Below are 118,162 nucleotides of genomic sequence, written 5' to 3'. Positions count from 1 at the left end.
ACCTGAAGGCCCTTGCCCAGCTAGTTTGTAGGGCAGAGGTTTCACCTTGGCAAGCCAAGAAGACCAGAGGCTACTGGCCCTTCCCAGTGCTGGGATGTCACTCCAAGAGGCTACTGTCCCTGTTCAGATCTCCAGAGGAGAAGCTTGGAGATTTAGCACAGGAGGAGGGGCAGTCCTCAAGAACTATTTAAAAAATCCACAATTAATATCATATTTAATGGTGAAAAACTGAATGCTTTCCCCCTATAATTAGAAACAAGACAAAGATGTCTACTTGCACCATTTCTATTCAACACTGGAAGTTCTAGTTAGAATGATTAGGCAAGGGGCACCTGGGTGGCTCAGTGGGTCAAGGCCTCTGCCTTCGGCTCACGTCATGATCCCAGGGTCTTGGGATCGAGCCCCGCATGGGGCTCTCTGCTCAGCGGGGAGCCTGCTTCCCCCTGTTTCTCTCCCTGCCTCTGCCTACTTGTGATCTCTGTCTGTCAAGTAAATAAATAAAATCTTAAAAAAAAAGAAAGAAAGAATGATTAGGCAAGGGAAACAAATGAGATGCATCCATTTTGGAAAGGAAGAAGGAAATGATCTCTATTTACAGATGACATGATTTTGCATACAGAATCCCAAGAATCTTGCTACAAGCCAACTTATTAGTTAATAAGTGAGTTCCAATAACTAGTAAGCCAGGTTGAAGGTACAAAATCAATATATAAAAATCAATTGTATTTCTATACAGAATATGCCAAAAATGAAGTTTAAAAATTCTATTTATAACAGCATCAAAAAATATTTAGGAGTACGTTTATCAAACGTAGTACAAAACTTATACTCTGGAAACTATAAAACATCATTGAAAGAAATTAAAGACCTTAAAAAATGGAAAGATATCCTGTTTATGAATTAGAAGACGTGGCATTATTAGGTTGGCAATAAGCTCCAAACTGACCTGTGGATATAAGGCAATACCCATCAAAATTCCAGCTGTCTTCTTTGCAGAAATTGATAAGCTGATTCTAAAATTCATATGGAGGGGTGTCTGGGTCTCTCAGTCATTAAACATCTGCCTTCAGCTCAGGTTGGGATCAAGTCCCATATTGGGCTCCCTGCTCCACAGGGAGCCTGCTTCTCCCTCTCCCTTGGCTCCCCCAACCTGTGCTCGCTCACTCTCTGTCAAGTAAATAACTAAAATCGTAAAAAAATAAAGTTCATATGGACATTCAAAGGACCCAGAACAGTCAAAATAATCTTGAAAAAGAACAAAGTTAGAAGACTTACCCTTACCAATTTCAAAACTTCGTACAGGCATACCTTGGAGGTACTGTGGGTTGGGTTCCAGACCACTGCAATAAAGCAAATGTCACCATAAAGTGAGTCAAATGAGTTAATTTTCTGAGTTCATATAAAAGTTATACTATAGTCTATTGAGTGTGCAATAGCATTATGTCTAATATTTACAAAAAATAAAAATAAAATATTTTATTGCTGGGGTGCATGGCTGGCTCAGTGGATAGAGCATGCAACTCTTGATGACAGGGTCATGAGCCTGAGCCCCATGATTGGTGTGGGGCCCACTTAAAGAACATTTTTTTGCTAAAACATGCTAAACATCATCTGGGTTGGCAGTGAATCATAATCTTTTTTACCGGAGGAAGGTCTTTTTAAAAATCTTTTATTTATTTATTTGTCAGATAGAGAGTGAGAGTCAGTGAATACAAGCAGGGGAGCACCAGGTAGCAGGAGAAGCAGGCTCCTTGCTGAGCAGGGAGCCCGATGTGGGGCTCAATCCCAGGACCCCGGGATCATGACCTGAGCTGAAGGTAGACACTTAACCGACTGAGCCACCCAGGCATCCCATGGAGGAAGGTCTTGCCTCGATATTAAGGGCTACTGACTGATCAGGGTGCTGGCTGCTGAAATTTGGGGTGGCTGTGGCAATTTCTTAAAATAGATGAAGTTTGTCCTGTTGATGGACTCTTCCTTTCACTAACAATTTTTCTGTAGCATATGATGCAGTTTGATAACATTTTACCAACAGTAGAACTTATTTCAAAACTGTGATCTATCTTCTCAAACCCTGCTGCTGTTTGATCAACTAAGTTTACGTAAAATTATAAGTCCTTTTTGTTATTGCCACAATCACCACAGCATCTTCACCAGGAGAAGTTTCCTCCTCCAGAAACCACTTCCTTTGCTCATCCGCGAGAAGCAACTCCTCGTCCATTAAAGTTGTATCATGAGATCGCAGCAATTCAGTCCCATCTTCAGGCTCTACTTCTAAATCTAGTTCTCTTGCTATTTCCATCACATCCGCAGTTACCTTCTCCACTAAGTCTGGAATCCCTCCAAGTCATCCAGGAGGGTTAGAATCAACTGCTTCCAAACTCCCGTCACTGCTGATTTTTTTTTTAAGTAGGCTCCACGCCCAATGTGGGGCTTGAACTAACAACCCTGAGATCGAGAGTCACATACTCTACCGATTGAGCCAGCCAGGTACCCCTCGATGTTGAAATTTTGACCTCTTCCCATGAATCACAAATGTTCTTAAAGGCATCTAGAATGGTGAATCGTTTCAGAAAGTTTTCTATTTACTTTGCCCAGATCCATCAGAGGAATCACTATCTATGGCAGCTAGCGCCTTCCAAAATTTATTTCTTAAATAATAAGACTTAAAAATAAAAATTACTCCTTGATCCCTGGGCAGCAGAATGGATGTTGTGTTACTAGGCATGAAAACATGAATCTCGTTGTACATCTCCATCAGAGCCCTTGGGTGATAAGGTGTGTTGTTAATGAGCAGTAATATTTGAAGAGAGTCTTTTCTGAGCAATAGCCCTCAACAATGGGCTTAAAATATTCAGTGAACCATGTTGCAAACAGATGTTCTGTCCTCCAGGCTTTGTTGTTCCATTTATAGAGCACAGACAGAGTAAATTTAGCATAATTCTTTATTTTATTTTATTTTTTTAAGTAAACTCTACTTCCAACATGGGGCGGGAATTCATGACCCCAAAGATCAAGAGTTGCGTGCTCTACTGACTCAGCTAGCCAGGTGCCCCAACTTGGCATAATTCCTAAGGGCCCTAAGATTTCCAGAATGATCCAAAGAAACATTGCCATTCAACTTAAAGTCACCATCTGCCTTAAACTCTAGCAAGAGAGTCAGCCTGTCCTTTGAAGTTTGAAGTCAGGCATTGACTTCTCATCTTTTCCTATGAAAGTCCTAGATGGCATCTTCCTCCAACAGAAGGCTGTCTCTCCTCCACTGAAAATCTGTTGTTTAGTGTGGCCACCTGCATCAATTATCTGAGCAGGATCTTCTGGAGAACTTGCAGCAGCTTCCACATCAGCATTTGCTGCCTCTCCTTGTGCTTTTATTTTAGGAGACAGCTTCTTTCCTTAAACCTCATGAACCCACCTCTGCTAGCTTCCTGAGTTTTCCTCTACAGCTTCCTCACCTCTGTCAGCCTTCATAGAACTGAAGAGAGTTAGGGCCTTGATCTGGATTAGTCTTTGGCTTAAGGGAATATTGTGGCTGGTTTAATCTTCTACCCAGACCACTAAAACTTTCCCCATATCAGCAAGAAGGCTGTTTTGCTCCCTTTCCTTTTTTAAGATTTTATTTATTTATTTGACAGAGAGAGAGAGCACAAGCAGGGGGAGCGGCAGGCAGAGGGAGAAGCAGCTGAGCAAGGAGCCTGATGCAGGACGATCCCAAGACCTGAGCTGAAGGCAGACACTTAACCCTCTGAGCCACCTAGGCATCTCCCAAGCACATGACTCTTGGTCTCAAAGTTGTGGGTTGGGTGTAGAGATTCCTTAAAAATTTTTATCTTAATTTTTAAAAAATTAACTCAAAATCCATCAAACACCTAAATGTAAGAGCTTAAAATGTAAAGTTCTTGCGGTGTGTGGTTGGCTCAGTCAGTACAGCGTGTGACTCTTAATCTCAGACTAGTGAGTTCAAGTCCCATATTGACAGTTACTTTACTTTTATTTTATTTTTTAAAGATTTTATTACTTATTTATTTATTTAACAGAGAGAGAGAGAGAGAGAGAGAGAGACATACCAAGAGAGAGAGAACACAAGCAGGGGGAATGGGAGAGGGAGAAGGAGGCTTCCCACGGAGCCGGGAGCCTGACTCAGGGCTCCATCCCAGGATCTTGGGATCATGACCTGAGCCAAAGGCAGATGCTTAAAAACTGAGCTACCCCAGTGCCCCGAATTTACTTTAAAAAAATATAAAAATACAAAATATAAAATTCTCATTATAAAAGAGGCGTAAATTTTCATGACCTTGGATTTGGCAATGTATCCTTAGATGTGACAACAAAGGCATGAGCAACAGAATTAAAACAGATGAATCAAACTCCATCAAAATCAAGTGTTGTTTTTCAAACGATACCATCAAGAGAGTTACAAGACTAGGAGAAAATATTTGTAAGTCATTTATCTGATAAAAGGTTTCTATCTAGGGGCGCCTGGGTGGCTCAGTGGGTTAAGCCTCTGCCTGTGGCTCAGGTCATGATGTCAGGGTCCTGGGATCAAGCCCCGCATCGGGCTCTCTGCTTCTCTGCTCTCTCTCTGCTTTGCCTCTCTGCCTACTTGTGATATCTCTCTCTCTCTCTCTCTGTCTGTCAAATAGATAAATAAAATCTTTAAAAAAACAAAGGTTTCTGGGGCTCCTGGGTGGCTCAGTGGGTTAAGCCTCTGCTTTTGGCTCCGGTCATGATCTCAGGGTCCTGGGACTGAGCCCTGCATCAGGCTCTCTGCTCAGCGGGGAGCCTGCTTCTCCCTCTCTCTCTGCCTGCCTCGCTGCCTACTTGTGATTTCTCTCTCTGTCAAATAAATAAATAAAATATTTTTTTTAAAAAAAGGTTTCTATCTAGAATATATAAAGAACTCTTACAATCTTGTAATAACAAGATAACAACTTCACATCCACTAGGATGTCTATTATTAAAAAAACAAACAGAAAATAACAAGTGTTGACAAGAACATGGAGAAACTAGAACCCTTGTGAGTTGCTGGTGGGAATGTAAAATGATTCAGCCATGGGGCACCTGAGTGGCTGCCTTCAGCTCAGGTCATGATCCCAGGGTCCTGCGATCGAGCCCCACATTGGGCTCCCTGCTCAACGGGGAGTCTGCTTCTCCCTCTCCCTCTGCTGCTCCCCCTGCTTGTGCTCTCTGTCAAATAAATAAATAAAATCTTTTAAAAATGTAAAAATTTTTTAAAAATAAAATGAGTCAGGCACTGTGGAAAACAGTATGGTGATTCCTAAAAAATTAAGCATATGATTACTAAATGATCCAGCAATTATACTTCTGAGTATATACCCAAAAGAAGTGAAAGCAAGGACTTGAACAGTCATTTGTACACTGATATTCATAGCAGCATTATTCACAACAAGCAAAAGTTAGAATAACGCAAGTGTCCACCAACAAAAAAACAAATGAGTAAGCAAAATGTGGTATATACACACAATGGAATATCATTCAGCCTTAAAAAGGAAGGTCATGTTGACATGCGCTACATCATCAATGAATCCTGAGGTCATTATGCTAAAGGAAATAAGTTAGTCACAAAAGGACAAATATCACAAGATTTCACTTACATGAGGTTTCTAGAGTAGTCAAATGCATTGAGACAACATAGAATGGTGGTTGCCAGAGACTGGGAAGAGAGGAGAAAAGAGAATTAGTATTTAATGGGTATAGAGTTTTGGTTGGGAAGATGAAAAAGTTCTGAAAATGGACAGTGGTGATGGTTGCACAACAATATGAATATACTTAATGCACAGAAATGAGCATGTAAAAATGGTTAAAATGGTAAACTTCAGGTTTTATATATTTTACCACAATAAAAAAGTAAGACAACCCAGTCTAAAAATGCGCAAAGAATCTGAATAAACATTTCTATAGTGAAGATATGCAAAGGGCCAAAAAGAACATGAAAAGATGTTCAATATCACTAGCCATCAGGAAAATGTAAATCAAAACCAGAATAAGTTACCACTTCATACTAGGATGGCAATGATCAAAAAGACAGTAATATGGTTGCCTGGCTGGCTCAGTCAGTAGAGCATGCAACTCTTGATTTCAGGGTTATGAGTTTGAGCCCCATGCTACAGAGATTACTTAAAAATAAAATCTTTAAAAAAAGATTTTTTAAAAAAGATTTTTATTTATTCATTTGACAGAGAGAGAGAGAGACAGCGAGAGCAGGAAGCACGGGGAGCAGGAGAGGGAGAAGCAGACTTCTGGCCAAGCAGGGAGCCTGAGACAGGGCTCAATCTCAGGACCCCAGGGATCATGACCCCACGACACCTAACGACTGAGCCACCCAGGCAGGCCTAAAAAAAACCGATTTTATTTATTTATTTGAGAGAGAGCACGAGCAGGGGGAGGCGCAGGGCACGAGAGGGAGAAGCAGACTCCTCACTAAGTGTGGAACCTGACACTGGGCTCAATCCTAGGACCTGAGATCATGACTGGAGCCAAAGTCAGGTACTTAATCAACTGAGCCACCCAGGCAACCCTAAGAATAAAATCTTTAAAGAAAGAAAACACAGATAGTAACAGGCATTGGTGAAGATGAGGAGTCATTGGGATCCTCATATACTAATGGTGGGAATGTAAAATGGTATAGCCCTTGTAGAAAGTTGTATGGCAGTTCCTCCAAAGGTTAAACTCAGAATCACTAGAGGACGAAGCAAACCTATAGATAAATACATGCCCAAGAGAAATGCAAACATACAAAAATATTGATAGCAGGATTATTAATAACAGCCAAAAACCAGAACCAACCCTAATGACCATCAACTGACAAATGGATAGATAAAATGCAGTATGTTCATGCAATCAAATATTATTCATCCATATAAAGAAATGAAGTACTAATACATGCCATAACATAACACGAACCTTGAAAACTGTGTGCTGAGTAAAAGAAGGCAGTCACAAAAGACCACATAGCATATGATTCCATTTATATGAAACATCCTGAATAGGTACATCTGTAGAGATGGAAAGTAGATCAATGGCTGTCAGGGGCTGGGAAGGTGGAAAAGAAGTGGAGAAGGACTGCTAATGGGTATAGGGTTTCTTCCTGAGGTAATAAAAATGTTCTAAAGTTGATTGTTGTGCAGATACCTGGTGGGTCAGTCTGTTAAGCATCTGCCATGGGCTCAGGTCATGATCTCAGGGTACTGGGATCGAGTCCCGCATTGGGCTCCTTGCTCGGCTGGGAGCCTGCTTCTTCCTCTGCCTGATGCTCCCCCTGCTTGCACTCTCTGTCTCTCCCTCTGATAAATAAATAAATAAATAAATAAATAAATAAATAAATGAAAAAAAAATTTAAAATTGGTCGGTGTGATGGCTTACAGCTAAACTAAATCATTTATTTGTACTAAAAACCATTTATTTGTAGCTGAGTTGTATGGCTTGGGAATTACATCTCAATAAAGCTTTTTTAAAAAATAGGAGTGAGGGATGCCTTTATTTAAGAAATAGGGGTGAGGTGGCTCAGTCCGTTGGGCTACCAACTCCTGATTTGAGCTTGAGCCCTACTCTCAGGGTCATCAGATTGAGCCCCAAGTAGGGGCTCTGCACTCGGCAGAATCTGCTTAAGATTCCCTCTCCCCCAACCCTCCCCCAGCTCGTGCACATAAGTAAGAGCTCATGTTTTTTTTCTCTCTCTCTCTCTCAAAGAAAAAAAAGAGGTGAAAAATTTTTTTAAGATTTTATTTATTTATTTAACAGACAGAGATCACAAGTAGGCAGAGAAGCAAGCAGAGAGAGAAGGAAACAAGCTCCCTGCTGAGCGGAGAGCCCGATGCGGGGGGCTTGATCCCAGGACCCTGAGATCATGTCCTGAGCCGAAGGCAGAGGCTTTAACTCACTGAGCCACCCAGGCGCCCCGAGGTGAAATTTTTTAACCAGGGACATCTTTAGGCATATATAAATACAGTTCTCTCTCTCTCTCTCTATATATATATATCTAATAGATGATAGATAGGGAAAAAGACAGATAGATAAATAGATAGATCTCCAATACATATTAAGTGAATGAAGATGCGGTGAGATTGCATCAGTTCTTTTTTTTTTTTTTGCATCAGTTCTCTCAAAAAGAGGAAAAATTACACATATATATCCACAATTGCCTACATACGCAGTTTATCTCTAGGGTTTTCTCAACCAGAGTTCCCAGAATAAAGCCCTATAGAAAATTGTTTATGTGACTCTCAATTCCCCCAAGAAGTGCAAAAAACTAATGCCATTCCAGATGCCTGGCTGACAAGTTTATTCATTACATACAGCGGACACCTTAGGGATTAGGGCTGGGCTGCCAAAGGGTAAACACGAAACTCACAACCCTGGTTGCTTCTGGGATAGGAATGGGACGGAAACTTTTCCTGACATGCCCTTTGATAACTTTTGAATTTTGAACCAAAAAGGAAGTAATAGAAAATTTTAAATGAAGTTTATCTGTGAAAAAAGGAAGAAAACAAATTTAACTAAGACTGGATGTAGAATTAATGAAGTATATACTTTTTTCTCAGAAGAAAGACAGTAGAGACCATGATGGCTGGGGACGGGGAGCTGGGCAAAATGGGTGAACGATGGAGGGAGATACAGGCCTCCAAAAAAACAAGGGAAACTCACACACACACACAAAAATTTTTTTTTAGAGGTACTAAAACTTGTTTACTAGCTGAGAGCAAAAATCTGTGAAGGAGATAGAGAGGTTGAGGAGATAGGAACAAAGAAGGCATAATTTTGGCCTCGACAGGAGCCTGTAGAGATTAGGAGGCTCCAGCACAGGAAGCAGAATTAGCTTTTCACAGAAGGAGAGAGACAGGAAAGGCTGAGCACAAACAGAACTCAATTTTGAAGTAGAGGAGCTGGTATTTAGCTTCAGTTTTCTTTCTAAAGGGGAGGCATGAACATCTTCAGAAAGGGAAAGAACAAAGATGGAGCACGCCACCTGAGAAGGTTTTAAATAGCATCTATGGGGAGTGGGAGCAGAAGCTGAGCCCTACTAGGTCACTGTGGTTCCACTGATCTATTTTCCTGGGGGCATCATGCATTTCACCCGGGTCTCAGCACCTCAGGACTGCCACTGCCAGTCACAGTGTAGGCTTGGGTCAACACAATTAAGATGGTAAGCTTTCCAGGGGTGCCGAATGGCTCAGTTGTTGGAGCATCAGACTCTCCTTTTATAAAATTTTTTAAAAAATGGGTTTTATTTTTTAGACAGAGATAGACACAGAAAGAGCACAAGCAGGGGGAGCAGCAGAGGGAGAGGGAGAAGCAGATTCCCTGCTGAGCAGGGAGCCTGTCGCAGGGCTGGTCCCAGGATCTGATCATGACCTGAGGCGAAGGCAGCTGCTTAAACCACTGAGCCACCCAGGTGGCCCAAGCATCAGACTCTTGATTTCAGCTCAGACCATGATCTCTCAGTAATGGAGGGTAATTGGAAGAAAGGTAGGCAGGGACAACCCCCCCCGAAGAAGAAACTACCCTTAAAAGGATTTTAAATCAGGGCGCCTGGGTGGCTCAGTGGGTTGGGGCCTCTGCCTTCAGCTCGGGTCGTGATCCCAGGGTCCTGGGATCGAGCCCCACATCGGGCTCTCTGCTCCACAGGGAGCCTGCTTCCTCCTCTCTCTCTCTCTGCCTGCCTCTCTGCCTACTTGTGATCTCTGTCAAATAAATAAATAAAATCTTTAAAAAAAAAAAAAAAGGATTTTAAATCACCCTGGAAGGAGCCCTCCACCCTTCCCCATGTCATAGGTAGATGGCAAACACCTGATGGGATAACAGGTGCAGGGAGGGTTAATCAGATTAAAATAGCCAGACACCAGGCCCATAAAAACCCCTAGATCTAAATGCCAAATCAGCAACCCTCTCTGGTCCCCTCCCTCTGGGAGCTTTGTACTATCACTCAATAAACTTGGCTTTGCTGCCCACCACTCTTCGTCTAGTCTACCTCTTCATTCTTCGAAATGGAGTGACCAAAAACCACAGGCACTAAAGGAAAAGAAATCCTGTAACAACGGTTGAGGGATGCAGCCCCACATGAGGCTCTGTGCTCAGCAAGGAGTCACCTTGAGATTCTCTCTTCTCCTCTGCCCCTCCCCACACTCTCTCTCATAAATAAATAATTAAAATCTTTTTAAGAAAGATGGTAAGTTTTCTGGAAACACTGCCACTTGTTGGAGGACTTACTTTAGAAGCCAGAACTACTGAATGTAAATAAAATGAATCTAAGAAAGGGGCTGATGAGAATGGAGCCACAGACAATAGTCGAACATGTGATGGTTTGTCGTAAAAAGAAGGCAAAATTAGGAAACCTTCTAGCTCTAAGATGCTCTGATTTGTTCCTTACTATTATTATCATCCCAAATAGACTATACACATTCACTGGTTGGTTAGTGAATCTGTATATGGACTGCAAATGGCCTACGGTGGGGGTTAGAATGCAGTGCATTAAGGAGTGAATGAAAGGGGAGGAAAGGGAGACAGTAAACATGATTACATTTTTGAAAAGTAGGGCTATGAAGGAAAAGAGAAAAATACATTTAGCTAAAGAGAAATTTAGAATTCAGGAAGGGCACAGTGATAATATCTAATAGCACATTTCATCAAGGCAAGGATGCACATGTCTTCAGGTTTTAAAATTTTCTGAGATTGGGATGCATCTTACAGTTAATGGAATCTCACAATTGCCATTGCCCAGGCAGCACTGGTGATGCAGCTGTCATTGTCTGACACCTTCTGGTAAGATCAAGAAAGCACCAGCATCAAAATTTGCAGAATAGGGGCACGGGGCTGGCTCAGTTGGTAGAGCACACCACTCTTAATCTCAGGGTCTTGAGTTCGAGCCCCACATTGTGTGTAAAGGTTACTAATAAAAAATTGCATATGGAGCACCTGGGTGGCTCCATTGGTTAAGTGGCTGCCTTCAGCTCAGGTCATGATCCCAGAGTCCTGGGATCGAGCCCCACGTTGGGCTCTCTGCTCAGTGGTGAGTCTGCTTCTTCCGCTCCCTCTCCCTCACTGCTCTCCCTCTCTCTCCCTCTCTCAAATAAATAAATAAATAATCTTAAAAAAAATCTTTAAAAAAATTGCAGAATGGTTGTGAGCAACTTGGAAGAAAATCTTGGACAATAACGCTTTCCTCCCCCCCCATACACTGTACATCACCAATGTTCTTAATGACAAAGAGAATAATATTATGTGGAAAATCCAGAACATGTTGACTGAGCCAAAAGTAATTCAGAAGAGCCAAATTCCAAATGTGAAGATGTTTTAGGGGCGCCTGGCTGGCTTAGTGGGTTAAGTGTCCAACTGTCGATTTCAGCTCAGGTCATGATCGAAAGGTGTGAGATTGAGCCCCAGGGGCAGGCTCCATGCTCACCGGGGAGTCTGCCTCATTCTCTCTCTCTCTGTTTCTCTCCCCCATCCCACCTGCTCACGCTTGTGGGCATGTTTTCTCTCTCTCAAATAAATCAATAAAATCTTTATTTATGTATTTTTAAAAAAGATTTATTCATTTATTTGAGAGAGGGAGAGAAAGAGAGAGTACAAGTAAGGAGAGACGGAGAGGGAGAAGCACACACACTCCCTGCTGAGCTGGGAGCCTGACTTGGGGCTTGATCCAGGAACTGGAGATCATGACCTGAGTCAAAGGCAGATGCTCAACCATCTGAGCCACCCAGGTGCCCCTCAATAATATCTTTAAAAAAATAAATAAAAGCAAACATGAAGATGTTTTAGAAATATCTTATCCAGTTTATTTCATTTCAGCGTTCTTTGTAATGTAGGCACAAGAGTAATATATGATAAAAATCCATTTCCAAATAAGTGTTAAAGAACACTCTGAATAATTATAAATTCCAAAAGATAAAATAGTATTATATCATAATTTAATTGGCAGTATTTTGTTCTTTCTTAGTGCTGCATGAAACAAGGGTACATCTTAGGCAGTATCTATCAGAATATCAAATAGTAGAAGCAAAAAAAAATGCTCATTTATTAGGCATTAACAGATGTATTCATTTATTTATTCAACAAATATTTACTTAAAATTTACTACATGCCAGGTACTAGAAGTTGTATATACAAAGGTGGATAAGACAGACATAGTCTTCATTTTCATTGAGCTTAACTACTAAATAAGACAGCAGTTCTGTTCCCAAACTGGTCCCTCAAAACTAATTCTAAAGATACTCCCAGAAAATAGTTCTGTGGCCAGATTGGTTTCAGAAATGTTGCATTCTAAATTCACTTCTTCACAATGGACATTATCCTGTTAAAGGCTTTTAAAAATCCTGTGGTAATGAAGTTTGCTTAATTTTGTTTACTCTGCATATTCCAAGCTTATAAATGATAGAAACTGAGAGTCAAAATTGTGATGCATAGTATAAAAAGAACTCCAACAAATCAACTGGAAAAAGATAAACAATATGGGCAAAGGACACCAACAGGCAATTCACAGAGGAAATCACATCTGAAAAAAATGCTTAACCTCACTCACATTTTAGAAATACAAATTAAAACAATGAGAGAGCAGACTTCTGTCCATCTGGTTGGCAAAGATGGAAAATGACAGTGTTGTGAAGCTGTGGGGAAGGAGATACTCCTATTCACTGCTAACTGGAGTGTGGAGTGGGTCAATGTTTTAAGAGTGCAATTTGGCAATATCTATCAATTTTATTTCTATGAATTTATCCTACAGAAATAGTTGCCCAAATAGTGCCCAAAGATGTATATACAAAGGATGTTCACTGTGGCATTGTCTGAAGAGTGAAAAACTGGAAAGAACCCAAATGTCTACCCACTGGGCATTTAATAAACTATATTACATTCACACAAAGGTGTACCATGAAGCCATTATAAAGATAAGAGAGTTCTAATTGAAGATGTCTAACTGAAGATATGTGCTTATCTCTCTCCATTTTGACATCCCATTAAAATGGTAATAAAGGAATAAGCCCTTAACAGTGAAAAAAAATGGGCTTAACAAATTTCTGGAAGATTGGAAATGTGTCAACTGATGAAACAGAATGGAATAAGCCAATGTGTCTGGCAGAATCCCAGAGAGGCTCCCATTTCAGTGCTGGCAAGTATTCAAGGATGAAATAAGAAGGGAGTCTGAAAACTTGGGAGTGAACTGAAAGCCTATCTATGAAACAAATGCCACCATTTTCTCCCCATGATCCCTCCACCCATTATACCCATACTCAGTATAGTTAATCTAATCTTTACCACCTAACAAGAAAGAAAGAAAGAAAAAAAAAGAAAGGAAGAAAGGAAGGAGGGAAGAAAGAAAGAAAGAAAGAAAGAAAGAAAGAAAAAGGGAAAAGAAAAGAGAAAAAAGAAAAGAAAAAGAAGGAACTCAACAGAAACGGAATAAACACCTGGAGAAAACGGAAGGGTAGTATAAGTATTGGTCCCCCAGAGCAAGTGAAAACTCTTCTTTAAGAAAAGGGGGAGGGGTGCGCCTGGGTGGCTCAATTGTTAAGCCATCTGCCTTAGCTCAGGTCATGATCACAGGGTTGTGGGATGGAACCCCAAGTTGGGTTCCCTGCTCAGCAGGGAGTCTGCTTCCTCTCTCTCTCTGTCAATCCCCCTTCTCATGCTCTCTCTCTCTCAAATAAATAAATAAAACCTTTTTTTAAGAAAAAAAAATGAAACTTGGGGTGCCTGGGTGGCTCAGTCAGTTAAACATCTGACACTTGATCTCAGCCCAGGTCCTGATCTCAGGGTCTTGAATTCAAGCCCTGTGTTGGGCTCCACAGGCATGGAGCCTACTTAAAAAAAAAATAAAATAAAAATTTAAAAACTTACTTATGTTTTAAGTAAACTCTACACCTAACATGGGGCTCAAACTCAGGAGATCATGAGTTGTATGCTCTACCAACTGAGCCAGCTGACACCACAAGTGAAAACTCTTCTTAATCTGGCATTTGGGGGACCCCAGTCTAAAGGCAGCTTCCAAACCCAAGTCTAAAAGAGAAGGTGTTAGTCATAAGTCCTGGCTGGTTACACTGATGTATATAGTCCAATCACTCATTCGGGGAGTGATCTAGTGAGAAGGTGGATCTACATTCATGAAGTGGAGGAACTTTTATCAGTGACCTATTCTTTCATTTATAAAAAGACTATAAGAAATGGGGTACCTGGGTGACTCAGGTCATGACAGTGTCCTGGAATCAGGCCCCACGTTGGGCTCCCTGCTCAGCAGAGAGCCTGCTTCTCCCTCTGCCTGCTGCTTCCCCTGCTTGTGCTTTTTCTCTCTCTCTCTGTCAAATAAATACAATCTTTATTATTTTTTTCTTTTTTAGATTTTATTTTATTTTATTTTGACAGAGAGAGAGAGCACAAGCAGGGGGAGTAGGAGAGGGAGAAGAAGGTTTCCCACTGAGAAGGGAGCCCAATGTGGGACTCTATCCGAGGACTCCTAGATCATGACCGAAGCTGAAGGCAGATGCTCAACCTACTGAGCCACCCAGGCGCACCAAATAAATACAATCTTTTAGAAAAATGTGAAGAAAAACAGCATTAAAGGGGCATCTGGCTGGCTCAGTTGGAAGAGCATGCAACTCTTGATCTTGGGGCATGAGTTCAAGCTCCACATTGGGTGTAGAGATTAAGAAAAACAAAATAAAACTTAAAAAAAGAAAAACAGCATTATGAAAAGAAAGACTAAGATAAACAAGCAGAATTAACTCCAGAAGAAAGAGATAATTCAAAGAAGAGAAGATTTTAAGGGTCTACTAAGATCAAAGGGGAAAAACGACCCATATGTCAACAGTGTATCATTTTACTCTATCAGAAAAAGAGATAATTGGGGCAGCGGGGTGGCTCTGTTGGTTGGGTGTCAGACTCTTGATTTTGGCTTGGGTCATGATCTTGGGATCCTGGGATTGAGCCCTGCATTGGGTTCTACGTGCACTCAGCTCTGAGTCTGCTTGTCCCTCTCCCTCCCCCTCTGTCCCTCCTCTCTCTTTTTCTCTCGCTCTCAAAATAAATAAAATCTTTTGAAAAAAGAAAAATAGGGCGCCTGGGTGGCTCGTGGGTTAAGCCCCTGCCTTTGGCTCAGGTCATGATCTCAGGATCCTGGGATCGAGTCCCGCATCGGGATCTCTGCTCAGCGGGGAGCCTGCCTCCTCCTCCTGTCTCTCTCTGCCTGCCTCTCTGCCTACTTGTGATCTGTCTGTCAAATAAAAAAAAAAACAGTTACAGAAATATGAAACAAGATTTCCATTCTTGGTTATATGGTAGACAAAGTATCTGAACCACTCCACTCAACAGACAACCACTTAAGAGACCAGAGAACATAGAGCACCTTATGAAAAGCATCAAAGAACTGGTAAGATAGTAAGGAATTATTAAGATAAAATCAAAGGCGGGGCGCCTGGGTGGCTCAGTCCCCTTGAGCATTTGCCTTCTGCTCCGGTCATGATCCCGGGGTCCTGGGATCGAGCATCGAACATCAGGCTCCCTGATCATAAAATAAAAGGGAACCCATAAAGACATGGTACATTGAAGCTACTTTTGCCTTGAACAAACCTGGTAAATTTCAGCTAAAATATCCATGGACTCTTAGGTCCAACCAAAGTAGAGAGCCTTTAAAAACGCCCTCCTTCTGTACTCCTGGGTTTTAGCTGGATCCTGAAAGGACTAAACCTTAAGTAAGGGCAAACTAAAAAGTAACCTCACCAAAGAACACTTCCCCAGCTCTAAAGGACTAAAGGAAGGCTCTGAACAGAGCAAAGGAGAGAATCATGTGCTTGAGAAACTGAACAATGAGATGGACCTCGCTCAAGTTTACAGCTCAAATACACACCATCTGGTGGTTCAAAAAACTTCATTTAGGGGCACCTGGGTGGCTCAGTCGTTAAGCATCTGCCTTAGGTCAGGTCATGATCCCAGGATCCTGGGATGGAGCCCCACATCAGGCTCTCTGCTCAGCGGGGAGCCTGCTTCCCCCTCTCTTTCTGCCTGCCTCTCTGCCTACTTGTGATCTCTCTCTCTCTGTCAAACAAATAAATAAAATCTTAAAAAAAAAAAAAAAAAAGAATCAAACTAGACAGCGCAGCAAGCAAAGGCCCAGGTGGAAGTAGGGGAGGCAAAGAGCTCCAGGTAATCATTTTTTAAAAAAATATTACACAAAAGCAACAGAAGAGGGAGCTCGAAAGCCATGAAGGTAAAGAGTCTAACTTTAAATTCAGCCTCCTAAAATTAAAAACTTTTTACATAAAAATTAGCAAGAGAAAAAGATAAAGATTATCCTTATAATAAAGAAGGGATTAAGGATAATAACACCCTTTGACAATGAAAATGTGGCAGAAATATTATACTACAAAACGTGAAAGCTACTATTTTAAAACAACAAAAAAGACATTAAGGAAAAGATGCAAGATATAAAAGAACAACCAAAATCAGAATTAGAAAAACTCAAAAGTTAGGTATTAGAACTGAGGAAAGAATTGGAAATAAAAGAATACATCAGAATTGAATTCTAAACTAGAAGGCACATGAGAGCAAATAAACTCAACACATGATGCCCTAAGAGAATCAGAAAATGAAAGGAAGAAATTTTTTAAACCAGAAATTTTTAAAAAAGAAAAGATATAACAAAGATTTGAGGAAAAGTTATAAATTTAGAAGACAGTTAAAGAAAATCCAACATACATAGAAGAAAATCAAAGCAAGAGAACAGAACAAATAATAAAGATTGTAAGCAAGTTTTCTTGGGGTGCCTGGCTGGCTCAGTCAGTAGAGTGTGTGACTTTTGATCTTGGGAGTTGTAAATGTGAGCCCCGTATTGGGTGTTGAGATTACTTAAAAACAACACAATCTTTAAAAAAAAAAAAGTTTTCTTGAAATAATTTTTTTAAAGATTTTATTTATTTAATTGACAGAGACTGGGAGACACAGAGAGAGGGAACACAAGCAGGGGGAGTGGGAAAGGGAGAAACAGGCTTCCCACTGAGCAGGGAGCCCAACGTGGGGCTCTCTCCCAGGACCCCAGGACCATGACCCGAGCCAAAAGCAGACACTTAACTGACTGAGCCACCCAGGCACCCCTGTCAAGTGTTTATTAAAAGTTATTTCAAGGGTGCCTGGGTCCTGGGATGGAGCCCCACATCGGACTCTCTGCTCAGCGGGAAGCCTTCTTCTCCCTTTCCCACTCCCCCTGCTTGTGTTCCCTCTCTCGTTGTCTCTCTTTCTGTCAATTAAAAAAAATAAAATCTTTTAAAAAAATAAAGACTTGACACAACATTTAAGGGGGAGATTTGTGTAACTGAGAAAATCGACCCCAAATGACCAAACCATAGTCAAATTAGTGGACTTGAAAGAAAAAATTCTTACCTATGCAGGCAAAGAAAACAAGGGAAAGAAAAAAAGCCAGTCATCATATATATTGACAGCAATGGTATATGCCAGAAGAAAATAAAGTCACATATTCAACATACACACGCAAAAAATATGTGAGCCGAAGATTTTTATATCCAGCCAAACGGACTGATGTGGGTTGAACTGTGTGCCCTAAAAATGCATATGTTGAAGCCCTAACTCCTGGTAACTCAGAATGTGACCATAACTGGAGACAGGACCTTTAAAAGGTGATGAAGTTAAAATGAGACTGTTAAGGTAGGTTATAATCCAATCTGACTGGTGTCCCCATAAGAGGAAACTTGGACACACAGAGAGATACAAGGGATGTGGAGACACCCAGAAAAGACTGTGAAAGTGCCCAGCTACAAGTCAAGGAGAGAGGCCTCAGAACAAATCCAACCTGCCAACACTTTGATTTTGGACTTCTAGCCCCCAGAACTGAGAAAATGAATTTCTGAGGTTTAATTCACACAGTCTGTGCTATTTTGTCATGACAGCCTTAGCAAACTAATACAGTGACTTTCTAAAATCGAGGCTACACAGTATTATCAACATGCAATCATTCAGGAAAGACTGCGCTCATGAACACTTCCTTTGGAATGTGCTAGAGAAAAAACTTCAGAAAAACCAAAATAACTAGAAAAACATTGACCTAAGTACTGGTAGGGAGCTCTGAATAAATATAACATACACACGTAGAATTAAGATTTGATGAAAATTCTAATTAATAGTATTGTATGTAATTTCTGCAAAAGAGGGAAAATGGAGAGAGGATATGCAAAAAAACATGTTTAAATTGTTTTTGTAACCATACTGGAGGTAGTGGTATTCATAGGGTGGTTCTGAGACAGCTGTGAATGTTAGTGGGATAAAGCAAATGAGTAATTCTGTGATATTCTAATTCTATTATCCCCTATGTCTTTGGGAACCAAGATTTTCTTTTCTTTCACGAAAGAAAGGAGATTCAGATATAAAATGAAGGTTAAGGAAAACCCTATAGGAATTTGGGCGAACTCAGGAGGCATTTTTCTTTAAAGGTTTACAATGACCAGCCCTGTAGCTTTGAGCACGGCTAGCGTCCAGATTGTGGCCTTGAAATACCATTTCTCACTAAAAAGAAATCGGGGATTTTTTTTTTTTTTGTAAAGTGGCTGAATCTAGTTTTAGGTCAGGAGGTGTACAAGATGAGTCTGAAATATTAAATGTTCAAACCCATGCATTCATAATGATTCAGTTTTTGTTAAAAAATAATAAAACTGCACTTATCTCTTGGGACCAGGATTATAGAGAATTTTTCTTTCAAAGTTGCAACTTTTTAGGTCGTTTAAAATTTAACGAGCATGTATTACTTTTGGAATTAGCAAAAACAATGATTAGAGAAAAGCGTTTAAAAGAACTGTGGTAAAAAAGAAAAGAACTGTGGTAACAGCATCGTTGTCAAGAATCAGTTTAGAAAATGAGTCATTCTCATTGACTTAATCAAAATTGAGCAATGCCTAACACTAGGCTTTGATAAACGGTAAGCACAGCTTCCTAAACTGAGTTTTCGACTGCCTTTGTATTATTGCTTCAAATTCATGGCTTTGAATAGGTAGCAGGCTACCGTTAAGCAATACAAATTCATAGAGCCTCACACATAGATTTCTGATCAGGTGGTTCAGGACTTAGAAAAAAAAAAGTTGAACCCTGCTTTAAGTTTTACTTGTTTTCTTCTCTCCTGCTCTGGTGGTGTGGGGGAAGGTTTCACACAGGCGACACTCTTAACCTTGTACCTTGCAACCTATTTGCCCGGGATAGTCAACGTGTTGCCCACCCCTCCAGTCCCCCAGACCAGCATGTGCAAATTCTCAGGCCCCATCCGGAGCTCCTGAATCAGAACCTCTTGGAGGGCAGGGCCCAACAATCTGTGTTTTAATAAGCCCTGTAGGCAAGGTCCAGATAAAATACTAGATGGTCCAGTTAAATTTGAATTTCTGATAAACAATGAATAATTTTTTAGTGTAAATATTTGCAAGATTTGGGACACTGGTATTCAACTTCAAATTTAACTGGGCATTTTGTCGTTCGGGGTTTTTTTTTGTTTGTTTTGGTTTTGGTTTTTTGTTTGCTTGCTTGCTTTATTTTCTCCTAAATCTGGCAACCAGACCTCCAAGTGATTCTGATCCATGCTAAAGTTTGAAAAACACTGGGGTAAAGGAGAGACGATGGGCCTCGGATTCAGATAGATCTGACTCCACCACTACTTTTTTTTTTTTAACAATGGATGGAATCCCACAAATATGACTGGCATCTCCGTATGACAAAGGAGACCATGGGGGGTAGAGAGCCAAACAGCCTCAGGGCTTAGAGAAAAGTTTGGTAGCAGAAAGGGCCTGGATTACACCAGAATATTCAAACACGCTCCCAGGGACTGCTGCTACAGTGCCTATGGGGTGCTGTTCTCATACAAAACACAACTTTGGCCTTTTAAGGGAGAAAGGGCTCGGGTAGGGCTGGAGGTGGGGGATGCAGGGAAGGGAAAAACTGAAGACATTTTAACCGAAAGGAAGAGGGATGAAGGGCCCGGGAAAAGTGCTAGGATTTAGAATTGTCCATTAGTGCTCACATCAAGTTCCCCACTGCTGACTTCGTAGGGAGAAAAGAATGAGGGAAGAGTCATTCTTTGAGTATAAAGGGGGTCCTGGGCAGCACCTGCCCGGATCTGTGAGCCTCCAAGGCACTGGAGGTTTTCAGGCAGGGGTGGTTTTAATCCCTGGCATTGCAGTTTTGGTTGTTACAAGGTAGTCGGGTGGGAGGGGAATGCTACTGACACCTAGTGGGTAGAGGCCAGAGATGCTGGCAAATGCCTCAGGAAGCACAGAACGCGCCCCCGCCCCACAACAAAGAATGATGCGGCAGCCAATTTGTTCCGAGGCTAAAAAATCCCTGCTCCAAAGCATATCGGGGAGGAGAAAGAACCAGTCTCTTTGCCATAGCCTCACTCCTTACCCCAAAGCACTGACCCTCCTCTAGAACGAAGCATTGGCACTGCTCTGCGGGGACTTTGGTGCAAGTGCATTCCCCTAAGCCTGAACTTGGGCAAGCTACCCAGTTCTGGAAGCTTTTGTATTCTGGTCCGTAAGGAAAGCTCTTGACCTCTGAAACTATCGCAGGGATTAAATGAGATCGTTGAATGGCTTAGATTCAAACACTCATTGGGCACCTCTGCCAGGTGCCAGATGTTGAGGGTTCAGACACCATCCTTGCTGGTAGAGATTTAAGGCTGGTGAGTTTAAACGCACAGAGTAGATGTTTCAAACAAAGGCCAATTTTCCTCACACTCAGCCACCACCCCATGTCCTTCCCTTTCATTGTGATCAGACAGGGTCCTAATCCTCTTCCTCACCAGAGAACTGGAAGGAAGAGCAGAATTAATACCTATTACGAAGAGGAGCTACAAGACTAATTTGCACCCTCTTGGTAATGCTCCTCATCATTAATTCTTTTTTAAAAAAAGATTTTATTTATTTAATTGACAGAGAGACAGAGAGCACAAGTAAGCAGAGTGGCAGGCAGAGGAAGAGAGAGAAGCAGGCTCTCCGCCGAGCAGGGAGCCCAATGCGGGGCTTGATCCCAGGACCCTGAGATCATGACCCAAGCCAAAGACAGAGGCTTTAACCACTAAGCCACCCAGGCACCCCGCATTAATTCTAAATACAGCGCTGAAGCCAATGTATTGTTCTTAACAGTCAAAAGAAGTTCTGTTAGCTGGTTAAAGCTGCCATCTACTCTGCTCTCAACATTGACTATTATTGTTGCACATGGTCAGGAAATGAAAAGCAAGCGCACCCTCTTTCTGACCCTGACTTCCATGGCTCCCACATCCTGCCCCAGCCAGGCTTCGGCAAGCAAGGTGAGGTTGTTAGAGTAGTAGATTTACACCCTCTCTGAGGGCGCCTGGCTGGCTCAGTTAGTAGAGCACATGGCTCTTGATCTTGTGGTTGGGAGTTTGAGCCCCATATTGGGTATGGATATTACTTACCAAAAAGTCCTTAAAAAAAGAAAAAAAATGTAGGTACTCTCCCAACAGTCTCCACTAGCTCCTAAAATGGGATGACAGAAAGGGGGGACTCGAGGGTCATATCCAGGTTTGGGGGTTGAGCAACTAAGCGGCGGTAAGGCCACTTACTAAGATTGGAAAGCCTTGGGGAGAAGCAAGTTTGGGAGGGAAATCAGGAGTTCCACTTTCAACTTCTTTTTTAACCTCTCTTCCTAGTCTCTTAAGCCTGTATAAATGAACAAGCCTCTTCTTTCTTAAAACAAATGTAGCCCTCCTCAAACCTTAAAATCCCTCTGTTGCCCTTTCTTCTTCCCTTTAGGTCCAAACTCCTTTAAAGGATCATCTACATTTCACTATACCTACGCTTTCTCACCTCCCAGTCTCTACTTGGCCCCTGCAATCTGGTTTCTGCCCTTACCATATAAACAGTACTCACGAAGGTGACAAATAACGCCCTAATTGCCAAATCTAATGGATTCTTTTCAGTCCTAACTTCACAGGATCTCCCTATGGCCTTTGATCCCAGGGCTCCCATCCTCCTCTTTGAAAAATTGCTCCTCCCTTGACAGCTCTCTGCTGTTTCTCTTCCTCTGTGACTTTTCCTTGTCACATTCTATCTGACTCCTCTTCTGTCTGCTGCTCCAGTGTTGGATTTGCAGAGATTCTATTCAGCTCTTTTCTTTTTTTTTAAGATTTTATTTATTTATTTGACAGACAGGAATCACAAGTAGGCAGAGAGGCAGGTAGAGAGAGAGGAAGGGAAGCAGGCTCCCTGCCAAGCAGAGAGCCCGCTGTGGGGCTCGATCCCAGGACCCTAGGATCATGACCTGAGCTAAAGGCAGAGGCTTTAACCCACTGAGCCACCCAGGCACCCTATTCAGCTCTTTTCTCCCCTGACACTGTTTCCAGGGATGATCATACATTTACATCCCATTTAGATGATTTTGGCTATCACCTGTGAACTGTGGACTGCCCATTTGCTAACTCCCTACTCCAATCCTCCGTGGAAAAATAGACTCGGAGATGCCTACTAGATAGGTCATCTAGATGCTCCTAGATATTGCAAACTCAACATATTCAGAATTCAGTTCCAAACAGGGCAATTTACAGAAGAAATTCAGATTGCCCAAAACATGAAAAGATGCCCAACCTTACCTAGTAAACAGGAAACGCAAATTAGAGCAATAAATGCAATATTTCTCAGAAAGACGGGCACACATTAATGAGAATGATAACATTCAGTGTAGGTGAAGATTAAGGCAAACAGGCACACAACTGGTATAAGTATGACTTGCTATACAACCTTTTAGGAAAGTAATCTGGCGTTAACTTTTTAAAAAAAAAATTTTAAATATTTTATTTATTTATTTGACAGACAGAGATCACAAGCAGGCAGGGAGGCAGGCAGAGAGAGAGGAGGAAGCAGGCTCCCTGCTGAGCAGAGAGCCCAATACGGGCTCGATCCCAGGACCCTGGGATCATGACCTGAGCCGAAGGCAGAGGCTTTAACCCACTGAGCCACGCAGGCGCCCCTGGCGTTAACTATTAAAAAATAAGATACAGGGGTGCCTGGCTGGCTCAGCTGGTAGAGCATGCGACTTTTGATCTCAGGGTCATGAGTTCAAGACCCACACTGGGCATAAATAGAGCTTACTTACAAAATCAAATCAACAGGGTACCTGGGCAGCTCAATCGTTAAGCATCTGCCTTTGGCTCAGGTCACGATCTCAGCGTCCTGGGATGGAGCCCCGAGTATTGGGCTCCCTGCTCTGCAGGAAGCCTGCTTCTCCCTCTCCCACTCCCCCTGCTGTGTTCCCTCTCACTGCCAAATAAATAAATAAAATCTTTTTAAAAATCAAATCAAATAGAAAATAAATAATAAAAATTTAAAAATACAAAGTATGTATTTTGTATTTATATATTTTATATTATATGTCAAAGAAATTGCCACACAGGTCCATAGAGCACATATACAAGGATGCTCATAACATTGTTGTTTGTGTTAATGGGAAGTTGGTGGTAGTCTGCTTGCCCATCACTGGAGAAGTAGATAGGGAAAATGCAGTAGCTAGATACCTTGGAGTACTATGCAGTGGTTAGAAGTAATGCCTTAGATGTATACATATGGCAACAGGAGTGGCTTTTATGACAGAAAGCTGAACAGCAAAAACAACAAAATTGGGATGCCTGACAAAATATCATTTATGTAAATGAAAATAACATACACATAAAACCAAATTTCATTTTATAAGACTACAAACAAAAGAACACACATTAAGGAATGGTTTCTTGTGGGGGAGAGAGGGCTCAGGGCTAAAAAAGAAAATACAAATAAGCAAGGGAGGAAGCTTGCATGGACCAATGACGGTAATGTCATATAAAATGAGGAATGTGATTAGCTCCACCCACAGTACTGAGGAGCTCCCCCAAATTAATAATGCATTCTCTTTGACCCTACAGACTATTCCCAACGTTTTTGCCACTAACAATAATGCTGCAACAAATACTCTTCATATATATACATATATATATACACATATGTATATACAGTTTTTTAAAAAGATTATTTATGTATTTATTTGATAGAGAGACAGTGAGAGAGGGAGTACAAGCAGGGGGAGTGGGAGAGGGAGAAGCAGGCCTCCCGCTGAGCAGGGAGCCTGATGTGGGGGCTCAATCCCAAGACCCTGAGATCATGACCCGAGCTGAAGGAAGATGCTTAACTGAATGAGTCACCCAGGTGCCCCTCATAATTAAACTTCTTCTTTTTTTTTTTTTTTAAAGATTTTATTTATTTATTTGTCATAGAGAGAGAAGCGAGAGTGAGCACAGGCAGACAGAGTGGCAGGCAGAGGCAGAGGGAGAAGCAGGCTCGCCGCCAAGCAAGGAGCCTGATGTGGGACTCGATCCCAGGACGCCGGGATCATGACCTGAGCCGAAGGCAGCTGCTTAACCAACTGAGCCACCCAGGCGTCCCTAAACTTCTGAAAACAAAACAAAAGACAAAGAAAAAAAAATCCTGAAGTAAGCCAAAAAGAAAAGATGCATTACTTATAGGAAGACATCAATTTGAATGACAGCAGATTTCTCATCTGAAACCATACAGACCAGAAGGAAGTTGCACAAAAATTTTCAGGTGCAGAAAAGTATTATATTGGGGCAGGAAATCTGCAATTTGAGCTTGGAACATCTTGTAGTGCCAGAAAGTAAGGAAATGCTCAAAAGAAAAAGAAAAAAACACAATGGAAGGAGCATGTCAAAGGGACAAGGAGGGGCACCTGGGCGGCTCAGTGGGTTAAGCCTCTGCCTTCAGCTCAGGTCATGATCTCAGGGTCCTGGGATCGAGCCCTACATCGGGATCTCTGCTAAGCGTGGAGCCTGCTTCCCCCTCTCTCTCTGCCTGCCTCTCTGCCTACTTGTGATCTCTCTCTCTCTCTGTCAAATAAATAAATAAAACCTTAAAAAAAAAAGGGACGAGGAGCCAAATAAAAGAACTCCCAGTTGCCAAAGCTAGAACAGTTTGAGCAACACAGTAACATGGTATTGGGTTACAAACCACAGTATAAAATAAATATTCATGATGGGGTGCCTGGGTGGCTTAGTCATTGGGCATCTGCATTCGGTTCAGGACATGATCCCAGGGTCCGGGGTTCGAGTCCCACATCGGGCTCCATGCCTCTCCCTCTCCCACCCGACCCCTGCTTGTGTTCCCTCTCTGGCTATGTCTCTCTCTGTCAAATAAATAAAATCTTTTTCTTTTTTAAAGATTTTATTTATTCATTTATAGACAGAGTTCACAAGCAGGCAGAGAGGCAGGCAGAGAGAGAGAGGAGGAAGCAGGCTCCCCGCAGAGCAGAGAGCCCGACGCACAGCTCAATCCCAGGACTCCGGGATCATGACCCGAGCAGAAGGCAGAGGCCTTAACCCACTGAGCCACCCAGGCACCCCAAATAAATAAAATCTTAACAAATAAATAAATATTCATGAATCTAGGCTGATACAAATAATTGATTGGCTTATTAGATGGATAGATAAGTACATGTAAAGAAACATACATGCATCAGGGTAAAGAGATAAATCTCCCATGCAAAATTCTAAATAACTTGTGTAGCTACTTCGTTCTCAAGGAGATGGAGGCAACTCTCTATTCCTTAAGCTTAGGTGTACACAGTAACGTCTAAAGTACAATATGGAAAGGGGAATAAAAGAGTAACTTTACTGTGAAGCAACCTGACAAATATCACCTCAGACAAGTGTTCAAGGTGAGCATCAAAAGTGGTAAGTCACAGGGGCGCCTGGCTGGCTGAGTTGGTACAGCATGTGACTCTTGATCTCGGGATTGTGAGTTCACGCCCCTTGTTGGGTGTAGAGCTTACTTTAAAAAAAAAAAGTGTTAAGTCATTGTGACAGTATGTACCCTTGATATGTTGTGGTGAAAATGGTATTTTACCTCTGTGGTCTTCTTCCTCAAAACCTATAACCCCAGTTTAATCATACATCAAATTCCGACAGAGAGATAGCCTACAAAATAGCAGACCAGTTCTCCACAGAACTATCAAGGTCATCGAAAGTAAGAAAAGTCTGAGAAACTGTCATAGCCAAGAGGAGCCTAAGGACATGCGATAACTAAATATGATGTGGCCTCCTAGATAGTCCTGGAACAGATAAAAGGCAGTAGGTAAAAACTAAGGAAATCTTAATAAGGTATGGACTTGAATAAGGTATCAATATTGTTTTACTAACCATAACAACGATACTATACTCATGTGAGATGTTAACAATAGGGGAAGCTGGGTGTGGGGATATGGGAACTCTCTGTACTATCTTCTCATTGTTTCTGTAAACCTAAAAATAAAAAATAAAGGGTAATAAAAAAGAAAAAGAACTTGTCAACAACTTGTATATTGAGGAAAACTATCCTTCCAATAAAGGAAAATTGAGAGAATTTGTTGCTAGCAAATCTGCCCTTAAAGAATGGCTAAAGGAAGTTCTCTGAGCAGGAAAATGATAAAAGAAGAAGGCTTGGAAATTTAGAAAGGAAAGAACAATGCTCAGAATGCGCAAAAATAGGGGTACACCATCCTTTTCATGAGTTCCTTAAATCATATTTGATACAGCAAAAATTATAACACCATCTGATGTGGTGGCTCAATATATAGAAGAAATACTTAAGTATATATTTTAAAAGTGGGCAAAGTAAAGGAATCTGAATGGAAATAAGGCCTCTATATTTCACTTGAAGTGGTAAAGCACCGATACAAGTAGTTATAATAAATTACATATTTACTTTGTAATACATAGATCAACAACTAAGAAAACTACACAAAGCAGTGTGTTCAAAAATAATATAAAAAAATCAAGATTGGGGACGCCTGGGTGGCTCAGTTGGTTAAGCAGCTGCCTTCGGCTCAGGTCATGATCCCGGCGTCCTGGGATCGAGTCCCACATCGGGCTCCTTGCTCATCGGGGAGCCTGCTTCTCCCTCTGCCTCTGCCTGCCATTCTGTCTGCCTGTGCTTGCTCTCTCTCCCTCTCTCTCTGACAAATAAATAAATAAAATCTTTAAAAAAAAAAATCAAGATTGAACTCTAAAAAATGTTCAAGTAACCACAAAAAACACAAAAAGAGAACGAGAACAAGAAACAGTGTTACAAGGTGGGGGGAGAGAGGGAGATATAAAAAGGAAGAGATTATTAACTTTATTTACCTTCTTGTATTTTCAAAAAGATTTTCTTTATTTATTTGAGAGAGAGAGAGCAAGAGAGCATGAGCAGAGTGGGGAGGGGCTGAGGGAGAGGGACAAGCAGACTCCCTGCTGAGCAGGAAGGGATGCAGGGCTTGATCCCAGGACCCTGGGATCACAACCTGAGCTAAAGGCAGATGTTAACACACTGAGCAACCCAGGAGCCCCACCTTCTTGTATTTACAGATTATTTCACTTGTTACAGTGAGAACATACTGTATTTATAATTTATTTATTTTTAAAGATTTTATTTATTTATTCAACAGAGATCACAAGTAGGCAGAGAGGTAGGCGGGGGGCGGGGAGCAGACTCCCCACTGAGCAGGGAGCCTGATGTGGGGCTCAATCCCAGGACCCCGAGATCATGACCTGAGCCGAAGGCAGAGGCTTAACCCACTGAGCCACCCAGGGGTCCCTATATTTGTAATTTAAAAGAAAACTGCAATTAAAAAAACTTTTGGGGGCACCTGGGTGGCTCAGAGGGTTAAAGCCTCTGCCTTCGGCTCAGGTCATGATCCCTGGGTCCTGGGATTGAGCCCCGCCTCAGGCTCTCTCCTTGGTGGGGAGCCTGCTTCCTCCTCTCTCTCTCTGCCTGCCTCTCTGCCTACTTGTGATCTTTCTCTGTCGAATAAGTAAGTAAAATCTTAAAAAAAAAAAACTCTTGAGGGAAATGTTTTCCCTCAAACTTGCTTTTGCTATTGTTCTCTACTTTAGTGCATTGGTGTCATCATTCACTCCTAAGACAAGAGACCTAAAAGTAATTCTAGATCCATCCTTTCTGTAATCTTCCACCCTTCCACTTAATTAGTCACCAGATCCAGATTTTAGTTCATAAATATCCCTATCTTCCTCTAATTAATCATAAATCCTATCTACTCCAGTTCCTAAATCTCTTTCTAAATCCCTTCCCCTCTTTACCACCTCTGCCAATAAGACTTTTTTTAGTTCAGGACAATATCATCTCTCAGTACTTGAATAGCTTTTAAAATAATCCCCTGTTTTACTCCTCTCCTCAATCTCTCTTACAGAGGGTACTCAGAATTATCTTTCTAAACAGTTACAGTGTACCACTGTTGGCACACATAAATATATTTTTATTTTAATGCATATACTTTTGTTTTAATTTTTATAAGAAAACATTAAACTCAAGGTTTCTAAGTGTCTAAATTTAAGAAATGAAAAATGGTGAAGGTAGACTATGATTCAGTGAAGTTGGAAACATTGGTCCTATAAGAATAAAGCCCAACTCCATGAGTTTTTATGCTCTGGTCCCATTCAGCCTTTCCTAATCTGTAATCATAAATGTACCATTCCAATTAGAAAGAACTTTCTGGGGCACCTGGCTGGCTCAGTTGGTAGAGCATGCAACTCTTGATCTCAGGGTCATGAGTTTGACCCCATGTTGGGTGTAGAGATCACTTAAAAAAAAGGAGAAAGAACTTTCTGATGGCCCCCCAAACATGCCATGTTCTTTCTTTCCTCTCTGCCCTTCCTCGCGTAGTTCTCTCTTGTTCTACATAGTAACTCCTCCTTTTCCTTAAATATTCAGCTCAAATATTTCTTCTGTGAGGATTTTTTTTTTGCATGTGAATGTTTATAGCAGCTTTATTCATAATCACTGAAACCTAGAAGCAACCAAGATTTTTTTTAAGTTTATTTATTTAGTTTTTAGTAATCTCTACACCCAATGTGGGGCTTGAACCCACAAATCCGAGATCAAGAGTCACACAGTCTCCCAACTGAGCCTGCCAGGTGCCCCAAGATCTTTTTCAGTTAAGTGAATGGATAAACCAACTGTGGTATAGCCAAACAATGGAATGCTATTGGGTGATAAGAGGAAATGAGCTTTCAAACCATGCAAAAGTATGCATGAATCTTAAACATATATTTCTATGTGTGAGAAGCTAGTCTGAAAAGACTGCATACTGTCAAATTCCACTTATGTGACATTCTAGAAGAGGCAAAACTGACAGTAAAAATATTGATGGTTTCCAGGAATTTGGGGAAGAGGATGGACTAGGTGAAGCCAGGAATATTTTAGTCCAGTGAAACTATTTTCCATGGTACTGTAATGGTGGCTACTTTACACAGTTTTCAAAACTTCCAGAACTTTAAAGCACAAAGAGTGAAACTTATTTTCATGCAATTAAAATAAAAAGTCATTTAGAGGATCAAGGGATATAAGGTCAGAATGTAGAATGTGAAAAAAGAATCTAACTATATTACAAATGTCATGAAATAACCTTACAGAATTAGGTAAGGGCAGAGGTACAAACCTAAGTAACTTTTATAAATGAAAGTTGTTTGGAAAATTATAGGCAAAAGCGGCTACATATAAAGCACTCCATTCTGGTCAATACAGTTGTTTCCTGGGGTGCCTGGGTGGCTCAGTGGGTTAAAGCTCTGCTTTCAGCTCAGGTTATGATCCCAGGGTTCTGGGATCGAGCCCCGCATCGGGCTGCCTGCTTGGTGGGGATCCTGCTTCTCCCTCTGCCTCTCCAGATCTCCCTGCTTGTGCTCTCTCGCACTCTCTCTCTCTCTCAAATAAATAAAATCATAAAAACAAAAAACAAAAACCAGTTGTTTCCCGTGAAGCTACATGCTAGCAATTCTGAAACCATTATACATCTATACTGGAATTGAACAATTAAGTAACCAGATGACGGATTGTGGGAGCCGGGTTGTGGGAGCCAGGTTGTGGGAGCCGGGTTTCTCACTGTCAGGAGTGGGAGGGTACAGAGAAGCAAAGGCAAGAGGCTAAAATGAGCCATATGCTAAGGGATAAGAATTGGAGGCCACAGTACGTACTCATGTTTAGCATAATACAGATATATTTATAAATCTTTAAATATGTATGTTGCTAAATTAATTAAATAAGGAGGCCATTAGACTGATGCAGCTCTAAGGCCAATGGTGGCCTATATAAGCAAACCAAAATCTAAGCCTATAAAGGCCTCAAGGTTACCAAATCCAAACACTAAGGACAATCAATTACAAACAGCCAACTAGGCTTTAAGCCACAGGCCCCAAAAACCTCCAGTTTGTTGCTGCCCAATTCGAATGGGTTTTTGCTCAAACTTCCAAAACCATTAATGTGCCTGAATTTGATTTTCCAACTGCACTAGTGCCAGAAGAGGGAACTGAAGGAGATTCCCGAGGTCCCCCAGAAGCAACATTGTGGCAAGCAGGGGAAGGCATCTGCTGAACCCCTTGAGCTCACCACCCCTTCACCACCTCTGGAGGTGGTGGGCAAGCCTCTCCCCCATCCCAGATCCACAGCCTTTGTTTTAAGAGCTTTTGGACTCCGCGCATTCTTCTCCAGACTGGGTCAGGAACCCGACCAGAGTTAGATCGGATCTGACCTAAAAATCAGACTCTGGCTTGAGGATTATTTTCTCATAGCACCCCTCTAACAGCTCTATTCTAGTACTTGTACTTTCTAATGTGGTAATTATTTGTTCATATTTCTGTGTTCCCCACCAAATTATGACCCCTTCCTGGACAGGGCCCAAATCTTACTCAACTTCTTATCTTAAAGTCTCACAAAATACCTGGCATACATAGGTACTCATAAAATGTAAGTTGAATGGAAAAGATTGAAGTCTGGAATCTAGAGTCAAGGAGAGCAAGCATTCCCTAAAGGCAGATCTGCTTTGCATGTTACTACAGCCTTCCTCTCTCCTTTTAGACATCACTCGGGTCACCTGGAAAAGAATGCAAAGGCCAGAGTCATGAAGGTTTCAGGGCTAGGAAGAGAACAGATTAGAAGGGTTTAAGGTGAGGCCCAGCTGCCTTCAACTGGCACTAAGTTAATTGTTCTGCCCACCCACACTTCAGTCTCTGTGGATCCAGCCTTCTTGCCCACCTTCCCTGTCTGGTTTCTGACTATCTGTTGGGGAATAAACCCAAGAATTATGGCCTCTGCCTACCTCTGGGATCAGCAAGTAGTGCCCTGGACTTGAGAAAACAGAGTGGACATTGCTTTGCTGTAGTTTCATTTCTATGATGAAGTTTGGAACTCTCTAGATTGGTATTTCACTTCCAGATAAGGCACAGTAGTTGTAAAAGATTGTTAGTGGTGGTAAGGAACAAAGATGCAGGTGAGAGGAGAGAGCTAGATTGACCATCACTATACAAATCTTTTTTTAAACAGATTTTATTTATTTAATTGAGAGAAAGAGTGAGAGAGTGCACACAAGCAGGGAGGAGGGGCAGAGACAGAAGGAGAGGGACAAGCAGACATCCCACTGAGTGGGGAGCCTGATGTGGGACTCGATCCCAGGACCCTGAGATCATGACCTGAGCTGAAGGCCGACCCTTAACCGACTGAGTCACCCAGGCACCCTTTTACCATACAAATCTTACACACAAAACATTTAAACTCTCTGGCCCTGATGATAGCCCCACTTCTGTAGGAACACTGACTGGACAGGCAGAGATAACTGGGAAGAGGCTGCAGTTCCTTAAAATGCCAGACTTGGAGCTAGCCTTCTTTTTTTTTTTTTTTAAGATTTTATTTATTTATTTGACAGAGATCACAAGCAAGCAGAGAGGCAGGCAGAGAGAGAGAGAGAGGGAAGCAGGCTCCCCGCTGAGCAGAGAGCCCGATGCGGGGCTCGATCCCAGGACCCTGAGATCATGTCCTGAGCTGAAGGCAGAGGCTTTAACCCACTGAGCCACCCAGGCGCCCCTGGAGCTAGCCCTCTTATATGCCAATTTTTCTCTTCATACTAAATACAACCTTTATGGTTTATTTGTGATCTTTGGTTAGAGCACCTTGACAAAGGAATAAGTGCCTAAAGGTTGAATGTTTCCAGCTCTCTAGGGGCTCCTTGTCTTGAGAAACCCATGGCTACAGCCTTCACAACCCATGAGTAGGGAGTATGGCCCTGACCTTCCAAGAAACTTAATATAAAAGGGGTTACATTGAAAGTTAGTGATTGGTATTTAAGTTATTGTTTGAGGGATGGGAAATGGTACCAACAAAGAAGTAGTAGATTTAAAAAAATAAATAAATAAAACAATACAAAAAATAAAACAAAAAAATAAAACAAGACAAAACCCTAAGTCTCTTCACTAAGCTTTTCTTCCTTTAGCCACTTGATTCTGAAGGCGAGACAAGATTAGGCAGACATGGGGGAAGGGAGAAGGGAAATATGCCTAACTACAAAAAAGGCAAATGTGAAGGTATATGGTGGAATAAGAACTATGATCCTGAGAGTTCACCAAACATCAGTATCCAAAATTTTAAAAAGATGTTTTCCACTTAAAATGATACATGTTTTGGGGGTGCCTGGCTAGCTTAGTCAGTAGAGTATGAGACTCTTCTTTCATTTTTTAATAAAAGACTTTATTTATTTATTTATTTATCAGAATGAGAGAGAGTGAGAGATGGGGCACAAGCAGGGGGAGTGGCAGGCAGAGGGAGAATCAGGCTCCCCACTGAGTAGGAAGCCCAATACAGGACTCCATCCCAGACCTTGGGATAAGGACCTGAGGCAAAGGCAGACACTTAACTAAGCCCTCCAGGCATCCTGAGCATGAGACTCTTGATCTCAAGGTTGTAAGTTTGAGCCCCATGTTGGGTGTAGAGATTGCTTAAAAATAAAATCTTCAAAAAAAAATGACACATGTTTATCATAGAAAATAAGGAAAATGGAGTCCTCAAAGTATTCTGTCTATACTCACTCTCTAAAGTAGGCTCTCTCAAACATTAATGTGCATAAAATCATGGGGAGCTTTATTTATTTTTTCAAGATTTTACTAGTTTATTTGACAGAGAGAGAAACAGTGAGAGAGAGGGAACACAAGCAGGGGGAGAAGGAGAGGGAGAAGCACGCTTCCCACTGAGCGGGGAGCCTGATGTGGGGCTCTATCCCACTGTCCTGGGATCATGACCTGAGCCAAAGGCAGATACTTAACGACTGAGCCACCCAGGCACCCTGGGATTGTGTATTTTAAATAAGCATACCAGGTAATGTAGAGGGGCCACATTTTAAGAATGTGGGACTAGGGTGGAGTCTCATTCTTAGTACATAGATTGATGATTCTGAATTTCTTCTTATTCTTTCTTTCCTTTAGCAAACCTACCCATTGACGTAGTCACAGTCTCACTTATATGAACAACTATTTGTTTCTACCGTCAATCTCTCTGAGTTTCAGAACCAAGTTTACAACTGCCTGCAAGAATCCACGTGCCTTACCAGCACCTCCAACTCGACATGTTCAAAACTGAGGTCATTAGTCATCAGTGAACAGTGACTTCTTTTTATTTTTTTAAAGGTTTTATTTATTTATTTATCTGACAGACAGAGATCACAAGTAGGCAGAGAGGCAGGCAGAGAGAGGGAAGGAAGCAGGGTCCCTGCTGAGCAGAGAGCCCGATGTGGGGCTCCATCCCAGGACCCTGGGATCATGACCTGAGCCGAAGGCAGAGGCTTTAACCCACTGAGCCGCCCAGGCGCCCTGAACAGTGACTTCTTACTCTGTACCTGAAACCATGCTAAAATAAAGATCAGGGATAGAAAAATGAATTAGGGGTGCCTGGGTGGCTCAGTGGGTTAAGTGGGTTAAGAGGGAGAAGCAGGCTTCCTGCAGAGCAGGCAGCCCGATGTGGGGCTCGATCCCAGGACCCTGGGATCATGACCTCAGCCGAAGGCAGACGCATAATGACTAAGCCACCCAGGCGCCCCGATACAGATGATTTAATGTAATTCACACAACTCTAAGATGTAGGTACTATTACTAAACGCATGTATGGTGGACCATGTGACATCATACATATCCCATTAGTGGAGCTAGGCACATCACTTTTTTTTTTTCACAGAATATTTTTTATTACTCTACTCCTTGTACTATCTATGCCCATCACTTTTTTTTTTGTTTGTTTGTTTTGTTTATTTCGGTGGTATGATACTAGAACTTAATCATGTTTATACAGGTGAATGGTTTTTTACTGTAGTAAAATATACATAATATAAAATATAATATAGTTTACCATTTTAACTCTTATTTTTTATTTATTCTTCAAAAAGATGTTATCTATTTATTTGAGAGAGAGAGCACGAGTGGGGGTGGGAGGGACAGAGGGAGAGGGAGAAGCAGGGTGAGCAGGGAGCCTGATGTGAGGCTTGATCCCAGGACCCTGGGATCATGACCTGAGCTGAAGGCAGACGCTTAATGGTCGGAGCCTTCCAGGCATCCCATTTCTAACATTTTTTAAAAGTAATCTCTACCCCCTAACATGGGATTCAAACTCAGGACCCCAAGATCAAGAGTCACATGCTCTAAATGTATACAGCATTTTAATCTTTCCTTTTTTTTTTTAAAGATTTTATTTATTCATTTGACAGAGAGAGATCACAAGTAGACAGAGAGGCAGGCAGAGAGAGAGAGAGGGAAGCAGGCTCCCTGCTGAGCAGAGAGCCCGATGCGGGACTCGATCCCAGGACCCTGAGATCATGACCTGAGACGAAGGCAGCGGCTTAACCCACTGAGCCACCCAGGCGCCCCTAATCTTTCCTTTTTAAGTAACTTTTTTTCTAATTAAAAGTAACACATTTAAAGAAAAAAAGGGAGTTGAAAAACAAAATGTAAAATACAATTAAAAATACAAAATAGCAATTCTACTCCTGGGTAGGTACCCAAACAAACTGAAAGCAGGGGCTTGAACAGACATTTGTACACTCATCTTCAAAGCAGCATTATCCACCATAGCCAGAAGGTGGAAGCAAGTCAAGTATCTCGTCAGTGAATGAATGGATAAAGAAAATGTAGTGCAGGGACACCTGGGTGGGTCAAGAGTTGGACGTTTAACTGACACTCAGGTACCCCCTCCCCGCGCTGGTGCTCTCTCTCTCAAATAAACAATTTATTTCTCAAATAAACAATCTTAAAAAATTAAAAAATAAAAAAAAAAGCATCCAACTCTCGGTTTTGGCTCAGGTCATGATCTCAGCGTCATGAGATCAAACCCCACGTTGGACTCTGCTCTGTGCGGTGTCGGCTTAAGACTCTCTCCTTATGTCCCTCCTCCCATGCTTGCTCAGGCTCTCCTCTAAATATAAGTAATCTTTTAAAAAATGCTATATACATTTAAGAAAAAAATTAATACAGTGGTATTTCTTTTTTTTTTAAATTTGTTTGACAGACAGAGATCACAAGTAGGCAGAGAGGCAGGCAGAGAGAGGAGGAAGCAGGCTCCCTGCTGAGCAGAGAGCCTGATGCGGGGCTCGATCCCAGGACCCTGAGATCATGACCCAAGCTGAAGGCAGAGGCTTTTAACCCACTGAGCCACCCAGGTGCCCAATACAGTGGTGTCTCTGATCTGTTGGCCACAGAATTCAAGTTAGTTCTTAACCTGATCATCTTTGGATGAACTGACAAAACTAGGTTTCTGGACCTACAAAATAAGAGATCAGACCCTGGTCTTAGAAATGCCACAAGGCTAATGGCCTCTTTAAGGCTCAGTCTAAAGCAGCCTACTGACTCCTTTCTGATCTCCCTTTAAGCTGAGATGTGGGTAACTCCAACTTAGGAACAGTGAATACTAAATTTAGAAATAAGGAGTTTCCTACCTCATTTCCTTTTGCTACTTTCTCGAAGGGATTTCAGGGTTGGAAGAAGCACAAGAAATCAATTAGTATAATCCTTCTATAAAACAATCCACTTGAAATGAATGGGCTCTCTGAAAATGACTCTAGGGTGTAGGTATTTGGTCTCTGATGGCATTCATGAGGGTATGGATCTCTTAAGAAATATAATTCAAGGTAGTTATTTTTATAAAGTAATATTTCAGGAGGATAATTTCTAAATACTCTAAAGCCATTTATACCAGGAAAGCTATATTCTCTATATTACAGAGCAGGAAACTTTACCATAAGCTCTCAAGGCTGACTACATAGCTCAGCAGCTCTCAAGGTCAACAACAAACACATCAAGTAAAATCTTCAGAAAAAAAGAACAGTGAGGAGTCATTGCAAATGGGTATAGGGGTTACTTTTGGAATAATAAAAATATTCAAAAAATAATTGTGGTGATAGTTGTGGAACTGTGAATATACTAGAAACCAATTAATTGTACAGGGTGCCTGGGTGGCTCAGTCAGTTAAGCATCTGCCTTCAAGTCAGGTCATGATTCCAAGGGCTTGGAATCAAGCCCTGTGTCTGGCTCCCTGCTCAGTGGGGGAGTGTGCTTCTCCCTCTCCCTCTGCCCCTTCTCATGAGCTCTCTCTCTCTTGCTCACTCTCTCTCTCAAATAAATAAATCTTTTAAAAAATCAATTGTATACCTTAAATGGGTAAGTTGTATAGTATGTGATTTATGTATCAATAAAGTTGTTATTTTAAAAAAGATATCAAGATATTGAAAACACAACCCTCTGGGGGTGCCTGGGTGGCTCACTGGGTTAAGCCTCTGCCTTCGGCTCAGGTCATGATCCCAGGGTCCTAGGATGGAGCCCCACATCGGGCTCTCTGCTCTGCAGGGAGCCTGCTTCCTCCTCTCTCTCTCTCTGCCTGCCTCTCTGCCTACTTGTGATCTCTGTCAAATAAATAAATAAAATCTTAAAAAAACCCCAAAAACAAAAAAAAAAAACACAACCCTTTGAATAGAAGAAAAAATTTGCAAATCATATATCTGATATACGGTTGTGGGCATATATACAACATATAAAGAACTCCTATAACTTCATAATAAAATATAAACCAATTTTTAAAAGGGCAAAGATTTCGGGGCGCCTGGGTGGCTCACTGGGTTAAAGCCTCTGCCTTCAGCTCAGGTCATGATCCCGGGGTCCTGGGATCGAGTCCCACATCGGGCTCTCTGCTCGGCAGGGAGCCTGCTTCTTCTTCCTCCTCTCTTTCTCTGCCTGCCTCTTTGCCTACTTGTGATCTCTCTCTCTGTCAAATAAATAAATAAAATCTTGGGCTGCCTGGGTGGCTCAGTGAGTTAAGCCTCTGCCTTCAGCTCAGGTCATGATTTCAGGGTCCTGGGATCGAGCCCCGTATCAGGCTCTCTGCTAGGCAGGGAGCCTGCTTCCTCCTCCCTCTCTCTCTCTCTCTCTGCTTGCCTCTCTGCCTACTTGTGATCTCTCTCTGTCAAATAAATAAAATCTTTAAAAAAAATAAAATCTTAAAAAAAAAATAAAAGGGCAAAGATTTCAATTAGCAATAATCGTGCCTCGGATAAACCTCATTGGCTACGATACTGCCACTGTGCAAAGCTAAAGGGCAAAGATTTCAAAAGACATTTCTCCAAAGAAGATATCCAAATGGCCAACAACCACGTGAAAAGATGTTAACCATCACCAATCGTGAAAAGATGTTAACCATCACCAATCATTAGGGAAATGCCAATCACAACCACAAGTATGGCTATGACTAAAATAACAGATAATGACAAGTGTTAGTGAGGATAATGGAGAAATTCAAATCCTCACATATTGCTGGTAGAAATGCAAAATGGTACAGCTTCTGTGGGGAACAGTGGAAGATAGTTTGGCAATTCCTCAACAAATTAAACAGAATTACTACATGACCAAGCAATTCCATTCCTAGATATATACTCAAAAGAATTACAAACATTTGTTCAAACAAATCCTTAAACATATATTTTATAGCAGTACTATTTACAATAGCCAAAGCGTGGAAACAACCCAAATGCCCATCAATGAGTGAATGGGTAAACAAATTGTGGAGTAACCATATGAAGGAGCATCATTCAGTCATAAAAAGTAATGAAGTACCAATACAGGCCACACAGTGTGGATGAGCCTTAAAAACATCAAGGTAATCATTTCACAATGTATATAATATCATGTATACATACATCAAAACATCACATTGTACACATTAAGTATATACGTTTGCCAATCACACCTCTATAAAGCTGGAGGGAAAAAGAGAAAACATCTAAGTGAAAGAAGTCAGAGACAAAAGATCACGTATTGTATGATTCCATTTATATGAATTATCTAGAATAGGTCAATCCAGAGATAGAAAGCAGATTAGGGGTTACGAAGGGCTGAGGGGAGGGGGAAATGGTGGGGGGATAACTGCCTGATGGGTACGGATTTTCCATTCGGAGTGATGACAAAGATAGAGGTGATGGTTGCACAACGTCATGAATATACTTAATACCATTGAGTTGCACATTTTAAGACAGTTAAAATGGGTAAATTTCATGGTATGTGTATTTTGCAACCATAAAAAAAAAGAAGAAATCAGACCTGTAAGAGGTTGCAGGAAAGCATTAGGAATAAACTAACTATAAATGAGATATAAGCTTCATTACAACACAGCTTGGAAAATAAAAGTGTAGTAGATCTTACCAGTTGAGATACAGGAATGCATTTAGCAAAAGTGTAACCCTGTAGGACTAACTACTGATTGAAATCTTTTATCACGTAAAAAATCTTAGCATTGGAAAGAATCTTAGATGCCATCCTAATCTTCTCTACAGTAAAAAAATGAACACAAGGAAAAAACATGAACAAACTTATTTTGAAAAACATCAGGTCCAAAATATAAAGAGCTCAGAAGGTCATCAGTCTTATCTTCATACACACAAAAAAATGCTGAAGAAACTGAAAATCAACAACTATTCTTAGGTTCATCAGAGAATTGAGGTCACAGGGCAAATGACTGCCTCCCAAAGTAGAGAGACAGGTGAATACAAGAGAATCATGGCTTTTGAGAATAGAAGCCCACCCCTGGAGCTAGTATTAGAATAGGAAATTTGGTCTGTAATTGACCAACTGCTAAAAAGTCTGTGTGGAGAAGCATAAGAGTTAAAAAAAAATCCAGAGGGAGGGCCCAATCTTAGGGAGGCCCCAACACTTTCATGAGTTTTACCTACATGAGCCCTACTAAGTTCTCAGTGTGAAGACTAGAGAAAAAGTACCTCAAAATTATGATGGTGGTGGAGGGGAACCATTTTGAAATATGCCCAGAATATTCTGTTCTCCTTAAACAAACAAACAAACAAAAAAAAACCCTACACTAAAGATAATCTATTTGACCAGAGCCTAGCCAATCTGGAGGAATGGAAATACCCATCTCCAGCCCCTTCTAGTTTTCCTATCTCACCTAAGTTGGGAGATGTGGTAGAATGGAAAGCACTTGTTAAAGGTCACAGCTCAGGAATACAGGTTCACTAAAAGACTGAGAACTAACCACAGGAATAGAGAATCCTCCTCCAACACCATGACACCACATTAATAAGATTCCTGTATAATAACAAGATGACAACAGAAAGAACTATATATCTCAGACCTTATTTAAAAAGAATTTTCTAGGGAAATCCAAAGACAACAGGGGTAGCAAAAACAAGGGCACCAGTGGCAGTTTCACCTCTGACACAGCTAAAGTAAACAGTAAACCCAGCCTAATCCCTAGCCAGATAAAAATAAATTCTCACACTAAATGCTAATTTGCCTGAGTTCCTTTTACCCAGAACATCATATCCAGCTTCCAACCAGAGATTAGGAGGCATACTAAATGGCAAAAACAAAAGTAACAACAGAAAAAACATCAGAACCAGACGAAGATACAGCTGAGATAGTGGAATTACTGGAAGAGTAATTTAAAATAACTATATGCTGGGGCGCCTGGGTGGCTCAGTGGGTTAGGCCGCTGCCTTCGGCTCAGGTCATGATCCCGGGTCCTGGGTTCGAGCTCCGCGTCGGGCTTTCTGCTCAGCAGGGAGCCTGCTTCCTCCTCTCTCTGCCTGCCTCTCTGCTTACTTGTGATTTCTGTCAAATAAATAAATAAAATCTTTAAAAAAAAATAACTATATGCTAAGGCCTCTATTAGAAAAATTGGACAACATACAATACCATAGCGGTAATGTAAGCAGGGACATGGAAACTCTAAGACAAAATCAAAAGGAAATGCTAGAAATCAAAACACTGCAACAGAAATGAAGAATGTTCATGGGGCACCTGGGTGGCTCAGTTGGTTAAGTGTCTGACTTTTGATTTCAGCTTAGGTCATGATCTCAGGGTTGTGATATCTGAGGCCCACAATGGGCTCCACGCCCAGCAGGGAGTCTACTTGAGGTTCTCATTCTCTCTCTCCTTCTGCCCCTCCTGTCCCAAATAAATAAACATATCTATTAAAAAAAAAAGAAATAAAGAATGCCTTTTATGGGCTCATCAGTAGGCTGGACACATAAGAAGAAAGAATAGGTAAGTGCAAAGATATGTAAATAGAAATCCCTAAAACTGGAATACAAAGAGAAAAAAGAATGAAAAAGAGATATAATATCTAATAATTGTGGGACAATTACAAAAGTTGTATATATTCTTTGTTGTTGTTGTTGTACTATATTCATAATAGGAATACAGGAAAGAGATGACAAAGAAACAGAGGAAATAGTTGAACTAGTAATGGCCAAGAATTTTCCAAAATTAATGATAGATAACAAACCACAGATCTAGGAAGCTCAGAAAACACCAATCAGGATAAATACCAAAAAAAACCTACACCCAGGAAAATCATATTCAAATTACAGAAAATCAAAGACAAAGACAAAAGATTTAAAGAAGTCAGGGTTAAAAACACCTTATGGATAGAGGAATAAGAATAAGAATTCCATCAGACTTTTCAGATTCCACACAGGCAAGAAGAGAGAGCACTGAAACATTTTAAGTGTTGAAAGAACAAAAAAATCGCCAACTTAGAATTCTGTATCTAGCAAATTTATCCTTCAAAAGCAAAGAAGATCAACAATAAAAATAACCTATTTTTTAAAAAGGCATTGAACAGCCATTTCTCCAAGGAGAGATACACAAATGGCCAACCAGCATGTGAAAACAAGCTGAATAACGCTAATCATTAGGGAAATGCAAATCAGAACCACAATGAGATACCACTTCACACCCATTAGGATATTAGGATGGCTACTGTTTGAAAAAAGCAAAAGATAATAACTGGTGTTACTGAGGATGTGGAGACATTGGAACACTTAAGCATTGCTAGTAGGAATACAAAATGGTACAGTATGGCAGTACAATAAAAAATTAAACATTGGGGGCATCTGGGTGGCTCAGTGGGTTAAAGCCTCTGCCTTTGGCTCAGGTCATGATCCCAGGGTCCTGGGATTGAGCCCTTCATCAGGCTCTCTGCTCAGCAGGGAGCCTGCTTCCCCCCCACCTCTCTCTGTCTGCCTCTCTGCCTACTTGTGATCTCTGTCTGCAAATAAATAAATAAAATCTTAAAAAAATTAAACATTGATCCAGCAATTCCACTTCCACGTATATACCCAAAAGAACTGAAAACAGGAACTTGAACACATATTTTTACATTTATGTTCACAGCAGTCCTCTTCTCAACAGTCAAAATGTGGAAACCATTCCAATGCCCATCAACAGATGAATGGATAAACAAAATGTAGCATATACATACAATGGAATATCAGCTAGCCTTAAGAGTAAGTGAATTCTGATATATGCTACAATGTGGATGAGATGTGAAGACATGAGGACAGATATTGTATGATTCCACTTATATGAGATACCTAGAGTTATCAAATTCATAGAGACAAAAAGTAGAAAAGGTTTCCAGGGGCTGAAGGAGGAAAGGGGAATTACTGTTTAATGAGTACAGAGTATTAGTTTGGGATGACAAAAAGTTCTGGAGATGGATAGAGGTAATGGTTGTACCACAGTGTGGATGTAATTAATGCCACTGAACTGTACACTGAGAAATAGTTAAAATGGTAAATTCAGCTATGTACATCTCATGGCAATTAAAAAAATAAGACAAGTCATATATATACACAAGGAAATATTTCTACATGTTTTTTTCCCCCTGACTTTATTTATTAGAGAGAGAGAGAGAGAGATAAAGAAAGAGCACGAACTGGGAGAGGGGTGGGGGAGAGAAGCAGACTCCCCATTGAGCACAGAGCCTGATGCAGGGCTTGATCCCCAGACCCTGAGATCATGACCTGAGCCGAAGGCAGATGCTTAACAACTGAGCCACCCAGGCGCCCCTCTACATATTTTGTTGTGAAAAACTAAAAGGCATGCAGAAAATACTGTGGTAATCTTGAAATCCTATAAAAGTGTTTACAAAAATGCTTGCTTTAGTTATCTCCCACTTCTAAAGTTGTACCTTGATTAATCTGATTGTTTCCCATGTTTGTGTTAGCAACATACTTGTAAACCACTTCTACAGATGGCTAATCTTATCTCTTAGGTGACAAGTGTTATTAAAATTTCAATGATTAATTCTTTTTCCAAGCTTTTAGCTTCCAACATACTCATTATAGCCCTAATCATTTCACCTGACAATATCTATTTGCTAATCAATTCCCAGTGAGAATTATAAGATATTCATGTGCAGTAGCAAGAAAAAAAAAAATTAGAATCTCTGAAACAGATGGTTAGTGATATGCTTTTAAATCTAGAATGTATAGAAAATGAAAATGTGAGACTCCCTGGTGATTCCCAGAGGAAATAACAGTACTCCAATCAGTGCACTGTGTGGCTTGTCAAATAAGTAATACAGAAACCTGAGTGGGACCATTTGGAACCTGACAAAAGAAAGTCTTGTAGAAATGGTGATAGGGCTTGGCTAGATGCACAGCCATTGCACATAGAAGAAAAGACTAGAAGAACATACACTAAAATATTAATATTGATTATCTCTGGGGAGTTGGGTTACCAGTTTACATTTCTTTTTTGTTTGTTTACCTCTATTTTCTAAAAAATTTAAAATAAACATGACAACTGCTCTCATAGAAAAAAACCCCAAGCAATAACACTTATCAGGGATGTCACCAAAATGGCAATACAGGAGATCCTGGCCTCTGTCCCCCAGCAAAGATCAACAATTAAAGGGCTATCCATCAACAGAAAAAGCTCTAGGAGAGCTCTGGAATCCATTCCAACTTTAGCAACACAGTGAAACAAAAACTTGAAAATAATCATACAAGAAAGGAAAAAAGACTGCTTCATTTTGCCTGTATCATCCCATTCCTCAAGCTAGCATTGCTCAACACCAAGAAAGAACTTCCTGGCTAGAGAGAGTCCCCCTTACCAAGTAAGGAAGAGTGGAGGAGTGATGAGTTTGCCCCACCTCTTGGGCCCAGACCAGCAAAGCTGAGACATAAAGAGATGACTAGGAGCAAGGAAGAAAAGCAGGGGTTACCTAAGTGGTCACGCAGTGGAAATAATCATGGTTCACAATGACCTGCTTTGCAGAAAACCACAGGAGATTCACCACCGGAGAAACTAACAGCCAACACAGCTGCTATGGACTGCCTACAAATTTCACCATCTTTGGTCCCATGGGTCTTCATACTCACTGACCCGAGCTACCTAAGTCCTTCCCTACTCTCCCTTTCCACCAAAGCCTGGGAACAACACTGGCAATCAGCACAGGCCTCTGCAGCTATCTAAGTACAAGACACCAGCCACGACCCCCCACAGCTGACCCCCACTGCCATGTGCACACTTGGGTCTAGCCCCTCCAGCTGTGCACTTGCACACTGCCGGCCCGACAACTATCGCTGGCCTCCACAGTAGTGCACATGCCTGGAAAACACTGTGTAGCCATGAGAAAGCCAGGGCCCCTGCAACTGCCAGGGAGCCCATAATTGGCCCCAGCCTTGGTTGTGTGCCCGGTCTCCACCACTACATGTGAGTCTGCACCCAGTCCCTTGCACTACAAAGTTACCTGCAGCTGACTTTCAGAACTAAATGTACCCAACCACTGGCTCCAACCACCACCAGTACTGACACATGTCCTGGTCCCCAGCCAGGGTAACAGAGATGCTGCTAAGGACCCTGATACCTCTGGCAGCCACTGTGGACCCTGAACAGTGACCATCAAGAATCACAGAATGATCCATGCTGTGGAACCCAGTGGCCTGAGCCAACGAGACATCACACTCCCCCTGGATCCAGGGCCAACATATGTCCGTGCACTTGGTGCACTCCACCATTAGATCTGGAGCCACAGTACACTCTAGTGAGCACCCATCCCCATGTAAAAGGATTCCCTTACCAAAGACAGTCCATAATGTCTATAAGGGGGTGACTGATTCTTTAAATGTGCAGGTACCTACACAAGGCTACAGGGATCACAAAGAAAACAGGAAAGCATGATCTCACCAAAGGAATACAGTAAATCTCCAGTGACTGGCCCCACAGAAATGCAGATACAGGAATTATCCAACAAAGAATTCCAGGAATTGTTCTCAAGATGCTCAGAGCATTACAAGGCAACACAGGGAAATAATTTAACAATATCAGAAAACAGGGGCGCCTGGATGGTACAGTCAGTTGGCTTCTGACTCTTGATTTCGGCTCAGGTCATGATCTCAGGGTTACAGGGTTAGGCCTGGATTGGGCTCTGTGCTCAGCACCGAGTCTGCCTAAGATTCTCTGCCTTTGCCCCTTCCCAGACTCGCATGTTCTCTCTCTCTCTCTCTCTCAAATAAATAAAATCTTTTTAAAAAAAGCAATATCAGAAAACATTATAAGAACAAAATGAGAAATTCAACAAAAATAAATAAAGTATTTAAAAATCTAGAAATTTTGGGGGTGCCTGGCTGGCTCACTCAGTAGAGCATGTGACTCTGGATCTCAGTGTTGTGAGTTTGACTTCCATGTTGGGTGTAGAGATTATCAAAAAATAAATAAACTTTAAAAATATTCATTTATTTGTTTTAGAGAGAGAGAGATGCAAGCACGAAGAGGGGCAGAAGGAGAGGGAGAGAATCCTTAAGCACACTCCCCACCGAGTGTAGAACCTGACATGGGCTTGATCCCAGGAACCTGAGATCATGAACTGAGCCAAAATCAAGAGTCAGATGCTTACCTGACTGAGCCACCCAGGTGCCCTAAATAAATTTTTTAAAAGTAAAAAACAAAACAAAGCAAACAAAAAACAACAACAGCAACAACAACAACAACAACACCCAGAAATTTTGGAGCTAAAGAATAACTGAAGGACTTGATAGAGAGCTTCAGTAGCAGACCTGAACAAAGAGAAGAAAGAATCAATGAGACAGAAGACAGACCAAGTCAAAGTACCCAGTCAGAGGAGCGAAAAAGAAAAAAGTCTCAAAATGAATAAAGAAAGCCTACAGGAGTTACGGAACACAATCAAGAGAAGTAATGTATGCTTCACTGGAGTCCCAGGAGGAAAAGAGAGGGAGAAAGGGGTAGAAAACTTAAAGAAATTGGGGCGCCTGGGTGGCTCAGTGGGTTAAGCCGCTGCCTTCGGCTCAGGTCATGATCTCAGAGTCCTGGGATCGAACCCCACATCGGGCTCTCTGCTCAGCAGGGAGCCTGCTTCCTCCTCTCTCTCTGCCTGCCTCTCTGCCTGCTTGTGATCTCTCTGTCAAATAAATAAATAAAATCTTTAAAAAAAAAAAAAAAACCTAAAGAAATAATGGCTGAGAACTACCCAAACCTGGGAAGAGTTTTGGACATTTAAGGTCATGGAGTTTAATTGGTCAGACCAATATTTCAATTCAAAATGAACTTTTCCAAGAAACATAATAATAAAACTGTCTAAAATCAAGAAAAAGAGAGAATTTTAAAAGCAGCAAGAGGAGGAAAAAAAAAAAACACAACTTCTCATACAAAGGAAACCCCATAAGGCTATCAGTGGGTTTCTTATAGAGCCCTTACGGGCCAAAGAGAATAGGATATTTTCAAAGTGCTGAAAGAAAAAGACTGCACACTAAGACTACTTAATGAGCTAAGTTATCCTTTAGAAATGAAGGCAAGATAAAGATTTTCTCTAATAAATAAAATTTGAGGGAAATCATCACTACTAAATGTGCCTTACAAAAAATGCTGAAAACAGGGCACCTAGGTGGCTCAGTTGGTTAAGCGTCTGCCTTCGGCTCAGGTCATGATCCCAGAGTCCTGGGATCAAGCCCCATGTCGGGCTCCCTGCTCAGCAGCAGCCTGCTTCTCTCTCTCCCTCTGCCATTCCCCCTGCTGTGCTCTCTGGCTCTCTCAATCTCTCTGTCAAATAAATAAATACAAATCTTTAAAAAAAAAGTTTAAAAAAATGAACATAGAAAACTTGTTTTAAAAAAAATTGCTGAGGGGCACCTGGGTGGCTCAGTCAGTTAAGCACCTGCCTTCAGCTTGGGTCATGATCCCAGGGTCCTCAGATCAAGCCACACATCAGGCTCCTTGCTCAGCGGGAAGCCTGCTTCTCCCTCTCCCGCTCCCCTTGCATGTGTTCCCTCTCTTGCTGTCTCTTTGTCAAGAAAATAATTAAACCTTTAAACAAAAACAAAAATAAAAAAAATAATGCTGGAGGTGCCTGGGTGGTTCAGTCAGTTAAGCATCTACCTTCAGCTCAGGTCATCATCCTGGGGTCCTGGGAATCAGCCCTGCATTGGGTTCCCTGTTCAGTGAGGAATCTGCTTCTCCTTCTCCCTGCTCCACCCCCACTCATGCTCTCTCTTGCTATCTCTCTCTCAAATAAATAAATAAAATCTTTTAAACAATTATTTTAAAATGCTGAAAGGAGTTCTTCAAGCTGAAACAAAAGGATGCTAATTAGTAATACAAAAACATAAAAAATACAACACAGTAAAAGTAAGCATACAGACAGATTCAGAATACTCTAATACTATAATATGGTAATGTGTTAAGTACTTAACTGTAGTATAAAGGTTAAGGGACAAAAAGTATTAAAAAGCACCCTTAGGGGCACCTGGGTGGCTCAGTGGGTTAAGCCTCTGCCTTCAGCTCAGGTCATGATCCCAGGGTCCTGGGATCAAGCCCTGCATCGGGCTCTCTGCTCAGCAGGGAGCCTGCTTCCTCCTCCCTCTCTGCCTGCCTCTCTGCCTACTTGTGATCTCTCTCTCTATCAAATAAATAAATAAAATCTTTTTAAAAAAGCACCCTTAGTTTCAACAATTTGTTAATGGATAAAAATATGTAAATGGTGACATCATAAACACAAAAGGAGGGAGGTAAAAGGACAAAGGTTTTGTATGCAAAGTTTTTGTTTGTGGTAAATTGTTATCAGCATAAAATACACTGTATGTATGTGTGTGTATATATATGTGTGTATGTATGTATGTGTATATGTATGTGTATATAGTATATTTTGTATGTGTGTGTATATGTGTATATATATATATACACTATAGATAGATAGATAGATAGATAGATGTTTTATGTAAGTTCCATGGTAACCATGAAGCAAAACTTATAGTACATTCACAAAAGATAAAGAGAAGGGGATCAAAGCATATTACTATGGAAAATCAATTCACAAAGGATGGCAGAAAGAGAAGAAGAAAGGATGGTGCCTGGGTGGCTCAGATGGTCAAGTGTCTGCCTTTGGCTCAGGTCATGATCCCAGGGTCTGGGGATTGAGTCCCACACCAGGCTCCCTGCTTAGCAGGGAGCCTGCTTCTCCCTCTCCCACTCCCCCTGCTTGTGCTTTCTCTCTCCATCAAATAAATAAAATCTTTTGGGGAAAAAAAAGGAAAAAGGGAACTAGAAAACAATAAGGTGGCATTAGTAAGTCCTTACCTATTACTAATTACTCTAAATGTAAGTGGATTGAATATCCAATCAAAAGACATAGAGTGGCTAGATGGATTAGAAAAAACAAGACCCAACTATAGCTACCTAAAAGACACTCACTTCAGCTTGAAGGACACACATGGGCTCATAGTGAAGGGATAGAAAAAGATAAACAATGCAAAGAGAAACTAAAAGAGAGCAAGGGAAACTATATTTATATCAGAAAACAGTCTTAAAGTGGTGCCTGGGTGGTTGAGTCAGTTCAGTGTCTGATTGTTAATTTCAGCTTGGGTCATGATCTCAGGGTCGTAAGACAGAGCCCCATGTCAGACTCTGTGCTGGGCGTGGAGCCTGCTTGGGATTCTCTCCACCCCCCCCCCCACCTCTGCTCCCCTGGTTCTCTTCCTCTATAAAAAAAAATAGAAAGAAAGAAAATGGACTTAAAGCCAAAAACAGTAACAAGAGACAAATATGGTTGTGTTATTTTGATAAGGTGGTAAATATATCAGCAAGATAAAATAATCATAAATGTATATGCACCAAACATTAAAGCACCTAAATATATTAAACCAATACTAAGAGATCTAAAGAGAGAAATAGACAAAAATAGTAGTAGGAGACTTCAATATCCCATCATCAACAATGGACAGATCATAAAGACAGAAAATCAATGAAGAAATGCTGGCCTTATAGCTACTTTAGACCAAGTGGACCTAAGAGACACATAAAGAACATTCCATCCAAAAGTAGCAGAATACACATTCTTTTCAAGTGCACACGGAACATTCTCTAGGACAAATCATATGATAGGTCACAAAGCAAGTCTCAGCTAATTTAAGAAAACTGAAATCATACCAGGTATCTTTTCTGATCACAATGGTATGAAACAAGAAACCAGTAAAAGGAGGAAAGCTGGAAAATGCACAAATATGTGAAAATCAAACAACACACTGTGGAACAACCAATGGCTCAAAGGAAAAAGAAAAAGTGATCAAGAAATATCTTGGAAAAAAAATGGAAGCACAATGTATCAAAACCTATGGAATACTACAAAAGGACTTCTAGGAGAGATGTTTATAGGAACAAATGCCTATAGGCACCTGGGTGGGCTCAGCTGATAAGCGGCTGCCTTCAGCTCAGGTCATGATCCCAGACTCCTGGGATCGAGGCCCACATCAAGCTCCCTGTTCAGTGGGTAGCCTGCTTCCTCCTTTCCCACTTCCCCTCTTTGTGTTCCCTCTCGTTCTGTGTCTCTGTCAAATAAATAAATAAAATCTTAAAAAAAAAATGCCTACATTAAGAACAAAGAGGGATCTCAAATAAACCACCTAACTTTACACCTCAAGGACCTAGGGGGAAAAAGAATAAGCCCAAACGTATCAGAAGAAAGAAAATAACCAAGAGCAGAAATAAATGAAAGACCAGAAAACAGTAGAAACAATAAATAAAATTAAGAGCTGGTTTTTTCAAAAGATGAAGAAAACCAACAGACTTTAGCTACACCAACTCAGAAAAAAAGGAAAGAGGACTTAAATAAAATCAGAAATGAAAGAGAAGAAATTTTAAGAGATACTACATAAGGGGCGCCTGAGTGGCTCAAGTAGGCTAAGCGTCTGCCTTTGGCTCAGGTCATGATCCCAGAGTCCTGGGATTGAGTCCTGCATGGGGTTCCTTTCTCAGCAGGAAGCATACTTCTCCCTCTGCCTGCCTTCCCCCTGCCTGTGGGCTCTGTCTCTCTCTGACAAATAAATGAAAAAATCTTTTTAAAAATATTTAACAGGGGCGCCTGGGTGGCTCAGTGGGTTAAAGCCTCTGCCTTTGGCTCAGGTCATGATCCCAGGGTCCTGGGATCAAGCCCCGCATTGGGCTCTCTGCTCAGCAGGGAGCCTGCTTCCTCCTCTCTCTCTGCCTGCCTCTCTGCCTACTTGTGATCTCTGTCTGTCAAATAAATACATAAAATCTTTAAAAAATAATAAAATAAAAAAATAAAAATATTTAATAGACATATGAAGTCTTTTGTGTTAAAAAGGTGGCTTTCCATATATGGTTTTTTAAATTTTTACTTTTTAATTCCAGTACAATTAACATAGTGTTGTATTAGTTTCAGGTGTATAATATAGTGATTCAACAATTCTATATATTACTTAGTGGCATATTTGATGTTTTATATATTATTAGTAAATTGGTTCTGGTAAAATGTCATCCTTGTAGTCAATTTGAAATGTGTGAGCAACTTAAATTTTTTTTTTTTTAATTTGACAGAGAGAGATCACAAGCAGGCAGAGAGGCAGGCAGAGAGAGAGGAGGAAGCAGGCTCTCCGCCGAGCAGAGAGCCCGATGCGGGGCTCGATCCCAGGACCCCGAGATCATGACCCGAGCCGAAGGCAGCGGCTTAACCCGCTGAGCCACCCAGGTGCCCCAGCAATTTAAATTTTTTATTTTAAGGTGAATTCTAACTAAAATATTCTTTTTTAAAAAGTTTATTTATTTATTTTTCGTAATCCCTACACCCAACACGGGGCTCAAAGTTACCACCTCAAGATCAAGAGTCACATGCCCTTCTGCCGGAGCTAGCCAGGTGCCCTTAAATTTTTCTTTTTTAAATCCAGCTTTATTGAAGCATGACAAATAAAATTGTATATATTTAAAGTGTACAACATGACGATTTGATGCATGCATACTTTGTGAAATGATTAGTACAATGAGGTTATTTAATGCATCTATCACTTCCTATAGCTACCTTTTCTTTTTTGACACCAAAAAGGCTGAAAAGGCTTAAGATCTACTCTCTTAACAAATTTCAAGTATACAATACAGTATTATTAACCATAGTTGTGATACTATATGTTAGATCCCCAGAACTTATTCATTTTGTAACTGAATGCTTGTATGCTTTGAGGAACATCTCCCCATCTCTCCCACCTCTTAGGCCCTGGTAATCACCATTCCACTCTCTGTTTCTAGAAGTTCAATTTTCTTTTTATGATTCTATATATAAGTGAGATCATATAATATTTGCCTTTCTCCAGCTGGCTTATACTTAGCATAATATTACAAATGGCAGGGTTTCCTTCTTTCTCATGCTGAACATTTCATTGTATACCACATCTCCTTTATCCATCAGATCTGTTGACGGATACTTAGATTATTTCTTAGCTACTATGAATAATGCTACAATGAACATGGAAGTGCACATATCCTAATTTCATTTCCTTTGGCTATAGACCCAGGAGTGGGATTGCTGGATCATATCATAGTTCTATTTTTAATTTTTTGAAGAATCCTCATACTGTTTTCCATAATAGCTTATATTCCCAGCAACAGTATATAAGACTTCCCTTTTCTTCACATCCTCTCGATGCTTGCTATCTTTTGTCTTTTTGATACAAGTCAAGAGTACTTCTTTTTTTAAAGTTTACTTATTTAAGTAATCTCTACACCCAACATGAGACTCAGACTCACAACCTTGAGATCAAGTCGCATGTTCTTCCGACTGAGCCAGCAAGGCACCCCAAGAATACTTCTTGAATTAACTTTCTCTTTCAGCAGCCTAATCTACTATCACCTTCTCTTCAACCTATTAATGCTCTCAAGACTTTGCCCATCTTAAAAAAAAGTATTCTGCCAACCACGTTTTCTTGTGTAGCTACTGTGTACTTTCCCTATTGCCCCTTCCCTTTGCCAAACGTCTTCAAAGATTAGTTTGCACTTCTGCACCTCACAGTCACTTCTTGTAAGTTGGGAAATATTTTAAGCAAACAACAAAAATAATAATATAATGGGGCGCCTGGGTAGCTTCGTCGGTTAAGTGTCTCTTATTTTGGCTCAGGTCATGATTTCAGAGTCATGGGGGAGTCTGCTTGAGAGTCTCTCTCTCCCTCTCCCTAACCATCCCCTCGAGCCCCTGCTCTGTCTAAAATAATTTCTTTCCTATTTTTTAAAGAAGTGAAACATTACTGTTATAGTTTAAGTATCATGTGTAGCTATCACTTCCCTATTTCTCTCCTTACCTCTCCAGAGGTAACCACTATTCAGGCTTTGGTATTTCTTATTTCCACACGTTTTGTTATTGATACTATATATGTATATATCCCTAAAAAATATGTAGTCATGGGAGATGTGGGACCAATAACCACCAATGAATCCTGCCTCCCTGAATCCACACCCTTGGGTAGTCTCATCCCACACTGACTCTGGATTTGGCTATGGGATTTACTTTGGCCAATGGGATAACTACAAATGGGATACACAGAAGCTTGAAAATTGTTCGTACGTTGAAGTTAGCCATCATATGAAGAGGTACAAACTTTCTAGAGAGGCCACATGGAAGAAAATCTAGGCACCCTGGCTAGAAGCCTGCCAACTTCGAGGCGTGAGTGAGGTCATCTTAAGTCATCTGCCCCCCCACCAACCTGAATGCCATAGCATGAGTGAGCCCAGGAAGACCAACAGAAGAAATGCCCAGTTGAGTTTAGTCCAAACTGTCTCCAAAATTTTTGAGCAGATACAATGAATGTTGTTTTAAGTAACTAGTTTTGGAGTGGTTTAGCTCTATGTCGGTGGTATCATATGAATATATGGCATATCACAAGCACATGTCACAGTTTGCTTTTTTTGCTTCTTACTAATGTGATTTTCTCATTTATGTGTATAATTGTAGTTCATTCATTTTAAATGAACTTTCATAAAGAATTCCTTCATATGACTATACCACTATTTACCCATTCACTTACTAATGAACATTTGTGCTTCTAGTTTTTCACCACTATGAGCAATATTGTAATGAACATTCTCATGCGTGTCCTTTTGCACTCAGACTGGAATCACATGGTTGAAAAGTGAGGACATCTTCAACTTTACTATACAGTGTCATGTTGCTTTCCAGAGAGGTTGTACAGGTCCTCAATCCCTTGTCTATGACTTCGAAATCCAAACGTCTCTGAAAACAGGAAGAATTTTTCGGTAAGTTTGGCCTTTTTACTTTGTTTATGGTGTTTTGGCATTTTCTGTTATTTTAAAAGGTTTTTCCCCCCAAGGAATTTATGTACTTGAGAGAGAAAGAGTGCACAAGGGAGCACAAGCAGGGGAAGCTGCGCAGGCAGAGGGAGAGGGAGAAGCAGACTTCCCTGCTGAGCAGGAAGCCCCACTCGGGGCTTGATCCCAGGACCCCAGGATCATGAACTGAGCCAAAAGCAGATGCTTAACTGACTGAACCACCCAGGCATCCCCGTTATTTAAAAGGTTTTCCTTTTAATGTAGTCAAAGCTTTTAATCACTTTCTTTACCTCTGTACTTTACCTTACTACTTAACCCATTATAAACTGGCTTCTGAACCATAGTGCTCCAAAAAAAGTGCCCAATAAGGTCACCAGCTATCTCTTAAAAGCCAAATCTCATGGGCATATTCTGGTAAGGGTGAATAGCTCATTGACCTCTGCAGCATTTGATATTATTCACTTTCCTACCTTAAAATTTTACCTCCCTTAGCTTCTTTGACACTACCATCTTCTTGTCTCTCTGAATCTCCTTTGCAACCGGCACTCTGTGCAGTGTGATTTGGAGTTTTATTTATTTTTTTTTAAGATTTTATTTATTTGACAGAGAGAGAGAGAGAGAGAGAGAGAGAAAGAGATCACAAGTAGGCAGAGAGAGAGGAGGAAGCAGGCTCCCTGCTGAGCAGAGAGCCCGATGCGGGGCTCGATCCCAGGACCCTGAGATCATGACCTGAGCCGAAGGCAGAGGCTTAACCCACTGAGCCACCCAGGCGCCCCTGATTTGGAATTTTAATAAAAATCACCAAAGGCCTGGATGCCTGGGTGGCTCAGTAGGTTAAGCGTCTGCCTTCAGCTCAGATCCCAGAGTCCAGGATCAAGTCCCACATCTGGCTCTTTGCTCAGTGGGGAGTTTGCTTCTCCCTCTGACCCTCCCCCATCTCATGCTTTTTCTCTCTAAAATAAATTAATAAAATTTAAAAATAAAAATTACCAAGAGCCCATGCTCCCTTATGTCCATCTATGTGATCATGGTATGTATAGTAGGTATGATATATTATTAAAAACTTACTGTGCAAAAACGTTAATGAGTAATTTGAAAATAGATTCTATACAAGAGTGGCGTGACATTCATGCTGGTAAATTTAGAAGATTAAATCATGTATCTGCTTCACTCTATACTGCTATGTTTTTTTCTCTCAAAGTTCCTATTTGTTCCTTAGACTAGCATGTAGTTTGGTGCTGATTAAGGGTATCTTCTCAAGAACTTCAATACTATTGTCTGGGTTTTTAAAAAATATTTTATTTATTTATTTGAGAGAGAGAGAGTACAAGCAGGGGGAGGAGCAGAGGGAGAGGGAGAAGCAGGCTTCCCGCTGAGCAGGGAGACTGATGTAGGGTTCAATCCCAGGTCCCTGGGATCATGACCTGAGCTAAAGGCAGACACCTAACCCCCAGTTCAATATATCAAAAATTATCAATATTTCCCACCTCCCACAATAATAGTTTATTCTAGGCAAAGACCATCAATGAATGTTAAAACTAGTGAGTGAAAGCTTGATGAAAAACAAGATATTTTCAAAATAGCCCTCTATAAATTACTTGTTTTTTTTAATAAAGATTTTATTTATTTATTTATTTGACAGAGAGAGCGAGAACACAAGCAGGGAAGCAGCAGGCAGAGGGAGAAGCAGGCCCCCTGCTGAGCAAGGAGCCCGATGCAGGGCTCCATCCCAGGACCTTGGGATCATGACCTGAGCTGAAGGCAGAAGCTTAACTGACTGAGCCACCCAGGCGTCCATATAAATTACTTGTTTATTGCAAAGGGAAGAATAGAACTTTACAGTGGAGCAACCTGGTAGACTTTAACCATCTGATCAAAGCTAACATCACCAGGAATGGCACAAACAGGTATCATGTGCCTCCTGATATTATACACTAAGAAGACCACAAATTACTTCTATGGTATTCCTGTCCAAAATGCATAGCTTGAGTCTCACAATGTGGAAATATCAGATAAATCCAAACTGAGGGGAATTCTACAAAATAACTGGTCAGTACTAAAAAACAATACCAATGTCATGAATAACACAGAAAGACTGAGAAACTGCTCCAGACTAAAAGAAACTCAATTTGATGGTTCCTCCAAGAGGTAAACATAAAATGACCACATGACCCAGCAATTTCCCTCCTGGGTATATACCTAAAGGAAATGCAAACAGGTGCTCAAACAAAACCCTTAACAGATATGTTCATAGCAGCACTATTCACAGGCACTAAAAGGCAGAAATAATCCAAATGTCCATCAATGAATAAATGGATAAACAAAATGGGGTGTATCCAAACAATGGATTATTATTCAACCATACAAAGAAATGAAGTACTGACATGGGCTACAGTGTAGACAAATCCTGAGAACATCATGCTCAGTGAAAGAAGCCAGACACAAAAGGTCATGCATTATATGATTCCATCTGTGTGAAAGTCCAAAATAGATAAATCCACAGAGACAGAAAACAGACTGGTGGTTACCAGAAGCTGGGTGTTGAAGGTGAGCGGGGAAAGAGAGAGGCAGATGGGGAGACACTGCTTAATGTATATGGAATTTTATTTTAGGGTAATGACAATGTTTTGGAATTTGATAGAGGTAGAAGTTGTATAGCATTATAAATATACTAAATGCTAACTGGTTGTTCCCTTTAAAACAGAGTTATGTGACTTTTACCTGAATTTGTTTTTTTTTTGTTTAAATTTTTTAAAGTTTGTTTGTTTTTTAGTAATCCCTACACCCAATGTGGGGCTCGAACTCATGACCCCAGAACAAGAGTTACATGCTTTTACAACGGAGCCATCTAGGTGTCCTGAATTTTACCTTAATTTTGAAAAAATAAACTCAAAGAGACATGACAACTCAATGCAACTTGTTATCCTGGTTTAGATCCTGGGCTAGACTTTTTTTTTTCTTTTGCTATAAAGGACATTAGTGGGACAATGGGTAAAATTTGAATAAAATCTGTAGGTTAGATAGTAGCATTGTGTTGATATTAATTTCCTGATTTTGATCATCATGCTATAGTTATATAAGGAAATGTCTTTTTTTTAGGATAAATGCTCTGAAATATTTAGGGGTAGAGAGGCATTATGTTTGCAATTTGTGTGAATTAGAAATAACTGGAGAAAAAGAGAGAAGAGAGGAGGAAGAAGAGGGAGGGGGGAATAAATGATAAAGCAAATGTGCTTAAATATTTACACGTGAGGAATCTTGGTGACACATATAAGGCATTATTATTATTTTTTTAAAGGTTTTATTTATTTATTTGAGGGAGAGAAAGTGAGGAACACAAGCAGGGGGAGCGGCAGGCAGAGGCAGAGGGAGAAGCAGGCTCCCCATTGAGTAGAGAGCCCAATGCGGGGCTCGATCCCAGGACCCTGGGATCATGACCTGAGCCAAAGGTAGGGGCTTAACTGACTGAGCCACCCAGGTGCCCAGGTATTATTATTTTTTAATTATTCTATTTGTCAGAGAGCGAGAGCACATGCAGGGGGAGCAGCAGGCAGAGGGAGAAGCAGGCTCTCTGCTGAGCAAGGAGTTGGAAATGGGACTCCATCCCAGGACCCTGGGATCATGACCTAAACCGAAGGCAGATGCTTAACTGACTGAGCCACCCAGGTGTTCCACATATGAGGTATTATACACACTTTTTTTTTTAAAGATTTTATTTATTTATTTGACAGAGAGAAATCACAAGTAAGCAGAGAGGCAGGCAGAGAGAGAGGAGGAAGCAGGCTCCCTGCTGAGCAGAAAGCCCGATGTGGGGCTCGAACCCAGGACCTGGGATCATGACCTGAGCCGAAGGCAGCGGCTTAACCCACTGAGCCACCCAGGCGCCCCTATACACAGTATTTTTAAAATAACTTTTCTTGGGGCGCCTGGATGGCTCAGTGGGTTAAAGCCTCTGCCTTCGGCTCAGGTCATGATCCCAGGGTCCTGGGATCGAGCCCCGCATCGGGCTCTCTGCTCGGCAGGGAGCCTGCTTCCTCTTCCCTCTCTCTCTGCCTGCCTCTCTGCCTACTTGTGATCTCTATCTGTCAAATAAAATAAATAAAATCTTTAAAAAACAAAACAAAACACTGGCTTTAAAAAATAAATAAATAAATAAATAAATGACTTTTCTGTAAGTCTTACTTATTTCAAAATACAAAGTTTTTCATTATGTCAAAGAGGTATCTGTAACCTCCTGTTCACAGCAGCATTATTTACATTAGCCAAGACATGGAAACAATGGATAAAGAAAATGTGCTACACACACACGCACATGCACATACACACACGCACACACACAGGAATATTATTCAGCCATAGAAAAACAAGGAAATCCTGCCTTTTGTAACAACATGGATGGACCTTGAGGGTATTATGTTAAGTGAAGTTAAGTCAGTCTGAGAAAGACAAATACTATATGATCTTACTTACATATGCAATCTAACAAAACAAAACAAAAAATAAACTCATAGAAAGAAAGAGCAGATTTGTGGTTACTACAGTTGAGAGAGCTGGAGGGGGTGGTCAAAAAGTATTAACGTCCAGTTATAAGATAAATAAGTAGGAGGGAAGTCATGTACAACATGATGACTAAGGCTAACACTGTTACATGGTATATTTGAAAGTTGTTAAGAGAGTAAACCCTAAGAGTTCTCACCACAAGGGGAAAATAACCCATATTTTTCTTTTTCTTTTTTTGTACTTATAGAAGATGGACGTTAACTAAAGTTAGTGTGGGAATAACTTTTTTTATTATGTTCAATTAGCCAACATATAATACATCATTAGTTTTTGATGTAGTGTTCAACGATTCATTAGTTGTAGAATAATTTCACAATATAGGTAAGTCAAATCATTGTACTGCACACCTTAAACTTACACAGTGCTCTATATCAATTCTACCTCAATAAAACTAGAACAAATATAAATAAAATTTGTGTTTTTTTTTAAAATCTTATGGTAAGTTACCTCATTGGGGGAAGGGAGCGCATACAGTGAACTTCTGGAGTGCTAATAATATTTTATTCAGGCTCTGAGTAGTGGCTCTACAGGCATTCATTTTGTAATTGTTTGTTAAACTGTAAATAAACACTGTATGAACATTCTCTATGTATATTTCACAATTTGAAAAGTAAAAGAAATGAATAAATATCCTTAACCTAAAAGTGAAATGTAACAGAATGCTGTAAACATATACTTGGCTTTCAAAAAGAGGTCTCTGCTTCTTACAGACCCAGGTTCTTTTTTTTTTTTTTTTAATTTGGGGCAGGGAAGGGAGACAGAGAGGGAGGGAGAGCACAGAGGGAGAGGGAGAAGCAGACTTCCCACTGAGCAGAGAGCCCGATGTGGGACTTGCTCTCAGGACCCTGAGATTAGGACCTGAGCTGAAGGCGGATGCTTTACCAACTGAGCCACCCAGGCACCCCTATACCCAGGTTCTTTTATGATGATTGGTAGGACATAAGATACTGAGAAGCACTATCCTGAAAGACTGGGCAGTGAAGGATACAGTGCTTCCCTAGCCTTTCCCCTACTTTACTGGCCAATCCTTCTTTTATCTTTCCATTTCCTCTGCCTCACCTCCCACTTAAATGTCTGTGTTCTTCTAGGTCTTATCCTCAATCCTCGTCTGGTCTCACTATCCAAATTCTCATCAAATGACTGTATCAATTTCTCTGGCTTCAACTAACAGCTATGAACTGAAAAATTCTAACTTTCATCAATTTTAAACTCATATATCCAAGTATCTAGTATACATCTCTATTTTGATATCCTACAGGCTCTCAAATTCAACATATACAAAAGTGATTTTTAAAAAAGATTTTATTTATTTATTTGTCAGAGAGAGAGGCAGGCAGAGGGAGAAGCAAACTCACCACGGAGCAAGGAGCCTGACGCGGGACTCGATCCCAGGACCCTGGAATCATGACTCGAGCCAAAGGCAGATGCTTCACTGACTGAGCCACCCAGGCGTCCCTACAAAAGTGATTTTATTGTCTTCCCCATCCCCTACAAATCTCAAATCTTGTCCTCCCAAATTCCTTGTTCAGTGAATGGTTCTCAAGTCTAGAGAAGAGAATATACCCTTTCCCTCTGTCTCCGTTAGTCCCCACATGTAGTCTTTTGGAGCTTCTTGACTTGGTACTGGACATCTCTCAAATCTTCCTCCATCTCCTATACTTCAATAATAAAAATTTTTAAACGCTTAAAAAATGTTTTTAAAATAATTTTTAAAAATCTACTCCCATCTCCCTATCTTCACTATCATTTGTGTATCATTGTGTATTTCTGAATTTTTTTTTACCTGAATTATTCTAGTAGCTACCTAACTGGTCCTCATGCTTCCAGTTTTGTCTCCTCTACCAGTGCAGCTTTCACATGACCACAACATTAAATTTTCTAAAGTGAAAACTTGACCATGACTACTCTACTTAAAGTCTTTCAGTGGTTTCCTATAGCTTCAGAATGAAGTCCAAATACCTTGGCATAACACAACCTACAATACTCTTCCTGGTCTAGCCCCTGACTCTCCCCTCACCACTCTTTGCTCCTGTCACACTTAATTATTTGCAGATCCCTGAATGGGTCAGGCTCTCTCATTTCCGTCCCTCTGCCTGGAATCCCTTTTCCTATACTATTTCACTTAGCTAAGTCTTACCTTGCCTTCAAAACTCAGGTGGGTCATCATCTCTTCAACCCTCTAAAATGGGTTAGATACATGTCTTCATTCTTTCAAGGTACAGAATGCTTACTTTTGTTGCAGCACTTAGCACATGGTGCTACAATTATCTGTTTACTCACATGTCTCTTACACCAAGCTGTGAGTTTCCTAAGGATAGGGACCATTGCTTATTTATCCCTGTATCTCTAAGGACTAGGATAGCACCTGGTACATATAAGTACTCAATAAACTTCTGTCAAATAAAATTATTCATTATGGTCAAGGCGCCACTCAGTGCTGCAGGCAATAACGGATTTCATCATAATTCAATCATAATTCAAGGAATTCAAGTTGATTGTATAATCCAATTAGACTTCTGAGAATCCTATGAAAAGAACTGTGAATTTTAACCTTTGTATATTTAATCTTATTACATTCGTGATGTGTCATCTGAAACAGGCAGAGCTCAAAATAAAAAGCAACAGTGTCACTGACTTTTAACGGAATCAGAGCAATATTTGTAAAAAAAATTCACGAATGGCTATAGGTTAGATATAATCAAATATGTCTGCAAGTACCCAATACTACCCTTTGAGTCTGTCCTTCCCACTTCACTCCCATTGTAGTGTCTTAGTCTGGGTGGTCATCATCTGTCTCCTAATTTACATAATAGCCTCTAGTATTAAGGTGAATAGTGTCCCCCAAAATTCATGTCCACTTTGTATCTCAGAATGTGATCTTATTAGGAATAGGGTCTTTGCAGATGAAAGTAGTTAAGATAAAGTCATACTGGATTAGGGTGGTTCAAGTGTCCCTATAATGCCATGTAAAGACACATAGAGAAGAAAGCCATATAAAGATATAGGTCTTTACAGAAAAGAGGCAGGGAAAAAGATCACATGAAGAGGGAGACAGAGATTGGTGTGATGCAGCTGCAAGTGAAGGAATACCAAGGATTGCTGAGACCACCAGAAGCTAGGAAGAGACAAGGAAGGATTCTTCCCTAGAGTCTTTCAGAGTGGGGATGGCCATGCGAACACTTCGATTTTGAACTTCTAGCCTCCAGAACTGTAACAGAATACATTCCTATTTTTAAAAAAGATTTTGTTTATTTGAGAGAGCGTGCATTTGAGAGAGAGAGAGAGAGAGCGCACTCATGCATAAGAAAGAACACAAGTAGGGGGAGGGGCAGAGGGAGAGGGAGAAGCAGACTCCTCACGGAGCAGGGAGCCTGACTTTGGGCTCCATCCCAGAACTGTGGGATCACAACCTGAGCTGAAGACAGACGCTTAACCAACTGAGCCACCCAGATGCCCCTGGAATACATTTCTATTGTTTTAAGCCACCCAATTTGCAGTTATTTGTTATGGCAGCCCCAGGAAGCTAATACATCTGTTAACTGATTTCCCTGCCTTGGCTTGCTTCCTTACAATCCATCTTCTACAACTGCCACGGGAACACACGTAATCATTTCACTCCTCTGCTTAAAACCCTGCCATGATTCCCCCCCCCATGCCAATCTTTGTAGCCTCATCGATTACTACTGCCCTACATAATCCCTGTACATTAACAACATACGACTTGAAGTTTTCTCCAAATACTATGCTCACAAACACTGCTGTGTTTGTCTACTCCCTGCTCCCTCTGAAATATAGCCCCTCTACCATCAAATTTTTCTTCTCTATATCTGCACAACCTAGTATGCAAGGAAGGAGTGGTAGTAAATGCAAGGAAGGAGTGGTAGTAATAAAGGCAAAATGTTTTTTTTTCCCCCAAGGAATTTGACTGTGAAGGCTGAGAATCTGTTGTCAGTAACAAATCTTGAAATCAGAGATTCTGAAGCCTACTCTCTAACATATGCTGTTATACAAAGCCATTCCCCAATGTTCTGTCATGAGTCCTCTTCTGTTTTCCCTTGACTATTTCCCCCCTTGGGATGGCATCCAGTCTTATGGCTTCAAAGACCACTTATTATAATTGAGACTAGGATATCTCTACTTCTATTATCTCTTCCAAGTTCAGACTTCTGGAAGTGGCCCACAGCACACTGATGCTCTGTTCCTTTGTCATCTGGTCATTTTTTTCTCTATATGTTTAATTTTGGATAGTTTCTATCACTGTGTCTTCAAGTTCACTAATATTTTCTTCAGTAGTATCTAATTTGATCAAGTGTATTTTTTCTCAGATATCATATGTATCATTTCTAGAAGTTTATTTTTTTTAATATATTTGTTTATTTGACAGAGAGAGGGATCACAATTAGGCAGAGAGGCAGGCAGAGAGAGGAGGAAAGCAGGCTCCCCGCTGGGCAGGGAGCCCGATGTGGGGCTCGATCCCAGGACCCTGAGATCATGACCTGAGCTGAAGGCTGAGGCCTAATCCACTGAGCTACCCAGGTGCCCTTAGAAGTTTATTTTTTTAAAGATTTATTTATTTATTAAATGGGGTTGGTGGCTGGGTGGCTCAGTGGGTTAAAGCCTCTGCCTTCAGCTCAGGTCATGATCCCAGGGTCCTGAGATCAAGCCCTACATTGGGCTCTCTGCCCAGCAGGGAGCCTGCTTCCTCCTCTCTCTCTGCCTGCCTCTCTGCCTACTTGTGATCTCTGTCAAATAAATAAATAAAATCTTTAAAAAAAGGTTTGTTAACAGAGAGAGAGAGATCACAAGTAGGCAGAGAGGCAGGCAGAGAGGAAAGGGGAAGCAGGCTCCCCGCTGAGCAGAGAGCCCGATGCAGGGCTCAATCCCAGGACCCTGAGATCATGACCTGAACCAAAAGCGGAGGCTTAACCTACTGAGCCACCCAGGCACCCCTAGAAGTTTATTTTTAAAAGATATTTATTTGAGAGAGAGAAAGAGCAAGCACGAGCAGTGGGGGGAGGAGCAGAGGCACAGGGAGAAGCAGGCTCCCCACCGAGCAGGGAGCCTAACATGGGGCTTGATCCCAGCACTCTGGGATCATGACCTGAGCCAAAGGCAGACACTCAACCGACTGAGCCACCCAGGCACCCCTCATTTCTAGAAGTCTAATTTCAGTCTTTCATATCCTCCATGTTCCTCCTCAACATAATCACATGATCATGTTCTCCTCTACATTTTTGAAGAAATAAAATATATTCATAATAACTGTTTTAATGTCCTTATCTACTAATTACATCATCTGTGTTATTTCTGGGTCTGTATATTTTTTAAAGATTTTATTTATTTGGGGCGCCTGGGTGGCTCAGTGGGTTAAGCCGCTGCCTTCGGCTCAGGTCATGATCTCAGGGTCTTGGGATCGAGTCCCGCATCAGGCTCTCTGCTCAGCAGGGAGCCTGCTTCTCTCTCTCTGCCTGCCTCTCTGTCTACTTGTGATCTCTGTCTGTCAAATAAATAAATAAAATCTTTTTTTTTAAGATTTTATTTATTTATTTGACAGAGAGAGAGACATCACAAATAGGCGGAGAGGCAGGTGGAGAGAGAGAGAGTAGAAAGCAGGCTCCCCACTGAGCAGGGGGCCCAATGTGGGACTCAATCCCAGGACCCTGAGATCATGACTGAGCCAAAGGCAGAGGCTTAACCCACCGAGCCACCCAGGTGCCCCCAGGGGTCTGTATTTGTTGACTGATTTTGTTCATATTTTCCTGTTTTGTATACTTGATCATTTGTTATTAGATGCAAGGCACTGCAGATTTTATATTGTTGGGTGATGGGTTCTTTTCTTTATTACTCCTTCAAATACTTTTGAGATTTGTTCTAGGATATGCTTAAATTACTCAGAAACAGTTTAATCCTTTCAAGCTTTCTCTTAAATTTTGTTAGGCCAGACTAGACCAACCTTCAGTTTAGAGCTAATTGGTCTCCACTGTTGAGGCAATATTTCCTCTTTCTCTTTCTCTCTCTCTCAATCTTTTCCTCTCCCTCTGTCTCTCTCAATCTTTCTTTGAACGTTTCTTTTTGGTACTGTGCCCTGCATATATTAGCCACTTCAGCTTTCTTGAATTCTCAACTGTATCTCCTAAACTCTGGGAGACTGTGAGGCTCTAGCTAGGTTCCCTCTCTCTGAACCGTTGTCTCATATATTTTGTAGTTTTGCATTTAAGGCCAGAGGGTAAATCCAGTCCTTCTTACTCCACCATAACCAGAAGCTTAAGTTCTTGCCCTTTTGAAAAGATTAGCCTACCTACTCTGAGAAAAGAGACTGTAGAAGGGCAATAGTGGAAGCAGGGAGACGAGGCTATTATAATAATCCAAATAGAACTGATCAACTGGGACCATGATGGTAGCAGTGGAAATGGAGAGAAATAGATTCTGGGTGCATTTTTATGTGTTGTTTGAGAGTAGTACATGGTTCTGTTACTTACTACTAAAACTTCAGCAGAGTATCTGGCCCATAATAGATGTTTATTTATTTTTTATTTTATTTTTCTTTTAAGATTTTATTTATTTATTTGTCAGCAAGAGAGAGAGAGAGAGAGCACAAGCTGGGGGAGTAGCAGGCAGAGGGAGAAGCAGGCTCCCTGCAGAGCAAGGAGCCCAACTTGGGACTCAATCCCAGGACACTGGGATCATGACCTGATTTGAAGGCAGATGCTTAACCAACTGAGCCACCCAGGCATCCTGCATAATAGATGTTTAAGAAACAATGTCACCCCCCAATAGCTCAAAGATAAATAATAATGGTCACTGTCCATAAGAAACTAAAAGTCTGGTGTTGAAGAAAAGATCTGATTATGTTTCCCTTTTGGCCTAAAAGCCTTTTGATGGTTCCCCATTACTTACAAAATAAAGTCAGAATTCCTCTGTACATCATGCAACCGGCCTCCTTGATGAACTTCTTTCTTTCTAGCCCATCAGCAACTTAACCCCTACTGTACCAAACTCTCTCACTCTAATCTCACCAGACTATATGTAAATAGACATTCAGTGAACAAATAAATGACATTATACAAAAATATATAGAGTTGTAATATTTTCTTATTCCTGACTGTAACTTAGAAAGATAATTTCAGAGAAATCACCATCTTACACCAAGCCACAGCTATTTTGAAGTTTTAATAATTTAGAATAGACCATTTATCCTAACACTTGGCTCCCCTTCTCAAATACTCTGTTCCTGTCTATGGTACCACAGTTCTTCCAGTCTTTTAGATGAACATCTTGGCCTCATCTTTGGATACAGGGTTCACAAACAGATCTCTCATTTATCCCTTCAAAATGTGTCTCATTTACACATTCTTCTTCAATGCTATTGGGGCCACTACTATCCAGGATCTTACTGCTTCATAACATGATTACCATGATAGATTTCTAGCTGGTCTCACTTTACTGTTTCCAGTACATCTCATACACAACTATTGAAAGAAATCTTTTTTCATTGTGCCAGGCTCTTGCTCAAGGAACTTCGACAGCTCTCTAGCTGTATCAGGTGAAAACTCTTCAGCTTAATTTGGAATCTTCTATTGTCTGCTCTCCTTTTACCAACCAATACTACCTTATTTCCTATTACTCTCATACTTGTAACTGCCAGTGCTGTTACACCAATTTCCTCCTCACTCTTCTTGGATCACACCGGGCACGTTAATGTCTCCATACCTTTCTTCATACTGTTTCCTCTTAGAAGGCCCTCCCATCACCTCTTTCTGTATCTAAACCCTCTCTTGTTTAATAACCCACACTAGGGGCGCTTGGGTGGCTCAGTGTGTTAAGCCTCTGTCTTTGGCTCAGGTCATGATCTCAGGGTCCTGGGATAGAGCCCCACATTGGGCTCCCTGCCCAGCGGGGAGCCTGCTTTCCCCCTCTCTCTGCCTGCCTCTCTGCCTAATTGTGATCTCTGTCTGTCAAATAAATAAATAAAATCTTAAAAAAAAAAACACCCTAGTCCCACCTCTTCAGTGATGCTTTTTTCAATTACTGTAACCTTGAGCACACAAGTTATGGGCATAAAGAACCCAAATAAATATTTTCCTAAGCCGATGGTATATAAATTCTTAAGAACAAAATTCATAATATTTAATGAACATGAACTCAATCTCCTTCACCATCTCCTCCTTCTCTACCTACTCCATAAATATTAGTATACTACTATCCTCATTTAAGGTTGTTGTGAGAATTAAATGAACAAGTACATATAAAGCACTTAGTATAGGAGCACCCACGAGGCTCAGTCGGTTAAGTGTCTGCCTTCGGCTCAGGTCATGATCCCAGGCTCTTGGGATGGAGCCCAGTGTTAGGCTCCCTGCTCAGTGGAGTGTCTGCTTCTCCCTCTCCTTCTGCTCCTCCCTCCACTGCTCATGTTCTCTCTCTCTCTCTTCCTCTCTCTTCTTCTCTCAAATAAATAAATAAAAATCTTTTTAAAAAGCACATAGAATAGTGCCTACCACACTGTCAGGTCTCAGTAAATGCCAGTAATTACTATGTCACAGTCACCACTCTCCAAACTTGTTTTACTACCAGTAGTCTCATTCCTAGTTAATGGCCTCACCATTGACCTGAGCCCAAGGCAGATGCTTAACCGACAGCCACCCAGGTGCCTCATATAGGTAAAGCTATCTTTTAAGAGAACTTAGTATGTGAAATCAGAACTAACAAAATGATAATTATAGAGCCCTTCAAGGCTTTAAGCCATTCTAATACCCTTTAATGGCTTTAAGCCCTTAACTCCTCTCATACCTGCCATATTCACTTAGTAGCAAAGGCCTATCAATTCCTCAGAAATACCTCTCTGAATCTATCACTTCCTCTCTTTTGTTCAGGACCTCATCTCTCCCTCAAAACAATTCCAACAGTCTTCTAAACTTGTTTCCCTTCCCTTCATCTTTCCCCTCCCTGGTCTATCCTTTACAATGCAACCAGCTGTCTAAAACACAGTTCACTTTCCCCTTTAAAGCTCTTCAGTGGCTACCAATTATACCTCATGGTTTGTCATGTGAGGCCCTTTTGTGCTCTGACCCCTGCCTACCTATCCAACTTCATCTTCTTTTTTTTTTTTTAAGATTTTATTTATTTGACAGACAGAGATCACAAGTAGGCAGAGAAAGAGGCAGAGAGAGAGGAGGAAGCAGGCTCCCTGCTGAGCAGAGAGGCTAATGTGGGGCTCGATCCCAGGACCCTGGGACCATGACCTGAGCTGAAGGCAGAGGCTTTAACCCACTGAGCCACCCAGGCACCCCTCCAACTTCATCTTCTATCAATTCCTTATTACATACCTTTCGTTCACCTATATAATCTATTTTCAGTTAAAGAATGGGCCATGCTGTTTTACCACAGCATGTCTGGGTAATTTAATGTCTTCCTGAAATGCCCTTCCTGACCTTGTACACTTTGTAAATGCTTACTCATGCTCTGTCTCCATTTAATTACCTTCTCTGTGAAGAGGTCTCTAATCTCACTCTTCCTTGTTATACTTTATTACATTTTCTATGTTTATGCTTCCCCTACTACAAGATTTTCTTTATTGCTTAACAGCAAAAGCCATGTCCTATTCATATTTTTATTCTCAACATGCTGCATAGTGTCTTGTACATTGTGAGAGTGCAGTAACTAATGACTAAATAAACCTCTTTTCCACTTGTATTTCCCACTATCCAACCAGTTCTATGAATACACATTGCTCTTTCTAGCCATTCTTCTTTGCCTCTGCCTGTCTCTGTGCCTGCAATGTTTCCCATCACCTAGTGAAGACCTACCTATTTGCCAAGGGTAAAAACATTCTCATCTCATATTGTTACCTTTTCTGACCACCATGGCTGGAAATGATCCCTTTCGTATTCCATTCTCTATTATAGCATGAGATTTTAGGATCAGTAAGATGCAAAGATTAATGAGATCAACTTTCCATGTGTCAATATTCTCATCTGGAAAATGGAACTAATAATATACCACTTCATTAAGTTGTTTTGAGAAACAAAATGAGTTAAAATATATAAAGCACTTAGAATAGTACTGAGCATAGAGTAAATGCTCAATAAATACAGTCTACCATTGTTTTTTATTGTTGTTGATGATGCTAGTGTTATTTGAGGTGAAAACTTTAAGTCTGAGGTGTTACGTCTGAAACATTTAGGGGAGAAGATCCATTAGGTAGTCAGAAATACTAACATGATCCTAGAAAAGAGTACAGGCAATAGTTTCTCTGACACTGGTCATAGCAACTTTTTTCTAGATAGGTCCCCTGAGGCAAGGAAAACAAAAGCAAAAATAAGCCATTGGGACTAAACCAAAATAAAAAGCTTCTGCACAGTGAAAGAAACAATCAACTAAAAGGCAACCTCTGGAGTGGGAAAAAATATTTGCAAATGACACACCCAATACAGGATTAGTACCCAAAATATATGAAGAACTTACATAACACAACACCAAAAAACTAACCATCTAATTAAAAAATGGGCAAAAGGCATGAACAGACATTTTTCCAAAGAGGACCTACCGATGGACAACAGACACATGAAAAGATGCTCAACATCACTTATAGTCAGGGAAATGCAAATCAAAACTACAATGAGCTCTCAGGGTGCCTGGCTGGTTCAGTCAGTGGAGTATGCAACTCTCGATCATTGGGTTGTGAGTTCGAGTCCCACTTTAGGTGTGGAGATTACTTAAAAAAATAAAGTCTTTAAAAAATTACAATGAGCTATCACCTCACTCCTGTCAGAATGGCTAAAATCAACAACACGAGAAACAACAGATGTTGGCAAGGATACAGAGAAAGGGGAATCCTCTTGTATTGTTGGTGGGAATGCACACTGGTGCATCCACTCTGGAAAACAGTATGGAGGTTGCTCAAAGTTAAAAATAGAACTACCTTAAGACCCAGCAATTACACTACTAGGTATTTACCCAGAGTACAAAAATATAAATTCAAAGGGATACATGCACCTCGATGTTAATAGCAGCATTATCATTTAAAAAAAAAAAAGATTTTCTTTATTTACTTGAGAGAGAGAGAAAAAGCACAAGCATTGGAGAGGGGAAGAGGGAGAGGGAGAAGCAGACTCCCTGGTGAACAGGGAGCCTGACACAGGGCTTGGTCCTAGGACCCCAGGATTATGACCTGAACTGAAGGCAGATGCTTAACCAACTGAGCAACCCAGGAGCCCCTGTAGCAGCATTATCTATGACAGCCAAATTATGGAACCAGCTCAAGTGTCCACTGACTGATGAATGGATAAAAGAGAGATGGTATATATGTACATGGAATATTATTCAGCCATAAAAAAGAATGAAATCTTGCCATTTGCAGTAACGTAGATGGAGCTAGAGAGCATTATACTAAGTGAAATAGTCAGTCAAAGAAAGAAAAATACTATATGATTTCATTTATATGGGAATTTAAGGACAAAAACAAACGAGCATGGGGGAAAAGGGGAGAGAGAGGCAAACCAAGAAAAAGACTCTTTTTAAAAAATATTTTATTTATTTGACAGACAGAGAGAAACAGTGAGAGCAGGAGCACAAGCAGGGGGAGTGGGAGAGGGAGAAGCAGGCTTCCCACTGAGCAGGGAGCCCAATGTGGGGCTTGATCCCAGGACTCCAGGATCATGACCTGAGCCAAAGGCAGACAACTAATGACTGAGCCACACAGCACTTAACTATAGAGAATAAACTGATGTTTACCAGAGGGAAGGTGAGGGGCATGAGTAAAATAGGGGATGAGGATTAAGGAGTGCACTTGTCATGATGAGCACTGGGTGATTAAAATTTTTTAAAAAGGTAGAAATACTAAGATGGATCTTGGGAAAAAAGGTACTTAAATTCATCGGTATAGATGAGATTTCACATATAAAATGCGTAAATAAGACCAAAAAAAAAAAGAATCAAGGATAGAAATCTCGGGGCGCCTGGGTGGCTCAGTGGGTTAAAGCCTCTGCCTTCGGCTCGGGTCATGATCCCGGGGTCCTGGGATCGAGCCCCACGTCGGGCTCTCTGCTCGGCGGGGAGCCTGCTTCCTCCTCTCTCTCTCTGCCTGCCTCTCTGCCTACTTGTGATCTCTGTCTGTCAAATAAATAAAAATAAAAACTTTAAAAAAAAAAAGGATAGAAATCTCCTTTTTGGGCTATTCCTTATCCCAACCTCTAAACATTCTCTTGGGAACCAAGCTTACTCTTGTTATAATCACCCTAAGCAATCTCATAAATCCCATGCTGTTAACAATTACCTAAGTACTGATAATTTTTTTTTAAGATTTTGTTTATTTGACAGACAGAGATCACAAGTAGGCAGAGAAGTGGGCAGAGAGAGAGAGGGGGAAGCAGACTCCCTGCTGAACAGAGAGCCCAATGTGGGGCTCGATCCCAGGACCCCGAGACCATGACCTGAGCCAAAGGCAGAGGCTTTAACCCACTGAGCCACCCAGGTGCCCCAGTACTGATAGTTTTTAAATGTCCACTTCCTGCCTTCATCTCTCCCATGAACTTCAAAATCCCATATCCTATTACCTGATTAATACCTCCTCTTAAATGCTCCTAAACATGTCTGAAACTGAACTTATTGTCACCCTCACCACCAAGCTTGTTCTTCCTATATTCCTTATCTCAGTTGGTGGTACCATTTTCCTCCTAGGTCAAGCCAGAAACCTACAAGTCATCTTCTTACTCAATAGTGCTGCTACCAACATACACATCTTATTTCCCACTAAGGTTCTGGATTTTTTAAAGTAGGCTCTATGCCCAACCTGGGGCTTGAACTTATGACCCCAAGATCAAGAGTCACATGCTCCACCAACTGAGCCAGGCAGGTGCCCCTTTCACCAAAGTTTTATTCTACTCTCCTGAAGATCTCTAGAATCCATCCTCTCCAACCCTACAACTACCCTAGTTTAGGCCCTCATCATCTTGTGCATGATAGGACAATTGTATCCTCACCAGTCTTTCAGCTTTGGATCTTGGCCAAGGCTCTCCACTGCCAGGCTCCACAATGATCTTTTTAAGATGAAATTCTGACTATATTAATAAATAAATAAGTAAATAAAAATTCATTTTAAAAAAAGAAAGTGTTACACTAGAAATATTCATAATACAAAACAAAATAGAAAAGAAACACTGGAGAAACAAAAACAGAGATGAAACATGGAGACAATAAAAACTAAAATGGCAGATATAATCCAACTATATCAATAATACCTTTAAATGTGAATGGATTAAACAATCCAATCAAAGGCAGTTATTGTCAGATGGATTAAAAAAACAAGACCCAACTATATGCTATCTGCAGAAGAAACACTGGATTAAAGATACAAATAGGTTGGGACGCCTAGGTGGCTCAGTTGGTTGGACGACTGCGTTCGGCTCAGGTCATGATCCTGGAGTCTCAGGATCGAGTCCCACGTCGGGCTCCCGGCTCCGCGGGGAGTCCGCTTCTCTCTCTGACCTTCTCCTCACTCATGCTCTCTCTCACTGTTTCTCTCTCAAATAAATAAATAAAATCTTTAAAAAAAAAAAAGATACAAATAGGTTGAAAAGTAAAAGGATGGAAAAATATATACCACACAAACAGCAACCATAAGAAAGCTGGAACTGCTGGACTAATATTGGACAAAATGGACTTTAAGAATAAAATGTTACTGGGGCACCTGGTTGGCTCAGTCAGTAAAGCATGCGACTCTTGATCTCAGGGTTGTAAGTCTGGGCCCCACGCTGGATGTAGAGATTACTTAAAAATAAAAAAATTCTTGGGCGCCTGGGTGGCTCAGTGGGTTAAGCTGCTGCCTTCAGCTCAGGTCATGATCTCAGGGTCCTGGGATCGAGTCCCGCGTCGGGCTCTCTGCTCAGCAGGGAGCCTGCTTCTCTCTCTCTCTCTCTCTGCCTGCCTCTCTGTCTACTTGTGATCTCTCTCTGTCAAATAAATAAATAAAATCTTTAAAAAAATAAAATAAAAAAAAATAAATAAAAAAATTCTTTAAAAAAAGAATAAAATGTAACTAGAGATAAAGAGGGGCATTTAATAATAATAAATCTAGCAGAACTATATAACAATTAAAATAAATATATACCTAACCAAAGAACCCCAAAATATGTGAAGCAGAAATTGACAGAATTGAATGGATAAATAGACAATTCAACAATAATAGCTGGAGATTTCAATATCTTACTTTTTTTTAAAAAGATTTTTTAGGGGCGCCTGGGTGGCTCAGTGGGTTAAGCCGCTGCCTTTGGCTCAGGTCATGATCTCAGGGTCCTGGGATCGAGTCCCGCACCGGGCTCTCTGCTCGGCAGGGAGCCTGCTTCCCTCTCTCTCTCTCTCTCTGCCTGCCTCTCTGTCTACTTGTGATCTCTCTCTGTCAAATAAATAAATAAAATCTTAAAAAAAAGATTTTTTAAAAATTTGTTTGACACAGAGAGAGAGAGAGAGCACAAGTAGGCAGAACAGCAGGCAGAGGGAGAGGGAGAAGCAGGGAACCCAACATGGGGCTCGATTCTAGGACCCTGGGATCACGACCTGAGCCAAAGGCAGAGGCTTAATTGACTGAGCCACCCAGGCGTCCCCAATACCCCACTTTTAACAATGAACAACAGGACAGAAGACCAACAAAAGAAATCAAAGATTTAAACAATATTATATACCAATTAGACCTAACATACATCTTCAGAATGTTACATCCAACAATAAAAGAATACTCATTCCTCTGAAGTACTCATGGAACATTCTCTAGAACTGACTATATGCTAGGCCTCGGTAAATTTAAAATGATGGAAATCGTACGAACTATATTCTCTGATCAAAATGGAGTAAAATTAGAGATTAATAACAAAAATTGGGGGGAATGAACAAACATGTGGAAATTAAACCAGGCACTCCTGAAAAAGCAAGGGTTCAAATAAAAATCACAAGGGAAATTAGAAAATACTATGAGATGAGTAAAAATGTAAACACAACATATCAAAACTTCTAGGTTGCCACAAAAGCAGTGCTTACAAGGAATTGTATAGATATAAATGTCTACATTAAAAAAGAAAGATCTCACATCAGCAACCTAACCTTCCACTTGAAGATACTGGAAAAAGAAGAGCCAATAAGCCCAAAGCAGACAGAAAAAAGAAAATAATAAGGATGAAACTATAATATAATAAAATAGAGATGAGAAAAACAAAAGAGAAAAATCAATAAAATCAAAAGTTGATTCTTTGAAAAGATCAACAAAACTGCCAAACCTTTAGCTAGACTGATGAAGAAAAAAAGGGAAAAAGTCTCAAAGTACTAAAATCAGGAATGAAAGTGGGGATTACACTACTCACATTAGAAATGCAAAAAGATTACTAGGCAGTACTATGAACAACTATATGTCAGCAAATTATATAACCCAGATGAAATGGACAAATCCCTAGAAATACATACAGTAACTAAAACGACTCAAGAAGAAATAAAAAAATCTGAAACACATCTAAATAAGTAAAAAGATTGATGTAGTGATCAAAATGCTTCCCACAAAGAAAAGCCCAGACACAGGTGGCTTCACTAGTGAATTATACCAAACACTTAAGAAAGAGTAATATCAATTCTCCACAAACTCTTCCAATAAACAAAAGAGAGAACACTTCCTAACTTGGTCTATGAGGTTAATATCACCCTCATATCAAAACCAAAGACATTGCTAGACAAGAAAATTACAGACCAGAATCTCTCATGACTACACACACACACACACACAAACTAAAAAGGATTATAAACATGACCAAGTAAGATTTATTCCAAGAACACAATGTTTGTCTAACATCCAAAAATCAATTAGTGTAAAACACCAAATCAACAGGATAAAGAAAAAAAAAAACACATGAACTGAGGGTTTTGGAAGGGACGGGGGTAGGGAGATGGGTGAGCCTGGAGGTGGGTATTAAGGAGGGCACATATTGCATGGAGCACTGGGTGTGGTGCAAAAAAACCTGAATCTTGAAACACTGAAAAAAAATAAAATTAAGATGTTAAAAAAAACCCACATGACCATCTCAATAGACACAGAAAACAGACAAACTTCAAAACCTTTTTAGGATAAAACACTCAAAAAAGTAGGAGCAAAGGGAATTTCCTCAACTTGATAAAGGGCATGTATGAAAAACCCACAGCTAACATAATATTTAATGGTGAAAGACTAAATGCTTTTCCTTAGGTCCAGGAGCAAGAGAAATATGTCTACTCTTGCCACTTGCATTCAACATCACACTGAAGGATCTAGCCAGGGCAATTAGGCAAGAAAAAGAAATGCAAGGCATCTACACTGGAAAAAAAAAAAAGTAAAAGTATCTATTTGTAGATGATGTGGTCTTGTATGTAGAAAATCCTAAGAAATCCATTAAAAACCAATTACTACTAAGAAATGAATTCAGCAGGGGTGCAAGGATATGAGATAAATATACAAAAAATGGTGGTATTTCTATAAACTTGCACACTTGCAAAAAATCTAAAAATGAAATTAAGGAAATTCCTTAAGGTTGTTTCTTTGTAAAAATTTATAAGCTGAACCTAAAATTCATATGGAAATTCAAGGGACCCAGGATAGCCACATGCAAAAGATGAAGTTGGATCCTTACCTCATATCATAGACAAAATTAACTCAAAATGGATCAAAGACCTCAATGTAACATGAGTGTAAATCTTCATTACCTGGATTGGGTGATGAATTCATAGGTATGATACCAAAACACAAGTAACCAAAGGAAAAAACAGGTATGCTTTGCCTGTGAAATAAATAAATATTTTAAAAAAATTGGCAAAGGAGGGGTGCCTGGGAGGCTCAGTCAGTTAAGCCCCGACTCTTTTTTTTTTATAAGATTTTTTTTAAAGATTTTATTTATTTATTTGACAGAGAGAGATCACAAGCAGGCAGAGAGGCAGGCAGAGAGAGAGAGAGAAAAGCAGGCTCCCCGCTGAGCAGAGAGCCCGACTCGGGGCTCAATCCCAGGACCCTGAGACCATGACCCGAGCTGAAGGCAGAGGCCCTTGACCCACTGAGCCACCCAGGCGCCCCAAGATTTTTATTATTTATTCAACAGACAGATAAAGAGCACAAGTAGGCAGAGTAGCAGGCAGAGGGAGAGGGAGAAGCAGGCTCTCTGCTGATCAGAGAGCCCGATGTAGGGCTCGATCCCAGGACCCTGGGATCATGACCTGAGCCGAAGGCAGCTGCCCAACCGAGTGAGCCACCCAGGTGCCCCTAAGCCCTGACTCTTGATTTCAGCTCAGGTCATGATCTCAGGGTCATGAGATTGAGCCCAGCATCATGTTCTGCACTGGCATGGAGCCTGCTTAAGATTCTCTCTCTCCCTCTGGCCCTCCCCTTCCCCACCACTCACATGCTTTCTTCTCTCTCTCTCTCAAACACAAACAAACAAACAAACCTGACAAAGGAGACTTCCACTTTCCAGTCTGCCACTCCATCCCAACAAGTAAAAAGCTTAACAAACTGAAAAATCAACAATTCGGGGCACCTGGGTGGCTCAGTATGTTAAGTGTCTACCTTTGGTTCAGGTCATGATCCTGGGGTCCTGGGATGGAGCCCCACATCAGGCTCCTTGCTCGGTGGGAACCTGCTTCTCCCTTTCTCCCTTTCCCTCTGCCCTTCCTCCCTGCTTGTGCTCGCTCTCTCTTGTGCTCTCTGTATCTCTCTCCAAAATAAATGAGTAAAGTGTTAAAAAAAAATCAACAATTCTTCCTAGATCTGTCAGAAAAGGAAGGTCACAAGGCAAACCACTGCTCCCAAAATTGGAGAGATAGGCAGACACAGAGAATCATAACTTATCAGAGAAGAAACCTCTGTAAGAACCAGTACTGGTATAGGAAAATCTGAACCATAATTGATAAAATGCTAGAGGCTCAGAGTAGACAAGCCTGAGAGATTAAAAAAAAAAAAAAGTCCAGGGAGACAGGGCACCTGGGCGGTACTGTCAGTCAATGGGCAAACTCTTAGCTTTGGCTTGGGTAGTGATCTCAGGGTTGTGGGATTGAGCCCCACGTTGGGCTCCATGCTCAGCGTGGAGCTGGCTTGGATTCCCTCTCCTACTGCCCCTCCCCACCATGCTTGCTTTCTCTCTCTTTCTCTCTTGAATAAATAAATAAATCTTTTAAAAAATCCACGGAGACCCAGTCATGGGGACCTCCAGAACTTTATGAGTTTGACCTCCAGATTCTTATAGGGAAGACTAATGAAAAATCTCCTCAGGATTCCAGCAAGAGGGGAGGAAAGTAATCATTCTAAAACATGCCAGACCACTGTGTTCTACCTAACAAGGCCTGCCCTCAAGAGAAACTACTTTATGGCAGCTAACCTACTGGGCTTTTATCAGAGCATGACCAACCTGGGGGAAGGGAAACACCCAACTCCTGACCCCTCTAGCCACCCTGTATCACCTAAGGGGTGGGAGAAAAAAACTGAGAGAGACAAGTTCACAGCGCAGGGGCAGAGGCTACTAAAGAACTGAGACCTAATCACAGGACTATAAAATGCTTCCCTTCCTGCCACATTTCACCAGTATATCACTAGTATAGGCATATTTACCAAAGTTCCTTTTACCTAGCACATCATGTCTGGTTTCCACCAAAAAATTACAAGGCATAGCAAAGGGCAAAAAATACAGTTTGAAGAGACAGAGCAAATATTAGAATGAAACCCAGGTGTTGAAATGATCAGATCATAAATCTAAAACAATTATGATTAACATGCTAGGGGCATAACATGCAAGATAACATGCAAGAACAGATAAGAAATTTGAGAAGAGAGATGGAAATTCTAAAAAAGAATCAAAGAGAATTGCTGGAGATCAAAAACACTATAAAAGAAATTAAGAATGCCTTCGACCGGCAATGGCAAAAACTATCATGTTAATGTCAATGGTCTAAATGTACCAATTAAAAGAGATTGTCAGAGTGGATTAGAAAACAAGATCCAGGGGCGCTTGGGTGGCATAGTCTGCCTCCGGCTCAGGTCATGATCCCGGGATCCAGGGATCGAGCCCTACATCGGGCTCCCTGCTCGGCGGGAAGCCTGCTTCTCCCTCTCCCACTCCCCCTGCTTGTGTCCCCTCTCTCACTGTGTCTCTGTAAAATAAATAAATAAATGATCTAAGGAAAAAGAAGAAATAACAAGAATTAGAGTAGAAATTAATAAAACTAAAAAGAGGAAATTAATAGAGGAAATCAAAGAAATCAAAAGCTGGTTCTTTTAAAGATCAATACATTGAATTATACAATTGAATTATATACTTGATTTTTAAAAATTTTTATTTTTTAAAGATTTATTTATTTGTCAGACCACATAGGAATTTTAGGGCATAAAACTACTTCTCATAATACATTAATGGTGGATATATGCCCTTCTGCATCACAATCCATAGAAGGTACAACACCAAGAGTGAACCCTAAAGTAAACTATGGACTTTGGATGATGCCAATGTGTCTGTGTAGGTTCCTTGAGTGTGACAAATATGTTGATCACGAGGGAGATTAGGGTGAGAGGGCAGGGGGCATATGGGAACTCTATGTACTCTCAGGTCGATTCTGATGTGAACTAAAATTGCTCTAAAAATAAAGCCTACTTAAAAGGGGAAAGAAAGTAAATCAGAGACTGTTCAAACAGAATATGAAATAACAGCAACTAGAATCCTGTACCTTTAAACTTTCTCTTCCATGGCTCCTTTTTAGGCTTAACAAAACCAGTTCCATAAAAGTATAGTCCATGTCCTCCTTTGCTATCTAGACTGAGAAGCCCACCTCCTCCTCCTCCTCAACTTGAATAGTCTGGCCCGAGAGCCTCATTGGACCTCTGTTTAGGCTCCCTGTGACACTTCAACTCCAGGCATTCTGCTTCACTCTGCCTGGACAAGGGAGCTGATTAAATTCAATCCAGAGGGTGCCTGAGTGGCTCAGTCAGTTAAGTGTCTGCTTTCGGCCCAGGTCATGATCCTGGAGTCCTGGGATCAAGTCGCGCATCAGGCTCGGAGACTGCTTCTCCCTCTGCCTACTTGTACTGTCTCTTTCTCTCTCTGACAAATGAATAAACGAAATCTTTAAAAAAAAATTCCATCCAGAAGGTGATCCACATTACAGAGAAATCTTTACCTTTTACCCTCTTACCATATTTTCTGCTTCCAGCTAGCATGGGCTGGACACCTAACTTGTCCACCATTTTGCCATCTTCCTCCGAATTCAAGTTCCTAGTCAAACAAACCAAAGTATTAAAAACACTAATGGTAAGTCTAATGAAAAAATGCTCCTGTTAAAAGCCCTATCCTGGGAAGAAAGTGCAGGGGAGACCTAATTTGTTACCAACTCAGGAAGCAGAGGAAGTCACCCTCCTTCGAATTGGCCTAATTAGCACTCCTTGTAGCCTGATCTCCAAGAGATTCTGACCCTGAAACAACTTACTGCAAGCTGCTCTGACAAAAAATAACTAATTACACACCTACCTGTGAAGAATAATTCATCTCATTATTGAACATCCATCTCGTTAACTCTCCCTTCCACTGCCGGATCATGGTGACTATGTATTGAGCTCTAAGTATGTGCCAGGCATCATGTGATACACGTTATGTATTTTTTCATTTAACTCTTACAACAACCATGTCAGTATCCTTAATCTGTCTGATAGGTAAAGAAACTGAGCTTGGGAGAAGGTAAGTAATTTTCCCACGAACACAGAGCTGGTATGTCAAAGAGCCAGGATTCATTCTCTTAACTCTTAAATATTAATGAAATTTTCACAATATCATTCTCATCTCTAGATAGCTAATATTTCATAGGAAAAAGACACTTCGTTACAATTAAATTTCTATCCATTTTAACTTCAAAGCATACTTCCTTTGTATTTAACCTTGCCTTCATAGATATTTTTATTGCAGTTCAACCTAAGTTTCCTCATTCTTGAAGCCAAGCCAGGTCCCAAAACAGACTTCATTCTCTTGGTGTTTCTATTTCATGAATACCACTCTATCGAACTTGTACACAACCCCCAGGGTCCTCTCCGCCTGTTTTGCTGCTTACGGCCCAGGCCTTAGCTTCTCCTCTAGGGCCTGAGATTCATATCTATATTTTTCCATATTACGCTGCTTTGCTTTTTTTCCCCCTTGTTTGTTCTTTTCTAGAGAACAAGAAACCAGCCCATAGGGACTACTCACCTGGCTAGACCAGAATGACACAGATTGCCTCATGGACTGGAATTCTGCCAGCCCATGAGCTCAATATCCCAGGTCACAAATGATGAAGAGGACTGTACAGGCAATAGCTCTTTTGTGATTGCTTTGCTGATGGCTGCCAGAATGACCAAAAAAAAAAAAAAGAAGAAGAAGAAGAAGAAATATGACATCAATAAGAGTAACCACTAAAGTCTTTCATATTATTACAGAGTAGAAATCAATGTAATGAGTCCCCAGCATGATCATAAATAATTTTTCTCCTGTTATCGACCAATACCAAATATCCAGCATTAAGATAAAAACAACTCCAAGGCTCCTTGCCAGCTAACCACTCCCCTCCTCCATCCCATTGCCAGCAATTATGAACCTCAGCATACAATTATTTCAATGTTCTTTCAATTCATAACAAATGATAGCTAGAACTGAATACGTGCCAGATCACCATCACAGCAGTTAATCTTCTGAAGCTTTTTGGAACCGGAGCTCTAGGTCTCCAATTCAGTCTCATTTTTGCTTTTCATTTTCTCTTCGCCTATGCTTCTAGCCAAATACCTTACCAAGACATAGAATCATATCAAATAGAGTCAGAGCAACTGAGATCAAACCCCTCACACGAAGCAGATCCTACACAGTCTTCTAAGTATTGTGGGTTTCAGATGGTTCTAGAAAAGATGGAAAATGAGTATTCCAAAAAAATATGAATACCTTTTTAAAGCTCCAAATTTCTAATTACAAAAAGACCAAAATTCATCACCGTCTACTAGACACATTCCTATCAAAATTGTGATCCATAGTCAATTTCAATTCCAATGGTGGCATTAGTGGCTTATCAGATATATATACCAATTTCCCATTTGTTGCAGTCAAAATATTCCAAAGCTGTCAAATTGCTTCCCAACTACCAACACCAGTTCCAAAATTTCTATAAGGTCTAAGCAAAATAACTTCAGAAAGTTTCCTTAGTATACCATCTGACTAAACAATAATGACCCTAGTTATATTTTATATTCACACTAATCACACAGATTGCAGTATTATCTCCTATTATACCCCTAATTGCATCCTATGCTTAAGTAAAACGAGTGAACAAACAAAAAAACCCCAACTATCCACCAATTCCTAAAACGGCCTCACTTTTGCTTTTGGTCATGCACTGAGCTTCCATCTCCTCTTCCTAACTCTGGGTGTCCTAAATTCTACTGTTTCTTTTGCAGAGCTCTGAATGGGTGGCTGCTCATTTTCCTTTACTCACCCCTTCCCATAAATCAAGATCAGGTTAGCATCTTCTCATGTCTTCTTTACTGTATCCCCAAAGTATTATTTCACCATCTCCTCTCAAAAGCCCTTCTTTCCTCAAAGTCCATACTACTCAATTTTATCACCCTTTCAGTGTTTAATGTCAACTTCCGTGTCTCCCTCCTACATTTACTAAGGACTTTAATACTAACTGCTTTCCTTTCACCTTTTCATCCTGATAGCCTTCCTCATGCCCCCACCTTGATGATCTAACATACATATTTCACAGCTCCTTGACATATTCTATTTTAATTTCTTCATCTCAACTGTTTCAATCATCTCTTTCTGTCGTGATACCTGGAATGGTTCTACCTCTAAAACCAAATGCCAAATCTACTCGACTCTTTCAAGGCCTTTAATCCATCAGCTCTTTTACCTATTCTCCAACGCTACCATGTCCCCTTGAACTTCATTTCCTTCTCTACCTAGGAGAGATCCCAGGGACAGTGAGTCTTCAATGACAGTAACCAGCACTTGCAATTCTCCTATCCCCTTGATTTTCCCACCAAACCTATTCTGCCGATCCCCCCTTGGACAAACCAACCCAACTATTTATATTTTGCATTCCTGTTTACAGATAACAAAGTACTACTGAGAAAAATCCTATACTCCTGACCACCAGTTTGCCCATCACCTACAACTTCCACGGTTATCAGAACAATCTTTTAAAATATATTAGGCAGGACTGCAGGAATGGCAGAGTAAGGAGCTCAGCAAATCCTCCCCTGCCAAAACAGCAATATAACTGTAGAAAATGGTCAAAAACTACCATCCCAGGACTGTGGAAATAAACAAAAATTAAATAAATTGAGAAGTGTTCAAGAAAACCTATTGAACCTTGGGTCAGGACAGTGGGAATCTCTGGTGTTTCAGCCTGAGGCTATTCACATCCCATCCCCCTCCTTCCCAGCTCCACTGGAGCTACAAGGGCAGGGCAAGACTAGCCATAAAAACTAACGACTTGGCTGCTAGAGGGGAATTACTTGTTCAGGAATGAGCACAAGAAAGTCCTATGCCCAGGGGTATTGAAAACAAAAGCAAACTCCTTAGATCAGGGAAAAACACAGCATGGTTACCTGAGGTCACAGTGTTGGTTGGGGCAAGAAGCAACAGAACAGTTGCTGCCAGAAGTTTAGCCAGAGAGACCCAGAAAACAAGACAGCCCTAGTGGGACTTGAGAACCTCCCTCATTTCCCTGGTGATACAGAAGGCCATGCCTATGTGTAAGGCTGCACTCAAGCTCAGGATACTGGAGAAGGTCCTAGTTATCTACACTTCCCCAGCTGAATGTGAAACCTTGCATGGACACAGAGGACACATGAGAAAACCCAGCAGAAAGTAAACATCAGGTAAGACCCATAAACTCCCTGAACTTTGAATTTGCTGCTTAACCCACACATAATTCCATCAACAAATGGTGGAAGACAATACTGGCTCAAGGTGCTTCAACAGGACAACCTCTAAAAAGAGCACTGGCTGACCACTAAGTTATCCTGACCCCAGGTCGGACACCTAGGAAGCCAGGCTTAAAAGTAAAAAGAAATTAAAAAAAAAAACTGAAGAGAAACATCAGTGGGCTACACACTGTGCATTCTGTGAAGACAGACTCTACAGAATTAGTCCAGGCAGTCCAGTTAAGCAAAGAAAGAAACAAAACCACAAGGGCCTCTGGGGGGTGGGGGGTGGTATCAGAACCTGAGCTTAACCTTTTGAGGACCTGCTGACTGTTTTCCAAAGTGGCTGTAGCCACTAGGGTGGCTATGATTAAAAAAAAGAAGAAGGACAATAAATAAGTGTTGGTAAGGATGGGGAGAAAACTGCTGGTTTTCTGCTGGTAAAGAAAACTGCTGGTAAAATGGTGTGACTGTTTTAGAAAACCGTGTTAACGGTTCCTCAAAAAGTTAATCATATAGTAACCATATATGACCCAAAAAGTGGAAACAACTCTAAAATGTCCATCAACTGATAAAGGAGATAAGGTACTGTGAAACTGAATAAAGGAAACCTCGTTTAAAATGCAGTCATGGGGCGCCTGGGTGGCTCAGTGGGTTAAGCCGCTGCCTTCGGCTCAGGTCATGATCTCAGGGTCCTGGGATCGAGTCCCGCATCGGGCTCTCTGCTCAGCAGGGAGCCTGCTTCCCTTCCTCTCTCTCTGCCTGCCTCTCTGCCTATTTGTGATCTCTCTCTGTCAAATAAATAAATAAAAATCTTTAAAAATAAAAAAAAAATGCAGTCATGTGGGATGCCTGGGTGGCTCAGTGGATTAAGCCACTGCCTTCGGCTCAGGTCATGATCCCAGGGTCCTGGGATCAAGTCCCACATCGGGTTCTCTCTCTGCCTCTGCCTGCCGCTCTGCCTGCTTGTGTTCTTCCTCTCTCTCTCTCTCTCTGACAAATAAATAAATAAAATCTTAAAAAAAATAAAAAAAATAAAAAATAAAATGCAGTCATGAGTGATTGCTTGAGCAGCACATATACTAGAACTTGAAACGACACAGAGAAGATTAGCACCGGCTGCTGCTCAAGGATGACCCACAAATTCATGAAGCGTTCCATACTTTATTTTTTAAAAATGAAATGAAATGAAATGAAATAAAAATAAAAAGCTGCCAGGAAGCCAGAAGGGGAGCTCTCATGCCACGCCACTCCCTGTACCCCTTTGCAGACCCAAGGGTAAGAAACTTACTTTACCCTCCCAGCGGGATGGAGGAAGATTTTCTTCTTGCCCAGCAACGGCCCAGGTAATGAGAGACTACTACAACTCAGCCAGTGAAAAGCCACTATGCTTTAAACTCCCAGTTTACTCCAATGGACTTTTTGTTTGTAACAGGCCCTTCCCTTTTGTCTACAACAAAGCAGTCCTCTCTTTTGTTCTCCCATCTTGCCTGTGGCTTTTGCAAGAGCTGGCTTGTCCTGAAATGCAATTCCTCTGCTACTCCCAACTAAACCCCTTTCGCTGGTACAATAACTGACTATTTTAGTTTCAAGGTCGACCGTGCATTCGTACAATGGAATACTATTCAGACATAAAAAGGAATGAACTAAGTACTGATAGATGCTCTGACATGGATGAACCTTAAAAAAACACTATGCTAAGTGAAAGAAGCAGGGCAGAAAGTCTCATGTTGTATCATTCCATTTATATGAACTATCCAGACTGGGCAAATCCACAGAGACAGAAAGTAGATTATTGGGCGCTGGGGGCCAAGTGGAAGGAGAAGTGGAAAGTGACTGCTCACCAGTACGGAGTTCCTTTTTGGTATGAAACAAATGTTCTGGAATTAGATAATGGTCACATTTCCATAACCTTGTGAACATACTAAAAAATACTGAGTTATATACTTTAAAACGGTGGGCTTTACGGTATGTGAATTACATCTCAATAAAAAAAAAAACTAATGCTAAATGAAAGCATCCAGATGCAAAAGGCTATATAGTGTATGATTCCACTCATATGAAATCTCTAGAAAATATAAGTCAATAGAGACATAAAGAAGATTAGCAGTTGCTTAGAGCTAGGGGTGGGAAAGGGGAATGACTGAAAAGGTATAAGAGATCTCATAGCCTGATGGAAATATTCTAAAATTGGATCGTGGTCATAGTTGCACAATTATATAAATGTATTAAAAAATCACTGAATCGTATACCTTAATGCTATGTAAATTATACCTCAATAAAGCTGTTGATAAAAAGAGAAAATATAAATAAACTAGAGCTTCTTAGGGAAATGGCAGGTTTGGGGCAAGAACTATACATGTAAGCTTTGTGCCAGAATTCAAGCAAATATGGAACCCTAATGAGTAGTGTCAGAGGAATATAAGAGGCAAAGTTCTGGTAAAATAAAGGATGATTCAAGCATTAACAAGAATAATGAATGCAATCAGTTGAAACCCATTGAACACATTAAAAAAATGAGTTCACAATGATAGAGAAAAAACACAATTCATTAGATATCACTGAAAATAACTAGGGCACCAACTCTTTATTCTGAAAATTGTCAATCAAGTCCAAGATCAAGAATTAAGCATTTCTCCTGCCTTCCCTTTAAACGTAATCCTACAGCCATAGTTGATGACAGAAAGTTTACTTTCAGAAACTAATTAATGTAGAAGATAAAATTAGGAAATCACCATTTTGAAACTCCTAGTAAAATAATTAATTTTGCCAATAATCGTCGATAGATTTGACCATTAGATAAAACATCATAATGAAGGAATCAGGTATCACCTATGCGTTAATAGACCTGTGCCTCCAGATGTGATTCAAAGTGAACTACACAGCAACCTCTGTGAAGTATTCTTGACAAAAAAAAGTTGAGTTTGAGTATCATCAAACTTCTAAAGCTAACGTCCATTATAGACAAATATGGAGTACAGAGGAACAAAGTAAATGACAGAATAAGAAAGCAAACAGACAAATCCACAATGTGGGATTTTCTACAGGAAAACTGACCCACTTTCTGCAATAAGCCAATGGCTTGAAAAAGAACAAGTGGGGTACAGACTGTTTTAGATTAAGAAAGACTTAAGAGGGGCGCCTGGGTGGCTCAGTGGGTTAAAGCCTCTGCCTTTCGGCTCGGGTCATGATCTCAGGGTCCTGGGATCAAGCCCCCGCATCGGGCTCTCTGCTCAGCGGGGAGTCTGCTTCCCCCTTTCTCTCTGCCTACTTGTGATTTCTGTCTGTCAAATAAATAAATAAAATCTTAAAAAAAAAAGAAAGACTTAAGAGATAATAACCATCTTACATAACTGAAACTTTGTACCCCTTGACTAACTTTTCCCACATTCCCCCTCTCCCCTTTGACTGTGGAGAATATTTCATAAGTATATCAAATCACCAAGTTACACATCTTAAATACATACAAGTTTGAATTGTCAATTATAGTTTGTTTCAGTCTATCCAGGTTGCTATACCAAAATACCACACATTAGGTGGCTTATAAACAACGGAAATTTATGTCTCGGAATTCTAAGATCGGAGCACTGGCAAATTAAGTATCTGCTGAAAGTCTGCTTCTGGCTCATAGATAACTCTCCCTCTCTTTTTTTTTTCCCTAAGATTTTACTTACTTATTTGAGAGAGGGCGAGAGAGATCACAGAGGTAGAGGGAGAAGCAGACTTGCCACTGAGTGGAGAGCCCAATGTGGGGCTCGATGCCAGGACCCCGAAATCATGACCTGAGCCAAAGGCAGATGCTTAACTGACTGAACCACCCAGGCGCCCTGACTCTCTTTTTGCTGTGTTCTCACATAGTGAAATGGGTGAGGGACTTTTCTGGGGTCTCTTTTTAAAAAGCATTAATCCCATTCATAAGGGCTCCGTTCTCATGATCTAATCCCCTCCCCAAACCCCCACCTCTTATTACCATTATGTGGGGGGGGGGCTAGGTTTCAACATATGTTCAACATAAACATTTAGTCTATAGCAACCTCAATAAAGCTGGGGAATAAATGAGATCATAACCAAATGTAATGGATGGACCTTGTTTGGATTCTTATATGAAAAAAAAAAAAACAACTGTTAGACTATTTTTTAAGATAATCTGGTAACTTTTATAATGAACTAGGGTATTAGATTCTATTAAGGCATTATTAACTGTTTTATTTGTTTATGTGACAGAGAGAGACACAGCAAGAGAGGGAACACAAGCAAGAGGAGTGGAAGAGAGAAGAGCAGGCTCCCCGCTGAGCAGGACCCTGGGATCATGACCTGAGCCAAAGGCAGATGCTTAATGGCTGAGCCACCCAGGTGCCCCAGGAATTATTAATTTTGTAAGATAGCATGACAGCATGGTTATACAAGAAAATGTCTACCCTTGAGACATGCCTATGAAATGAGCAGGGATGAAATAACATGATGCCTGGGATTGGCTTTAAAATACTTCAGCAAGGACGCTTGGGTGGCTCAGTCATTGAGCATCTGCTTTCAGCTCGGGTTGTGATCCCGTGGTCCTGGGATTGAGCCCTGCATCGGGCTCCCTGCTCGGCTGGAGGCCTGTTTCTCCCTCTCCCACTCCCCCTGCTTGTGTTCCCTCTCTCCCTGTGTTTCTAAAAAAAAAAAATACTTCAGCAATTTTTTTTTAGATTTTATTTATTTCAGAGAGAGAGAGAGAGACAGAGAGAGAGCGGGGGGAGGGGCAGGGGAGAGGGAGAAGCAGATTCCCCACTGAGCAGGGAGCCTGTCGCAGGGCTGGATCCCAGGACCCCGAGATCATGACCTGAGCCAAAGGCAGATGCCTAACCAACTGAGCCACCCAGGCGCTCCCAGCAAATTTTTAAAAAAGAAAGAAAGGACAGAAAAAGAGAAAAAAGAGATAGCTGAAACACGATCAGCTAAATCTTGATAGTTATTGAATGTGGTTAATGGGTATATGAGGGTTTGTTTTCAGTATCTGCTTTACTTATAAGTACATTTGAAAACACTTAATATTCTTTTTAAGATTTTATTTATTTATTTGACACAGAGAGAGAGAGAGAGAGAGAGCAAAAGAGGGAATACAAGCGGGGGGAGGGGGGAATGGAAGAGGGAGAGGGAGAAGCAGACTTCCCACTGAGCAGGAAGCTGGACGCAGGGATCAATTCCAGGAACGGGGTGGGGATCAATACCAGAGCTGAAGGCAAGCGCTTAACGACCAAGCCACCCAGGCGCCCCTGAGAGGAGCCCTCTGATTCTAACGCAGGTCTCTTCTGTGAGGCCTTTCTTGACCTCCAATATTTAGTCTTCTTTGGTTTTTGAACCTTATTCTCCTAGCATATATGGTCTGGGTTCTGACTGGCAACCTTTAGAGTCTTTGCTTAGGTTTGAACTCCTGTACCCCGGAACCCTGTTACTGGGATTCCTAGACCCTTAATATGAGTCCTTCCGTGCTCTCGCTGCTCTCTTTCCCACAGACACACCTCGGAGTCACTGCCACAGGGCACAACACTTGAAGAGGCACTCGCTCTCCGGTTCAAGCAAGTGTTGGATGGGCACCACAGGCCCCTCATTTGTCTCACCCTAGTTCTGGTCCTAGTCCCTCCTCAGACTTTACAGTCCTAGCATTAAAGTCCTTTCTTTTACCACCTTACCTTTTAGCACCCTCAGCTCTGTTTCAGTCACTCACATCCACCTAAGTCCCCTTCCATACTCAGGATACTGGAAAATGTAACTGTCTCCATTTGCAAGCGGAAAATTGGCTCTGGTTGTGGGCCCTGGTTACTAAGTATAAGAGCAGCGCTGATGTTACACCCATCACAGACGTGGAAATAGCTTAATTCCTCAGTGAAATTAGACTGAATAACAAGTACCATCAAATCCTAAAAGCTCTTGAAAGCACTCAGCACATCCCTTCAAACCACCATTAAGCATCCACCTACCTTTTCTTCCTCTAATCAAGACTGCCTTTCTCTCAAGTACTAGCACTTACATTAAGATTTAAAAACTTATTCGGTTGAAAAAAAATTATTCAATTGTATTTTAATAGCTAATATCACAAAAAAAAATCATCTCATTGCTGATGTGTAGTGTTTCATTTTTGCTGTGGGTTAAGCAGGCTTTCCTCTGCTATTTGGAACTATAACTACCACTTATAAATGGGTTTCTCTGGTAAAATTGTCCTAAACTCCAAATTGCTAATTTAACTAAACTTAAAACACATGATCACAAAAGAATTAAACATTTACCTTTCCAATCATGTACAAGCTGTATTTTACAGTACCAAATAGATTTAGTCAATAAGGAAAATCCTTTACGAGAGAATTCCAGCTAATGGCTGTAGAAGGGATTATAAGACTAGAAAAATCACCAGTTTGAAACCCCATATGAAAGAGCTGATTTGGGGCACCTGGTGGCTCAGTCGTTAAGCGTCTGCCTTCAGCTCAGGTCCTGATCTCAGGGTCCTGGGATGGAGACCTGTGTTGGACGCCCTGCTCAGCGGGAAGCCTGCTTCTCGCTCTCCCACTCCCCCTGCTTGTGTTCCCTCTCTTGCTGTGTCTCTCTCTGTCAAATAAATAAATAAAATCTTTAAGAAAAGAAAAAGAAAAGAGCTGATTCAAATGGTGATCATCAATGGATGCTAAAACCAATAGGAGAAAGACAAATAAGGAAGGAAATTTACAATGGAAGAACTCAGAGGTTACCAAGCTGCACTCACCAATTACAACATCATTAAAAGTGGAACGACCAGACATTGGAATAGCAATGTGTGAAGGTTTGAATTCAAATGGAAAAGAGAACAGCATTCTCCAAGAATGGAAAACAGAGTTTAGAATGACTGAGATACAGAGTTTAAGTAAATGGAGCTGAGGCAGGAGCAAGACGTAGGGCCTTGTAAGCTATGCAAAGAAATTTGGACTTTCTCTTCATGGGACTAGGAAGTCACTGAAGGGTGTGTTTTATTTATTTTTTAATAATTTTTAAATTTTTTAATAAACATATAATGTATTATTAGCCCCAGGGGTATAGGTCTGTGAATCGCCAGGTTTACAAACTTCACAGCACTCACCATAGCACATACCCTCTCCAATGTCTATCCGATCCCATCTTGTTTCATTTATTCTTTTCCTACCCCCCCAAGCCCCCCACGTTGCATCTCCACTTCCTCATATCAGGGAGATCCTATGATAGTTGTCTTTCTCTGACTGACTTATTTTACTAAGCATAATATGAAGGGTGTGTTTTAGAAAGTGTTTCCTGGCTGTGGTATGGAGAATGATTTGGGGGTAGGAGAGAGTGGGGCGGGTAGATGAATTAGGAGACAGTGCAGTAGTTCAGGTGAGAGGTGATGCTGGTCTGGATTAGGGTAGTGGCAGTAGGAATACAAAGAAGTATATGGATTCAATGCATATTTAGTAAATGGTCCCAAAAGGATTTGATGGTAGAGTAACTACAGGGAGGGCAATACGAAGGCTTCAGGCTTGGGCAACTGAGTTGACATTGGTGCCATTCAGTAAGATTTAAAAAAAAAAAACAACCAAGAGGAGGCACAAGATTAGAGAGAGGGGGAAGAATGAGCTCACTATGGGAAATGGTGAGTCTGAGGTTCCTATGCAAATAGGCAGATACATACACAGAGTCCAAAGCTCAGGAGAGAGGTCTGGATCAGGCGTACATTTGTGTGAGGGAGATGTATAGTACAATCGGTTAAGCCATGAGAATGCGTAAGATGACCCTAATAAAAAACAGCAAAACATAACACATGTCCCTGGAGCCCCTTCTCTTCCACCCCTTGCAATCCCAGGCCAACAGCAGAAGAGAAGCCAGATCACTGAATTCAAGCATAGGAGGTGAGGGCCCACAGCCAGCATAGGCCGGCAGGAGGTCAGCCTGTATGAAGGGGAAGAGGAGATAACAGGCACTGAAGGAGAATATGAATTTGTAGAGAGCACTTGGGGCACTGGCGTGGCTCAGTGGGTTGAGCATCTGACTCTCAGTTTTGGTGCGGGTCATGATTTCATGGATCGTGGGACCAAGCCCTGCACTGGGCTCCACACTAAGTGTGAAGTCTGCTGAAAGATTCTCTTCCTTCACTCCTTCCCCCATTCACACATGCTCTCTCTCTCTCAAATAAAATAAATCTTTGAAAACATCATAGAGCATTCGTCCGTGCTGTCCAATTAACCCTTTACTATATTGTCTTGTATTGAACTATTCTTCAGGAAATGCCTCACACGCATGTCTAATCTTCTCAGTAAAACTGTATGCTCCTCATGAAGTTTTTGAAAAAAATGCCTTTCTATCCCTCACTATACGTACAGAAGTCAAGGAGCTGTTTAAGATCAGGAGGCTTAGTTGTTGACTACAGAAGAACAACCTCTTAGGTAGGCAGTAACTTTGAGGTCAAGCATCACAACCCTCAAGGGTATTCAAACTAGCCAATCTGATGATTAGCTGGATTATATGCCAATGTATTGACTTACAAAGGGAAATAAGTTTATCTCAAAGACCAGGACAGGATCATCTGTACAGGGCAGTCTCTCTAGGGGAGAAGGCATATTCAGTGGACCAGACTATATATTAAAATGTTGATTTGGGGCACCTGGGTGGCTCAGTCAGTTAAGTGTCTGCCTTTAGCTCAGGTGATGATCCCAGGGTCCTGGGATCCAGCCTGGTGTCAGGCTCCCTGCTCAGCAGGCCCCGCTTCTCCCTCTTCCTCTGCTCCTCCTCATTGCTTGTATGCCCGCTCTCTCTCTCTCTCTCTCAAATAAATAAATAAAAATCTAAAAAAAACCAAAAACCATGTTGGGTGCCTGGGTAGCTCAGTTGGTTGAGCGACTGCCTTTAGCTCAGGTTATGATCCTGGGGTCCTGGGATCAAGTCCTGCACCGGGTTCTCTACTCGGTGGGGGTCTGTTTCTCTCTCTGACCTTCCCCCTCTCATGCTCGCTCTCTCTCATTCTCTCACTCTCTCAAATAAATAAATAAAATCTTTTTAAAAAAGGTTGTTTTTTTTTTAAAGAAAGAGAGCATGTACAGTTAGAGATGGGGGAGGGACAGAAGGAAAGGGTAAGAGAGAATCCTAAACAGGCTCCACACCCAGCATGGACTCAATCTCACAACCCTGAGATCACAACCTGAGCCAAAATCGAGTTAGACCCTTCACTGACTGAGCCACCTACTTGCCCATGAGTACCTCTTTTAAAACAAGAGGAGTTTATATCCATAAAGGATATATGCCCACTAAATTATACAAACCTGATAAACTGTCTTTCTCTACTCAAGATATTTCTATAAAAAGCCCACCTAAACAGAATGGGAGATGATAGAATTGGTGAAAGGAAACTTATTCTTACTTATAATGTTTTAATATTTTTAAGAAGGAGAAGTATTCACATATTACCTAAAAACATTAAAATAAAAATAAAAATATTTAAAATATACAACAAAAAGGACACCCAGAAAAGGCTAAAGAAGCAACATATCATTCTTTCCCTTTCCAGGCTCCTTACAGATAATAACCCTTCACCTTTCTATTCATGGAACACTATCTCCAATGGAGAAGTTATAAGGCCGTTGAATAAATTAGGATTTCTTTGCAGCATTACATTTCATTCTCTTCTTCTTGAGACTACACTCTCTGGTCTTTGATGAAAACTTGAAAAATAACCTAGTCTCATTAAAAGAAAACTTAGAAGCTTCTCCTTAGGGTAGGTTAATTCTGTACATATATGCTTTCCAATAGCTACTTTTATCCATTACATTTAATTTTACTTCGTTTTAAGACAACGACTTTTTCCAATCCTTATTTGCAATTCTGAGAACACCTTTCTATAAGGCACCTTTCTTCCCTTTAATAAGGTATATAAGTATTTGCTGACTGATATAGCAGATTTTAAAAGAAGGGCGCATTAATAGGAGGTTTTGTCAGATTTTCGAAGCTTGAATTAGTTGACCCCTAAAGTCCCTTAGATCCAATGAAGGTTCTGTGATTAAGGTAGAATAGCCTAGGGTCTTTGAAACATTTTTCTTTGCCCTGCACCAAGGAGGATATAGACTGAGCAAGACTGGCCAATTTCCACTTAAGAATAAGTTTGGACTTTGTGAAAGACCTCCATCTTACAATAAACAAGCCTTTCTATGATCTTGAAGCACTAACCCTATGAAAAAACTAGCCATTGGATCTATTTTTTTGTATTGTGACAGGTCTGTTTGTTCAGATCCTATGTACAACAGCAGCTGAAGGCAGATGAATAGCAGCCACCTTTATCTGGTAGATTGACTTAAACATGAGAGAAAGTCTCAAGTCAGGCTGAAAAGATTTGAGCTCTACCCTCCTTTTAAAAAAAATATGAGGATAACTATTTTTTAAAAGATTTTATTTATTTATTTGAGAGAGAGAGAGAGAACATAAGCAGGGGGAGTGGCAGAGGGAGAAGCAGGCTCCCCACTGAGCAGGGAGCCTGACTTGGGGCTCGACCCCAGGGTCCTGGGATCATGACCTGAATCAAAGGCAGATGACCAACAAACTGAGCCACCCAAGTGCCCTACCCTGCCCTTCTTGAAATTTTTATATAGTTACTTGTATGAAGACACGAATAGCATACTAATCAAATTTGCAGATGACCAACTGGAAATGATATCTAGTATACTGGATGGCATTCAAGATTCAAAGTGGGCTTGAAAAACAGGAATAATAGGCTAAATTTAACAAATCAAAAAGAAAAAGATCAAGACTTGTACCAGGTCCTAAACACAACTGTGCAGGTACCAAGTGGATGAACAAAGCCACAGAGTTAAAGTCTTATAGATTTCAACTAACTATAGGCTCAACATAACTCATACTCAACGCTCAACAGAGTGATTGGTATAGCTGTCAAAAAAAAAAAAAAGTAACTTGGGGCACCTGGGTGGCTCAGTGGGTTAAGCCTCTGCCTTCAGCTCAGGTCATGGTCCCAGTGCCCTGGGATCGAGCCCCATGCCAGGCTCTCTGCTCAGTGGGGAGCCTGCTCCCCACCCCCCACCTGCCTCTCTGCCTACTTGTGGTCTCTCTCTCTCTCTGTCAAATAAGTAAATAAAATCTTTTAAAAAAAAAAAGTAACTTAATCTTGGCCTGCATGAGTGGTAGTATAGGGTCTAGAACAAAGAAAGTTATTGACCCACTCCTCTATATTGATCAGAACACACATATCTGAAATAGTACTTTCATTCTAGATGCCAGTCTTTAAAGAGAGATATTAATGAACTGAAGTATGAACAGAACAGAACAGAACAGAACAGAAAAACCAGAATGATGAGTAGACCTTAAAACCGTACCAGGAGAATAATGGTAGGACATTCAGCAGAGAAAGCAAGAGTTAGCAGAGGAAACCAATGACTACTGTTTTCAAATATAAAAGACTGTTAAATATTAGAGCTGACTAACAATGGCAGGGACAGCCTCTGGAGCAATTTCCTCAAATAATGAAGTATTCAAGCACAGTCCTAGATAATCACTTGGTAGGGTTATAGAAAGCAATTCAAAAGCCTAGGATAATTCCGAGGTCTCTCTGCTAACAACAACAAACAACAATAACAAAAACCCAAAAGTTAAGATACTCTAGTAACAACCTAGCACCCAGATCTTGGTTTCTAAATATCATTCCTCACTTAATAGAGCCAGAGCTCCTTAAAGAAATAGCCAATTCCAGGGGCACCTGGGTGGCTCAGTGGGTTAAAGCCTCAGCCTTCGGCTCAGGTCATGATCCCAGGGTCCTGGGATAGAGCCCTGCATAGGGCTCTCTGCTCAGCAGGGAGCCTGCTTCCCTTCCTCTCTCTCTGCCTGCCTTTCTGCCTACTTGTGATCTCTGTCTTTTAAATAAATAAATAAAATCTTTTTTTTTTAAGATTTTATTTATTTATTTGACAGAGAGAGATCACAAGTAGATGGAGAGGCAGGCAGAGAGAGAGAGGGAAGCAGGATCTCCGCCGAGCAGAGAACCCGATGCGGGACTCGATCCCAGGACCCTGAGATCATGACCTGAGCCGAAGGCAGCGGCCCAACCCACTGAGCCACCCAGGCGCCCCTAAATAAATAAAATCTTAAAAAAAAAAGAAATAGCCAATTCCAGGGCTGGGGCAGGAAAATATAAGATAAGCCTGAGATAGTCCTGCTATCTCAGAAAGTAAAGAAGTGCTAAAGAGTGGTGGGGACATGCCAATGGACACAAATCAGCTTATGGGGCTCCCACTGGTCACATTTAAGTATCAAACTGAACAATAACAGTAAAACATAGCCCAGACACTAAATAAGAATCCATGTGTTCATACTGATCAATCAATCGATACATGGGATTAAAGGGAAAGTTCTTCTTTATAGTAGAATGCCATCTCATAACTAATAAATGTGGAACTAGAGGTGTATTTTAAAAGTCACCATTGTTCACATATCATAGTAAACAACTAAGCAATTATCAATGAATGTTAAAAACTCCTAAGTGAAAGTTTGATCAAAAACAAGAAGACATTTATACAGTCTCAATGGATTCCACCACAAATTGCGTATTAATTACAAAGGGGAAAATAGTAAATTTGCAATGGAGAAAACTGGCAGACTCACTTCAACCAAACAGACAGTTAACTGTACTGATTATGGGGTAAACTGACATCATGTACCTCCTGTTGTAATGCACCAAAAAACCCTCACCTCTGTGATATTCCAACAAAAATGCATAACCTGAGGCTAACTATAAGCAAACATTAGACAAACCCAAAATAAGGAACATTCTACAAAATAACTGGACAGTCCTCTTCAAAAATGCCAACATCATGAAAGGAAAAAAAAGAAAGACTGAGGCACTATTCCAGATTAAAGGAGACTAATGTGATGTGACAAATAAATTCAATGTATATCCTGGATTTTATTCCATACCAGGAAAAAAACTGCTAAAAAGGACATCATTGGGACAAGAGGTAAAATCTGAAAATGGAAAGTAATAGTATTGTATCAATGCTAATTTTTCTGATTTTGATCATTATATTGCATTTTTAAAAAAAGATTTTATTTATTTATTAGATAGAGAAAGAGAGCACAAGCAGGAAGAGCAGCAGGGATCAAGTCCCATACTGGGCTCCTCGCTCAGTTGGAAGCCTGCTTCTTTCTCTACCTCTGCCTGCCTGAGTGCGCTTGCTCTCTCTCTGTCTCTCCCTGACAAATAAATAAATAAAATCTTTAAAAAAAAAAAAAGAAGACAGAAAGTGTAACCATAAAAGAAAAATAAGGGGGCTCTTGGGTGGCTCAGTGGGTTAAGGCCTCTGCCTTCAGCTCGGGACATGATCCCGGGGTCCTGGAATCGAGCCCCGCGTCGGGCTCTCAGCTCCACAGGGAGCCTGCTTCCTCTCTCTCTGCCTGCCTCTCTGCCTACTTGTGATCTCTGTCTGCCAAATGAATAAATAAAATCTTTTAAAAAAAAGTTAATTTCACCAAATTAAAAAAGCTGTTCATCAAAAATCACCATTAAGAATGCTAAGGATGGGGCGCCTGGGTGGCTCAGTTGCTGGGCATCTGCCTTCAGCTCAGGTCATGATCCCAGGGTTCTGGGATCGAGTCTCACATCAGGCTCCCTGCTCGGCGGGGAGTCTGCTTCTCCCTCTCCCTCTGCCTGCTGCTTCCCCTACATGTGAGCATTCTCTCTGTCAAATAAATAAATAAAATATTTTAAAAAAAGAATGCTAAGGATGAAAAAAGACTAATACCCAAAATTGGCAAGTATACGGGGAAAACATAGTTTCACACCTTATTGGAAAGAATATAAATTAGTAGAATCTAGGAGGTTATTTGACTGTGTTATTAAAATTCTAAATGTGCATACCATTTGTCACGGCAATACCTTTCTAAAAATGTATCCTACAGAAATATTCACAGAGGCACACAGCTATGTGTACAAAGAACATAGTAGTATTTGTGATAAACACTAGAACAAACCAAATGTCTATTGATAGGTTTGGAGAAATAAACGATGGGCCATGCATACAATGGAACACTATGCAGCTGTTAAAGTGAGTTAGTTGGCATAGAATCAGAATGAATGGTGGTTACCAGAGACTGGGAGATGAGGGAAAAGAGAGATACTGATTAAAGGATATAAACTCTCAGATTACATCATTACAAGACGAATAGGTTCTGGAAACCTAATGTTCAGCATGGCAAATGTAGTTAATAATGTATTATATACTTGAAATTTGCTAAGAGAGTAGATCTCCAGTGTTCTCACCACACACACACACAAAAATTAACTATACGTTAATTAATTTAATTGTGGTAATCATTTCACAATGTATACATATGTCAAACATCACATCGTATACCTTAAATATATACATGTTTTATTTTTCAAAACAGATAAATAAAAGTATTTTTAAATGAATGGCTTAAGAACCCAAGTAGCCAAAACAATCTTGAGAAAGGAGAAAAAATCTAGAGGCATTACACTCCCTGATTTTAAACTATGTCATAAAGCTATAGCAATCAAAACAATATGGTATTGGCATAAAAACAAACACATAGATCAATGGAACAGATCAGGTACCCCAAAAATAAACTCACACACATATGTCAATTAATTTATGACACAGGAGCCAAGAACACATTATGGGGAAAGGACAGTCTGTTCAATCAGTGGTGCTGGGAAAACTGGGCAGCCACATGCAAAAGAATGAAACTGGACCACCTTCTTACACCATACACAAAAATCAACTCAAAATGGATTAAAGACTTGAGTGTAAGACCTGAAACCATAAAATTTCTAGAAAAAAACATCAGCAGTAAATTCCATGATATTGGTCTTGGCGAAATTTTTTTGGATTTGACACCAGGAGAAAAGGCAACAAAAGCAAAATTGAACATACAAACTAAGCTTCTGCACGGCAAAGGAAGCCATCAACAAAATGAAAAGGTGACCTACAGAATGGGAGAAGATATTTGTAAATCATATATCTGGTAGGGGTCAATGCCCAAAATACATAAAGAACACATAAAACTCAAGAGTAAAAAAAATCTATTTAAAGATGATTCTGAATAAATATTTTCCCAAAGAATTCATACAGACAGATGGCAGTAGGTACATGAAAAGATGTTCAACATCACTAATCATCAGGGAAATGCATATCAAAATTACAATGAGATACCACCTCATATCTGTTAGAATGGCTATTATCAAAAAGATAAAAGGGGGAGGGGAAGGGGAAAAAAAGAAAAGAAATAACAGGTGTTGGGGCGCCTTGGTGGCTCAGTCGTTAAGCATCTACCTTTGGCTCAGGTCATGATCCCAGGGTCCTAGGATCGAGCCCTGCATCGGGCTCCCTGCTCAGCAGGAAGACTGCCTCTCCCTCTTCCACTCCCCCTGCTTGTGTTCCCTCTCTCGCTGTTTCTCTCTCTGTCAAATAAGTAAATAAAATCTTAAAAATAGAGAGATAACAAGTGTTGGTGAGGATGTGGAGAAGAGGCAGCCTTTGTGCACTACTGATGGGAATGTAAACTGGTGTAGCCACTATGGCAAAGAATACGGCGGTTCTCAAAAAACTAAAAATAGAACTATCACATGATCCAGCAAGTCCAGTTTTGGGTCTTTATCTAAGAAAATGAAAATACTAACTTGAAAAGATACATGCATACCCATGTTCATTGCAGCGTTATTTACAATAGCCAAGATATGAAAACAACCTAAGTGTCCACTGATGGAAAAATGGATAAAGAAGTCATTGGATGAGGCACCTAGGTGGTTTAGTGGGTTAAGCCTCTGCCCTCAGCTCAGGTCATAATCTCAGGGTCCTGAGATCAAGCCCCGCATCTGGCTCTCTGCTCAGCAGAAGCCTGCTTCCCCTTCTCTTTTCTCCTTCTCCCCTCCTTTCCCCTACTCTTTTCTCTTTTCTTTCCCCTTCTGCCTTTCTGCCTACTTGTGATCTCTCTCTGTCAAATAAATAAATAAAATCTTTAACAACAACAACAACAAAAAGAAGAAATCATTGGATACATATACAATGGAATATTATTATTTTTTACAGTGGAATATTACCAAGCCATAAAATGAATGAAATTTTGCCATCTGTGACAAAAATCTTCCCATCTGTGACAACATGGATGGACTTTGAGGGCATTATGCTGAGAGAAATAAGTTAGACAAGAAAGACAAAAACCGTATAATCTCACTTGTACGTGGAATCTTAAACAAACAAAACAACCAAGCTCCATTGATAACAGAGAACAGATTGGTGGTTGCCAGAGGTAGGGAATAGGGGGTGGGTAAAATGGGTAAAGGGAGTCAAAAGGTACAAGCACCCAGCTATAAAACAAATAAATCATTGGGATGTAATGTACAGTATGGTACTATAGTTAATAATACTGTATTGAATATTTGAAAGCTGCCGAGAGTAAATCTTAAAAATTCTCATCACAAGAAAAAATTTTGTGACTATGTATGATGACAGTTGTTAACCAGTGTGGTGATCATTTTGTAATATACACAAATGCAGGATCATTATACTGTATACCTGACAATTACATCTCAACTTTAAAAATTAAAAAGTAATGCATTGATGCTATATGTAGTAAAATGATAAAAATGTCCAAAGTAATATTATGCAAAAAAGGAAGTTGCAAATAGTGTATAAAATATAGTTTGTGCCTAGTATTATAAAAATTATATAAAAATACATACATAGGAAAAACTCTGGAAGACTTACACTAAATTCTTAGCAGTGGTTATCTCAGAGTGATAGGATTCTTTTAAAAATATTTTATTTATTTATTAGACAGAGAGAGTACAAGCAGGGGAAGCAGCAGGCAGAGGAAGAAGCAGGTTCCTGCTGAGCAGGGAGCCCAATCCGGAACTCGATCTCAGGACTCTGGGATCACGACCTGACCCAAACGCAGTCACTTAGCTGACTGAGCCACCCAGGCACCCCTCAGAGTGATAGGATTATGAGAGCTTTATACTCTCTAGGTTGTAGGTTTATGTTATTAAGCAAATCTTTTTAATACATATTACTTTTAAAATACTTAGAGCACAGGTTTTGGGAAAAAAAATGGAGGGGCTATGGATCTGAAGGGCAATTACAAAAGAATTAAGGTAGTAAGAAAACTTGAACAATCCGAAGTTGAGGACAGAATGAAATAATAGAATTTTGTATTTTCAGTAGAGTAATTCTGGGAAATGACCAAATCCAGCATCCGGTGGAACAATTTTGCTGCAGGAGTAGCATGGAGAAGAGCACTAGCTGGTCAGGGAACTGTGAAGCTACAGCGTTGCTTGGCCAGTCCAACCACAGAGCACAGTGATCAGCTCGCAGGTGAGGGGCAGGACTTTGGGTAGAGGGGAGAAAGCAAGCCAGATGCCTAAGTCCTCAAAGAATATAAGGAAGTAAAGAAGTTAATAAGTGACTACATCAAGAAGAAATGAAAGGTAATATTGCCAGAAGGCATGAGCCTCAGAGGAGCAACTTTTCATCTGAGGGTAAAAATGATGATGACATCTTCTGTGAAACAAAAAAAAAATGACTAACGACTAAAGAACAAATTTTCTGGATAAAAACTTGGCAGTACTTATCAAATTTGTTCATGCCATGTGATTCAGCAGTTGTAATTCGATAAATCTATCCTACAAATCCATTAACACATACACAAACATACATGTAAGGATGTTCACTGTGGCATTGTTTGTAAGAGCAAAAAAACTAGAAACAACCCAAACCTTCATCAGTAAGTAACGTCGGTTAAATAAATGACACGAGTTTCTCATTCAAGAGCCACAGCAATAAGGGAGGCAGGAGTTTGGGGAAAAGTAAGGCTTCAGTTAAAAAAACGAAGAGGGATAATTTGGGGAGGAAATCTAGGGTACAGTAGGGTTTGTTTACAATGGAATTCATTTTCCAAGAAACACAGTGCAAAGAATTGGCACCAGAGACAACAGTGGGTGGATAAATGGGTGTAAAGGAAGGCACAGAAGGGTAGAAGGAAGCCCAGAGGGGTTCAAGAAAGAGTAAATACACAGGCAAATGATCAAAGGGGTTTGCAGGATAAACTGGCTTTCAGGTTAACTGGACCCATCAGCCTAAAATGCCCTTCCCCCACCCTTGATAGTCTAGGAAACCCCTATTCAGTCATTATGTGTCAGACCAGAAATTGTCTTTCAATGAGGCTTTCCTTGATACCCTGTGGTAGAGTTAATGAAATCCTTCCCTCATATTCCACACAATTTATACAACCATTCTTAAAGGATTCATTACTTCTGATGAGGAGTACTCAACATGAAGTTTATGCATGGTCATCAGGGAGAGTGCCCACACAGACCTTCAGACTTTATGTAAAATTCTGTGCATTTGCGGAGGTAGGGGAAGTCCACAGTTTGCTTGTTTGTTTTTTTTTAAGTTTTTTCTTTCCTTTTTTTTAAAGTAATCTCTACCCCCAACATGGCGTTCAAACTCACTACCCCAAGATCAAGAGTTGCAGGCTCTACCAACTGAGCCAGACAGGTGCCCCTCAAAGTCTAGAGTTTTTAATCAAATTCTTCAACAATTACTGTAATGTAAACTTGTTTGTCAGACTTTTTTTGAGCAATCTAATATATGCTAGGCACTATACTACAGACATGAAACAAAAAGGTACCTACACCCAAAAAGTTTACACATGAGAAAGAGAGAAAAGTAAACAAAGGATTACAAAATAGTATGAAACATAAAAGAAGCCTAAATAAAAAGACACATTCCAGGGCGCCTGGGTGGCTCAGTTGGTTAAGCAACTGCCTTCAGCTCAGGTCATGATCCCGGAGTCCCGGGATCGAGTCCCGCATGTGGCTCCCATCTCCACAGGGAGTCTGCTTCTCCCTCTGACCTTCTTGCCTCTCATGCTCTCTCTCACTGTATCTCTCTCTCAAATAAATAAAAAATCTTTAAAAATTAAAAAAAAAAGGACACATTCCATTAATGAAGACCTACAGAAATGGAGAGATATACCATGTTCCTGGCTGGGAAAACTCATAATGTAAAGACATCAACTCTTTCCAAATTAAGTTGAAAGTTCAATGTAATCTCAACTAAAATCTCAACAAGATCTTCTGTGGAATTTATTGACTGACTCTAGAAATTCTTGTGGAAGGAAAAATGAGCTAGATTAGCCAAGAAATATTTTAAATACAATAAGGAAAAACTTGCCCTATCACATCTAAATGTATGATAAAGCCATAGCAGAAATTTTATTTATTTATTTTAGAGAGGGAGAGAGAGGAGGCAGGGGCAGAGAGAGCAGGAAAGAGAATCTTAAGCAGTCTCCACACCCAGCACAGAGCCCAATGTGGGGCTCAGTCTGACAACCCTGAGATTGTGACCTGAGCCAGAATCAAGAGTCGGACCCTTAACCTACTGAGCCACCCAGGCACCTCCATAGTAGTGATTTTAATACTGAGATGCTATTAATATTGACATTGGTGTAGGTATAAACAAATACATCAGTGAAACAAAAGAGATGGTTCAGAAACAGACTTATTTGTTTAAGGGAATTTCATTTGTGATAAAGGTATTTCAAATCACTGGAGAAAGTCAATAAATAGTAGGACAATTAGCTGTTTGGAAAAAAATTTAGAGCAAAATCTCACACTACTTACAAAAATAAATTCTAGATCTTAAATTTATATAATTTAAAATTTAAAATAATAAAAAAACAACTCAGAAGCAACCTGTGTTATACAAATATTTCTTAGATATGAAACAAAAGCATGAGTCATAAAAGAAAAAATTAAGAAATTGAATTTCATTAAAATTATGAACTTCTGCTCCTCTAAAGATACTGGTAAGAGAACAAAAAGACATGCTATAGACTGAGAGAAAATATTTGCAAACCACACATCTGATAAAGGATTTATACTCAGAATTCTAAAAACTCAAGAATAACAAAACAAATAATCCAGTTTTTTAAGTGGGACAAAGATTTGAATAGACACTATACCAAAGATGCTCAACATCACTAGTCATTAGGAAAATACACATTTTAAGAAAAGGGGATACTATAAGTGGCGCCTGGGTGGCTCAGTGGGTTAAAGCCTCTGCTTTCGGCTCAGGTCATGATCTCAGGGTCCTGGGATCGAGCCCTCCATCGGGCTCTCTGCTCGGTGGAGAGCCTGCTTCCTCCTCTCCCTCTCTCTTTCTCTGCCTGCCTCTCTCCCTACTTGTGATCTATGTCTATCAAATAAATAAATAAAATCTTTAAAAAAAAAAAAGAAAAGGGGATACTATTACACCTACTCCAGCATCTTTTTTCTTTTTAAGATTTTATATATTTATTTGAGAGAGAGAACACAGAGGGAGAATGAGAAGGAGAAGCAGACTCCCTGCTGAGCAGAGAACCCAATTCAGGGCTGGATCCCAGAACCCTGAGATCATGACCTGAGAAGGCAGCCACTTAACCAACTGAACCACCCAGGTGCACCCCAACTCCAACATCTTTTTTTTTTTAAGATTTTATTTATTTATTTGACAGACAGAGATCACAAGTAGGCAGAGAGAAAGAGAGGAGGAAGCAGGCTCCCCGCGGAGCAGAGAGCCCGAAGTGGGGCTCGATCCCAGGACCCCTGGATCACGACCTGAGCCGAAGGCAGAGGCTTTAACCCACTGAGCCACCCAGGCGCACCCCGACTCCAACATCTTAAGAAAAAACTGACACTACCAAGTGCTGGGGAACTAGTAGTAACAAGATCTCTCATATGCTGCTGAAAGGAATGCAAAATTGGACAGCTACTTTGGAAAACAGTTTGGCAGTGTCTTAAAAGGTTAAACATACATTGACTATAAACCCAGCAATCCCAGTCCTAGGCATTCACCCAAGTGAAATGAAATCTTAGCTTCACACAAGAACCTGATGCTGATGTTTACAGTGACTATATTTATAATCACCAAACACTGGAAACAACCCAAATAACCCAAACCTCAACTGGGGAATGAAATAACAAACTGGTACATCCATACATTGGAATCTACTCAGTGATGGAAAGGAACAAACTACTGATACAAGCAACAACATGGGTATTGTATGAATTCATTTACATGACAGTTTTGAAGAGCAGAACTATAACATCAGCAAACAGTGAGTGCTAGGAGGTAAAGGGGAGGAGTTTTGACTCTGAAGAGGAACTAGTGAATTTCTTGAAGTGATTAAACTATCTTATATCTTGATTGTGGCTGTTATTATACAACTGTATGCGTTTTTCAAAACTCGCAGAAATGTACACTAAAAAGGGTAAATTTACTATATATAAATAACTTAATAAAAAATATGAAAAAATATAATCATAGCACACACACACAAGCTTAGAAATATTATGAGAACAACAGGACACAAAGAAACTTTTGGGGGTGATGGACATATTCATTACTTTGACGGTGGTGACAGTTTCATGGGTATGAACATATGTCAGAACTCATCAGCTTATATCCTTTAAGTATGTAGAGTTTATTGTACATCAATTATACCTCAATAAAGCTGTAAAAAAGAAGGAAGAAATGTATGAGAAGGAAATATAAGTGATTATGTTTAAAACCTTGGAGTGGTGACAACCTCCTTAAGATAGTAAAAGCAAAAGCCATAAAGGAAAAGAATGATATATTTGACTACATCAAAATTTTAAGTTTCTATTCTAAAGACATTGTAAATAAATATAAAAGAAGGGTAGGGACACCTGGGTGGCTCAGTTGATTAAGCTTCTGCCTTCAGCTCAGGTCACGGTCTCAGGGTCCTGGGATCAAGCCCCGCATCTGCTAGCAGAGAGCCTGTTTCCCTCTCTCTCTTTGCCTGCCTCTCTGCCTATTTGTGATCTCTCTCTGTCAAATAAATAAATAAAATCTTTAAAAAAAAAGGGTAGATTAGAAGAAAATATTTGTAACATGCATAGACAAAGGCTAATTAATGTTAATGTAAAGAACTACACATCAATAAGAAAAAACAAACAACCCAAAAGAAACATGAGAAAAAGATCTAACAAGCAACCAATAATGCGAAATGCAAATACTTTTTAGAGATTTATTTTATTTTATTTTTAAAGATTTTATTTATTTATTCATGAGATAGAGAGAGAGGCAGAGGCAGAGGGAGAAGCAGGCTCCCCATGGAGCAGGGAGCCCAATGTGGGACTCAATCCCAGGACTCTGGGATCACAACATGAGCTGAAGACAGACGATTAACCAACTGAGCCACCCATACCCTAGAGATTTATTTTATTTTAGAAAGAGGGGGAGAGTGCAAGTAGGGGAAGAGGCAGAAGGAAAGAATCTTCAAGCAGACTCCCCACTGAGCCTGGAGCCCAATGTGGGGCTTGATCCCATGACCCATGAGATCAGGACGGGAGCTGAAACCAAGAGTCAACAGACGCTTAACTGACTGAGCCAGCCAGGCACCTCGGGAAATGCAAATATTAATAAACACAGGAAAAGAGGATACTTAAATTCGAGTAGAATCAAAGAACTATGAATTAAAACATCACTTTTTCCTTAACAGATCCAAAAAATTTTAAGATGGATAGCGAGTGTTGGCAGGGGTCTACAGAAATAGGTGCTCTTGCATACTGTTGTTGTTGAAAGTATTGGCCTTTGGTGAGTAATTTCGTATGATCTGTAAAATGTAAAATGTAAAATGTAAAAATGTGGGGGCACCTGGGTGACTTAGTCATTAAGCGTCTGCCTTTGGCTCAGGCCATGATCCCTGTGTCCTGGGATTGAGCACCGCAACGAGCTTCCTGGTCGGTGGGAGACCTGTTTTTCCCTATCCCACTCCCCCTGTTTGTGCTCCTGCTCTCATTTTCTCTCTCTGTGTCAAATAAATAAATAAAATCTTTTAAAAAATTTTAAAAATTTAAAAAATGTAAAATGTGCATACCCTTCAACTAGTAATTCTGTTCTTCAGTACCCATCCTAGAGAAACACTTGTGTATGTCACACAAAAAGACTTAATGGGAAAAAAAAAACAAAAACATAAAAACTGTCCTTCAAGGAATCTCAAACTAAATGTGGTAAAGAACCAGGGTTTAGGGATTTTTTTTTTTTTTTTGTAAATTTCCAATCTGTTACAGACTGATACCTTTGTAAAGTAGAGATAAGGGAGCTGCTCGGAAAGTAACCACATACTTGGCTGCCACAGCAACACAAAATTGGTACAAATGTTTTATAAATGTTTACTCACAACTTCTATCCTGATCTCATTGTGGACTGGTAGTCCACCAGCACCAGTCCACGGAATACAGCTTGAGTACTACTGATATAAATGGCCATCAAAAAGGAAACAGGAACTGCCATGTGACCCAGCAATTCCACTTCTATATATATCCCCCCAAAAATCAGAGGGACTTGAACAGATATTTGTACACCCATGTTCACGGTAGCAGTGTTCACAATAGCCAAAAGGTGGAAGCAAACCAAGTGTTCACTGACAGATAGCTAGATAAACAATGGAATATCATTCTACCTTAAAAAAAGGAAGGAAGCTCTGACACATGCTATGACATGGTTAAACCTGAAGACCTCACACTAAGTGAAATAAGCCAGTCACAATAAAACAAATTCTGGATGATTCCACTAACATGACATACTTAGGATAGTCAAATTTAAAGAGACAGAAAGTGGAACAGTGGTTGCCAGCAGCTGGGGAGAGGAGAGATAGTATATAGCAGCGATGTCCATGGTAGCCAAACTGTGGAAAGAGCCAAAATGCCCTTCAACAGATGAGTGGACAAAGAAGATGCGGTTCATATTTACAACGGAATATTACTCAGCCATTAGAAATGATGAATACCCACCATTTGCATCGACAGACATGGCTGGGACTAGAGGAGATTTTGCTAAGTGAAACAAGTCAAGCAGAGAAAGACAACTATCATATGGTTTCACTTACCTGCGGAATATAAGAAATAGCATGGAGGATATTAGAAGAAGGAAGGGGAAAATGAAGGGGCGTAATCGGAGGGGGAGACCAAGCATGAGAGACTATGGACTCTGAGAAACAAACTAAGGGTTTCAGAAGGGAGGGGGGTGGGAGGATGGGTGAGCCTGATGGTGGGTATTAGGGAGGGCACATATTACATGGAGCACTGGGTGTTATACCCAAACAATGAATCATGGAACACTGCGTCCAAAACTAATGACGTACTGTAGGGTGACTAATGTAACACAATAAAAATAGATAGATAGATAGATAGATAGATAGATAGATAGGAGATAGTAGGAGTTATGGTTTACTAGGTATGGAATTTCAGTTTGGGAAGATGAAAAAAGTTCTGTAGATAGATAGTGGTGATGATTACACCACAGCGTACTTAATAACGCTGAACTGAATAATGTTAAAGAACTTAAAAATTCTTTTTTGTTTTTGGATACAGAGAGAGCAAGAGAGCATAAGCAAGGGGAGGCATAGAGGTGGGGGAGAGAAAGAGAGAGAACCTTCACACACACTCTATGACCAGTGCGGAGCCTGATGCAGGGCTCAGTCCCACGACCCTGAGACCATGACCTGAGCCAAAATAGAGTCAGATGCTCAAGTGGCTGAGCCACCCAGGTGACCCTTAAAACTTCTTAAAATGGTAGATTTATATCACATTTATTTTGCCACAATTTATTTTTTTAAATATTTTATGTATTTATAATTAGAGAGAGAGAGTTGAGAGAATGAGTGGAAAGAAGGGCATAGGGAGAAGCAGACTCCCTGTGGAGCTGGGGGGTCCAACGGGGGACTCGATCCCAGGACCCTGGGATCATGACCTGAGCAGAAGGGAGACGCTTAACTGACTGAGCCACCCAGGCACCCTTTTATTTCCATTTTTAAATACAAAGAAAATGACCTGAAAGAACAAATACCAATCTGATAACATTAGTTTCCTCTGGGAGAGGTACCTACATCAAGGGATTGGAAAGGAGAACTGTGTTAGACTTAAGCAACAACAACAAAAAATACTCATATATCACTTGAATAATTAAAATGCTTTTTATGAAAAATTAAAAGAGTGGGTCAACCACAGAAAATATGTAGGATGCTAACTAAAGGCAGCACCGGTCCTGTGGGGATACAGGGTATCCAAGAAAGTACACGTGCCAGGAACATACAGAGAGGTGTTTAATCCCAGCCTGGGAGAAAGAAGGAGGCTTCCCAGAGGAAGCAGAAAGGAGAGCCTGAAATGAGTCTTGAAAGATGAGTAGAAATTAGCCAAGAAAAACCTGAGTGGGAACAAAACGATGGAGGGGGTGTTGTAGACAGAGGGAACTGTGTATGCGAAGGCGTGGAGGTACAAGAGAACATAGCTTTCTCTGAGAACCAGAAAAAGTTCGCCAGGCTTGAAGCACAAAATCTAGGTAGATGAGTACAGAATCCGGCTTTTACACTGAAAACAACAGGAAATTTTTAAAGCTTTTAGGCATCATCTGCCTGTATGTTTTAGAAAGACCACTCTAGCTGCTGTGCAGAAAATGAATGGGACAGTTAAGTATAGGCACAAAAGGTCACTTTGAAAGCTACTTGAGTAATCCAGAAGAGAAATGATAAAAGGGGGTGGCAGCTGATGGGAGGGGGCAGGCGAGGTACAAGAGAGGGTTAATAATTGGACATTTTAAGTTTGAGAAGGATTTCCAAGTAGACATGTTCAATAGGGAGTTAGATTATACAGGTCTGGAACTTGGGAGAGCTGTCTGATTAGAATCACTCATTTGGGGATCAGGTTACTGAAACCACGAGAATTCAAAGTCTCTTCCATATCATAAACCCTACCCTTTCACCTGGCTCAAGTATCTCTCAAATTTAAGGGAGGAAAAGTCTTTTCTCAAATCCATCCTGCCATTCTCAACTCCTTCATAGAAATTTAGAATATTCCTTTTTTTTTTTCCCTCATAGGCTCTAGGCTCATCATGGGACTTGAACTCCTAACCCCGAGATCAAGAGTCACGTGCTCTGCTGACTGAGCCAGCCAGGCACTCCTAGAATATTCTTTTTTTCTTTTAGAATATTCTTGTATGAGCTGTTTACTTAATGTTCTTCCCACTTCCCATCACTCTACGAAAATAGCTATTGCAAAGGTCACTAAATCTAACAGATGCCTTTCAGGCCTCATCTTACTTTGGTGTCTCAGCAGCATTTAATACAGTATTAAATGTACTCCTTCCTGCTGTTAATACTGTTCCCTTGGCTTTCAGGATATCTCATTCTCCTGCTTTTCCTCCTTCATCTCTTCTCAGTCCTCAGCTTCCTTTACGAACTTCTATTCTTCTCCCTCCTACTTCCTCTTATAATCTAACCAAAGGCAGACAGAATATTAGGAAACTATTATGGAAAGGTTACCAATTCTACTGCACATAATCCTGCAGACCTAAAACAAAGATACTTCTCTCTCTACCAGGAATCAAGATCGAAAGAATAAGCATAGCCTTCTGCAGAAGTAACCCACTCTGGTAGGCTCAACAGCAAAAGATGCCCACATCTCCATCCCCAGAACCTGAGGATGAATATCTTACTTTCCATGGCAAAAGAGACTCTGCAGTGGGGCGCCTGGGTGGCTCAGTGGGTTAAGCCTCTGCCTTCGGCTACAGTCATGATCTCTGGGTCCTGGGATCGAGCCCCGCATTGGGCTCTCTGCTCAGCGGTGAGCCTGCTTCCTCCTCTCTCTGCCTGCCTCTCTGCCTACTTGTGATCTCTCTCTCTTTCTGTCAAATAAATAAATAAAATCTTAAAAAAAAGAAACTTTGCAGAAGAAAAATAAGACTTTAAGAGATGATTAAGTTAAAGATCTTGTGATAGGGAGGTTACCTCCGTGGCCTCAACATAAGCACAAGCAAGGGTCCTTAAGAGAGTCAGAGGACAAGTGAAGACAGAAGTAGATTGGAGCAGAGATCGCTGGCTTTAAGGTGGAAGGAGACGGTGAGCTAAGGAATGCAGGCAGCCTTTAGAAGCTGGGAAAGACAGGGAATATTCTCTCCCCTAGAGCCTCCAGAAGGAATATGACCCTGCCAACATGTGGATTTTGGTCCATAAGGCCTATTTTGGGCTTCAGACCACCAGAGCAGTAACATAAATAGGTCCATGTTGTTTTAAGCCAGTATTATCTAAGAAATTCTTACTGATTGGTGGATGAGATCTGGGTGTGTGGATGCTGGGCTCTGATTGGGATCCTTCTTTATGGAAAATGCTCTCCTCATCAGGTGTGTCCCATTGAATGAAGCCAAGTACTAAGGTCCGAAAACATTATGGACAAGACTTCAGTTGAGGAGTCCCAGGGAGTCACTATCCTGAGGTCTCTCTATTCTCTGCTGTGTTCCAAGACAGTCCTTTGAAAACAAAGAACAGAAAAATATAGATCACTCACACCATCCATGAGAATAAATTCTAGCTGCATTGCAAATGTAAGCAAACACACAGAAACTACCATACAAGTATTAGAAAACAGAGAAGCATGCTTATGACCTTGGCATGTGGAAGACCTTATTAAATAAAAAATAAAACACAAAAATCAAAAGCCAAAAAATTAATCTGATCAATTTGACCTCAAAACTTAAAACTTCTATTCAACAATATACCATAAACAAAATTAAAAAGCAAGAGATAGACTGGGAGAAAATATGTGCAATATGTAAAACAAAAGACTAATATTTTCCTTTTTTAAAGATTTATTTATTTATTTGAGAGAGAGAGAGTGAGCAAGAGAGAGAAAGCACACCAGCAGGGGCAGAAGAGGGAGAAGCAGACTCCCCTGCTAAACAGGGAGCCCAACGTGGCAGACGCTTAACTGAGCCATCCAGGCATCCCCAAATGACAACTACTTTTCCCTTAATTATCCTGGCTAAGAGACAACCAACACAGAAAAACAGGTAAAGGATATGAGCAAGCATATTACAGAAAAAACACAAATGGCCGGTAAACATACGAATGGATGCTCAACTTCTCTATTCATCCGAGTACTAAAAATGAAACAATGAGATTCTATCTCCTACCTACCATATTTGCAAAATTTAAAGTTTGATAACATTTAGTGTTGGGAAGAGTAAGGAGAAATGAGACCTTCCAACCTGCTGGGGAGAACACAAACTAGTACAGCCGTGCTGGAGGGGCACCAGCCAGCTCCTACTAGGATCGCAAATGCACATAGTTTACGACACCACTCCTAGGCATATGCCCTACAGAAGATGCTCAGATGTTCTCAGAACTTAGTCTATAGTTTCCTGGGGGTTCCCAAGACCTTTCAAGGGGCCTATGGAATTCAAAACTATCTTCATAATAGTATTAAGATGTTGTTTGCCAGGGTGCCTGGGTGGCTCAGTCGTTAGGTGTCTGCCTTCAGCTCAGGTCATGATCCCAGGGTCCTGGGATGGAGCCCTGCATTGGGCTCCCTGCTTAGCGGGAAGCCTGCTTCTCCTTTTCCCGCTCCCGCTCCCGTGCTTGTGTTCCCTCTCTCGCTGTGTCATTCTTTGTCAAATAAATAAATAAAATCTTTATATTAAAAAAAGATGTTGTTTGCCTTTTGGGGCTCCTGGGTGGCTCAGGGTGTTAAGCATCTTACTCTTTTATTCCGCTCAGGTCATGATCTCAGGGTTGTGAGATCAGCCTCTGTGCTCAGAAGGGAGTATGTTCAAGATCCCCTCTCCCCACCCCACCCCACCCCCACACTGGCACTCACTCTCCCTCTCTAAAAATAAATAAATAAATAATTTTTAAAACTGTTGCTTTTTTTTTTTTTTTTTTTTTTTTTACTGTGTTAACATTTACATGGTTAATGCAAAAGGAAAGGTGGGAGGGAGAAAAAAAAGCAAGAGTGTGTAAAACTGCTCATACCTTAAAGCTCATCAAAAGGAGTGGCACCAAACTGTACTGTGTCACTGTATTTTTTTCATCATCATACACTCAAGGACGTCCTTGATAAAGCAGTAAAAGTTATTAAAATCTCCATGCCTAAATACATGGCTTTCTAATATTCTATGTAACACAACAGGAAGTACAGATAAAGCACTTCTGCTGCATACTAAAGTATAATGTTTGTCCCAAGGAAAAGCACTTGTCAGATTGAGTTGTGAGCTGAAGTCACTTTTTTCATGGAACACCATTTTTCTTGAAATAATGACTGACTGATAAACTATGGCTATTCAGACTTAGATATCTAGTAGGCATTTTCTCAGAAATAAACAAAGCGAGCCTGTCACTTCAAGAAAAACAACTGATAGTATCTGGTGCTAGTGGTAAAATGAGCTTGCAAGCAAAAATTAGAACTTTAGAAAACTTGCACCTCCATCACAGGCTTGGCAGTTGTCCAATACTTTTAAGACTTTTCTGATAAGAGCAGTGGTGATAGTAATTAATGTAATTTTTGACACTGTATGATGAATTGTGTCAACATTTGACAGATCTGCATAACTCAGTGAACGAATACTTTCCAAATTGCCAATGCATTATGTTATAAAATCCTGCAAAGGTAAAAAACATGTTAAAGTACAAGGCAGACCAATGGATTTTAAATGTAACAAAGTATGAAAAGTTTATTTATATGACTGATATGGTTTCTAAATTCACATTAAAAGTAATCTTTAAGAAACTACCACTTGTTGAGGACCGATGAAAAAAATATCCACAATTACCTGAAAAGGCTATTAAACTGTTCCTTGTCTTTCTAATTACGCATCTGTGTGACATATACTTCACTTAAAACATCATAATAGAGCAAATGCAGAAGCAGGTATGAGAACCCAGAGGTCTCCTATTAAGCCTATTAAAGAGACTTACAGAAAATGTAATGCAATTTTACTGTTCTCACTAATATTTTCTGCTTTGGAGAAGTTATTTTTCATTTTAAAATATATTTATGTTACCATGTAATGGGTTTACTGCTGTTGTGTTTAATGAATAGTTAATTTTCTTCTTCTAATTTCTAATATATTAAATAGTGGTAGATATAAACCTACACGAACAAATTGTCTTAGGAGTGTAAAGGGGTCCTGAGATCCAAAAGTTTGAGAACCACTGCCCTAGAGAAACTCTAATAAGGAGTTGTGATCAGGAATGTTCACAGTAGTAATACTCATAAAAGCAAGAAACTGGAAAAATCTAGCAGTCTATCAATAAGGAATGGCTAAATAAGCCAGTTTATAGCCATACTATGGCATATTATGCCGCTTAAAAATGAAGTAAACTTAGATGTAGTGAAATAAAAATGTTTCCCAAATATTTAACTAAAAATTTGCAGGATATGTACAGTATGGTATAGGTTTTGTAGAAATGAAAACACAACACAATGTGTTTTCTTAACAAACAAACAACTAAGGGGCGCCTGGGTGGCTCAGTGGGTTAAGCCGCTGCCTTCGGCTCGGGTCATGATCTCAGGGTCCTGGGATCGAGTCCCGCATCGGGCTCTCTGCTCAGCGGGGAGCCTGCTTCCTCCTCTCTCTCTCTGCCTGCCTCTCTGTCTGCTTGTGATCTCTCTCTGTCAAATAAATAAATAAAATCTTTAAAAAAAAAAAAAAAACAACTAAGACCTGGAAAGCTACCAGGATACACAGCAAACTGTGAAGAGCAGCTCCCTTTCGGGAGGGAAAGGAAGACGAGCATTGTGGGTAATGACCAAAGTATACTTCAGCCCCATCCATGTGTTATGTTTTGAGAGGTTTGTTGTTGTTGTTGTTAACAAGGAGACTGTACTAATGCAATTAAAAATAAGGAAAAGGTGAATAAAGCAAAAGGGTCAAGCTCAGACATTGAGGAAGGAAGGGGACTTGCTTTGAGCCAAGGCTGAGAGGACCCAGTGTATTTGCTGCAGCGCTTCTGCAGCTGTGGAGTCTAGGAAGGAGCCACAAGGGGTGAAATCAGGCGAGACGGTATGGTTAGCTGAAATGGTGATGGCCACCAGGATGGCACAACTTTCTGGGTCAGACACCTCCCACTTCCTCCCTGGGATTTAATACAAAGAAGGCCTTCACGGCCGCAGAGGTCAGCCTTTCCCGCTTCCGCCATCACGAATCTTGCCCCGATGCCTGCCAGTTCTTACCCTATTCCCGGCCCCCCATCCCCACTCCCCCGGCCCTAGGACCTCGGCGGCCAAATCCGAGGAAGAGCTCTGGGCAGGCTACGCTGACTGCAGCCTGAATCGCCGCGGCACACCCGAAGACACTGAGACACCAAAAGCGTGACGGAGGGACAGGAGGCGGAGGGTAGCCAGTGGCTACGTTGCGGGAGGACGCAGTTACCGAACAAGCCACAGGATCTCCGAGACAACCGGCGGACTCTTCCAGGTGCTGTTGGCAGGCCTCGCTTTCGAAAGCAGCGCCGCGGCGCTCCCATTGGTCTTCCATTCCAGCCCAAACAAGCCGCTCTCCCTATGGCCCGCCCCTCGACGAAGAGGCCAATCAGAGGAGTGTTTTGTGTTTCCCATTGCATAAGACCAATTAAAAGCTTGTTCACTTCCGACTGACGTGTTGGACAGCCAACCAGAGGAGCCGAGGCCTGACAATTCGGCCTCCTTCTGCAGTCGTCATCTCGATCTAGGGCCCTGTCCTTGTGTTGTCCGTGGCTGGAATCTAAGGTTTGGATCTGAAATAACCAAAAAGGAGGTCCACGCTGGAGAAATGGTGACCCAAGAGGCAAAGTACTACTTCTCAGAGTCTGGTTGGCTCTGAGGTCCAATGATTTTGTAGTTGAAGTGTCAGTGCTACTCTGGGGTGGCCTCGAGTAGCGCGCACCTGAGGAAAGTATCCGTGGAGAGAGCGCCTCAGACACAGTTGCTTTGCCGCCACGCTAACTGCTCCACTTACCCCCAGAGTCAGGTGGGAAGAAGCCTAGGAACATCCGGGCCTTTAATTAAGTGATGGTTTATCTACCGTGAGGAGTGTTAGGGATGCTCAATTAGCAGCAATAAATACTGCTTCTAGAATGACTAAAATAAAAATTTGCGGGGCAATTTTTAAAAAGCCGTAGCGGTATCATTACAACTAAAGGTATTATTAAATGCTAATGCTAATTAAAACTAACAAATACCATTTCCACCAAATACTTTGAATAATTATCGGTTGTTTAAAATTGTGCCATTTTGGGCAAAGAAACTGTTGCAGCGCGGAATGGCAATTTTTCCACTTTTGGTAAGAAAACAAGACATTTTCAGTTGCTGTAAGCAGGAGCCTAAACTGCACACTTTAAGAGGGTGACTTACTTAATAGTACCTATCAAAATGTATTACACATCCTTTGATCCGGCAATTCCTTCTCTCAAAATCTATCCTACAGAAATACCTAAACACATGAGCAAGTTATATGTAGCATTACTTGTAACACTGAAAAATTGGAGACAGACTGGAATCACTACATCGTTTTACAGCCATACCATGAAATGTTATGCCTCCATTTTTAAAAATGAGTTAAGTTTCCATATACTAATGTGAAAGGAAGTCCATAGTACATTGCAAAGTATAAAAATTAAGTTGCAAAATAGTGCACATAATACCCCATTTTGTTAAAAAAAAAACTACATACAAGTGTGTGGGTATTCATACATGAACACGTGTAAATGAGTATGTGCATATTCATATATACACATATATATATTCACATACACATATCTATGCATAGAAAAAGTTCTGGGAAGACACATACCAAATTAAGTTATTCTTGGAGAATGGGCACAGGGAGAGGGAATAAACACAAACATACACATTTACGTTTTGTTTGAATTTTGTCAACTAGCATTAACTACTTTTGAATTTTTATCACCACAATAAAACAGTTTAACAAAATAGGCATTTTTGTAATAGGGACAATCAGCGAAACTATCATTTCTCCATTTTTTAAAAGATTTTATTTATTTATTTGACAGACAGATCACAAGTAGGCAGAGAGGCAGGCAGAGAGAGAGAGAGAGGAAGCAGGCTCCCCGCTGAGCAGGCAGCTCGTTTTGGGGCTTGATCCCAGGACCCTGGGATCATGACCTGAGCCAAAGGCAGAGGCTTTAACCCACTGAGCCACCCAGGTGCCCCTCATTTCTACATTTTAAATAAGAATAATTCCAGACAGGAATGAGGTGACTATTTCATTCAAAAATTTCAGCTGGAAGACCTAGGGCAAAATTAGGATAACTGTAAATCAATTCAACACTGAGCTTCAGTGTGGTACTCATGACTTGATACAACAGGATGTGGGCAAACAATCTAATCAGGACAAGTGAAGAGTCATTCATTTCTGGGAGAGAAAACTGCACTACGGCAAACTCTATCCAATGGGAAAAAACTTTGCTTTCACCTTTTTGGAAGCATCACCTCCAGGGTTTACTCAACTCCTTAGGGCAAGGGTTGGAAATCATAAGAATTAGAGATTTAAGATACCTCAGATATCATTCAGTCAAATCCCCTTGTTTTACAGTTGAGAAAACACACCCAGATTGGTGAAGCAATCTGCCTGTAGGTGCTATAACCAGCTAAATAGCACAGCCAGCTCCGGAATCCAGATTTCTTTTTTTTTTTTTTTAAGATTTTATTTATTTATTTGACAGACAGAGATCACAAGAAGGCAGAGGCAGGCAGAGAGAGAGAGGAGAAAGCAGACTCCCTGAGGAACAGAGAGCCTGATGCGGGGCTCGGTCCCAGGACCCTGGGATCATGACCTGAGCCGAAGGCAGAGGCTTTAACCCACTGAGCCACCCAGGCGCCCCTGGAATCCAGATTTCTATTCCAGGCCTACTATTCCTTTCTAATTCTCAGATCTTCCTTAGTCTTCCTTCTGATGATATGTTAGGAAATATTTTAAAGTCTTATGAATATTAGACTCCCCTATATTCAAATTTTAGAATAAAATGCATAGCAAAAGAAAAATCTATTAGCACAGATGATCAAAAGTTGGCTGTATTTGGATAAAAAACATTATTTGTAAAATACTATTTTCTTGAAAAGTAATATATAAATTTCTGTGCCTCTAACTATATTTTACAGTTCACTTAAGAACTATTGTTTTGGGGTGCCTGGGTGTCTCAGTTGGTTAATCATCTGCCTTTGGCTCAGGTCATGATCCCTCCGTCCAGGGATGGAGCCCAACATGGTGGGGGGGTTGCTGGCTCAGCAGGGAGTTCGCTTCTGCCTCCCCTCTGCCCCTCCCCCCAGCTCATGCTCTGTCTCTAGTGCTCTCTCTTTCAACTAAATTAAATAAAATATTTCTTTAAAAAAAAAAAACTATTGTTGGAGCACCTAGATGGCTCAGTGGGTTAAGCCTCTGCCTTCGGCTCAGGTTACAATCTCAGGGTCCCGGGATTGAGTCCCACATTGGGCTCTCTGCTCAACAGGGAGCCTGCTTCCCCCTTTCTCTCTGCCTGCCTCTCTGCCTACTTACGATCTCTCTTTGTCAAACAAATAAATAAAATTAAAAAAAAAAAAAAAAAAAAACTACTTGGCACCTGGGTGGCTCAGTCGTTAAGCATCTGCTTTCGGCTCAGGTCCTGATCCCAGATCCCAGATCCCAAGCCCATATCTGGCTCCCTGCTAGGCGGGAAGCCTGCTTCTCCCTCTCCCACTCCCCCTGCTTGTGTTCCCTTTCTCTGTCTCTCTGTCAAATAAGTAAGTAAAATCTTTAAAACAAAACAAAAATCACTCCTGTTTTACCTAATTTCTCATTGATCTTCAAATGGAAGTGCCTCTTAATCCTTTACCTTCAGCTTCTCTATATCATGTAAATGACGATCTATATACATTTAAAACCACTGCAGGAAACACCTAAAGAAAACCTGCTGTAATTGAAAGAATCCTTTGTTCTGTGTAATGTTAATAATTACCCCAATTTGTTCGGTAAGGAATGCGTCTTCTGTTCCTTAAGAGGATGGGTGTAAGGATGGATAGATAGATAGGCAGGAGCGAAGAGAGAGAAAATTAAAATAGGGAACAATTATTTTTTTAGACAAGGAGAGCAAAACAAAAGATAAGAGGAATGAAAGGTGGTGGGTGGTCGGGAAGGGAGCGGCAGATAACTACAAGCTAAATTAGTCACAAAGTGTTTATATTTTAAAAAGTAAACTTGAATACTGCGATTTTTAAATGGACTAACAACGACCTAACCTGCAGGCTATAATTAAAGTGGTGTCCAGTTTTAGACTCTATGACTTAGGAATATGTAAGGACCTTGGAGAGATTTCAGAATAATAAAGGTAAAAGGGTAGGGCACCTGGGTGGCTCAGTGGGTTAAAGCCTCTGTCTTCTGCTCAGGTCATGATCCCAGCCCTGGGATCCCAGGTCCTGGGATCGAGCCCCACATCGGGCTCTCGGCTCTGCAGGGAGCCTGCTTCCTCCCCTCTTTCTCTCTGCCTGCCTCTCTACCTACTTGCGATTTCTCTCTCTCTGTCAAATAAATAAAAATCTTTAAAAAAAAAGGAGAGAGAATAAAGGTAAAAGGGTAAAAAAAATGGTAAAAAAATGAGCCAATTGAGGAAAAATTAGAATTGTTATTGTGTCTAAGAAGAGAAGACCAGGGATGACTCAAAAGTCCTCAAGATATGAAGAAATACCCATTTCAGTGAACAGTTGGTCTGCATTTCCACAGCAGAAATTTTACTTAAATTATAACAGTACGTATTTGAAGACAGAAGTGTCTCACCTAGGATGTCTCACTGAACAAAAACTCCAGTGAAGCCTGAATGCTGTTCACCTCTCTCACCCTTTACTAGCTCAACTCCTCATCTCAACGAATGGGTCAAAGGGTAGATCAGTCATCTCCAGAATGTGAAGATTTAGACTACTATGTTTAAAATTTTTGTTAGCCTCTGACCCCAGGACCCAGTGTAAGCTTGAGCTGCTTCTGTGCTATGGATAAAAGGGATTAATTAGTAATAAATACCTAGATGCATACATAACTTGAATTCCTTATAAAAGAATGCTTCTCCTCAGTGTTGATGGGTAAGAGGACTTGGATTTGGGGTTCTTTTGGGACCCAGTTACTGTGCTAACATGACCCACTTGACTCCAAAGAGGGAATTTACCTGACCTGATGATATTAAAAAGAAAAAGAAAAACTGGACAACTCGATGTGCCTGGACCTCTAATTTTGCTCTAGCATTTTGTCTTAAACATCTCCTGCAATAATGAATAGGCAGAGTCTGTGAAGAAAGAATGTAATCATGTTTTACTTGTACCACAATCACCCCACCCCACCCCAGTCCAGCTTTTAGCATAAGGCTGGGCACACGGAAGGCTAAGAATCGGTGCTTGTTAAATGAATACCACGTGTCCAAAATTTTGATATTTTATCCTACAGTTGCTTTTTCTAGTTATTCTCTAATTCATTCTTCAACGCTGCGACCTGTGAAGGTTGCACTTGTCTCATTACTCTTCCTCTTATCTCACAGAAACTTGTAATCTTCCCCGTCAGCTCAGATATCTTTAGTCATCTAATTCCTGAACTACCAAAACCTCTTAACTTCCTCAATTTAACCCCCACTCTTCTACTTACACCCAAGTACAGGGCTGTCACCTTAATTCATAATGTTTTGACCACATCATTTTCTATACCTTCTTTTCATGCTCAACTACATGATTAAAACCAGCTTTGACTTCCCAAATAACAAGACTCCTACGCTCCTCTTATTCCAAACCTTTACTAAAACCCACTTTGTGTAGGAGGCCATTTCAGAACACATCGGTCAGATGAAAATACCCACCGATCGAAAGTTCTTAGAGTTAAGAAAAAAAAGTTATCAGAGTTCATTCACCTCTCTGCCTGCATCACATCTATTTGAAAGAAAATACTCTCAGGGCGCCTGGGTGACTCAAGCGATTAAGCATCTGCCTTGGGCTCAGGTTGTGATCCCAGGGTTCCAGGATGGAGCCCCACATCACATCATCACATGGGCTCCCTGCTCAGCGGGGAGTCTGCTTCTTCCCTCTCCCTCCGCCCCTCCCCTCAACTCCTGTTCTCTCTCACTCACTCTGCTCCTTCAAATAAATAAGTAAAAAATCTTAAAAGAGAATA

General features: G+C 40.8%; 1 long non-coding RNA gene, 1 other non-coding gene and 1 pseudogene across 2 annotated transcripts; 1 reads left to right on the top strand and 2 right to left on the bottom strand.

The window, feature by feature from the left end:
* Positions 1–1,276: 1,276 nt before the first annotated feature.
* LOC125092300 (uncharacterized) lies at positions 1,277–112,991 on the bottom strand. The gene is made up of 4 exons (XR_007124865.1): positions 112,418–112,991; positions 78,475–78,607; positions 5,616–5,674; positions 1,277–1,340 (listed from the first exon to the last, which is right to left on the bottom strand). It is a non-coding gene; the product is annotated as an uncharacterized LOC125092300 (long non-coding RNA).
* Positions 37,301–37,413, bottom strand: LOC125092579 (uncharacterized; annotated as a pseudogene).
* Positions 82,241–82,349, top strand: LOC125092516 (U6 spliceosomal RNA). Its single transcript, XR_007124976.1, has one exon. It is a non-coding gene; the product is annotated as a U6 spliceosomal RNA (small nuclear RNA).
* Positions 112,992–118,162: the final 5,171 nt, after the last annotated feature.

The sequence above is a fragment of the Lutra lutra genome, chromosome X, assembly GCF_902655055.1.
Source record: "Lutra lutra chromosome X, mLutLut1.2, whole genome shotgun sequence".
NCBI classification, from domain to species: domain Eukaryota; kingdom Metazoa; phylum Chordata; class Mammalia; order Carnivora; family Mustelidae; genus Lutra; species Lutra lutra.
This window is presented reverse-complemented; position numbering and strand designations above follow the sequence as displayed.